General features: G+C 41.6%; 3 protein-coding genes and 2 long non-coding RNA genes across 10 annotated transcripts in view; 3 read left to right on the plus strand and 2 right to left on the minus strand.

Moving 5' to 3' along the window:
- Positions 1-23,813, plus strand: part of ERP44 (endoplasmic reticulum protein 44) — a 46,321-nt gene extending 22,508 nt beyond the window's left edge. Inside the window, exons 4-12 of the mRNA XM_052704153.1 lie at positions 2,901-3,016; positions 8,792-8,976; positions 9,459-9,574; positions 13,402-13,459; positions 14,674-14,790; positions 17,902-18,013; positions 18,452-18,593; positions 20,698-20,800; positions 23,223-23,813. Of these exons, the coding sequence (XP_052560113.1) occupies positions 2,901-3,016; positions 8,792-8,976; positions 9,459-9,574; positions 13,402-13,459; positions 14,674-14,790; positions 17,902-18,013; positions 18,452-18,593; positions 20,698-20,800; positions 23,223-23,324 (1,051 nt within the window). The 3' untranslated portion in view covers positions 23,325-23,813. The remainder of the gene's footprint in view (positions 1-2,900; positions 3,017-8,791; positions 8,977-9,458; positions 9,575-13,401; positions 13,460-14,673; positions 14,791-17,901; positions 18,014-18,451; positions 18,594-20,697; positions 20,801-23,222) is intronic.
- Positions 23,814-25,569: 1,756 nt separating this feature from the next.
- STX17 (syntaxin 17) lies at positions 25,570-57,940 on the minus strand. Of its 3 annotated transcripts, none has more exons than XM_052704154.1 (8): positions 57,832-57,940; positions 51,669-51,861; positions 45,083-45,148; positions 36,522-36,741; positions 31,257-31,375; positions 31,127-31,177; positions 28,966-29,052; positions 25,570-28,265 (listed from the first exon to the last, which is right to left on the minus strand). In XM_052704154.1, the coding sequence occupies exons 2-8, from the start codon at positions 51,789-51,791 to the stop codon at positions 28,026-28,028; spliced, it is 906 nt and encodes a 301-aa protein (XP_052560114.1). In that variant the 5' UTR covers positions 51,792-51,861; positions 57,832-57,940; the 3' UTR covers positions 25,570-28,025. The 3 variants fall into 3 exon arrangements, with proteins under 3 accessions (XP_052560114.1, XP_052560115.1, XP_052560117.1); XM_052704155.1 differs by lacking the exon at positions 57,832-57,940 and adding an exon at positions 57,643-57,762; XM_052704157.1 differs by lacking the exon at positions 57,832-57,940 and adding an exon at positions 38,859-38,928 and having other exon boundaries at positions 51,669-51,789.
- On the plus strand, positions 57,855-83,878 carry LOC128091172 (uncharacterized). 3 transcript variants are annotated; one of them, XR_008211281.1, is made up of 4 exons: positions 57,855-58,373; positions 61,487-61,637; positions 81,007-81,105; positions 83,842-83,878. It is a non-coding gene; the product is annotated as an uncharacterized LOC128091172 (long non-coding RNA). The 3 variants fall into 3 exon arrangements; XR_008211279.1 differs by having other exon boundaries at positions 57,857-58,319; XR_008211280.1 differs by lacking the exon at positions 61,487-61,637 and having other exon boundaries at positions 57,857-58,373.
- Positions 83,767-108,770, minus strand: NR4A3 (nuclear receptor subfamily 4 group A member 3). Of its 2 annotated transcripts, XM_052704144.1 has the most exons (7): positions 108,713-108,770; positions 105,877-106,763; positions 103,878-104,007; positions 102,768-102,940; positions 97,434-97,633; positions 96,063-96,241; positions 83,767-86,796 (listed from the first exon to the last, which is right to left on the minus strand). In XM_052704144.1, the coding sequence occupies exons 2-7, from the start codon at positions 106,759-106,761 to the stop codon at positions 86,534-86,536; spliced, it is 1,830 nt and encodes a 609-aa protein (XP_052560104.1). In that variant the 5' UTR covers positions 106,762-106,763; positions 108,713-108,770; the 3' UTR covers positions 83,767-86,533. The 2 variants fall into 2 exon arrangements, with proteins under 2 accessions (XP_052560104.1, XP_052560103.1); XM_052704143.1 differs by lacking the exon at positions 108,713-108,770 and having other exon boundaries at positions 105,877-108,613.
- On the plus strand, positions 99,913-102,850 carry LOC128091174 (uncharacterized). The gene is made up of 3 exons (XR_008211284.1): positions 99,913-100,962; positions 101,444-101,584; positions 102,698-102,850. It is a non-coding gene; the product is annotated as an uncharacterized LOC128091174 (long non-coding RNA).
- Positions 108,771-144,179: the final 35,409 nt, after the last annotated feature.

The following is a 144,179-nucleotide window of genomic DNA, read 5'->3' on the forward strand; positions in this document are numbered from 1 at the left end:
CTACGTGTGTACTGGTAAACAAAAAGCATGACATTACATTCGAAGAAGTCAAATTGATCTCTAATGGAAAGCCTTCCAGGTGGAAAACTAGGGAATTGAGGGTGGTCTGTTCTTGTTCAATATCTCCATCAGTGACTTGGATGAACAGATAGAGCCCACCCTCAGCAAGTTTGCTGATGATACAGAGCTGGGGGAGTGGCTCACACATGGGAAGGCTGTGCTGCCATTCATTGGCACCTGGACAGGCTGGATTATTGGGCAGAGATAAACCTGGTTAAGTTTAACAAGAGCAAGAGTGGAGTCCTGCACCTGGGGAGGAATAACTGCGTGCATCAGTACAGGTTAGGGGATTACCTGCTGGGGAGCAGCTCTGCAGAGAGGACCTGGGGGTCCTGGTGAACTGCAGGTTGGCCACACTAGCAGTGTGCACTTGTGGCCAAGAAGGCCAGTGGTATCCTGAGGTGCATTAAAAGCAATGTGGCCAGCAGGTTGAGGGAGGTGATCCTCCTCCTGTGCTCTGCCATGGTAAGGCTACATTTAGACTACTGTGTCCAGCTGTGGGCTCCTCAGTTCAAAAATGGTAGGGATTTCCTAGAAGGAATCCAGGAGAGAACCACAGAGATGATAAAGGGCCTGTAATCTCATTCCAGAGATATTCAAGACCTATCTGGACCCATACCTGTGTGGCCTTTTGTAGGGAACTTGCTACAGTGGGGGGCTGGAATTGATGATCTCTTAAGGTCTCTTCTGACCCCTGCGATTCTGTGAAACTTGAGCAAGTAGAAAAGGGAAGAATGTGAGGTCAGTCACTGTGAAAGACAAACTTAGTGGGAACTGTTTGATTTTTAACTTGCCTATAAGATCATTGTTAGAATGAATTTAAGTGCCCATACTTCATTTTTTGATAGTGTTAAAAGTAACGTTAAATGTTTTGTTCAAGCATTAGTATTTCTAAAAGAACCTTTTAACAATAAGCAAATGAGTAAAGTATTCGAGGGAAATAAAATTTAATATGCAAATTCATATTGAAAACGAGGTCAGAGAAATAAATCACTTTCTCTGTTCCTTGTTTAAATTGAATTTGAGTGTATATAGCTTTATAACTTAAACAAATATATAAACCAAGGTAATATTGTACTTTAAATATTCCACTTGCTGTTCTGCTTTGTGAGCACAAAATGTTGACTGTCAGAATCAAAGGTCATCGAGCGGATTAAAGTTCTGATTCTTTTCACCTCTTTCACATTCCATGTATGTGTAGGTCTGTATGGTCTAGAAATAGCAAGTTGCACAAATGTAAGATAAAGTTACAGTTTGCCTTTATTGATCATTCATTCTACTAACAGCTCATTTAAATTGATTTTGAAAGTGATTTTGAAAAAAATAATACTTGCTTTTTCTTATAAAATGGACATTTCGGTGAAGAAGTTTTCATTTAATCTTTGCTTAATGATAGATATTATACCAAATTTAATTTGTGTAGTAACCTTTGCATATGTCTCTGTAATTTTATAGACAATTTTTGTTTTCAGTTTGTTTGCACCCCTTCAAATTCTATTGACATGAGGAACAGTGAAATCAGTAGAATTTTTGAGAGTAGTTCTAATACACTGAAGTGTAGCATTTGTTGCCATTGAAAGGGTGTTTTTTCTATTTGCTGAAGGCAATCTACAGCAGGTTAAAAATGAGTGTTCTGATGCTTCCTGTGATGTAGGGAAGATAGTATTTTAAAACTTGGTAGAGAAATACAACGAAAGTCCTGGTTTAGGTCTCTGTTAACACAGCCCCTGCTGCAGTCCCTGCTGTTGTAGTTGTCTAAGCTTACAAGTTGATTCCCATTATACTGGGCTGTAAATTTAAAATATGAGAGCCTTAATTAGGATTGTTATATAGAGACATTCAGGATTAGACTCCTAATGTTGTGTACTGTCAGCCTACGATATAATGTGAATTGAACGAGGACAAGTGTGGATGTACTGTTGTAATGGTGGAGGAAAATGAGGGACAAAGAAGCCATATGTAACATATACATGCTAAATAAACATGGTGTACAGTTGCTGTGGCTAGAGTCAGGTCTGTCTTGGGAGATGAGCTTCAGCCCTGCTTGTATTTTGAGAGGAAAACCTTCCTCTGTAGTTGGAATGTTTGCTACCACGCGCCAGCCTTCAGAGCAAGCTGCTTTATTGCAGATCTGCTTTGAGGTGTTCCTTGAGGTCTTGTCCTGATGACTTCCTTAGTGCTGTTTTGACTTCAAGTTAAAGATCTGCTGTGTGTTTGGAAGAACAGATGAAGTTCTTTTACTGATATGTTAATGATGGACTGGTGCACTGGTTTGACCTTAACCTCCTCAAAACCATCAAAATGTCTGGGGCCTCATTTATGAACATCTACAGCCTTTTTCATGCACAGAAGTAGAAGATTTTCATCAAAATCTGGCATGGCTACAAGCATCCCATGAAAATCTTTTGTCATAGTAATCTAACAGCAGTCTGTTTAAATCAGATGTAACTTCCACCAAATTTGAGCAATAAAATAATGAGCATTACTTACATGGTTAACAGCAGAAGTTGTATAGTTCTTTCTCTGATATTTCTTGAAAGTGATCATAGGTGAATACTCAAATGTCAGCAGTGCCAATCTTTTATTAGATCTTGTCCAGGGATAATTTGGGTAGGAAAAGAATGATGAGCAAACTTTCTGAATATCAGAGTATATTTCTTAAAGACTTAGTTGATTACTGTTGTTTTTTAAACTGATAAAGCATGGGAACACGTCTTGAATTTTGTATTCTTCTAGAATATTTCTTCTTCCGCCTGAATTATTCAAATATTTCCTTAATCTACAATTAAATTTTTTAAAGTTAATATTTTGAAATTGTAACCTTGCGTTTTTTTCCACAGGTGCCGCTTCAGCCAAATGTTGCATCCTATTTTTGAGGAGGCTTCTAATGTAATTAAGGAAGAATACCCAGATAAGAATCAAGTAGTGTTTGCTAGAGTGGACTGTGATCAGCATTGTAAGTAAATCGCAACTTAGTTTTTCTCTGGTGTCCTGCCAATAGAAAGCAGTCTTAAGGTGTGGTTGGACCTGCTCCATCATTTAGTCCAGAGGCTGTTGCTGGTATGTGTCACAGAACCTCTTCAAAATTTGTCAGGGCAATTTCCAGTGTTGCATTTTCTTTTTCTCCATAGATGTGCACTTTTTATCAGTTCAGCCTTTCTTGTTTATTGGGAGAAAAAGGGAATGTAATTACAAAGCAAAGTGGCCAGGGATCAAGAAGCACTGGTGCAAAACAGCCAAGAAAAAGGAGTGATGCACATGTTTTGCTCAGCTGTTTTCTCTAAGAGTTGTAGTGAACTGCAAGCTGCTTTTTGCATACTTGGTAGTTTCAGAGCTGTTCTCCTTCTGTTTGTATACATGAAGAAATATTTGTTTATTTTGGTATGTTCCCCTAAATACATGAAAAACATACTTATTTTATTATCATTTTAATCCCAAATGTTTCTTGTTAATCTCATGATAAGTAAAATGTAAGGAACATCTGTTACCTACTGACAAACAGATGGGTAGCACTGAGATTATTGTGGTGATTTTCCTAGTGTAAGATATGCTTTGCTATTCTGTACTTCTGGAAGAGCAACGTTTGCCCAGTAGTTTATTTATGGAAGTTTAGGAATCCAAGAGTGTAGTGAAAGTTGCCAGTTGGCCTCGAATCCCAACAAAGATTTGGTTGTACTTGACCCTAACTATAATATTTAGTCTTTACAAAGTTGTTAGTCTGCAGGAACAATCATACTTGGAAAGCTGATGAATTTCTGTTGGTTTGTAACACGTCTTTGGGATTTACCGCTGGCCTGACTGTTGTGTTTCAGTGCTATGTTTCAAGTTCTAAAGAGAGAAAGAACATGGAAAAAAAAATTGCATCTTTGTGAGAAGTAAATGATTGCATTTACTTTTTTCTTCTCTCATTTTGGTGATCTAGTTGTTTTGGTACTAGAGGGGATTTTTCTCTTGAAGTATCTTTGCTATCTTGCAAATGTAAAAGCCAGTAACTTCAGTTGAGCATCTTCCATTAGCAGCAATTTGTGTTCCGTTTTGTGTATGTTGGTGTAGACACCCAACAAAACAGAACTCTAATTTGTGCAATTCAAGGAGATCTCAAGCTTAAAAATACATTTAAATAAGTAAACAGTATCAACTTGTAGTTGAAGCTGACTTTTCAAACTGTTGGGAACAGCCACTGAGATTTTGTCCCATCTCAAAGATCTGTAGGACCAGTTCATGACCATGGGAACCATAAATGCATCTGGGATTAAATCCTCCCCTACGATAAGTGTAGTGGGCTAGATAGTTAAAGATGGTTATAAGGCAACCAAGAGTTATGATCTCTCTTTTTAGTACTGGAAGATTGTGATTCTCTGTAGTCTTTTTGCTCCTAATTTAATGAATGGATGAACATGTCTTCTGCTGCACGAACTGTAAGTTGTGCAAATTAAAAACAAAATTCTATCATGAAGATGAGTCTTTTTCTCCAAGTAGCACTGCCTTTCTGAGTTAAAATAATAAGGCCCTATATGTTGTTCCTGGTTTTCAGTGTTTATTTGCCAGTTGTAAGCAATGGGACATCTCATGGCACACAGTTATTGGTTATATCCTAACAGTGAAGTATTTTAACTCTATGATTTTAATGTATGCAATAGTTTTTACTATACTTATCCACACTGAACCACCTATACTACTTTACTAAATTTTGGAGTTTAGATTATTATCTTGTTTTGTTTTGTTTCCTCCTGTTTTAGCTTTATTTCTGTATTTTAGCAACACTAAAAGGTACGTGCTAATATTTTCAGGGTGTTTATGCCTGCAGATTTCATTAGTAGCTGGCCGTTAAGATGATGATCTAGAGATGGTGGATTATTTGCATTACAAATAATCTGTTTCTTTTTGAAACCAATGCTCTGCAGGGAACCCAAATAGCTGATTTCAGGACGCTCAGAAATAGCTTTCAAATGGTCAGCTAGGCATAGATACTTTCCATTTAATGCACTATTATTGAAGCACTCCGCAGGTCCCAGCAGCTCACACCAGCTTCTGAGGGCAAAGCAAATTAAAGAGAATTATTGATACACTGCCAAACGTTTGATGCTTAATGACAAAGCCAGCATTCTGTCTGCTCTTATAAGCAATACAGAGATGTTTTTCTGAGAAGCGATAGTTGGCGACAATGTGATAAAAAAAATAAAATTCTAAATATTAACACATAGAGAGGTTTAATTTATCAGTATTCTGGGAGATGGTCATAATTCAAATGTGTACGTTAAGTCTTTGGGCTATTTTTGCTCATTAAACCAGTGTGGAACATACATTAAAGGTGAATCTGTTAAGGCAAGTTCTTTGTTTTCAAGACCTTATCTTTTTACAGCTCATAAGTATCTAAGTTCCACTTCATTTTTTGCTGTTAAAATCTTCAATGGTTTTGGTGTGTTGAAATTAGGAAGACTTATGCTAGAGAAATTATACCTTTATTCTAAGCATGTAATACCTAAGAAGTGACTTTCCTTAGAATATCATAAGAAATCTTTCTGTATGTGTGTTATTGGGAAGGTTTTACTTTGTTGGGGTTTTTTGTTGGCCTTTAGGTGGTTGTGCTTTTTTTGTTTTTTTCTTTGTGTTAAGCAGCAATGTTAGAAACCCACTTCATACCACAGAATTACTGTGTTTCTCTTCCCCTGTAAATAAGTGAATATTGCAGTACAGAGGGACTCATGTTTCTGGAGAACTGTGAATAGTTTCTGTGAATTGAAAATTAGGATTTCTGGTCCAGAATTCTTATGAATTAAAATATATACCATACTGTTATTTCCTTTTACGCAAAGTGGTTTCTGGCTTGAAAGATTAAAAACAAAGAAACAAAACAAAAAAAAAACACCAAAAGACTCCGAAGAACAAAACTAGTTTGAATCAATTCTTTGTACTTCAAAACAGAAAACTTCTTATGGGTGGGATGTTGAGAAGTGTTTTACTAGGCAGACTCCATAGGGAACTCCTCTTTTGAAACATGTTAGTGAACTGCTGGATCTATAAGGTGTGCTAATGTCAGTCTTAAAAAAATCAAGTAAGAATTACTTGTATTGCTACTGTGCTTTTGTTAAGCAAAGTAACTCAGTGTGATAAGTTTTAAAGTTCATAAATGAAGAAGGAATGAAGTTAAATGAAACTGTAAACAAATATACAGATTTTGTTGTGCTCCTGCTATTTCAGCTAGGAAAGAAGTAACCTGTCTGACAGCTGTTAGGGGGTAAAATAAACAAAAGTGGTAGTAGTTTGGGAGGCTCTTGATGGCTCTCCTCAGGAAAGCCATTTTGTTAGACCGTAAGAGAAGGTGATGGGATACTACTGATGAGGCTCTGCTAGGAGTAGGCAAGGCTGTTGTGAATGCTCCTTTGCAGCAGAAGGTGTGTGAATTTGCTGTTTCTCAGCTTCTTAGTAACTGAGTTTGATGTAGAACATCAACTGCTTTTCCTGTACCTGTTTAGGTTACCAGTATTGTAGTATCAGAGTAGGATGCCAAATTTAGGTGGCCCCTTGGGGTCTTTTCTGGCTCTGTTTCATATGAATATTGCCAGGTCTTATGATTGTGTGCAAGTCATGAGAGGAGTGGTTTAAGAGGGAACTGTTGTGAAGTATTTCATAATACATCATTAAGGTGAATGTAGTGCCACATTCGTGAAAGAGTGGCAAGCAAAGAAACTGTAAGTGAAGCTTAATAGAGAGGAGAAAAACCTTGGGATCATACTCAGATTGTTGTAAGTGATCCTTTTGTAAGAAGGAGCTTCTAATCTACGTCGTCAGTAGGAGTCTAATTTAATTGCATGTCGTCATGCTGGGTTTTAGTATGTTCATTCCACTTTTAATTTTAATTTAGGAATAGTGGACTTTGGATTCTTAGTGACGTGATCTCGTGTTCTAGCTCAACTCTTTGAATGGTGTATTGTGATCTTAACCTGGAGTAATGAACTCTGAAGCCATCTGAGAAGGAAGCCATAGGCTGCATTTGTGTGTGAAGCTGTAGCTTAGGTAATAGTGAAGTGCTTTGTGAAAAGTCTGACTTGCCCCCACCAACGCAGATTTCATCATTTCTTTGAGTGGAGGAATATGTGACACTGAGCTAGAAATGACTGGCAATGCAAAGCAAGTTTGGTTTGGTTTTCTTTAAGGAGATTAGCCCCATCTAGCTCTTTCAAGCACTTCTTTTTTTTTTTCTTCCATCAGAAAACAGTCAGTAAGAATGCCTGGAAATATTTTAAAATTTAATTTAGGGGTTTACTATAACTAATGTGATCTATGAATGAATTCAAACAATACTCCACGTATTTGCATTGTGTATTTCCAATTTTAAGGGAGTGTAATGTTGTAGTTGGTCGTCTTGTGCTAACTCTGCCTGTATCAAATGCCAGAGTTTAATGAAACATTTAAGATTTACTCTGTTTGACTTGTGAATGAATTCAAATAGTTTTTCATGTACTTGCATTTTATATTCTGTGAAAGGGTGGCTTTCAAATACTTCCTTGTGCAGAGCTATCATCTCTCTGTGTTAGTTCAAATACCAGTATTCACGGAATCTCACTGTAATTTATAAAGATCATGCATTACGAAGCAATGTTCAAATTCAGTGTTGGCAGTGGGCATTCCTGTACTGTCCATTTCTTTGTGCAACTTCTTTCCCTGATGAAGATTCACAGCCTTAGGGACTGAAAGGTCTGTTTTGGGTAACTTTCAAGACCTCCTAAGGTGAGGATTCTGCAAGGCATGCATCATCATCTGACAATGGAAGTATCTGAAAGAAAAAGTTCATGTTGTGGAGGGAAGAAATGGGTAGTCTGGTGTTCTCTGGATGTGGAGTTTTGTAGCATAAGAAGTCTTGAATCTCAGTAGCTTTATGAGAGGCTTGGATGTGTAACCTTGGTACGTAGAGCTCCTTGTCTTTTATCAAACCCTGGTCAATTTATGATAAACTGCCACACCGTCAGACCAAAGGTCCTTGTATGAACAAGAGAGAGGCAGCAGAGGCAATGCCTGACTTGCCTATGTTGTTTTTCTTCTGGTGAACAAATACAAAGTGACGCCTCCATGGCTGTGCTTATCAGGGTATCATAGAATGGCTTGATCATCAGGTTCCAATGCCCTTGCTGCAGATAGGGTAGCCACTGCTAGATCAGGTACTGGATCAGATTGCCCAGAGCCCCATCCAACCTGGCCTTAAACACCTCCAAGGATGAGGCATCCACAACCTCTCTGGGCTGCTTGTTCCAGCACCTCACTGCTCTCTCTTCTGCCTTCTTGGAGGCTACTCTTGCATACTGTAACTAAAAAGTACTAGGTTTGGAAAGGAGGAAAAGACATTGATCTGGCACTTCATAGTGAATACGTTGGTAGGTAATTAGTCTTTTCTCAAGAAATTAGTATGAATTTTGGAGATAAAAATCTCATTGCCTCAATTTTGACTACAGTTAGTGCCTTAATAGCTCTGATAGGATATCTAAGAAACTGCTGAAATCTTTTCTCAGTCAAAATCGATAGATTGAACTTTGGAGTATTTTGCAGTGAGGCAAAGCATTAAGAACTGGGCTTAGCTGCTAAGCATTCTCTCTTGTAGTGATTTGATTTTTGTTAGTTTGTTCTTTAATGACGTGTGACTGCTGGCTCCACTTCTGTGTGCATGTATGGATGTGTAACATACCGTGCTTGGTGTTCTTCTGCACTGGTACACTTTTCTGAATTGATTTTGTAGCGGATATAGCTCAGAGATACAGGATAAGCAAATACCCAACGCTGAAGCTCTTCCGGAATGGAATGATGATGAAGAGAGAATACAGGGGCCAGAGGTCTGTGACAGCAATAGCAGATTATATCAGACAGCAGAAGAGCAATCCTGTTCGGGAGGTCCAGGATTTGGAAGAAATTAATACTGTTGATGTAAGTTTTTCAGGTTCCTTCCTTCTAAGTATAAGCATGTGAAAGATAACATACTTGAAGAACACTTCTACTTCTTGGGGGTTTTTCCATTCAAAAATATTGAGTGATAATTTTGCGCTAGAACTAATAACATTAACTCCAGTTTTATAAATTATTCCAATATCATCCCTCCTTCAACTGCATTAATCTTATTATGGTAACACCACTACCAAATTACTTATTTTAATTTTAATCATCTGGAAATAATCTTGTATGTGAAAAAATGATAATATTTCATTATGAAAATACTCATAATGATGTTTCTGAAGATTAAAATCTTTTAGTCTTTGTATTAATGTGCATCATTTGGAAAGAAATGTTTTGCATACTTGTTGGTTAACTGTTGAATAAATAAACAGCATCTCCATATTTAATATCCTTGTGGAGTATTGACAGTTCTTAATAATTTGAGATAACTTACAGTGTAATCTTTGTCTTTACAGCGCAGCAGAAGAAATATCATTGGGTACTTTGAGCAAAAGGACTCTGACAATTACAGAACATTTGAAAGAGTAGCAAATATTTTACACGATGATTGTGTATTCCTCTCTGCCTTTGGGTAAGTTTTTTGTTTTTTTTTTTAATACTTCAATTGCATGACTTCATTACTGAAATTATGTGGATGAGTTGTATACAATTTAATTAATAGGACTTCTTAAATACTTTCAGTGTATCATAACTAAAGAGATTAGGTGTTCTTAGTTAAATTCACTGAGAAAAGTGAAGGAAGAGAAGGAAGAAAACTGTTCTTCCAGTCTCTTGTGAAATCTAACTGGTTTACCTCCTTTTTTTTTTTTTTTTTTTTTGTCATTATTTGTCAATCATTTCGACATTGGAGGGCTTGCTTGACAGCTGTGTCTGAAAACTCTGCTTCCTTGGAGGGGAACAAGTAGGGAAGAGTTGGGAAAGTTTGGGTTTGGGGTTTTTTGTTTGGTTTTTTTTTCCACATAAAAATATTAAAAGATGTTCACTGGGGAGATCAGAATAAATTGGAAATAAGTCATTTTGCTTTTAAGTAGCATAATAAAACACAATTTGTATAGACTCCCTTTTCAGTGTTTAAGGTACCAGGAACAATCAATTTAAAGTGATTGGGCATTAATGTGAAAGCAGTGGTTTACAGTCTACCTACAATTCAAGAGCAGGAATTTGTGGTATAACAGCTAGTATCATCCATACATACAGTTGCCCTAGAACTTTTTTGAACTGGATGTAATGAATGAAGAGCAGTGAAGACACTGGATTAAGGTAGAAGGGTTAGGGTTTGTTTCATCTGTCTAAACAAAACTTCTCAAGCACTTCCTGTGTTTTCTGAAGAAGAAAAGAAAAGGAAAGAAAAGGAAAGGAAAGGAAAGGAAAGGAAAGGAAAGAAAAGGAAAGAAAAGAAAAGAAAAGAAAAGAAAAGAAAAGAAAAGGAAAGAAAAGAAAAGAAAAGAAAAGAAAAGAAAAGAAAAGAAAAGAAAAGAAAAGAAAAGAAAAGAAAAGAAAAGAAAAGAAAAGAAAAGAAAAGAAAAATAGTTTGGGGGCAGAGTATGCAAGTATTTGTAACATAGAGGAGTAGGGGGGGAAGAGGGGTCTTGGTCTTTTCTTTCTTTCCAGTTCCTAATTATTTATCCTATGACTGTGCAAACAGCCTTGGCCATGGAAGAATCATCAAATCTTGTGCAACTGAGGTCGGTCTGTCCATTGTGTTTCGAAGAATTGTCTGTTATCTCAAATGTGGTTTCTGATGAGCGCAATTATTCTTGTTCTCAGACTGACTTACTAAAAGAATTTGGAATTATTTTTTCCTCCTCAGATGGCTTTTCATTCTTCTCAGAAATATATCTAAGAAATCATGAGGTAGCAATACCTGTAAGAATCTCTCCCTGCTGTTCAAGCCTGCTAGTCTTTAGTTTGCTGTGTTTCAATGGGGTCTAAGGAGAAGTAGTATCTCACAAGTAGTTGGATGCTATTCCTAACGTACATACTATGGAGTTAGTTTTTCTTCAGACACAAGCAGTGAACATACACAGTGCGACAGTTGGACTTTGGTTACTGTAACCCACTCATGTAACTTAGGATCCTGCACCAGGCTTATTATTTTTCTCTTCACCAGACTTCTGTTCCTTTGCTAGCCTGGAGCTGTTAGCATTTGCAAGTGAATGAAGCCTTCCAGGCACCAGTCCTGGAAACATTTCCATCTCTGAGAAGCTGCGGCTCTCAGGCTTCGTAAGAATTATGTGCCAAAGGACTTCCAAAGGAGAGATCCTGGCTCTCTAACAGTGTTTGCTGCTGGGCTTATAAATAGAAGTGTTTCCTTGGGAGCACTCCTGAATCAGCTGGGCTGTTTTTCCTCAGCATCCCAGTGGGCCATGGCAGGTGTTTTGGATTTGGTGTGGGCAGAGTTTGTCAGGTATTACGGTATGGAATATATAATGGTAATGTGAGTTGTCATGTCCAAATGCCTAGTAAGCCAAAATGAACTGGAAACACTGAGTTCAGCAGTAAACGTTAACCAACTTGTGTCAGGTCATATACTTGTTTCTTGCTACGTTAAAGTTGCTCTGGCTTCAGGTAGTTACAGTAGCTTGTTTTTAAATTGTATTAATGCTACTTCCACCTTGATACTTAAAGATACTTTAAATCAAATGATCCTAACAATTCTATTGCAATCTGCGGTGACACAGCGGGGTGAGTGAGAGAAGAGTTGGAGGCAGCAGGAGGTAGGGAGTATACTGACAAAGAGATACTGCAGTGAGTTTGTAGAAGGAGAATGACAGTGGGGCAAATCTGAGATTTTTGTAGAAGTGAGGAGAGTGGCTTTGTGCTGTTGTGTTGCAGCACAGAAAGTCAAATGCAGAAACACAAAACAAGCTTTCAAAAAATACATTTGTCTTGAGAACTGTTCTAACATTAGCAAGCAAGTATGTGAGGCCAATATTTTTTCCAGAAGATTAACTTTCTAGGTAATTGCTTCAAGGAGGCATGAAACACAAACTGTAATGTTTCCATTTGTATTGTTTTTAAAAGGAATATCTGCGGCATTTGGTCTTTTCATATCGTGTCTTCCCTTTCCCTTATCTGAAACAAATCAGTTACAAGTGCAGTTATTGAGATGGAAGAACAGAGAGTCTTTTGGGTCCACAACAAACTTACCCAACAGCTTCTGTTTCCTACTAGAGTATTGTGAGTTTATCAAGCAGTGATTGGGCAGGTGACTTGGGTGTCTTTGTTTTCTTATTACTGAGGGAAGGATTGATTGGGAGGTGAATGGTTTACCTCAGTAGTGATGGTGATTACAAAAAAGCCTAATTCTGTGTTGTTGTAGTAGTTATGTCTGGAATTCTGAAATGTGTTCTAAAATGCATGCCTCTAAGCTGGTGAAAATATGGATAGGTGTAATGTACTAAGCAAGGCATCTTTCACACGTGATGTGAGGAGGATAACTGGATGAAAGAAAATGAATGAAACTTAGGTACTTTAACATAAGCCTTGTATGTCTTTTTTCTTTGCTCTTTAGTTAATTCAGAACCCTGGGATATTTACTTCTTACAGTGAGATAAATTGAGATATTTTACCACCTTCTTCCCTTTCTGTCCCCTTCCCTCTTAATTAGTCTTCTACAATGCTTCTGTTGAGTCCATATAAGAGATACTGTAACTGGAGAAGCTGGAACACTTATTTAAAGTTCCCAGAGGCTGACATGCTTTCTTTTTAGCCTATGAAAGAAGGAAAAGAGAGAAATAGTTCATTTCACTTGGAGGCATATGCAGCCAGTTGGTTCTATTTTGCCAGTGTGATTTATGGTGGGACAGCAAGGCATGGTAGAGGAGAAGAGACTTATTGCAATGGATGAAGGTGCTGAAAAGAGCTTAGTTGGGGCTTGCTTTTCTTATTTTTTTTTCTCTCTTACGTTGGATGCATACCAGTCCCTATTTCTTTTAATAAGAAGTGATCATTTTGTGGGAATCTGTTGTGACTGGGATTGAGGAGTAACAAAATATGGCAGAAACAGGGTGTGGAATTCACTGAGATGAAATACTAAGCTAAATATCAAGGAGAAATTTCATATATTCTCCAGGTGTGCACGTTACCAAATCATCAGAGATCAGAAGCTGCACGCTGCCAGTATTCATCTTTTTGACTTTGATGCCTCTACTCCAAACTTCTTATCTCTTGGACATGCCTTGCAGCTTCCCTTACTGCCCTTCCATCCAGACAGACCAAGCTTCTTTATCACTTTATGGTTTCCTTAATCACTTTATGGTTTCTTTGAAGAGGACGCATTTTATTTTTATTTTTCCTTCCAAATTCGAGAAGATAGCAAATGGAAATATGAGTTTTGCTAACCTAGTTATTTTGTTTGTCTGTACCAAGACATGCTTACTGGTTGGTTTGTTGTAGGGCTATTTCAAAAGCAGAGCGATTTAGCGGAGACAATATAATCTACAAGCCACCAGGGGTAAGTGTAACTATGTATTTTATTCTGCTTGTTATCTTTATATGTCAGTAGGAGATAATAGAGACTGCACACACAGACCATTCAGTATTTTGCTGCATCTCAAATTTTAGTTTTATTTCATCACTGAAGAGAGTGAGCATTAGTGAGGGTTGTAGGAACTGGCGCTTCAGAGAAGATGCAAAAGATCTCAGTCTCATTTGTCGCTAACAGTTTGTTGCTAACTAAAAACAAAACCTATGTTTTTAATTTCAGTGTCCAGTGTTTTTTTCCTTAGAAAAGCAGGCAGCTTACCATGTCTGTAGATACTTTGTGTCCAGTAGAAATCTTAATTAAAAAAAATATCTAGGAAGCTCAACATCTGGTGCACCTTATTTCTCAACACAAATGACAATCACTGGCTATTTTCTGACTATCACTTGCCTGTCTTACATAGCTTAGCACGCTAGGGAGGTAAAAGCTGTTCACTTAATCTAAAGGAAAAGCAGTAAAGCATGTTAACAAACTGTCATAGTTGAGAATAAAATCATTGTGGAAGAAAAGCAAGGCTTGCTTTTTAGAAACATAATATCTGAGCATATGCTCCTTTCTCAAATTTGATGCTGGGAAGCACTTTAGGAGAGGAAGACACAACCTGAGGGGAAAGAGAGGTTGAAACAGTTTCCTGCAAAGATGTTTTACTGCTGTCTACTTTATATGGCATGTCTGAATCAATATATGCTTATTCATGCCCGCAGCTTGGAAAACTCGAGCTGTAGTCGCATTTTAAAATGGAAGCACTGAATTCTGGGTTACAACTCTAGTAAACAAAGAACAGCTATTATTTATTCCAATCTTTGCAAATGCAAACATAAAAGACCAGTTGCAAGACCTGCAGGTTTTTGGTTTTTCTTTATGGTGAGACTTTATAATGTCAGCATGGAGGAGCTTAATATCTGCAATATCTGCATATCCATCTTAATGGCTGAGATTCTTTTAGATACTGAGAGTATTTCTCCACCTGAAGTCAGTTCCTCTTATCTCAGAAAGTGGATTGCAAAAGGGATCATATTTATTTACTTATGGTTTTTGTTACATAGTTTATGGAGGTGTTGCATGCACAGCAGTTGAATATTTATGTAAGATTGGATTTCAGTATTTACATAGGCATTGTCACCTTTGTATCAGTAGCAATGTCACTTTTACTATTTTTCAACTAGTACTTTTCTTTTCAACAGGAGAATGCTCCAGATATGGTGTATTTGGGCTCCCTGACCAATTTTGATTTGATTTACGCATGGACACAAGATAAATGTGTACCCCTTGTTCGAGAAATTACATTTGAAAATGGGGAGGTAAGAATTTTTGCTACCTTTCTATTTTTGAGGTTTCTTTCTCAGAACCAAAATGGCTCCTGAGGTTTTTAATTCATGCACTGCAACATCTGCATGCTTTGTTTTTTACCAAAAATAGTTGTTATGTATCGTCTTTTCATTGTTCTGGAGCTTTTCAGTTAGACTTGAGGTTCATAGGAGGAAAATCTGTGATATTTTTTTTTACACCACCTAATTAAAAAGCTGTTTTTGCACATATAGATTGTATACAGAGTGCCTGGAGATTTGCAGAGGGTGGACGCAGACTGTAAGAGTGTGTATGTGTAAGAATGTGTCTTTATGGGTGAGTTTGTAACACCTTGAGTAGATTGTATTATTCATCCAAAATGCATACGTTACAGGAAGGTATTGACTTGTTTTACAATTCAGAGATGAGCAAGAAGCATTGATTTTGATCTGGAAAAATGTTTCTAGTCTAGGTAGAAAATATCCACATTGGTGTACTCACACAGAATCACAGCATGGCTGAGGTTGGAAGGGGCCACTTGGAATCATTTCATTCAAGCTTTCTGCACTCATGGCAGTTAGAAAGAGTAAAATAGCTGTGAACTTTTAGATACAGCCAGTCAGCATTTAAAACTTCATGTCAAAGTTGGTAGTCGGAAATTTTTTATGTATCAACCATGTCCCAAGTATTGTGTAATAAATATCTGAACAGCCAGTCAAGCATCTCTGGAGCTGGATACTTCAGTGAATTTTAACAGAAACTGTGTGATGGCTTTTGGCGGTGTGTTTAAGCACTGATACCTTCTTTACCTTTTTAGGTTCATGTGTCCTTTTCCTTGGTTTTCTGTTTCTAGCTGTAAGATGGGATTTGCATGGATGCTTTCAAACTTCTTCTCATTATCCTTTCAATGCTTTTCTTTTTTTTCTTTCTTGATTTACTCTTCTTTTTCACTTGTTCCTAATTTGCTATGATTATTCTTTTGTAAAATAAAGAGAGGGAAAACAAACAAGTAGCAAGCTTACAGCACCTCAGAGGGAGCATTTGTTCACAGCCACAGCATCTGCTGTAAACTCTGGTGAGGTCTGTAACAAATTGCAGTGTGTGGCCCTCATTGGATTAGAGCCCAAAGAATCAGTGTGTGATGGAAGAATACTTTGTTCTCAGTTCACATCCTTTCTTAATTGCTTTACAGTGAATGGTCAGTGCGTGTAGCACTGATGCCCTGGGCATGCAGAGCACTTGATTTGCATGATGGCTGAATAGGGGGGGATGCACAAAATATTTGAAGTCCAACTGTCTAGTCAATACTGCTAACTTCTGTTGGAAAGTTTTGCTAAAGAAATATTCATTCTTCCTTTGTAACTCAAGCAGCATGTGAAAGATGCCACATGCCAGCATGTTCAGAATTGCTTGATAAGATTTTTAGTGTACTTTTCCCATAGTAAGATTGGATTTTTGAGGCTTAGAAGCCAAAGTTCATTGCTGTCTGTATCGCATTGTGCTCTGGCTTTTCTGCTTGTTCCCCCAGCCTTCAATTCCTGTTTTCTTTAGGCAAATATTTTCAATTCCAATTTGACATTTTTGCCTAGCAACATTTGTTTAAAAAATTCAGGGCTGCCATTAACCAAACAAATATAAATGCTATACAAGTAGAAATTGCTTATCATTTATGTGGGCTCTTAATGTATATTGCACAATATACATTATAAAAATATAGTACAGTAAAAATATAGAATCGGAGAACCAGTAAAGTTGGAAAAGACCACTAAGATTATCTTGGCCAACTGTCAGCCTGTCACCACTATGCCCACTAACCGTGGCTCTCAGTGATGTGACTATTCAGCTGTGTTTTTGATTGTAGAACACTTTAAGATACATGCAAACATTCCTATCAGGGACTTCGTTTTAAAAATGAGAATGAGCAGATGTGATTAGCAGTTAGAGATTGGTTGGGAAGTTTTGGCTTTGCCAAGAGCACTGAACTAATGAGGATCTCTGGAATCTGCTCTTATAAGACCAAACCTTGGCTTGATGCGCAGGCTTGCTTGGAAAGACAGTGCTGTCTATTCTGTGTTCTCTAGATGCAACTGGCTGCATAGTGTTGGGGAAAGCATTTATTTCAAATTGCTGCAGATAGAAAGTAGCTGAAGAAACTATTAGCTTTGGTGGCTGAATGAATAAGTTAGCTTTGTCAAAAAGCATGGACTTCCTTTGGATACAGAGCAGAATAAAAAAAATAGCAGCACTTGGTTGTGTATCAGCTGCACTAATCAAAGATAGGTAAGGCCTTTGGCCTTTTCTTTGATAAACAATTATTTCTTCGGTTGGTTCTCTACTAAATTGAATGGGTGGTCCACTAAGAAAGTCACTTTTTAAGCAAGCAAATATATGTAGTTCATGCTTTGTGTTGGTTTGAAAATAAAAATCCTGAATAAAATATTTAAGTATTTCATACACTTGTCTGTCCTTGGAGAGAGAGCTTTAGAAGGTACTTAGGAGGCAAGAATGCATTCCTTCAGGGAACTAAAGCCAGCCTGATTAACAGAGACATTCATTTGTTTGTCACCTTTAGTAATGTGTTAGCTGTGAACTTACTCATGGTACTTGCAGTTACCAGTCAGGACACACCTACAGCCACCTCATCAGTTTCTGCTGGTTTTTTTTTCCCCCCTTGGGAATGCTTAAAGATGCTAATTCATGGTCTTAGGCAAAATCACCAACATGATGTGAACCAACAAAGGACGTGGTCCAATACAGATGCTCAGCTTTCATTTAGCACTCATTGCATATTTTACGTTCAGGCCTTATTGCTGTTTCTATGAAGATGTGTTTTGAGAATCAGACTGTTTCTTTTGAGCAATTATTCCATTGCACATGTATCCTTTCCTGAAACGTTGGTAATGAAATACCCTTGTCCTTAAACTGTTGCATGTGATAAGGGGAAGGAAACATGGTTAACTGTGTCAGTTGGGTGTCTTCGATGAAAGGTCAGCAGTTAATATCCTTGTTATGTTGTTTCTGCTGTTTCTGAGGCAGGAATCTCAGCGGCTTTGAAAATTGCTGGAATCACTCAAGTGTCTTTAGGAAATGAAGGAAATGTAATATATCTTTTGTTTTCTGTGCAGGAACTGACAGAAGAAGGCCTTCCTTTCCTCATACTTTTCCACATGAAGGATGATTTGGAGAGCCTAGAGAAATTCCAACAGGAGGTTGCACGACAGTTAATAAGTGAAAAAGGTTTGTACCAACTTGTTACTGCTGGAACAGTTGTTTTTTTTCTTCCAGGTGAGCTCAATATAGAGTGAAAGCAAATGTCTGAGTCCTAGATTTGTGTTTGTTTTTTTTTACTTCTTGACAGTGAAGCTTGACCCCTCTAGAAAGGATTAAAATAGAAACATAAAGTGTTAATAGATAACTATTTAAGAAAGCCTTCTTATCTAGATGATTTCCAACAGTTTGAGGGGACTTCAAACAAACTTCAGTTTGTATTGTGGCCAAAGCTACTTTCAGGTAATTTGTTATTTCAGCGTGCCTTATTATTTGAACCTGTTTTCAAGTTTTGCATGATGTATTTATCTAATGTCTCTGCCTTTGAACTATTTATGGAATTATAGAGAGTTTTAGGATAACAAAAAAAAATCTTAATGTGGATTTTTATCTGCTCACAATTTTAAGGTACAATAAACTTCCTCCATGCTGACTGTGACAAATTCAGGCACCCGCTCCTCCACATTCAGAAGACTCCCACAGACTGTCCAGTTATTGCCATTGACAGCTTCAGGCACATGTATGTCTTTCCAGACTTCAGCGACCTGTCGTAAGTATTTTTTTTTGTTTTGGGTTCGTGTTGAGAACAAAGGAAATCATGCTGTATTTTAAACAGGATCACAATAGGAAGATGAGTAAATATGGAATAGGTAACAGTGCCTGCGCATAATTCAGTGTGAGAGTCCTAAAGTGGTATGAATCCATAGTGCAAGAAGGACATGGAGCTCATGGAGTGGGTCCAGAGGAGGGCCACAAAGATGATCTGGCTGGAGAGCTCTCCTATGAGGGAACGTTGAGGGAACTGGGCTTGTTTAGCTTGGAAAAGAGAAGGCTCCAGGGAGACCTCATTGTGGCCTTTCAGTACTTGAAGGATATGACTGTTGACAAGGGTGGATACTGATAGGACAAGGGGGAATGGTTTTAAACTGAGACAGGGGAGGTTTAGGTTAGATATTAGGAGGAAGTTTTTCACACAGAGCTGGAACAGGTTGCCCAAGGAGGTTGTGGATGCCCCATCCCTGGAGGCATTCAAGGCCAGGCTGGATGTGGCTCTGGGCAGCCTGGTCTGGTGGTTGGTGACCCTGCACATAGCAGGGGGGTTGAAACTAGATGATCATTGTGGTGCTTTTCAACCCAGGCCATTCTATGATTCTATGAATGGTGAAGTATTAATGTAAATGGAGTTCATTGCATTGTTCTAGAAGAGGATCTCATGCTGGATGCTGCTATTCTTTCAAAGTTTTGCTATTTTCCTTAGTAGTTAAGTATTTAGAGCCTGACGTGGTATCTGCAGTGGTGCTCTTTATGTAGCTATTAACTTGAAAAGTTTTAACACACATAGCATCTAAACACCACTTTGATAATTCCTCTTTACATCAGCCCATCCCTTCGTAATGTACTGCCTTGAAAGCAGCCATAGGAAGCACATACTTAGTTTCCTGGGCTCAGCTGAGGAGTGAAGGTGGGTACATTCTACCTTCAGGGACCTATAGGAGATCTTTGGGTGTTCTGTCTTTGTCTTCAGGTTGTGTGATAAACTCCATTTTCTGTCTCAAACGAGATAGCAAGCAGTGTATGTGCAGGTAAGCCTTGGGTAGGAATCTAAGCTTTGAGACTTCAGCTCTTGCCCACTCTTGCTTTTAAAAGCTCAATGTATTTTTATTATAGGTCACTTTGGTTGAGGCCAAAGATTCAAAGCTGATACTTAGCACACAAGGTGAACGTTCCAGCAGGCATTTTTCTACCTGAAATGTTTATGCTTGGAAGGAAGATTTGGTTGCAGCTTCTCCCTGTAATTCTCCACAGGCTTCTTCTGGAAGTGTGGTTCATCAGTCTTATGGATGTGTAACAGTGCTTTTCAGACATCTAAAGCTATGCATGTTGAAATCCTGATTGTGACCATTTTTCCCCTTTGGTGATCACCCTTTAAGGGTCTGTTGGATCTGGAGTGTTGCTGGTAGCAACCTCTCACCACGCTTTGTTCTGCTTTCGTAAATATAATCGTTGGTGTATTGAAGGATTCCTTACAATTCTGGCTCTATTCATAAATTATCTTTTGATTGTTTATATGATGATGCTCACATTAGCTTTTTTTTTTAATCTCATCTTTAATGCTTATTAGATCAACTTGCTTTAAGCTTCTTAGTCTGACATCTCCCAAATAATTCTGGATGCTGCAGTTTAGCATACTTGCTGTGGGTGACAGTAGATGATCTCAGATTAGATTTAAATTGATATCCTCTTAGTGCTTATCTCTAGTGTACGTGCAGTTATTCAGGCAGCGGAGAGCCTTTCAAAGATGTTTTGTCAATATTGCTACCCAACTGTCATTTGTATCTGTAAACTGTGCATTTGGAGCCTGCTGTTCCCTCTTACATGATGGTTAGTGGAGAGCTGAAGTGAGTATACAATGAAGTTATTGGCTGGCACAGCTCTGTGGGAGTTATTGAAAAGATGAAATACTTGCTGTGTTCTCAAGAGACGGGAAAGAAAAAGAAGCTGGTAGGATGCCTTAACCAACCACTTGCTTTCTGTCCTGTGCTAATCACTTAAAAGTAGGCATAGTGTGCCAGATGGACAGAAGTTGGCTACTCTAAGCAGTGCACTTTGTCTTCTGTGTTTGAACTTCACTTCTTATGGTTCATTTGTTTCAGAGTTCCAGGTAAACTGAAGCAATTTGTACTAGACTTGCATTCTGGAAAACTGCATAGAGAGTTTCATCATGGCCCTGATCCAACTGATGTAGCACCTGGACAGGTAAGGTTACAGAAAACACTCTTAATTTGGCCATTTAATAAAGACTTTTTTCCCCTCCTTGTTATAGGTGTACTTCTTAATGCTTATATGCTTTTAACTCCGGTTGCCTAAAAGAGCAGAAGTGGTTTCTATTTTGCTGTTTAACCAAAACTGCTTTTGGTTAAAGGGAGGGAGAACGTTAGGGGGAAACAGGCTCCTATTTGCCTTGTGTAATGAAAGAATGTAAGAGTAGCTGTTACCTCCACTGAAAAGTTTTGGGTTAGATGGTTGCTCTGAGCTCATAAGCTGCTCTTATTTCAGTGGGGAAAACTGATTTTATATATAGCTGTAGAAGTAAAATAGATCACTGTTGCTCTTACAACACACTGAGGGAATGCTTCTAAAGGGAAACATCAGTTGACTGTTTTAATTATTTACTTGTGGTCACCAGTTCAAGCAGGAGGCAGATTATTAGAGCGTCAGTGAAAGACTGATAAGCAGCAATAGGGCTTATCACTTTTATTAATGCAGTTAAAAAGCAGCATTAATGGTGCTCACACTGCATTTGTCAGTTCAGATTCCTGTTGGTTCTGCTCAAAGACTATTATACTCTGTATTTATGTGCATGGCAGTCATTCTTGGGATCTTTTCAGGAAGAAAAAGGAAAAGGATCTAGCAGATCTTTCTCCAGATACCTCATTGTTTAGCCTAGCAGGAGGCAGCAAAGAAAGGATGTGGTTACCAGCCCTGATTCCCTCTGCTCAGCCCCATCCGTCTGTGTCTCAGCTTTGTATCTTCATGATACACCCTTCTGCTCACATGCTTGGGGAAGAGTGTAAGTACAGGTCTGTCAGGCAACCTTCTCAATACTTCAGGCCCTGTCTAAAGACACATTTGTTTTTGGATACTGCTTTTGACTTAAATGGTTTATTTTCTAGGGCTTAAGGTGCTGTATTGGTCTCAGAGGACCCTTGCCTCGTATTAGAGAGCCTTGGGCTATCCCAGCACCCATAGGTCAGAGATTAAGGCCCCTTATCCTGGATATCTGTAGGGTGGAGTAAGGATGGCTCCATGCTAAAGATGTTGAGCACAGCCTCCTGTTGCTCTGCTCAAAGTTAATAGAATGAAAAGCAGAAAAGCCCCGGAGGAGGGGCAGGGCAGTAACATATAATGCAGGAGCGGAGGCTGGACCAGCAGCTGCAAAAGCCTGCAGATGGTTGAGCTGGGAACTGCTCCCAGTACTCTCCAGCCAGGTTGTGAACGGCTGGGCTCGCAGCAGAACTGGATGTTAAGGTCAGGGTTGTCTCTGATGCTGGAATACGCTGAACTTCCTGTGCCAACACTCCACTCCATGCACAGGTTGCTCAAGTAAACTCAAACTGGCATCGGGTTTTCTTTAGAGAAACAGCACTGAGGCTTGTGAGCAGTGCTGGTATCAGTGCCAGGTAGGGCGGCGTAAGGCTCTGTGAGCAGAGGATACCCATAGCTGCAGCCATTGGGAAGGAGCAAGTTGGCTGTGCTGTGCAACAGGAGGCAGGAGGGGTTGCCTTGGGCAGGGTGGGGATGAGTGTCTGCTTCTGAATGTTATGATGACTGACTGTTTAAACACGAAGGCTGAATTTTTCCCCTGGTAGTTCCTTTAGCTAGTAACTCCCTGTATTTCTCAAGAATTCAATGAGCAACTTGAGTTCAGGTCAGTGGGAGGAAAGGCAGATGTGGTTGAGTGGAGCTGGAGACTGAGGCAATCAGCTTAGGGCTGGACATACTTGGAAGCAACTGCAGTGTGTTGGAAGCTTGGCCAGGATGAAAGGAAACCTGCTAATTTGCTGAGTTCTGCTGCATATCTGGGCCAGGCTCACTGTGTGGAGCTGCGGACTAGCTTGTCTCCTTTCTCCCTTGAAAAATGCACCCAAAATCCAGTGTCCTTCATCTGTTTCCTTTCTCATCTGTGTATAGTATCCTGCCAGCACATGGAAGACATGCAAGCCTGTGCAATGGAAATACTGGACACAAATTAAACTGGAAGCTGCTGTCCCGTGTCATTTGTGTCCCTTGAGTTGCATGTGTTTCTTTTAGTTTTTATAGGAAATTAATTTTAAAGTATTTTGGCAGCAATTGCACTTTTGCCCTGGTGTCTCAAAAACGAACACACAAAGCACAGCACCTTCAAATCTGGCAAGTGGTGGACACTCAAGTCTACAGTAGGGTGCATTCAACATACTATTAAATCACTCGCGTAGAAACTTGCAGGCTGACCTTTTCAGCTCTGCTTACAGAATGCCTTAACTGAAGGTACTTAATTTGTGTCCGGGTGTTTATTCACCTGCTTGGGCCTTTGCACTTCCAATGAAAGCTGCTGGTTGTGCACACCCATCACTGTGTGGTGGAGGGGACTGATCATCACAATGAATCTAACGTGCACTGCTACTGTTCTGTTTTTCAGCCAATTCAGGATGTAGCCAGCAGCCCGCCAGAGAGCTCCTTCCAGAAACTGGCACCCAGTGAACATAGGTACACCTTATTGAGGGAAAAAGATGAACTTTAAAAACTTGAAATAATCTTGCAAGCCTTTCAGACAGCAGCATTGACTTCCGTGTGGTGGAAATAGTAAACCTATATTTTCATAATTCTACGTGTATTTTTATTTTGAATAAACTGAAAAATAATTTTTTTCTTCCCCAGGCTTGTAAATAAATTGATTTGGTGGGTCCTTCTGTACAGCATCTTTCCAACAGTACGTTCTTAACGCTCTAGTAAAATGCCAGAGACCCATCCAGACACTTGATGTAACAATTCTGTAAAACTTTTATAATCCAAATGAAGGTATCCCTGCCAGAGACATGCTGTTAACTTGCACTATCCCATTCAATAGGATTTTGGGGTTGTTTTCTGTGTAATCTTGGTAGTATGTGCTTTCTGTTCTTCATGTGAACAGCTCTCCTGGTAATCTATTTCTTTGTCACATTTTTCTCCAACTTGAGAGGGTCTTCTATTCTGGATACTTGGGAGGGGAATAAATTAAAGTTTTACAGAATCTTGTGTGGTGCTTTACTGGGTCTAAATGTTTAAGCAGTTCTGATTATTAAAATACTAAGTGAGGAAAGGTGAAGTTGTAATGGTAATGGCTGTATTTTGCATGGTAGGGCTGTACAGGCCAGCTCGTTTGCTGGAATGATGATATGTTACACAGTTGTGTTAAAACAACACCAGTGTTAGGGACACTTCAGAGCAGAAGAGGAGTAGGGCAGACACAGCACCATGACTATGCAAGCGTTAGCATTCTAAATTGTGATACTCTTGTATGGCTTTTCCCTCATTGGTTACTCTGAATTTTGCTCTGAAGAAGGAACTGTTATCCTTGTGGGCTTTTCTGTTGTGTCTAATACATAATACTTATCTCAACAACTGTAAAAGCTGCTTGGTGAGGTGAACGTAAAGAAACAGTAAGATGTGAAAAACACCTGTTAGTTCAGGGGGCATGGCTGGAGAGTAATTAGTTCTCATTTGCACAGCACATGCTGTGAGCATCCGAGTCTGTGACTTGGGGCACCAAAGAGGCAAGCTGCTCCTCTGGGCGTGTGGTTCTCAGTGGGTTCCGATTTACTTCAGTGAGTGCCCCAACTTCTGCAGTTCACTACTCAGGATTCCTTTTCCTCTCAGGTCAGCTCCTCAGGTATGTGACAGAAGAGTGATGTGGGGCTGTGCAGCTGTGCACGCACTGCTCCCAGCAGTCTGCTCAGTCAAGCACCTGCATCCACAGCCACCTGCAGAGGACACAGTTTAGTGCTCTCAGCACTAAGCTGCAGCTAACTGAGCAGATGCGGAACTGGTAGCTCACTGCAAGACTGTTCTGAAGTTGGTGGGTTTCTTCTCTTGTGGCTTTTTTGGTTTTTTTTATGTGTTTTGTGATTCTGGAGTTTACATTAAGTTTCAGAAAGCCAGGTCTTCTGTTTAATAGCAAGTCAAGCATTTTTAGCAGCTATCGTGCCACCTTCAGCTTGAATCCAAAGCTGTCATCAGGGTAGTTTTTAAGGCTGGAATTCTTGCATGGTGCCTATAGGGGCTCATCTTATGACATTTGGTGGGTGACATTTGAGTTTCTCTTGCTGGAGAGAGATAGAGCCTCATTCTATGTCCAGTGATCCAATGGCTTTTCCTGTGAAAATCAGATACGCCAGCCCACATCCAGCCCCCTGTCTTACGCTGTGTTTGCTCTTCTGAGCAAGGACTTGTTCCAGGAGCTCTGGACAATTCCTGCACAGTGTGCTAGTTGACAGGTGCGTGCTGAAGTCACATCATCATGTGTTTGTTGGAGTAGGACCTGATTCTCCTGGGTTCTTGGTGATCATGGGCACAGATGTGTGAATTTTTAAGTGATTTTTTTTTCTATTTGCAAGCAGTGTTGCACAGCAGAAGTCTAGTTACGCCTAACACAACGGTCAGCAGCAGCTGAGCTCTTGAAGTATCATAAGATACAAAGAATTTACCTAAGTAGAGCAAGAAGGTGTTTAAACTCTGATAAACTCTGATCTACAACATTGGTTTCAGCCCCTTAGTGCTTGGCAAACCGCTCCCCAAGGCTCTCCTGGGAAGCTATCAAACAACAGCAGCATTATCCCCACACAGAACAAAAATGTTCCAAACTCACATTGATCTCAAAGCAGTTGGTTGGAAGTACCAGATCTGCACCAGTTCTTAAAATGCCTGGAATGCTTTGGGAACTTGTGTTGATTTCAGTCAATGTTCATATTTTACAGTGGAAGTATGTAGTTTAGTAACTCAATACAGGATTCTTTAGTGTTAATAATAATTTTAATAACAGATTTATTGAAGGACTGAACTTTTTGATGTCAAAAAGGGAATAAAATCTGACATTCTAAATGAGTTCTATGCAGATGAGCAAAAACTTTGGTTTGGTCTGGAAGCATTATGTATAGCTTACATATCTTCTAACCAATCTGCCTACCCATCTGAATGCAGTGTACTTACTCAGGTGCCTGTATTTTTTTGCTCATGTACGTAACTCATCTATTTAAAAAATAAAATAAAATCATAGCTGAAGTAATAGCCCCCCACATTTAGTGTGTGCACAGTGGTTTGAAATTGCTTCCTTAAAGCCTCAAGGAAGAACAGTCCTTGTGTGAGATGCTTTATGAAGAGAGTATGGGGGAAGCTGACCCTGGCTGAGCAGTGGCAGAAGTTCCGTTTGGTGGTGTGGATTGTCCCAGCCTTAGGGGGAGCGAGGAGGTCCTGCGGTGTCTGCTGCCATTTAATGCGTGGGGCTCAGAATCAGACAGTAGGAAAGCAGATCCGGCCAGTTTCCATTTAAGCACTTCTTCCTTGGTTGCTTTCTTTAAATGTAGAAATCACCAGTCACTGGAATTAACAGCCTTCACATGAAGCTGTTACAAACTCATTAGATATATTTACATCCAAAGTAGGTGCATTTAAAGAAGTTCTTTGCATGACAGGAGGAAACGCGCTGAATTACTCGGCTCGCATTTCCCACTCCTGCTGATTGTACAGACGTAGGCACTGTGGCTTCAGCACACGCAGTGTTGACAATGTTCATGATTACTTGTGAGAACTGTTCTCGTACACATTGCTTCCCTAAGCCTCAGCCCTACTTAAAACAGATGCGTTGCTCTGGCTGATAGCAATTCCGATCACACTGTAAAAGTAGTATGGAAGAACTGTTCAGAAAAAGATGCTTGTGCTGTAATTAACAGTTGCTTACTGTGTCTCTAGGCACAAAAACCTATCATCTGTCATTAGCAGATTGTTCTTTTCATGGTTAACAAAAGGGAGCTCTCTGTATGCAGGTTGCTTCTGTATCCAGCATTCCCTGCTAGGGAGCCTGAGAGCAAAGGTGTGTGACTATTAGAACCGGACTGGACTAATCCCACAGAGCTCAGGAGGAGAAGAACAGTGTAAAACTTAAAGCAGCAGCCCCCCAGCTCCAACTTCTGTTCCCCCAACCAGCAGCAGCAATAGTGTGGGAACCATTCTCGAAAGATGGAGGTAGGACTACATGCATAACAGTAAGACGATGCAAAAATAAAAGCATTAGCACTCTGGTGTGCAACAGCAGAGGTTACAGAAGCAAATGGCTTCTGAAGCACTGAAGTCAGGAAGGCAGAATATTTCTGTAAAAAGCTAGAGGAAGTCCTAACAACATGCCCCAAAATCTCCACTGAAAAGGCCCAGAAGCAGCCATACAGGAGGAACAGAGCACAAGTCTCAGTGCTGCCCCACTGAACACATTTCTCACCAGGACTTGCTGCTTCTCCATCCACCCTTGGTATAAAAGATACCCACCCTTGAATAAAGGCCATGGAGGAAGCACACCTCCAGCGAAGCTCTCCCTCTATGGCACTGCTGGTGCCAGGACAGGAGAAGCGAGGGCAGCAGCTGGCCATGAGCACTCCTAAAGGCAGCTGAGGCTCCTGGCTCAGAGTGCTGGAGTTTGGCACTTCATTCTGAGCAACGTTCTTGAGACAAGGAGCTGAAGAGCCATGGAAAATGACTCTTTCCCCCAGTGCTGCTTCTTAGGCTATTTAAGTCTTAACTATGGTTTGAATAACTGAGGAGTACACAAAATAAAATAAATAAAAGATGCTGATCAGAGCTGGCTGATGCAGACAGATGCTGGATATACGTATGTTTTTCCACATTACTCACCCAGCGTTTTAACCTTACTCTATGGAAAACAGTGCTTCCCTGTGTCCTGGTGGTATACACAGGAGGAGTCTGGGAATCCAGATAACAGAGAGGAGATTTTAAAGTGCCCTGAACATAAAGGATAGATGGGAGCTTATTTTCCTGCCTCAGGAGGACAGGAGTTTAGAATAATATATATACAACAATTACTATAATAATATAATACAAGCTCTGGCTTCTGGGGAGGGTGTTGATGAGAAAGCACTAGTTTTCTAAATCTCTTTATCTGAAAGGTATTTTGTGCAAATTTGGCTTGAAGCACCTGTCACCCATCAGCTGTTCACATACCTCCTTTACGAATTTTATCATTAAAAGTTACCCTATAGTTCTTAAGAGTTAAAAGATTGAAGTCACTTATCACGTCTGAAAACAGAAAGCTCCAAAATTCTGACATTACTGTTTCACCCTTCCCACGTAACTGTACTGCTGCAGAATTCACACCTCAGCCTCAAATCTAAAGCAGGAGGCTGCAAGTCTGTCATTAGCACAGCTACTGTACTTCTGTTCCTCCTAATGAGTCTATACTTCAGCTGGATTTTTTGGCACTTTGGCAAGAAAGCTCTGGACAGCTGCAAGAGACCAGCTCGATCTGTTTCTGTTTTCTTCTTTGTATCAGTTTTCCACCTGTGAAACCCAAAATCCCACCACCAAGTGCAGCTGCAATTCCTGCCACTTTGAAGCCTGCAAGGAGACCAATAGGACCCCCCACCACTCCTCCAATGACTGCACCTGCCACGGGCAGAGCTGCCAGCTTGTATTTTGCAGCCTAGAAAGAGAAAAAAAGAAAAAGGGTTAGAACCCTTTCCTGTGGTGAGGTGTGTTTCTCTTCTCATTGCTCTTGCCAATGATCTGGACGCTCAGCAATAAATACACTTGACAAATCAGTATTAGGAAAAAAGATGCTCTGCTATCCACGTGTCTGAATCCCAAACAATTGAAAACTGAGCTCTCTCACACATGCAGCTCGGAGACAGATCTTCTACCCGCTACTGGCTGACTGTACACACTATTTATGACCCTGTCTCCATCACTGAATCAAGTGAGAAACAGAAAATGCTCAGACTTCAATAGCGTGCCTGAATCCAGGCGTGTGGCTTATTAGCAGCTCTTGCTGACATCACGTCCATTGGAGCTGCATGCCCCCGTTGCTCTGTTGTTTCATGCTCATCTGATTCCTGTGAGCCAATGGCTGAATGCTCACATCTTTGCGGGTACACCGAAGTAGCATTAAAGTATCACATAATGTGATTTGAAGAAACAAAAAAAGTATTTTCTAGTAGCCTGGGTGCGATAGAAAATTACAAGAGAGATTGATTTTTTTTCCCCCTGCTACCTGTGGGTCATTTCTTCCTTATTTCCTTAATTGCTGGCTCCCTCAGCATTAAAGACGGCGGATCAATGGGGTTAATACAGAGGTTGCTGGGAAGCAGAGTACCATTGATCCAGCAGCAGGAGCACATCCCTACCTTCGCCAGGTTTTTGGTTCCCTCCTCGGTATTCGCAGCAGCACTGTTGACGTGGTCTTCAATCCTGTCAATCTTCTCCTGCTGAGACTAGATGCAAAGGAATTATGAGTGAGGGAACCTGCTGGGAAGCAGCGGTGAGCCAATACACACCATTTTAATGCCTGTAATCAGGGCCCCACAGCTGCTTTCATCTGCCACACACTGCAGCCATGCAGCCTTAATGGTGGTTCATTAATGGGATCTGATAAACTGCGCTGAAATTACAAACTTACTTAAAAAAAAGCTTAACTGTCAACTAATAATATGGTGGGAATATTACACAATGCGTTGCTACTGTTAGAGAAAACAACCCATAACATATGATTTCTAAATCTTCTCTGTGAATAGATGAGCTTGCACTTCAAAGGGGAAAACAATCCAAACTAGCATTTCTGTTTCCTGCTGAGCTTCATGTTCAAAAAAAGGTCTATAAAAAGCATTTATCAGTACCAACTGCAACATACAAAGTTGTGCCAAGAAATCTAAATAGAAGTACTTAATTAGGATATTATAAAACACTGACTAGCCTGGTCTGGTATTAAATGTGGAGGTTGGTGGCCCTGCCTGTGGCGAGGGGCTTGGAGATTCATGATCCTTGAGGTCTCTTCCAACCTGGGCCATTCTGTGATTCTGGCTGTGATTTTCACTTCACAAATACAACAGTGACAACTGAAATATACTTGCTACTGCTTTACCTTTCATTGTTCTCTGATTTAAAAGATTTAAAAGAAGCATTCCATCCTTCGTCAGAATGCAGTAAGATTCCCCTGCAGTCTCTCAGAGAACACTGGAGCAGCAGACAGAGAGGACAGAGAGAGGGTTTTGTTTTTATTGATCTCTATGGTTCTTAGGCTATTTCATGCCTCAGATGGCTGACAGTCTCCTTAAGTACAAGGCATCACAACTTTGCCCTCTTTCAAACTCAGAAAACGCTGAGTCCAGCTGTGGTACCTTCATCTGCAATCTACCGAAGGCCACTGAACACTTCTGACTCTTGTCTAATGTCTAATGATGGTCATGTGTAAAATCCAGTCCTGGGAACAGGAACCCCTCCTTTCTAAAGTCCCTTTCCAGTTCAACAAATCTCAGTGAAGCAGCACAGAGTCTAGAGAAAGAACAAAAGCTCTTTCATCTATCCCAAGCAGCTCAACAGCAAGGGGATCAGATTAAACAATCCTTGTGGCAGTTGAGGATGGTGGGTTGAAACTCCCAGTGGCAAAGGAAGAATTAAACATTGGGAACTAAGTGTGGCTGATAAAAGATGCCACATTTATAAGTAAAGAAAGAGCATGATGGAGATGAGGGAAGCTTCAGACTCTTCCTAGTACCCCTGGTTAAGAGATTAAAGTACCTAAAAGATGCCCAACCTGTGCAGTGAAGTCTATAGCCACTGTTACCCTTGGAAACTATAAGAATGAATGGGACCTGGCTACAAGTCTGATGTCAGCACTGCAGAGCTGCTTCTAAGGCTCCTCAGGTGGCAAAGGGCATTGGCTACAACATCAGGAATTGCTTAGGAGCAACTAGCAGCACTAGTTGTTGATATGAAAAAATACTGCCTCCTCAGAAATCTGTCTTGCCAGGACCTGAACCAATAGGAACAGAAGAGGAACAAACAAGTCCTCTTCTGTTACTACATGAAAACCAGAAGAAAGCTTTCTAATTTAGTGCTAGATAATTCAACATAAATGTAATAATGATATCCATCACCCATGACTTTGGAAAGTATTAAATGTACCAGTCATCTGAAACCAGAGGAGTATTTACTATAGGTGCCATGTAGCACAGTCAGGGCTTCTACCTGGGCATCTTGGCTAACTGTGGGGAAATACACTGCCTCCATTCAATGGGGAACATCTTCCTGAAGTTCCCAACATATCTATCATTTCATAACCTTAATTTATTTAACACCTGACTGAATACATTCTGTTAATGTGATTCTGCTATTCTTGTTGTTGTTATTATGTTGTTGCTGTGTTGCTGTTATTAAGTGGCAACTAGCTCAGTCTGCACTCAGATTACAGACAGGAGAACTGCTCTCCTTTTTTCCCCAACCGGGTGTTATCCCCACTCACCCTCATTTTTGAAAGCTTCTAATACGGAATGCAGAATTCATACTTACACTGACTAACACAGAAAAGTCAGTCACCAACTGGCTGAGCTGAATCAAGTCCTGCAAAAAAAAAAAAAGTTATTCTGTAACTTGTTAAAAGCAAGAATACCAACAGCATAGTAAGGGAGTCCCAGCATACCTCTTCTAACGTCTCCCAGGACTCAGCTGCATTTTCATTCTGAGGTATCTCAGGAAGGGGAGAACACATCTGGATTAAACTTTGAGACCCATCATTTGTTTCTGTGTTGTATGAAGTTTCTGAATGAAAAAAACATGATGTTTATAAATAACACAATAGATCAGATTGCAGGTGACATGCAAAATTTCTCACTCTTGATGTTTCTCATGGATAAATTGATATTTAAAATAATGCAAGGTGAGGAACAGCCCCAGTAACTACCACACAGGCAAAAGTCCTACTCACAGCACTACACAACTTCCTAAAAGGAAGTTATTGCCAAAGAAACAGGCTCATTTCTAACAGTGCACTTTCACTGTCAGTTCTGAGCACGATGAGAAACTTACACTCCTGAAGTTAGGGCCAGTCCATCAATTTCCTATTAGCTGAGCTTTAAAAATTTGCAGCAGAAAATCGAGCTGGGGACAAAACCTTCATTTACACGTGATATCTACACACTGCACTTCCAAAGCTGGTCATTTCTTTTATTATCGTTCTACCACATCTGGCTTTCAGCTGCTACAGCCTTGGAGTAGCTGGAGAAAAATTCTGAAGTAAAAGCAATGAAAACCAAGTACCATGCTGCCAAACACGTAGTGCTCTGTCCCACTGGTAATGGTACTCTGATGATGGCAAATATTTAAAGCTCAGCAGGGTAAAGGAGATGTTCTTGAGCATCTTCCTTTCTAAACCATCTGTGCTGAGTATAAAAGACAGTCGGACAAATTATTGAGGAAAAAATGCGGAAGCAGTGACAGCCAGGTGGCATGGTGGAAAGCAGATACATTTAACACATACACGCATACCTTCTCCAGCCAAAAACTTTGAGCCATTATGGCTGTAATGGACAAGTGCCTAACTATGGATGGCTAATTCAGTGCTAGTTAAGAACAGCAACAGCAAGTTGGAATCTGTTGTAAGGATTAAGTAACAGCTTGGGAGTATGAAAAGCAGGCTGGAGAACTTATGTATCTCAACACAGTGCAAAGACCATGCTAATTTAGTAAGATTTCTGAAAGATGGCCACTTTAGCAGCACACTGGTGTTTATTCCTTAGGAGGGTGGAAAGCTTAATATGGGGAAGACTGGAGAGCTATTTCTAACAAGGCTGTAGTGTAAATATTACATTAAAGTCTTCGATGGAAGCAATGAATGTGCCAAGGTACTGAAACAATATTATATAACTGTTACTGCAACTGATACAAACAATGAAAAATGAATAAAAATAACCTTTCTCAATAAAAATTGAGTAATAAAGCATGCTAATACATGGAATTAATTTAAGATAAAATAAAATACATTTTTATAACGTGTCCATTTTTCAACATTTTTATCCCAGCATCTCAGAAGACAGCAAGCACCAAATCTTACTACTCTCAGATCAATACAATTCTAACATCAGTGAAGCCGACAGTCAGCCATAATTCCTAAGCATGCAGAGAAGCAGAGCAACAATGGTGGACTAAGTTGTATTTCAGGCCTGTTTTTTAATTACTTCTATCCCTTTTCCTTTCAAACTCCAGATGAGGAAGGTACTTTATTATCATCACCTACTCTTCCAAAATATATTTTTGATCTGTAACATCAGATTTATTAGAACCACAGAACATCTCATGTCGGCTGGGACCCACAAGGATCAAGTCCAGATTCTGGCTCCGCACAGCACCACCCAAATCAAACCTTGTGTCTGAGATCAGTGTCCAGATGCTCCTTGAACTCCAGCCCTCAGGGCCGTGCCCACAGCCCTGTGCAGCCCGTTCCATGCCCACCGCCCTGTGGTGCAGCCCCTTTCCCTGACCCCCAGCTGCCCTCCCCTGATGCAGCTCCATGCCATCCCTGTCTCTGTCACACAGAGCAGAGCTCAGCGCTGCCCCTCCGCTCCCTGTGAGGAGCTGCAGCCGCCATCAGGCCTCTCCTCAGCTCCTCTGCTCTGCGCTGAGCCAACACAGGGACCTCAGCCACTCTTCATACATCTCCATAGTGCTCCTTTGGACATCCTAACAGTTCTGTTCCCTTTCATTTTGCAGCACTGGGAGCTGCACAGGCAGCTGGAAGTGAGGCAGCACAGCACAGAGCAGAGTAGGACACCCCTTCTCCTGGCCTGGTGGCAGTGCTGGGCCTGGGGCATCCTGGGGCTCTGCTGGCTCCTTTCATGGGGTGCTTTAAGTGCAGCATAGCTTGCTGCTCTTAACGTTAAACACTCCATTCTGAAACAGTCCTTTTCTTAGTACAGTTTATTCTGTATCAAAATGTATGCATTTTTTGGACAAACCAATTTTCCTGAATATTCTGACACCTGATATTGGTTTTGAGCATTTGATCCCATTCCAATCCCTCAAGACCCTATTTCAAAACCCAGTTTCTTCCGCCAACTAATCGTATTCTATTCAGCCACGTGCATGCTCATTTGCTTGAAATTACAATATTCTTAATTCAAAAATGGAAAAAAAAAAAACTCTTTAAGCACATTTGCCTCCTTACAAATTACGTTCCCTGCTCTAATCTGTCCTTCGTAACCCATGCTGACCTACTGCAGAAAAGCATGTCCCTCACAACACTGAAACAATGCTGAAGATATGAGTGGCACAAAATCAAGAGAACTTACATTTTCGGTCAGTTTACATTGCTATTATTTTCTAACAGCTAAAAATTAGTGACATTAAAAATTCTCAATAAAATTCTTCCCTTGATTCCAAAACATAAGGTAAAGAATAAGAACGATTAGGAAAAAAAAGGGCAAGTCACATTTGGGTTGAAAATACAAGTAGGAAACTTATACTTCCTAGTTTATGTTTTATCAAGGCTAACCTATTCTAATAGAACTGAGAATGGAAATGACTCCACTGCTTCCAGCATTTACACAGAAATGCAGTAATACAAAATACCTCTGCAGACCTCACATAGCAGCTTCGTACTTCATTACATTCAAGATAAAAATCTAATGCTCTGCAATGTTCAATATGCTGGTTAAAAGATCTTAGTAATTTTTGGAGTAGAGTCTCACCTTTTGTTAATATTTGTTTAAAATGCAATTAAATTTCAGTTCTATTGGATCTGAGCTCAGGTGAAGGAATCACATCATTTCACTGACACACCTTCCAAATGGGCAATTTGAATTTGTAAACTCCTTACTTCTCTACCAGATGGGAAGCAACATGCCACAGAGAATGGGCATACTGAAGCTCCTTTGATTAAGATCAGCAGCCAAGATTTCCTTTCAGGGCTGCAGCCTCTAAGCACAAAGGAACAGGCAATACACTGCATCCGTGCTAGCAATTCAACAGAGCTGCTTTCACAGCAGTCAGGCAAACCATTAAAAAAAAAAAAAACCCTATATAATTAAATTTAGTTGTCTGCCTTACTGTATGTTTCACTTTAAATGGGATGAGCTATTTCTGTATTCCTGAGCTGACATATAGGAGTATGTCATTCCAGTAATGATTTTCTATCTTCCATCTCAATCTCTGCGATCAATTTCTTGTCTTTTTAAGGTGTGGTTATGCTCCATCGTAATTCAAAGGTATTTCAGATTAAAAAGCAGTCCTGATCTCTGGAATTACACTGCAGCTCTCACTTGCTATCCGTGTAACTGTTAGAAAAGCAAAAGGCCCTTGCAAGAAAATAACCGAATGTACTGAGGACAACTGTAGAAAGTTACCAAGAAAAAAGGTGTTTTAAATGTTATTCTGACTGTAACACAGAAGAGGTCATAAGGAGCTTGAAAGTAATGGCTAATACAGATGAATGCCAGAGTTGCCTGTCCTAAAGCTCAGAATAAGACCAAAGACAGCGAGCACCCCAAAAAAGAAGTATCAACAAATCCAGCAAACTGGTTAATAGAACCTATAGGAAAGAAACTCCAAAAGGTTAAAGGAATGCAGAAGAGCTAAATAAATGGTCGCAAGAAAGTTCCCATGGATGCCATCAGAGAAAGACAAAGGAAGTAAAAGTACGTGCATCGCGGCGTGAAGAAAGAAAACAGGATGACACAGAGCTACATACGTCAGTCTTTCCACAAAAAAGCAGCTGTAATGTGACACTTGATGCAATTAATTTTAACAAGGTAAAAGATAAAGAAAACAGGTTCAAAATATTGAGATGTATTTGAAACCTGAAGTGTCTGATGAAAGTCACTCCAGATTATTTAAGAAGCAATCTTGGAAAACACAAACATATTTTTCTCTGTGTAGAGAACATGAACAGTATCCCAGAAGACTGCAGAGAACAAACTCAGTTATCTTTTTATTTGGAGAGGAAGGAGGATGCAGCAAATAGCCAGACTTTGACATCCACAATGATATTAGGATAAACTCCTGAACAATCAGCTCAGGAACATCTGAAAGCTAAAAGATGCTGAAAGTGTTGAATATAATCAAGAATCATATATGTCAGAAGCCAATCAAATCACTTTTTACTGGTCTGGCAAGAAGACATGAATTGCAGATTTGATACAACTTGTTTTTTGTAACACTTAGCAATACTACTACACATTATGTTCTTGAAAGCCCATTTTTCTAAATCAACTTTTCTTTCAGTTAGACTTAGTTCCTTGCTAATTGCACTTGAAACCGTTCCTGTAGTTCTTTATATAGCAGCAAGAAGGGTCATGAAATAAAATGTGAGGGCAGGTTCTTCTACAATGCCATGGACTGAAAGCACACCATTTTAAAGATGCATGAAATTGCCAAACAATTTTAAACAACGCTGCTACTGAAGTAATAAATCTAATTACTATTATGTAGAAGGATATAACTGATAAAATCAACTTTCTCACAGATTAATAGTAGAGAATGCTGGCTAATGCCACAGCAGAGTATTTCCCCTGGAGGCAGAATGGTACAAGAGAATGAGAATCTATTTTGTGCAGAAAGGAAGGAAAAACAGCCAACATCTGACTCGTTGCGTGCTACAGTGCATTTGCAAAATCTTTAACTTAAATGGATTTATAATATTTTCTGCTTTTTGTCTGTTACCAAGATCAAATGCTAAAGAAAGAGGTACTCTCTGTTTCATGGAAGGGCACACCTACTCTCTTTCTAAGATACTCAACTACTTATCAAAACTCAGTAGTGGGTAATAAAAGCGTGGCACAGGGAAAGAAAATCCACTTCTGAATTAACAATTGTTATTCAACTGAAATCTCTTTAGTTTCTTTCATTTATATCAAAAGTGCTGAATGGACACAACGATATAGATACAATAGATACAGACATGAAATTCTACTACCTCCTCCCACAGTTGCAGATCTGGTTAAGGAGGCATCTTCCTGTCCTTCTAGTTGCCTTTTAAGCTCTTCTGCAGATTCAGAATGGAGCTGCAGGAAGTGTTTTATGGCAGATGAAGCTTCATCTTTCACTGGATTTATCATCCGCTGCAGAGCTGGGATGTCTTCCTGTCGGACTCGCAAGCAAAGTTTTTCCATCTCTCTCATATTGGCTCGAAGTTGCTGTAACAATTTTAATATATTTAACACCTTCTGTGGTTAGGAAGTAACAGTCATTTGATCAATTACATTTTCTAAGCGATCACAAAAAGTGCCATTTCTAAGTTTTAATAGACTAAGAGAAATAAAACCTCTCAAAGTCCCTACTTCAAAAGAACTTTTTTTCGTGGCCAACTCTGTTTTAGATCCATTCTTCTCTCCAGCCTGCACTCTTTGAATGCTTTTGATCCACTTAACAAAGACTCCTCCTAATGGAAAAAGTCACCCTATAAAACTCAGCAAAGAAGTCCTTGCTTCACATGCCACAACTTAAAGCCTGCCCGTTTTGAACGAATGGCCAATCTCCTACTCTTTGTAAGTCACTACTGTAAGTATTCTACTTCACTGAAACTACTTCTGAGTGCATTTCACTTGGAAGCACTACTAGATCATAACCAGTTTGTTACGTCTGTTGTATTTTTCATATTTTCTTCTGCAACGTCACTCCATTTTCTAAAATAAAACAGAAATGGTGGCAGTAATTCCCTCTTCAATGGAATTTGGAGAAAAAACAACAGTTTGTGCACACAGTGCATGGAGTAGACGTACTGGTCAGAATCTTTCAGGAAGTGTCCTATCTTCTGTAACAGCAATTAAACCATTGGCTCCAGAAGAGTAAGAACCGAGTATCAAGGAAGAGGTGGCACCTATTACCTCTTTCTGTAGTATCAGCCAACCACAAAACAAGGGAGAAATATTTATTTACGTCATCCCCATCAATATTTTTGTTTCCTTGTTGTCAACTTCATCCACTTCTCCAAGTTAAGAGTCAGGCCGCTTTTGTTTAGAGTTTCAACTAAGATATTTAAATGATGATAGAATGGTTTGGGTTGGAAGGGACCTTTAAGATCACCTAGTTCCAACCCCCTGCTATAGGCAGGGACACCTGCCTCTAGACCAGGTTGCTCAGAGCCCCATCCAGCCTGGCCTTCAGTGCTTCCAGGGAGGGGGCATCCACAGCCTCACTGTGCAACCTGTTCCAGCCTCTCACCACCCTCACAGTAAAGAATTTCTTCCTGATGACTAGTCTAAATCTGCCCTCTTCCATTTTAAACCATTTCCCCTTGTCCTGTCACTACATGCCCTTATAAAAAGTCCCTCCCCAGCTTTCCTGTAGCCCCCTTCAGGCACTGGAAGGCTGCTTTAAGATACTTCTGGTGTCTTCCCTTCTCCAGACTGAAGAGCCCCAGCTCTCTCAGCCTGTCCTCGTATGGGAGGTGCTCCAGCCCTCATCATCTTCATGGCCCTCCTCTGGACCTGCTCCCACAACTCCACTTCCTTCTGGTGTTGGGGGTTCACAGTTCACCTAATTCACTTTGCAATTATTGACATTATTTTGGTATCTGTGACTGGTTTGGTCCTTTGCCAAAATATTTACATAGGTCGCATAAAGTCAAGATGCTACTAAATAAAGTGACTGCTTCTTAGAACCTGTGTTTTTATTGTTGCTGTTGTTTTTGTTTTTTAAATAATAAGCAACTGTGGTGATTAATGCACTTCAGGCTGCAATCATTTGTGATCCTCAATTTTTCCAAATTATCATTTTCATTTTGTAAAGATATCTTTATGCACAAATGAGAAGAATTAGTAAGATACAGAAATATATCTAATTGCAAGGGTTTAAAGTGGACAGGAACTACTCACAGCTAGCAAGAATAACCCGAACGCAGGCATCTCCTGTGACATAAATTTTTGTCTAGGGCAAAAATTACATTGCTTAGGCATTTAAAATCTGGAAATGCATGCAACTTCTCTTTCTCTAAAAAATGAACAAAAGAAATTGATATCCCAAATTATACTACTCATTGTTTTAGGGCACAGTTTTTATGTTTTTGTTTTTGTTTTTTTTTAAATAAGACTTCAATAAAAACTATATTTGTTGCATTACATTATAAGGAGATATAGTGATTTATATTATTCATTCCACTATTTACCAACTGTTTTAAATATTCTTCTCATAGCAGAACAAAAGAATGGATTAACACCAGGGAGTGGTTAGGGAAATAAAGGTGGTTTTTTTTTTTTTCAATAACAGAAACCAGGTTCAGGCAATAATGCCTTAGGAAAGCAATCTTGCATACCTGAAAAAGCAGGAAGTAATTGGAACTTATTTTAGTTATACACACCAGCAGAACTAACATTTTTAATGTGCTTGAAAAGAATAATAGAATTATAATTAGAGAAGGAAAATAATTCAACAATAAATTCAAGTAATGCTGTATGAGACATGTTAGGCAACCAAAGAACTATTGATTCATAAAAATCATTTGTCAAATTAATACAAGAATACTCTATTGTATGCTTAAATTAATACTATTACCAGTCAATTTAGGCTACATTATTTAAGATTAACCCTAGGTAAAAACAGTAATCAACAAAAAAAATAAATAGGGAGATGAATACAATAAATAATTTTGCAAGATATCAAGTAAAATTAGAAACATAGTGCAATAATTTTCTATATACATTCATCTTAATCTATCTCCCATAGTCTCCCCAAGAGACTGAAAAAGGGAGAATGCTATCATTGTCACAGTCCACCCCATGCCAAAATTCTCATTTTATAAAACCTTGGATGTAATGAATGTAACTTAAAAGACCAAATAGGACTATTTAGATGCAACATTTCATTACTTAGTTTGCAGGAACCATACACAGAGGACTGAGAGAAGGTGATCATGCTGTTCTGTTTCAGGAATAAAGATATTATCCTGATTTTGGCTTTAATGGAAACAGAAAATGGTAAGCCAAACAAAAACCTGTTGTTTAGCAGCCAAGCAGCCTGTAAGAAACAGTGTCAACAATGAGTTTGGTGCGAGTTAATAATGCTTGCAAGCAGCTTCTTAAAAAGGAAAGTTTCCCAGTTGAACGTATCTCTGTAATGGATTTACAGCACTGTAAGTACAGCTAGAGCAAATTACTAGTACAGCAGAAGCATGAGTATGATGAACAGAATGGCTTGGATTGGAAGGAACCTTACAGACTGTCTTGTTCCAACCCCCAGCCATGGGCAGGGAAACCTCCCGCTAGATCAGATTGCTCAAAGCCCCATCCAGTCTGGCCTCGAACACTTTCAGGGATGAGGTATCCACTGCTTCTCTGAGTAGCTTGTGCCAGTGCCTCGTCAATCATCATCATGAAGAATTTTGTCATGTAGCCAATTTAAATCTACGCTTGTTCAATTTAAAATTGTTGCCCCTCATCCTGGTAAAGAGTCTTTCTCCATCTTTCTTATAAGCTCCTTTGTATATTCAAAGACCTCAATGAGATCTCCCTGGAGCCTCTACAGGATCAACAAGCCCAGCACCTTCAGCCTGTCTTCCTAGGAGAGGTGCTCCAGCCTTCCTCTGGACCACTGTGTCAGGTCAATGTCTGTCTTGCAGTAGAGACCCAGTTACTGTACAACGACCAAAGGTGCTCGAGTTTTCAACATCTTGAACAGAAGCTTCAAGAGATAGAAACTCCAAGGCATGGCTAAGTCTAATCCTTAGTTTCACTGCACATTATTATATTGCTGATCAAAGATAAATATTTGCGAGAAAGAAGACAGAGGAATCAAATAATGGCATTTGCATATTTGGTGAAATGTAGTTGTAGTACCTCTTGGTCTGTGGATTTGGAAATGACTCTCATTCAATTTATTGTCAATTAAACAAGCTAAATGGAATCAGCCTAGCAAGGGCCCTAAGCCCTGCTGTGAGGAGATGCATCTCAGGAGCTCACCAGGGTGTAACCTGACAAATGCTACAGAAATGCAAATGGCTGCGACTTCTTTTCATAATAATTTTCACAGGACAGCAAGGAAGGCAACACACAACGCTGTTCCCATTCATGCAAACTCCTCAGTTCTGAATTCACCAAATTCAGCTTAAAAGTCTCAGAATTTTTCTTCATAACGTATGCAATTCTGGTCTGTTAGCGTTGAAAAAACAAAGCAGAACAAAACAACTCTTTGTTTCAAATGGCTTTCTCACAAAAAAATGTAGGATAAAGCTGGCAAACTCTTTGTGAAATCATCCCTTCAAAGAGTGATCTGTTGTCATTATTTCATTTTTGATACCTACTTATCTAATTTGGTTTCCAAAAGACTTCTTCATGAAGAGCTACAGCCTTCTTGATATAATACTGTAGGATTTCATTATCCTAATTGCCACAGTTTTTTCTCATATCTAACAGAAATGCACAGGAAAGCACAGCCTGTCTTCTGTGCAGCAATCTTTCAAGCCTGCAAGTGGATAACATGCCACTGTCAGACACTTCTGAAACAAAAAATAGTAATTTTTGTGCCTTTCCAAATAAGCTCCATTTCCTCAATTTCTTATCATTTTCATTGCTCTCCCTGAATACTCCCTAACATGTCCATAGCCTCTATAAAAGAGTGGTGTCCAAACTGCAGAAGTCCTGGGATCCTACTAATGCTGACCAGAGACTACACGATATTGCGCACTGACTGCTCTCTGGCTTATATATCTCATGTTGTTATTTGGTGCTTTTTTTATCACTGTCACAATCACACTGCAGGCTCACTTTTATTTCGTGTCCCACAAGCTCATATCTATAGAGCACCTATCTGAAGAGCTTCACATGCTGCATTTACACTGTCAATGACTCCTGCCTAAAGACTGTCACTATCCAAAATCAGACTGACCTCAACATCATTATACATTCTAATCCTGTCCTCTCCAACAGAATCCCTGAGCCCCTTGCAGCTTTATGCCATTTGTTATACAACAGAAATAATATTACATGGCTATTATGTAATGCTTTCATCCCTAGGTCTCAGGGGACTTTATTGGGATAAGGTTCACTGTTCATAAATGGGCACAGAACTGAGGTAGGGACACAAAGTGAGCCCGGTTTTTCCAAACTGTACACAGATTTGGAGGTAAGAGATCCACCAGGATGCTACGTTGTGTGAGCATTACCAGAAACACTGTACCAGCTACAGCAGTCTCTTGTGTGCAGGACTTCATGACATTTGAGAACAAATAACTGGTGGGGAAAAAAAAAAAAAAGAAATAGTGAAATTTTCAGGTAACTGCAGGCAAACACGCATGGTGACCTGCACTGCCATGTTATGGCACTGAGCCTAGGCCAAGGGCAAATAACAGCACAATGGAAAGACGTAGTTACAAAGAGCCTGAGGTACATCGCAGTGCTTCAGTGTTGACCCAAGAAGAGGTTCTGACACCAGGATAAACACTGTGTCTGCATGGCCCCACCTTACATAAATGTCAGTGGAGTGCAAGGAAGCCAAAGCCCTTGAAAAGGAGATAGAACTTCAGACTCTTCCAGAACTGGTGGAGATACCTCATGTTGTGTGGAAAAGACCAAAGTCACAAATACAAAATGATCCTGAAGCTCCAGTACTAAGGCAACAGCAGCTACTTTAACATTCTCCATGGAAGTACCTGCCTCAGGCTCTCATCCTCGGTGATATTATATCCCAGAGCACATAGAAACTCCAGCATTTCACTTATGCTTCCTCCATCAGCCTACGCAGCTCCCAGTGCCACCAGCTAACTGAATCGTTGTCATCAAGCCAGTATTACATTCAGTCTCTGCCATCATTATTCTCTTTTTCTTCTTTATTAAGTGTAATGTCATACACTACTTCCAACAATTTAGACTTTAAATGATTTATGCTGAAATAGTACATGGAAGCCATATGATCTGCCACCTCCAATGAATCACTCCTTTTTTATCTCCTATCTTCTTTGTGTCATTCAACACTCCTCCCATTCTGCACGCTGTTGTTTCAGTTTAAGAACCAAATAGCACCTCTAAATAAAGCTACCATCCAAACCTCTCTCAAACATAAATAAAATTTTTAAGAAAGTATTACAATAGCTTAGCTGTGTAAATGTACTCTTGTCGTCATTTACTTTCTCTGCACTTCATTCCAAGTATTGTTACAAAGAATATATGGTAAAAATTTCCCGGTGCAGGTCAAACAAACTCTAAATTATGGCTATATGTACCCTACAGACAGCAACAGGCTGCAACAATGAACTGATTTTACATGACCCTTCATTGATACCATAAACAATTGCATATACAAGAGTTGTTTTCTCAGGGCGTCTTCATGCCCCACACAGGTTTTCCATTTCCTCACTTTCCTTTTTAAAAGTTTTTCCTGTGGCATTCAGTCACCAGAAAGAAGAGGTATACACTTATGCTCATCTACACTTCTATTAGAATTTTGACCATCATCAAACTTAAAACAGAAGTAATTATTCTGGGTAAACTGAAAATTCAGAAAAATGGCTAATTATGTGCACATGGATTAAATGTAGAGTGGCTGTGCATATATTTGTCTAAAACCTGTGGCGGATGCCTTGGGTCAATATTGACTTAGGGATTCCTAATGTATTTTTACAACATCTAATTTTGAGAGCAAAGTGTGTGCTGCGGAGAACATTTGGTATCACAATAATTAATCTGATTTCTTCGCAAACAAACAGATCACAAGTCCATTGGTAAACATTTAAACAGCTTACAGCAAACACATTCTACATGTCATATAATTTATTATCAACTAATCCAGACTACTAACTATTTAATTAAAATAGAGAGCTACTCTACACTTCTTGCAGATCCAGATCCAGATCCTTATTTGGCCCTCTGGGTATCTGAATGTGACCAGCTTGATGCAGAACTTGCATCCTGACCTATAAGAAGTAAAGACTAAATAAAAAGGAAGAAAATTTATTCTGACTGAAAGTGAAAACCACAGGCTTTAGGCCCAGCCAAACATAAGTATTTCTAGAGATGAGTATGATATTTTATTACTAAGAGATGACACGTGGTTAAAAACAACATCCTCAACATGACTGCTGTTTCTGTAATTTTTGATACTTTTGTCATGGTAGACAAATGACACTGAACATAAGGTGCCCCAAGAGAAGCCTCTCTTACCCTTCACAGATGTGAATGTGAATTACAGCAGAGACACAAGCAAACACCTGAACAGGACTGATTTTGCAAATCCCTTTGGCATCCTTTTTTAATGCTACAAGGAATAAACTTATTTTATGCTCAAATGTCAAAAATGCTTAGAGAAAACCATGAGCACTCAAATCAAAAAGAAAAATCCAGTGGATTTCACATATAACTTCTAATCATTTACAGGAAAAAAGCTCATAAATACCTTCAATTTCTGAAAAAAAGGTAACTCTAGCTCTGCCTTCTGCCTAGTGCTGTTGTTTGATTACAGTAAAGTTCTTTCCAAGTTTTTTTTTCCTTTTCCATTTTCAGTCTGGCCCAATTATCCACAGGTGTCAGGAAAGTATTGCAACAAGCATAGTATTTTAAAATTTTAAAATATGATGTTTTAGGATTGTGCCATCCCCTCTGGCAAGGCCTGCTCGATGCAGGATAGGTTACAAAAGGTTTGGTCCAGCAACGAAGTCTTGCCCCTGCTCCGAAAAACAACTGTAAAATCAACACAGGATGCCTTTCCTGCTGGCTAAGATCGGTCTGTTACCAGTTTTGCCACTACTAGCTGCTGTACCTGCATCAGCAAAACTTGTGAAGATCTGGCCTTTGTGTTTTTCTGCAGTCCACTGTGGCTGTGTACTACCAATGCTTGGCATTACCTTTGGCACCCATTTTCATCAGGACATGTTTTCTATTTTTTTGAAAAGCAGATATGAGATTCCTTCTGTGCTGAGTTATGGTTGATTATGCATGAAGTCAATGAGATGACACCATGCAGACAAATGGGTCTGGTGCTTCATCCTTTGAAAATATGATGCATGTAATAAAAAATGTGCACATCAAACTAGTAGTGTAGATGTTCCATGTTTGGTCTGAAACTATGCTTCAGAATTAACACTGTCTCATTATCTCACTATTTTCTAACTCACTCATGTAATAGGATAGTTCACAAAATGCCAGTCTCCCACCCCCACTTTACATAAAGCTGTATGCAAATACTAGTTGGGATATCAGCAGTCACCTATGCACTTGAAATCATACACAGTATCAAAAAAAAGCTCACCATAAATGTACACAAAATAATTTAATGTAAGATCTTGAAAAAATGACTAGAAGTTATTTGTTCAAGAACTCTGGATATTCCCACTGACATGCCATCCCACCTGCTTCAAAACATTTCTGACTGTATTTGCCTCATAGGACAAAATTAGGAAATCCCTAACCTTTTAAAGAAAGCAAAGCAAAACAATATTTCAGGCAAATCCCTCTGTAAAATATACTTCTCTGTAATGATCTGCCTCTAAAGCATCAGGAATTATAATGTGATTCATTTCCATTAACATCACTATGATTTTATTGTCCTTACCTGAACTGTTCGTCCTGCATTAATGTGCTCTTCATGCAGTCTGTCCCAGAGTCTGCATCTTTGATACTAAAAGAAAGAAAAAATACTCCATATAATTGCTTTTTCCCTTCCCCACGTGGCTAAGCAGAAAAAGGAAACCTCTTTAATTCCCAAATTAACAGTAAAAAAAAAAAAAAAAAAGCTGAGTCATAGACATTTCTGCTGCAAAATCAGAGAATTAAATGGCAATGTATTTTGTGGATAATTTTGCACAACATCTTTTTCATTGAATTGCAGATAATCCAGGTTTTGGCATCGGTTCTTAATGGCAAAGAAATACAGCAGTGTCCCAGCGCTGCTGTGCATAAATCACTTGGTGGTCAGTAAAAGGAAGGGAAGAGCAAGGAAAAAGGAAGCGAGGGCTGGGGACTGGTCACATAGGACACCAAGGTATCCGATATTATTTACATCGAGAACAACGCTCATTACACAACACTACTGTTTACATTTACACTTTCCATTTTTTCTATGTAGTTACACAGTTGCAGTGATCACCAAGGCAAATCTGGCACCCATCTGAAGCTCCACTGGTGTTGTGATGGGAAACAATCCACATAGCACTTCACACTGGACAGACCAGAGGTCATTACTCCATTAGCTAAATGCAAGTTTTGAAAAAATCACTGCATATCAAGACATACAAACCTTTTCATTATTAAAATGTATCAATCCCTGCTACTGCCTGTTGACCCAAGTAACACACATGACCAAAGCAGAGAATGCCCCGAGTAAAACAACAGAAAAGCAGAAGTTACAAATCCTGGAACAAGTGATGAAATCATCAAAGGAGAGATTTAAAATTCTAGACAATATTAGGATGTTCTTTTAAATTGTTTAAATAACAAAATATTTATCACTATTTTTGATGTACTTTTATGCAAATTTTTAACTCCCCAGTTTCCTAATATGCTTTGGTGCTAATTAAAATACCATCTTATCTACTATGTGCATATTTTATTGATTATCTCTCTGGTTACAGAGGCCAGGGTAATGAGGATCGCACATTACTCTGTTTGCTAAAACATGCCAAGAAACAAGAAGTTACTCATATTCAGAGAAAACTGTTCCTTCATGTTACAATTTTGAAGTGCTTTCAAAGAGAAAACACTTAACACTCAGGTAAGTCATATTAAAATTATTTTTCTTGAAAATGAGCAACTTCTGCATAAATTATTACACTATTAAAATTATAGCCATTACTCTTTAAAATAAAATTCACTAGAAGCCTGGATCAGCATTGGGCCTTCCAGTTCAGTCATCCCTGAAGAAGTAACAAGTACTTCTGAGAATGAAACAAAAAAGGTTTGGGAAAAAAAAAATTATATTTTTTTTCAGTTTCAATTGACTGCATTATAATGTTCTCAATAATAACAATTGAAAAAAAGGTTTTCCAATTAAGAAGAAAAATAATTCCTTAGGAAACCCTTCTTGCTTTTCACCATTTCTAGAAATGCCCAGCAAATGTATGGCCTCAAACAACATCATGACTGAATACATGCAGAGCAATGACATTTGTGCTGCCAGAGAACTCTTCCTCATTGACCCACCTTTGTCGCCCATCAGAAAGTAGGCCACACTACTGCCAATGTTCACCTTGTTGGGCCCAGGGACAAGACACAGCAAACTTTGAACACAGGTATTACTTCTATTTAGCATTAAGAAATACACATAAAACTGAGGTCCACAAATTAAAAAAGCTGACAGAATACTCACATATTTAATTTGTGCCAAATAAAATTTTTGTGCCAGAAAAACAGCCAAATAGTTACACTCACATCAGAAATACAAAACAAAAGTTACTCTTAGACACTCAGTCTCTTTGCCTGCTTGCCTTTTTCTCCTTCAAAGACTGTCTTAAAAAGACTTTCAGGTTTATGTTTTGAATCCATTCCATTTCTTCCACAAAGTATTTACTAGACATGGAAAAAACTCAAAACTCTTCAGAATGCCTTCTGCATTCATTTTAGTAGCAGGCTAAATCTTAATTAATGTCAATTTGAATAATAGAAGTCTTAGGCAAATGTATACACTGGGATGAAGCCAGCAGTTAAGACTCAGATTTCTGTGCTCCTCATTTTGTGTCACTTCTCCTTCATCCATCATCTCACCATGTCAGCAGGCTCATGTCAAAGAGAACAAGTGTTTTGCAAACTACTTTAATTGAGCGCAGCTGAGAAAAGATTGCTATGGTTTACACTAATTCTTTTTTGTTGTTTTTTTTTTTTTTTCCTTAGGGACTGTTAATCCTCCCCAGCAAAGTTCAGGATAGCATGCCAAAACCCCCTTCTTTCTCTCGCCAGACAGGAATGAACAAATTTGAAGCTCCTTTGGATAAGCATGCATTTTATTCCCTATTTCAGAGTGAAAGAAAACAAGAAATCTTAAGGTAAAAAAGAAAAAAAGAAAAAAAAAGGAAAATAATTTTTAAAACCCATAAGCATAGATTACCAACTTAATTTTAAAGTCTTTAGGAACTTACATACGGAACACTGGACTCAAAACAGTGTTTCACGGTCATCTTTGAAAAGCAATACTATGATGGTGGATTTATGGTATGCATTTCCCTTGGAAAGGTGTACTCAAGGTCACATTTCATTATATATTGATTTTATAGTTTCTTCAAACAGTGATTTAGTAGATTAATTGTTTGGACTATCTCTGGAACCTCAGGTTTAAATCAATATTCATGAAATGAGGTTAGAGATATTGGCTTCATCATAAGTAAATAATTTTGCTGCTCTAAGCAATTTGACATAATTAGTGATTTTTGCTTAAAAGTAGCCTGTAAAATAAACAAGACTAGATTCTACAAAATTATCCTTTAACCCCCAGAGATATTTGGTTTGCATGACTGAAAGTTAAATTTACAAAAAAATATTTTTGAGAAAACCACTTAAGCTGCTGATGCCAACAGCATGCAGAAATACTGTAACACATTCATTATGGGCTAAAATGCATATAAAAGATATACAAGTGTAAATCACTATGGAAGTATTTCAACCAAACTACTGCTAGAGTTCTAATAATCTAAAACTTACTTAAGGAAAAGATTGCAAATGCAGCTTTGATGTATTTTTATTCTTGTGCTCTCGTAAAGCTGTCAAAAATGTGAAGTTTGGAATAGTAATAGTTCTTACAGCTTGGTTTAAAAAATAAAGAAACTTCCAAATTTTAAGAACATTACCCTAAGTGTGGACTTTTCAAAGAATAAGGCATTCAGAGACTAGTTTTATACTTGGATGTATTACTTCTCATAAAGCTGTAAGCTGTATTTCTTATCAATACAGAGTTCTGACATTGTCAACACTGCTCAATAGCTCCTGATACAGTTGCCAAGTGTTTACTTAGAAATATTATCAGTAGTTACTTGTTTCTAGTAATTCTACTTAGTAATAATTCAAATATCAAATCTGCAGTAATAATTCAAATATCAAATCTGCCAAGACTTGCATCGTCTAAAGATACAAAATTTTTTAATTAACGTTAGTCTGAAGAAAGACAAACCTGTACTAAATGTTGCTCTAGCTTTTGGCTTCCGTAAAAGAAATGTTCTGCAGGAAATGCACTTAATTTTAAGATCAGTTTGCAAATATTTAAGAATTGTTCTAATACACAAATTTCTTAAGTTGATTATATCAGTGTGAATGATCTGTTCAGTCAGTAACCTAAATAAGCTCAAGAAATGTCCCAAATACTTTTAGACTGCATCAGATTTGTACATTAAAATATAAACTACTCAATAAGCATGGTATTTTAATGAGGCCAAGCAATGCCATTACAAGAACACTGGTTTGTATTTCCTATAATTAAATTGTGGCTAAGAATGAGCTTCTCTGGCAGCACTTCAAACAAAGTGTTAAATCACAACTAATCTAAAACCTCATTTCATCCCCAGTGCTACTATTTTCTGAATTTTCTTCTAGACACAGAAAATCATCCTTATAAAGATTCCCCTTCTGTCTGCAGAACAGGAATGCTTAACTCATTTCAGTTGCTGGGCCAGTAAAAATGCCAGTTGATCAACACAAGGCTGAATTAAGTGGAATGTATTTCAGCCCTTTCCTGACACCATGGTAACTCTATCTGGCTAGATACAGCGTAATTATTCCTTGTTTAAATACCTAAGAGATTTCCAGTAGCATCAACAAGTAGCTGCCCACCCCTCCTCACCAGCTAGGTGCTGCTACTAAATGCGGCAGCTCCCAACACCACCCCTCACACTAATCACCTCTCTGTTTCTCATTACAGCATTCAAAGTCACAGGAAGCCCCTTGGCAGGGAGCTTATGGATGCTAAATAAGTGAGGGTGGGGGCTTTTTGTTGGTTTGTTGGGGTTTTTTGTTTGTTTGTTTTTTGTTTTTGTTTTTTTTAACCTACAAAACTCTGCCTCTGTGCAACCAGGAGATTCCTCTTTATGCTGCTTCCAGAGACAGCTGGGAAACTTCTGGTTAAGAGAAAGAAGGCAACAACTTAGCTACCAAGCCTCTCTCTATTTGAATGAAACAGCCTGCATGGAAAAAACACTACAAAGCTCTCCTCTAAGAACCCTCTGCATCCCATCCTATTCCATATCACTCTTTACCATTAACTAACTCTATGGCCACGTGCACCAGAATATGCACACACTGATCCTAGAAGCTTCTCCTGAGGTATTTAACACTTAAGGCTCCTTGCTTCCCCAGTATTCTCACCCAAAAGCAATTAATACTGACTCTGAATCAGTACTGCTCTGTAGTCTGGCTACAGCACAAAGGAACTCAAGCAATTGTTCTTGGTGGGAGAAGCTGGAGATCAGCTTCTGGCCACTAGAATAAAATGGGGCTGCTGCAAAGTGGCTAGTTCCAAGGCAAGAAAATGCTGAATCCACTGGCATCTAGGTAATAAAATTTATTAGACAAACAATGAACAACAAAGTGTAAACAACAGGCTGGAAAAATACAGTTCATCTCGCTAAGAAGCCACTGCTTCAGGCAAATATACTACTAAACTTTTTAATTTGTGAATACTGCAGTTCATATCCTAATTGCATCCTTACTATGCTCTTACAAGGAAACAGCCCCACTATTGTTTGCCATCACTAGTCCTCACAGTGCCAGATCTTCCCTCCTCTGTCTCAGTTTTTTCTATCTTCTCACAGTCAGTCACTTCTGCACTGTCAACTTCCATCCCAACATACTTCTTCACAATTCTTCATCTAGGAATGAGCTAAGAAGTTTCCTTTCGAGCATGCCCCAGCACTGGCTAAATCCTTCAGTAACCTTTGGTTGGTAGAGTTTAACCAGCATCTACTGAGCATCTGCAAACAACCTTTTTTTATTTTCCAGAATCATCCCTCTTGACCAAAACACGGCACACTTCCAGAGGCACAGCAAAATGTGCAGTCCTTCCAAAGACCACCCCACAAACAAACCACAAGTGACTGTTCCAACCACGTCACTATATTTCGAAGAAATGACTACTAATAACATACTGTTCACTTACAATCACTTAAACTAAGCATTTCTTATAAGCATAGATGGCTATCACTTAAACACATTATTTCCTGACTACGTTCCCAGAAACTATAATAAGATTTGTTTTCCCTCTTCCCCATCCTCAAGCAAGGCATAAATCTTGCACAAAAAATCTCATTCACATGATTGCCTATTTGGTAAAGTTACAGTAAAGTAACAAGCACGTCTTCCAAGTCACTCACTCTCTTCCTTATTTATTTAGTTATTGATTTGCTGTCACAGAATTGTAGGGGTTGGAAGGAACCTCAAGAGATTACCGAGTCCAACTCCCAGCTAAAGCAGGTACCCTACAACAGGTCACACAGCTAGGAGTCCAGGTAAGTCTTGAGTATCTTCACCAGAGACTCCACAACCTCTCTGGACAGCCTGTTCCAGTGCTCCATCACCCTTACTGTAAAGAAGTTCTTCTGCCTGTTGGTACAGAATTTCCTACATTTGAGTTTTAGGCCATTACTCCTTGTCCTATCATTATACACCACTGAGAAGAGCCTGGCCTCATTCATTTGCCCCCCTTCAGATGTTTATTAACATTAATACTTGTTTTAGTGAACCTCTTATCACCTTTCTTGACAAACCAATCTGTTTGTTTCCACAGGCTACGTATTTTTTTTTAACCACTAAGCAGAGAGAGGGGACGTTCGAATCTGATCACTTACACAGCTAATTGCTACAGCTGTCCCTGGCACAGTTCTGGCTGCATCAGATTGCTCTTATTTAAAGAACTTCTGATGATAGTTAGAGTTAACACAGCAGTGTGGATGCAGCCACTGTGTTTTACAGAATATGGGGGTTTAATAATATGGACATTAGGCATTTCGTGCCACAACTGCCCTGGGCATGTTCACTTTATTACTATTTGAAGCATACACAAGAATTTAACTCAACGGTGATTTTTTCTTGGAAGCATATTCAGTCTCATTATCACATACAAACCAATATCAACCAGAAGCATTTAAACATTATAAAATCCACGCAATCACCTTTCAGCGCGACTGCTGTAAAAAGACCTACATTAGCAAAAAGTGAACACTAACCTTCTCAATATTTATTTGGTGTTTTCTTAATCTTTCCAAATCTGTTGGAATTGCCACTTTAATGAACTTCTGAATGGCAGGTTCAATTCGACGGAGCCTAACTTTTTCATCGTCTTCAGACATCCTAAAAGCACCTTGCAAGGAAGGCAATACTTGCTACTCGTCCAGTATGCCTTTACCAAGGTAAAACTCCCTACAAGAAAGAGAGAGGAAAAAAAATTGCAGGCTCACAAAAATACAGTCATTTAGATTTTTAAAAGAAAGCAAAATAAGGTAATTCAGCTTTTCCAACAAAACTGTGCTTGAGTACAGTATTACCTACCTAAAAAATGATACCCTATTAGCATTTTTATTTGCATTTGAATGCATTACTCCCGTTTAGTTACAGGCATTGGGAATCTACTTTCATAAATAAAAATTTAACTGTAACAAGAAATAGCTAAATAATTAAGGTAGCTGCAAATAAAGATGCGTAAAGATAGGTGGAAGCCCTTGTTGAAATAACATCCATGATTAGATGCATTCCTTGAGCTCAAGCTCTGCCAATTTACATCTTGAAACACCTTTAAAGTTGTAACACATACCGTGAAAAGACAGTAATTCTGGAAGCTCACTTTCCAGAAAAAGTAAAAGCTTCTGACTGAAAATTTCTACTTCAAGTTGCATTTGTCCCTTCCTGAAGTCATCACAGCATCACCCAGCAGAGAGTATGAACAGGTTACTGAAATATTTGTAGAATCAGCACACAAGCAGCTTGAATTCTGTTCTCTGCATAAGCACAAAGCTTAATTTTCAAGTCTCCCTTCTCTAAAATACGATACGTAGGCAACAACATGCACATAACTGTAAATAATAGCGTTTAAATGTGTGCGCGTGAGTAGCGCAAAGGAATGCCATTATGCTGAATGCACATAAAGGGCAAGAAAAACTACTGCGAGATAATTTTGTAATTTCAGTACTGTATAAACAGAGGTTATTCAGATGAGATTTTCTTTCTTCACATTCTTTTTTTAACAAAAACGAGATTGAATTAATGGTAGAAAGTTTTGCCATGACTGTGTTGAAAAAGACGTGCTGACTTAGTTGCCTTAAATTGCTTGTACTGCAACAGCACCTTCAGCAGAAGGCTTTCTCTGATTTTACTCTTCCAGTAATCAAACTAACTTCAAATAATTGACTTAGCATAATCTTCCTGTTTACACAATATAACAGGTTAAAAAAATATATCATTTTTCAGGCAGCCAAGCAGATTAGTGTTATTAAAAATATACATTATTTTTCTCATGTCTAACCACAGACAGTGGGCAGTCCCTGCACTGGTACCTACACTGCAGGGATGACACCTACACCTTCCCTTAACCTTTGAAGGAGCCAAGTGTAAGTGTCTTCCACCAGGCCAGGGGAAAAGGTAAAAGAACTTCAGGCAAAGAAAAGCTGGGTTTCTACATAAAGTTCCAGATTCATCACATTTTCCAAAACAACTCCAAATAAAACAATTTTGAGATTTTCTGGAGGAAAAAAAAAAAAAAAAAAAAAAAGAATGCTAAAAGATGACTTTCCCCATTCATGTATTCCACTCAATAAGGAAGATGAGAAGTTGAACAAGTTAGAGGAAGTCAACCTGTAAGACTTCACTGTAGAATTACCACTGAAACATCTTGTCCTTCTTCAGAACCGCAGAAGAAAATTATTTCATCGGTTGATTTTGCAAGCATTACTAAATCATCCCCACTTCAAACTGCACGGAGATACGCCACCAAAGAGCCTTACAAATCCCTTTCTAACTCCACGCATTCAGCATTAATAGTTCTTTGTCCAAATCTTCGAATAAACATGCAGCGTGCGGCCTCACTTCTTTCAGGAAGAGAAAAGAACTTTAAATCCTTGCGTGTTGATTCACTGTTCCCATCATTCTAAAACCAGTAGGCCTGGTCCCCGACCCCTTTGAAAGAGCCACTCGTATCTCATGGCTGAACTCCAGCTTGAGCTTAGCCTGGATTCTTCTTGCCACGAACAAAAGATGAAAAGCATTATACACCAAACCGCACTACTTCCGCTTTGAATACACATTTAATTTCCTGGCAGCTTATAAGCTAATCCACTAGTTTATGAGCTAGAATTAATTAAAATTTGGTTCCTTAAAGAAATTCAGTATCCAAGTCATGCTTTTCTTCTAATAGAATCATGTTGAAGAAGCGATGACACAAGTTCTTTGAGCTCACTGCACGGCATGTGCTAGTGGAAAAACAGAACTCATTCTGGTCTCAGCTGTTCTGAGACAAGTTGAATTCATCCTAATTTGGTACCTACCCCTTACTGGTATTTAGAGATTGACGAGTGTCAAAACCAACAGTTCAGATAACTTACCAACTGGACTACTGTGAAGGAGAGTTAGTGTAGCTAACAGCCATAGGTCTTGAGCAGGTAAGGTGATAAAGCCCTTGGTTTTAAATCCAAGTATTTAGCTGCATGAGGGCTCTGGGTAATCACTTTCTCCACCTTCCTAATTCCCAGGCTGTAAACTCAGTAACAACAGGGTCTGTAAGATGCTTTAAGGCACTGCTGCCTACTATACACTGCAAACAAGGGATGAGAAACTAAGAAAGAAATAGACAAACTCCTTACATCCCCTTCAGGTCTTCTGCTTTTTTCCTCACATGATATTGCTGCATTTGTAACAAAAATTCTAAGCTATAAATTATTGATAAGAAAAAAAAAATGCAAGAAAGTAGTACCTCTTTGTTTGAAGTTAATATAATTCAAACGCAGTTAAAAATTACATGGTTTTCTGGTATGTCAGTTCCAGATGTAATGACAAAGAAATCTCAGCTTTCTTGCATACTTTATTGTGTTTGCGTTTTCCTAAGAATAACACTCATAGTTAATTTCCAAAGCAAGAACACTGTTTCTCCAGTAATCTCAGAGTAACAGCATAGCATAGGCTGGAATGGAATTTCAGAAGCCTCCTAGCAAAAGCTAGATGTGGCTGCAGAGGCCCTGCCCTGTCAGATGGACACTCTGTACCCTTGCCAGCCCTCTGCTCCTGTCTTTGATCATTTTCAGATTAACAACACATCAATAAGACAAAAACCCTTCATTGTGAGTAGACCAGCTTGTGTCCACCACCTTTCAGGGAATCATGGAGGTTGGAAGGGATCTTTGGAGATCATCTAGTCCAACCCCATGCAACAGCAGGCTTCCTGCAGCAGGTCGCACAGGAAAGTGTCCAGGTGAGTTCTGAATCTCTGCAGAGGACACTCCACAACTCTCTGGGCAGCCTGTGCGAGTGCTCTGTCTTCCTTACAGCAAAGAAGTTTTTTCTCATATTCATATGGAACTTCCTGTGTCTCTCATATTACTGCTGCATACCTCCAAGCAGAGTATGCCTCATGCCTTCCCACAGCCAGCAGTGACATCTCCCCTTCCTTTACCTTCTCTTCCTAAGGCTGATCAAACTCACCTCACCCAGTTTCTCCTTTAACACTGTGTGTTCCAGCCCCTATCCGTGTTGGCCAGTCTCACCAGTGCTGAACAGAGGGGAAGATCCACTGCTTCAACCTGCTGTCCTCCAACCACATTCTCAATGCATCCTTCAGTGTGCCTGCCCATCTTCTTCTGCAACAGTGTGCTGAGCCTCACATTCAATATCATGAAGTCTTTTCTACACAGCTGCTCCTCACCACATCACAGACTCCTGACAGCCTGGAACACACTCCTGTGAGTGTCTAAAATATAGCTCAGTTTGAGCAAAAAAAGCCCAAGACAAGACTGTGTCATTACATCAGTAATTTAAAATTAAAAAATTCAAAAATTAAAATTATATCCTTATTAATATTTACATTTTTTACATACTGGCCCCAAACTGGAACTAAAATTAAATTATACATACCATTAACTTAAGTGTTTGTACCTAATATGAAAACCACCTATGACTCTTACTGCTCAAAACAGTCCAGTATCTTCAAAATCATTTAAGTGTATCTTACATAAAGGATTAGTCTATGGCCTCTTGTTTGAATGTACTTCTCACAGAGTAATAGAGCCTGAGATGTCCCACTGGCCTGATCTTTATTAAATAAATGCCTATATAAAGCACACAAAATCTTTATATAGCAACTCACTTCCTCTTTCAAAAAAGGAAAAGTCCAAGCAGCATACACTGTCTTGTTTCATCATTTAAATTAGATAATATAAGGGGTAAAAAGATTTTCTCAGAATCATGGAATTGCCTGCATTGAAAAGGACCACAATGATCATCTAGTTTCAACCCCCCTGCTACATGCAGGGTCGCCAACCACCAGACCAAGCTTTGTGTGAAAAACTTCCTCCAAATATCTAACCTAAATCTCCCCTGTCTCAGTTTAAAACCATTCCCTCTTGTCCTATCACTATCCAAACAGTATTCCAGATGGGACCTCACAAGAGCTGAGTAGAGGGGGGAATATATATTTTCACATACATAATTCCCAACAGTGAAAGTATCAATTTAATTCTGACAGAACTTCCTCTGTGGCAGTGCACAGAAATCACATTCACACAGTTGCAGTCAATGAGAAGATTCTTACACTGTACAGTAACATATCACAAATTTCAGTAAATGCGGTTGCACGGATCAAATGTTAAGCTGCAAAGTGTCCTTTGGTAGGAAATACAGTAGGAAAAAATGCAGAATAAGCCTGAAGAGTTCTATTTACCCAAAGAAATGCAATATAATGGTCCTATTTGAAGCAAAGTCACTTCTAACACTTCAAACAATCAATGCCACCAAAAACAGTACCTCAAGCATAGATGTCTTGTTTTAAGGGTTGTAAGGTCAAAAAGCTTTCTCCTTTTATCAGAAGTTTATATTCAAACAGTTAGAATACAGATGCTAGAAAGCAGAGATACACAGTAGCTTCCTCAGTAACACGTGAAGGCCCCAGAACCGAGTGGCAGTGAGCTTTCACTGCTGTTCGCTAGGCTGAGCTCTGCAGTTAGCAAGGAACACACTCCTGTGGTGAGGTACAGCCACCATGCACTTTGGCTCTGAAGTTCCATCTTTCCCTGCTGGCTGTGACAAGGACCTGAGGCTAAAATACAGTATTGTGACCTGTCCCAAAGCACTGACAAAGTGACACAAAAACACATCTATGCTAATAGGGCTGAGAGCTATATGCAGGGGGTCTCCTGTGGAACCACCAGAATTGGTGACTGTACCCAACAGCCTGCAGATCCCAGCAGGTCACAACCCTGTGGATCACATAGCAAGGCAAACACCACCTAGACAGAGCAGTGGGCACACGACTGCATGTGAGGAGACCCCAGCAAACCCTGGGCTGCCCTTCCAGCTCTCTGCCAGCTGCAGAAGGCCAGACAGCACAGCCACCTATTCATCCAGATGGATACAAAAGGCACGAGACCAACACGTCAGCATTTCTGGAGCAAAGCTAAACAGGAAGAGCGAGTTCCTCGTGGACTAACAGCCACCATATGCGGCCAGAACATACTTCAACCCTCAATTAGAGCCCTACTTCTGACTTGTCCGTATTCCCGGACTACAGCTGCAACAGGTGACCAAGGGCAGAGCTTCCTGCACCCTGCTTACACAGGCAGCAAGGTGGGGGAGCGAAAAAGAGAACGATTACGTCCTACATCAAAGCTGCCGGTGGACGACTCCGCTTTCTTTCTGCCAAGCGAGACCGCCGTTTATAAAACCTGGGGGAACACAGCGCTCAACCACACACCGCACTGTTTTAGTCGCACGCTGCCTGTCCCGTCCCTCTCACCCCTCCGAGGGAGGGCCGGCCCCTGCCCGCTCCCGGGACGCCACACTCCCAGGAGGAGAGAGGGGAGGTCGGACACGCAGCCCGACCGGGACGAACCCCGGGGCCTCTCAGAGGGACGGTGGCCCACCCGAGGCCTACACCGCGGCTGCGGGAGCGGAGCGGCTCAGACCACCGCCCCGCGTGCTCCCAGCCCCGAGGCGGGCTCCTACCGTGCGGAGGATCCGCGCTCAGGCCCCGGCCCGGCCTTGCCCTCGCTTCTGAGGCGAGCGAAGCGAAACCGAAAGCAGCCGGACCGCCATCGCCGGAACCTGGCGGCCGCTCCGGCCCCTCCCCCCTCGTCCCCTTCTTCCCTCCTCCCCCGTCGGTGCTCCCGCCGTCCCACCGCTGCGGCCCCTCACCAAGTGGCGGCCGTGCCTGGGATGCGGCCACGCTGCGCTCCTCCTTGGCGGTGCGTTGCGGGCTCCGCGTGACGCACACATACGCATACACACATACGCATACACACATACACACATACAAACCTTGTGTCTGAGATCATGTCCAGACGCTCCATGAACTCCAGCCCTCGGGGCCGTGCCCACAGCCCTGTGCAGCCCGTTCCATGCCCACCGCCCTGTGCTGCAGCCCCTTTCCCTGACCCCCAGCTGCCCTCCCCTGACGCAGCTCCATGCCGTTCCCTGTCTCTGTCACACAGAGCAGAGCTCAGCGCTGCCCCTCCGCTCCCTGTGAGGAGCTGCAGCCGCCATCAGGCCTCCCCTCAGCTCCTCTGCTCTGCGCCGAGCCAATGAAGGGACCTCAACTGTTCTTCATACATCTTGCCCTCCAGACCCTTTCCCGTTTTTGAAGCTCTCCTTAGGATGGGACAAAAGCAGCCCAGGTCATACCGGTGAGATTCTACTCCCCTGTCGCCGAGTCCTTCTTTGCTTACATTATTCAGAAAGTAAGTAATGAAAATTCTAATTTGAAAATAAGTGAATTCTGTTTGTATCTTGCACAGATAATCAGTTGCTATCCCAGTATTCCAACCTCTGGCTAGCAGAGCTGCTCCTCTATGTAGGTGTACTGACAGCACAGGTTTCACTTACACAGCAAATATCCAAGGGCAGCCTGCTGTCACTTCTGGTCATTTTGCCACCTCTCAATAGAGATAACTATCTGTTAGTTGAACTATCTGGCTATCTGACAATATCTCTATAGCAACAATTAATGAGGATGCAGTGCCACTATTGGCATAGAACATTTTTTAACTGTCCTCAATTGTACTGAGAGAACTGACGAGTTTAAGTTGATTTTTATGTTCTAAACAAGCTTTATGTTATCTGTCCATCTGTCTGTCATTCCATATCCCTTGGACTAGTTGTGATGTAGTTTGGAGAAAGTTATTCTGCTTATTTAAGTTTTGTGGAAATTGGAATTTAAACCTAAATTTGTTTCCTCAGCCAGAGAAAAGCAGGCAAGAACATCAGTTCCTACATATTCTTCCTAGCAGCGATCATTCAGTACTTGTATATCAGCCATCCACTTTGCATACACATCATTCCAGAGTAATAGATGTGATTGTTGTAGGGCACATGAAGAGGAAATCATAGTTACTGCAATTAAAATTGTTTAGGGGCTAAAGAATCCAAATCCACAGAATCCATAGCCTTAATTAGTTCTGTTGTTCACAACATGGCTGGAGAGTGCTAAAGTACAAAAAAAAGTACTAAAAATGTTTACACTGCTTATATATTTAAAAAATGGTAAAGATAATTTGATCTGGCATAGCATAACCGGTTTGATATGGGTACTCTGGAAGAAACATGGAAGTGCTGATCTGGGGTGCAGTCATTAAATACACATAATTAAATGCTGCTGAATACACTTTTATGGAAAAGATTAGATTAAATACACTTGAGTATAATTTTAGTTCATAAAGGTAATAGTGTTGATTTAATAGGTTTCATCTAAGTTAGAACTGTATGCCGTTTTCACAAATACAGCATAGACTAAGTCTGTAGTTCATTGCAAGTGCATTAAAAACTGATTCAACTGGGAGCTCTCAAGAGAAGTGACTGTAAATGAAGTTTTATCATATGGATGTGTTTTGGGGAAGCTTCTTCTTGGCTTGGTGCTATTAGCAATGACTTAGACAAAAATACAGAATTACAAATTACAAAGTTACGACTGCTGTTGTAAATAGTAGTAACAGTGAGTAATGTTAATGTCATTTGTAAAAATATTCTTAAGACAGTCCACTTGAAGGCTGACATTCAAAATAAGGCCTCAGAGCCACCCTTGGAATCTGAAGGAGAGTGACTGGCATGAGGCACCACCGACAGGAGTCTGGGCATTATGGTACATAATGGGACATGAACTCCCAGAATAAAGCTTTTGCTAATACTCTAAAACAAACCTAGAGGAACATCAAATGCAATTGGATTGTTTTTTTGTGGTTTTTTTTTTTTTCCCCAAAGATATACTGTAGATTAAGGACACAAAGTGGAAGTTTTGATGCAAAATATATAGGCAGATATTCTGTGCAGTCTGATGTGGTGATGTTATGACTATGAAGTTATACTCTGCCTTTTCTGTCCTTAAATGCCTTGGCTCCAGAAGAAGACCAAGAAATCTACGTATGTGGCAGCAAAAGAAGGAATAGGATATCAAGGATGTTTCCAAAAAGAAAGATTTTTTTTTTTTATGAGTGCAGACAGGCATTGTCTGAAGAGCTCCTTGCACATCTCATTGTGCTCACAAAGTTCAAACCTGACTGTCCAGTTTTGCTACTGTTGTTAATGTGATCTCCCAGACAACCAAGCAGTGACTTCCTAGAATTCTGTACTTCTTCAAGGAAAAGAAATGACAATGCAAAATGCTATGACAATCATATAGAGATCTTCAAAGGAACAAGAGTTCCACCTTCAGGTCTGGGAAAATACTACCTCTGATGGCAAAAGATACCTCAGAAAAATTGTCAAGTGCAGATGGAGGTGGACTTGCTGAATTACAGGCAGACTCAAACTTGTATTGCATGTCTGTGGTCAGTTTTGTAGGGCCTCTTGTAGATCTGATGACTATGTATTCTCATTGAGTTATCAGAGAAGCTGTTCTGTATCGTCAATGAAGAAAAATGATCATGAAGACTCCTAGGAGAGTAGAGAACAGCTGCACATCCAACTGAGGAAGAGCTTCCACAAGTTTGTTCTTAGTCCTCTAATATATGAATTGAGAGGCAGGATCCAGATAAGCGATTCATTTAATATGGTTTCTTCACTTAGTCTTACTGCTCTGTGCTCAGCAATCTTTCCTTTATGTGCAGTCTCTGAGATAACTCATTCTAGGGATGGCATTTCAGCATTACTCAATAAACACAGAACTTCCCAGATACTTACATTATGTTCCCAAAGATAGATATTTTTCCAGTAGAGCATTTCAACATTCTGTTGCCTTTTTAATGCATTGTTATTACAGATACACTGTTTTCTCTATCAAAAGACTTGTGCTGGCAAGAGCTGGTAATAAAGCTTCCATTGTGTCATGGAAAACAGTCTTTACAACTGAGCCAACATTGCTCTCTCCCACAGTCTTTAAGGAGCGCAACATGGTTCAAATTGAGATCTTCTTCTAACATACTTCCCTGACAAAACCAAACTTTTTCAGTGATTCTTCGTTTCTTGATTTCTTGAGGAATATGTGGCAGCATTTTCTGAAACTGTCTTCATGATCTAAATAAAATCCTGTGTGTTGATTTGAGGGGAAGATGTTAGCTACTGTTAACAAAAGCTGTGGTATAGCTTTGGGATTGGTAGAAATCTGATACAATGCATTTTAGTGTAATTTGCTTCAAAACCAATTCACATTTGGTTGAGAATCACCTGTATGATATTGCAGAAAGGTCCCCCAAATGATAATGAAGCAGAAGAGGTTTACTGTACATTAATATATTCATCAAAACAATTACACTGAATTGAGTATGAAAGGAAGAGAGAAATCTATTAGCACTTTAAAGCAGCTTTTATTTGGAGATAAACATTTCCTCCGGCTCACATAGGTTATTTTTGTCTTTTCCAGCATATTGGCAAGTCTCACACTGTGATTTCCATGTACGGTTTACAGCAGCTGCCCCAGAAACAATCACTCAGGAAAGTTAGTGGCTACAGAAACTACCCACAACACCTGGACCACGGCAGAATTTCCCTGCTGACAAGAGCATCGGCTGCTGGTGAGATCTCACACCTAGGGCATTCCTGGAACACACGTACAGTGCTTTGCCTGGGGAGCCTGAAATGGCAGAGCTCCTCCCGTGCTTCCCAGCAGTCCACCAACAGGCATAACCAAAAGAGACACAATTTCAAAAAAAAAAGTACTGCCAGATTTGTAGCTGAAAACTGCCACATGACTGCAATTTAATGAAGACCCATCCTTTTTTCCCAACACTTTCTCATTGCCACTGGATCTGTAGGAGCATTCTCACCCTTAAAACTAACGATCAGCTTTCATTACAGCAGTGATATGTCTAATATTCTTGGTTTCACTTGGAAGGTCACATAAGCAGTTTTACTTTACTGCAGGAGAAGGTTGAACCAATTTGATTAAAAATTGTTTAGCAGGATTGTGTTTTGCGCCCATTTGTCTGTTGTTATAGGGTTGACCTAAGTCAGTATCAGCTCAAGACAAATCCCTACAAATCACCCTAATTGAAAAAGGAGTTTCCACGCAAGACACTTTTAGCAAGTGAAGTAAATGTTCATTCATGTAAGACCTTAGAAATTCTGTATCAAATCTTAGTGCCTTTCAAGTCAGTGGTAAAATTTATCATGGTAAAGATTTCATTCATCATCCAGATCATAACATTTCTGAATGCAAGAAGATACAAACCATAGTCAGGAAAAAAAAAAAAAAAAGAAGATGGTGAATCAGCTGAGCAAATATTTGTTTTTACAATTCATCCACCATACTTACTAGTAAACATTTATTCTGTAAAACTATTCAGGCTTGGGAGAGGTATTCAGAATGCCTTTTAACTTCAGACCAGAGGTGTCACATCATGGGCTTGCATTCATAAACAGATTTGATTAAAATGCTTTTGAAGCATTTTTAATTTTTCTTTCTTCATTAGAAAAGTAATTCTGATCCTGCTGCTTCTCTAACGCATGCAGATATGAACAATAGTCTGGTTAATAAAAATTCCAGGGAATTTTAGGAATAAATTAAAAAGTAGAAAATCCACATTTTTCACTGACTGATTTGAAGTCTTTTAAGACTTCTGGAGTAGTCTCTGCCTTCTTTGCTTCATCTCCTCCCTCTTACCAGATAATCAGAAGGACAGTACATTGTTTAGCTCTGCCAAGAAGGTTGTTCTTGATCAGAGAAGAGGTGAATAGGGGTTTAGCCTGGCTAGTTTGGATTATGGGACATTTCGTAGAATCGTAGAATCACAGAATGGCCTGGGTTGAAAAGCACCACAATGATCACCTGGTTCCAACCCCCCTGCTATGTGCAGGGTCACCAACCACCAGACCAGGCTGCCCAGAGCCACATCCAGCCTGGCCTGGAATGCCTCCAGGGATGGGGCATCCACAGCCTCCTTGGGCAACCTGTTCCAGTGTGTCACCACCCTCTGTGTGAAAAACTTCCTCCTCATATCTAACCTAAACCTCCCCTGTCTCAGTTTAAAACCATTCCCTGGAAAACATTTCCTGGAAATTCTTTTTTGTGGAGATAAAAAGTTTATTAGATTGTTTTTGATTTAAAATCTGTGTCAGTCTTCAAGTAGAATCTTAAGTTAATCAGGAATTTCCCAGTTAATTTCCCACCTTAATTAATCTTTGTACAAGGGCCTTGTATGCCATCTAGCTTTGTATTGTCTTCAGGAGTGCTCACAAGTTCATAATGAGGGGAAAGGAAGAATAAGGCAACATTCTCCAGCCTTTGACTTTTTTTTTACATTTCGGGTATCGTGAACCAGGTGTGCTTTGTTTCCCCGTTAACTCCTGTGCGTGCCTGTTTCATGTGTTCACCCAGTCTTCCCTGCAGATGAAATAGAGTTCTTTCAGCCACAGAGCTCTCTGACAAGGATTTTCACACATTTGCTACCCTGTGCATTACTAACCTAACTCTTTCTGGCAAATGATTCCAGTCTACCCTCTCCATGCTATTCAGTATCAGGTAGATCTCATTTCTGCCCTTAGTTGTCATTCTGGGAGCCTGAAATATCCTGGCTTTTCCAACCACTCCTTCTGGACACATTAGTATATATATTTTATCATCCTTTTTGGTTTATTTCTTTGGGCCTTTTCCAGTTTTGATATTACTGTTTTATTTTATTTTCTTATTTATTTTAGATGAGGGAAACAGAACTGCACGCTGTATTTATTTTGTTTGCGTAAGACAGATTTATTCAATCTTGCAGTTGTATTTTTGCCTCGTTGTCTGTTGTTTTCCTAATACTTCCTATCATTTGATACATTTCACCTTTTTTGTTTGTTTTTTAACTGTGTCTGAAAAGTTCTCCTGGAAGTCTCTGCTGTAACCCCAAGGTGTTACTTGGCTACTCAATGGCTGTCTACGTAGCTTAAGAACTGTCCAGAGGTGCACTGAAAATGATTGAAAGCTGCATAATAAATAGTGAAATTCTACAGATAAGTCTTTTCACTCACAGACAAGAAATTCACACTAGAAGGAGGCAGGGTGAGTCAGAAGTGAAGAGCAGGAATGTCAAGTGACTACAACATCTCTTACTAGAATGTAGCTGTCATTTCTAATATGTGGCAAGTGGTGTCCAATCTTAAATGTAACTGAAACATCATCTTAATAAGTCATAAAATATAATTTATCAAATCAGAGCCCTGTTTGGTCCTGCACTGCTTTATTTCTGTCTTACACATCTTCTACTAACCGTCAGTTTCTTTCTATCTAGGGAACCCCATATGACCTAGATCTTTACAGTGATGCTTGCTGGTATTATCTTGAAAAGTGTAAGCTGCTCATGGCAGAAGTCAGACCCTTTTCTCTGAAAGACACAGAAAAGGAAGACAGTCATTTACAATTAACTCCATCAATGTCTCCTTCTTGGTAGGTCTAAACCACAAGTTGAAATGCTGACATAATATAAATGGCTTAGGTTCAGATGTCAAACTTGTTTCTTTCTGCCTTGCTAGGTTGTTTTGCTGCAGAGGTGCTCATCAGCATTTCTCGAAATGAAGTATGGTTTAGTGTCAAAGGTGCAAAGGTGCAGAGGTGAAGGATATCAAGTCCATTGCAAAGTTATCTTTTCACTTCCTACCTCGCAGGGAGTGTCTTTTATACACTGAAGCTGTGAAGTTCTCAAGTACTGCAACCATGGAGTGAAGATGCTGCATAAACGAATATACATGATCCAAAGAGACTTAGATCTCCAGTGAGGGTATTCTGTCAGTGGTTTTTTTTTTAATTATTCTTCTTTAATGTTTGAATCTTACTCTATTTACTTTTAATAAAGCAGTAACATTGTGAAGCGCTGAACTTCAGTCTTACTGAGACTGAGCTTAGAGAAAGAAAGAAAGCCTCTAAAGCCTATTTTAGTTTAAAATGTAATTGAAAGTTTGTATTTCTTGATGGGTACTTTGGGAGACATGTTCAGCCAGCTATGTGGAGAATTAGCCATGCAAGTCCCATTACTGCTAATGCTACTACTAATTTCCTGCACATTACACTGAATATTTACATCTTTGTGTAGTATTTAGGTGAGCCATTAAAATGCTGATTTCTTACTGTTATAGTCATCCATCAAACAACAAAAAAACCATAATCTTGTGGGGAAAACAATTTTTAGTTAAAGATGTTTATTTTTAAAATACCATTATTATAATTTGAATTAAACCCTGAAGTATGACTAAAATTGCTTCATTTCTCACCTCAGAAATAGTAATTGGATTAATGTTCTGTGAGGTACTGTGAACAGAGATATTTGCTTTGTGTGCAAAAGCTTAAGAGGGCATTAACTTAATGCTTGGCTGGTGTAGTATGAGTTATTTTAGCAATTTTAAATCCAAGTGGCAAATCTGTCCACAGGATGGATTTCAATCATTTATGAGTGGATCTTCTACAACAGTCACAGATGGGTGAATCACTGGGCAAAAGCCCTTCAATTGGTGTGTGGCTGTATTTGGCAACTTTGCATAGCAATGGCATCATTTGACTAATCCTATCAGATCCCATTTTCAGTGTGTCTAACTGCTTTATCTTGAGGGTCACCTCTTGAGTTGGACAGCAATTCCAAAGTGAATAGGATGGAGGTGATGAATACAAAACAGTTCTTAAACGCCTCAGGCCTCAAAAGAAACTAAGACATCATTTCTGTGGTTCTAAGCACAAAGTCTGCTATGCAACTTTCTTTTACAAGTAGTTTCTTAGATCTCTTAGGTATTCTTCAAAGTAGGAATTTTTAATGTAGCTCTTTTTCTTAGATTTTTATTATTAATTTTATTTCTTCATGACTATACTGATTTCTGACTTGTCCAGTCTCTTGCTGTGTCTCTTCTTCAATAGCAATCCTTGTCATCATTTTCCCAAGTGATACAGTGAAGTACTAGAGGAGGGGGGATCCAGTACCTCAGCAGGTCACCTCCTTGTCCTTTCCCAACCTCTATTCCAGTATGTGAGACTCATCCTCAAAGCTCTACCTTTTCCACTGTCCAAATGCCCTGTCTATGTTGCTCTCTGACAGACCTAGGAGCCCTGCAGCAGTGCTAAAAGCACTCATAATAACATGTAGCAGTGATATCAGTACTGTAAGGAGAGGAAGAGGTGTTAAAGATGGACATTCACAGCTACCAAGACCTGAAGCAAAGGACACTCAGATGAAGCTGGTGACCACCGTGCCAATGTTGTATGTAAGTCACCAAAACTCTTCATTTGAAAATGCTGAGATAGCATAGAATCATTAAAGTTGGAAGAAACCACTAAGATCACCTAATCCAAACATGCTGGTGTGTGTTGCATGAAATGCAGAAATGTGTTATACATCTAAGGCTATTTTTCTGACGGAGCTTAATTCCAGTCAGTGCCATAGGTCTGTCCATGAATTGCAAGGGAATGATGCTTTCCACTGCCTCTGTTTGTATTATCAGTTCCAGGTGGGAAGTAATGTTCTAACTCTCTTTGCAGCACTGCCCTAGACTTTCTGGACCCATTCAACAAACACATCTATCCAATATACCTTTGATTGTACTCTCAGCATCATGACTGTTACCTCATCAGACTTTTTAGGAGATAAGACTGGCAGTAAATTTTGAAACTTGCTGTTTGGTCTATTTTTCCTTCACAGGTGGCAGTTATCATAGAATCTTGCTCTATCTACCCAGTTGCTCTTGAAGTAACTTGCAAAGAGCACATAGTAGCTCTATGTGACAAAACTAGCAGCACTTCTCAAGAAGACTTGTATGAAAAGTAAAAATTTTAGTGCAAAGTGATAGATTTTCCTTAGATGTACATGATTATATCAAGTTATTTTTTAATTCTTTTATGGATTTGGAAGTTATAAAGAGACGTTGGAAGCAATAGCATGCCAACCTACATTAAGTAGTATTTTTATCAATTTAGTGTTTAATTTTTAAAGGCCAGAGGAGTGCAGCTGTTAGGTTTTAAAACAAATAATTTGTAATATGAATTTCTCAGATAATAGTCACATTTTATCAAAGTAAGTTATTGATTTCAGTGTCACCAGGATTTGACTTTAAAAAGATTTTTAAAATGTCATATTTCAGTGTTGACTTACTGAAAGTCAAACAAAATATCTTATCTTAGTTACAAGGCAGAGTTGTACTTCAAAGTTTAAATTCTTTTTTTTTTTTTTTTGCTATACTTCGGAGATTGGTACTGTAGTTTTAGTAGTGTTTCTTCTCTAATGTGATGTCCAGTCTTGCTTCAGCCCTTCGTTAGTAATTTTCTGCTAAAGCACAGTGTTATGTGTCACAGAGTGCATGTGGATGTGAACTGAACCAGCAAATCAGAACTCTGAAACAGTAGAGAGAGAGAAGAAATAAAAAGAGGTGGTCATTCTGCGAGGCAATTAAGACTGGGAATTTTACAAAATGAGGGCATGTTTGTTCTTAGGAGGTGAGTTGGATGCACAAGCAGATTTGTTGAGATGTATTACAGGTAGTGCTGAATGAACATGTTTTAAAGACATTGTAGTTTTTCACTGCCTGCATTTAGTGATTTTCATAGAATGATAGAATGCCTTAGGTTGGAGGGGACCTTAAAGATGATCTAGTCCACTTCCCTGCTGTGGGCTGACCCCCACCAGCTCAGCTACCCAGGGCCCCATCCAGCCTGGCCCCAAGTACCTCCAGGGATGGGGCACCACAGCTCCGCCCTCTGAGCAAAAATTTCTTCTTAATATTTAATCTAAATTTCCCCATTGGAGTTTAAAGCCATTACCTGTTGCCCTATCACTATCAGACTCTAAAAAGTCAGTCCCCCTCCTGCTTGTAAGCTCCCTTCAAGAACCAGAAGGCTGTAATGACGTCTCTCCACAGCCTTCTCTTCTTCAAGCTAAACAAGCCCATTTTTAGTGATGAAGAGTGGCAGTAAAAGCTCATTCAGCAAAACTGATGTGAAAATGTGCGCACATGTGACACATATGGCAATTATGAATACACCAGAGGTTACCAACCATGTGCTTTTACACCTCTATCTTTTGAGAGAAAATGGAAGCAGTGTTTGAATAAAAAGAACACTAGGATTTAATCCATTTCCTTCCACTGCACAAACATCTGTATTGGCAGTATTTAGCAAAATTACAATATGTTGTCCAAGATCCATGTTTAGCAGCAATGTCTGGGGAACTCTGTGATAGTGTGCTGATTTATATATATTACATTTTTATATTTATTATATATTATATTATTTTATTATTATTACATATTATATTTTTTGACACAAGCATAGTAGCTGTGATTTGTGACCCAGCTGTATTATCTTAGAGACTGGATGATTTTGGAAACATTGACTGAAGGGTGACTTGTGTGCATAGGAAGAAGGGGAATTTTTTATCACCTAATACTGAAATTGCCCTGACGTGCCTTGAATGGAGAATTTTTACCACAGGTTTCCGGGCTGCAAATGTAAATGGCACAGCCCAAACGTTTACCTTAGAAGGGGAGTTTTAATGACAAATGGAGTGTGCAAGGCAGGGGAAAACTATAGTCAGGCAGACCAAAGCAAGATGATGAGGGCAATGAAAGCAGCAAGAAAAAGAAGAAAAAAGAGGCTAATTTCTCCTATGTTCCTAAGTTGTTCTGAAAGTAATGCCTGCTGTTTATTTCCATGCTACCAAACTACCACAGATACAAAGAGTACAATAACAGCATTTAATAGTGCAAATTCTCAGCTACAAAACACTCATTTTCTACACAGTCACCACCATTAGCTATGCATTTTCACCTGTGGTGAACAATAGCCTGTATGCTGCGGTAGTAAACATTTGCACCAACAGAGATGACCCAGTGCTTCACTTTTCTTGACCACATCCACTGTTTGGTCTCCATAGATGTTCAGCAAGTGTCAATGAATGTCAATGGAGGAATTCAGCTCCACACTTTCGCTTCATCTGCACTTCCATGTCAGATGCTGTTGAGGCAGACTGCCCCTCTGCTGCCATCTGTCTCACAGCAATAACGTGTAACGGGGCATTGGCAGGAAGGTTCAACTTCTACTGCCATGCCACCAACATCCACCTCTGATGTCGTGGGCCATTGTAAGAAAACAGGATGCATTGTTTTCAGACCAGCCCTCATACAAGTTGATGCCAGCAGTAAGAAGTATAATCCCCACCATCACCCTCCTGGGTACTGCGCCCAGGGCACTGCTGGTGTCTAAACAATTTTTAAACAGAAGTGCTCAGAAGGGAGAAGCCGTATGAGGGCTTTGGTGGGCAGCTGTGCATGCTGCAACGTGAGGGAAGGCCGGCTTCCAAAGTATGGCTGCCTCATGGCTGGGCTGCCTGGAGGCTTTGTGCCAAGGTTCGTGCTTCAGGCTTTACTTCAGTAGGGGATTGCTAATTTCCCCAGCTATTATGGGACACCAGTGAGATTTCCTTCCTAAACCTCAGCTTTCCTGTCAGATTTGGTTGAAATCAGCCCATGGGTTCAAAAATGCTCAGTAGTGGACTGAGGCACAGAAAGATAGCACAACACTGGAAGCTTTGTTTGCTGAGAAAACTGGGCCAAAGGCGATATTAAATCATAGAAACATAGAATGGCTTGCATTGGAAGGGACCTCCAAGATCATCTAGTTCCAACTCCCAGCAATGCTATGGGGGCTGATGGCACTGGTGGCTCAAGTAGAAAATTTGAAGAGGAAAAGGTGTTCTTTGGATTAAACAAGGCAAATTGCTGAGGTGAAGCAGCGCGTATTCATATAATTAACAATGTATCATAATACTACCACATAAAAGCAGAAAATAAGTTTTCTCAAGCATGGAACATTTTTTGGCTCTTTTATTTCCTAACTTCTGAATGTGTGATTACAGGTAAATAACTTTTCCAACATTGTATATGCGTGTGTGTGAAATGCATGCATCAAGTATAGCAATTGCTGAAGTGTGAATTTATTTTTAAATAGAATTGACTCCTTGTATTAGTACAGGCACCTTGAGAGTAGAAGCATTTCTGTATTATCACCATCTATCTCTTGAGAAAGAGACAGATATTTTTACCTTGACAATTGTGGCAGCAAGGTGGAGGCAATTCTACAATAATCTGAATATATTTCAGGTGCAGTTCATTTTTGTACCGAATGAATAACTGCATGCCCAAGTGGGTGGCTGGAAAATAAGAACTTCTCGGATTAGATGGAGAAGGTGAAACGTGTTACATTTCTGCACATAATGTATCTGCTAATATTCCAGTCCATATGATAAAGTCACTGTTAAATGCCATTTTCAATGCACGTGACGGCAATCTGTTTTCTTCAAACACTGATTCCAGGAAAAAAAAAAATCCCTACATTTTAGAAATCACTACAACTGTTTCATTGAATTAAGCCAGAAATCAAATTATTTTCCAGTCACATTTCTTCTGTGTTCCTTGTGGGTCTGTAGGCAGAGATGTACAATCATTTCGGGGTGAAACAGAAATTGGTGCAGGATGAAGGGACTCACAATGCAGCCACTTACTGACAGGGGAGCATAGAATTTCTTCTGCTCCAAGTGGCTTCTAACACCTTTGGTCTGCAGCTGCCCCACAAGGGCACTAAAGACAAGCTACCAAATGCTTTGCTCACACGCAAAACTAGCAACAAATAATCAATAATAAAACATCAACTAGGAGCATTGAGGCAAATGAAGGAGCATGATACCAAGAGAGTGCAGTGGAAATGGATTAGCAGCTGACAACAGAGTCTGGGACACGAGCCATAAGGAGAAACTTCAGTCTCTCATTCATTGCAGAGAGATCTGCAGAGACTTCTTTCTTTAGCCGTTTCTCCCTATGGACAAGAAAATTGAATCCTTTATTTGTAAGCAACATTTTGCATTGCTAAAAGTTGTGCAGGAGGAAAAGAAACATCTCTTGGAAATCGTGTACAATTCACAAATCTATTTGGCATTGACTTAGTTGTTTTATATTTTTCTCTCTCTCCTTCCCCTAGATAATTTTGATGTAAAATATAGGATACCTGTAAATCATTTCTGAGGTGGACTATGGTCCCAGAGCTCATAGGAGCTCCTGACAACACACTGTTTCAGAACAATTTCATTCAGTGTATGTCTGCACTTCCACTGCATGTCCCTGAAATGGTAAGATCATAGATGAATTAGAATTCAGCAATAATTAATTGTTTCATATTAATTAAAAAAAAAACCAACAACAAAATCCAGGGAATTGCAACATTCTTATCATTTGTACACAAAGGCAACATTTTTAGTGAGGAAAAAGAGAGTATGACAATTAATTTGAGAGGCTGTTCATTTAAATAGCCTCTAAATTAAACATTTGAATTGTGTGAATAAATCTACATTCTGACATTTGATATCTGAAGCATATCTTGACACATCTTGGGCATGCTTGGGAGATAGATCCAGTTATAAGTTTACATTTCTGCAGTGAGTGAATCCTGGGAAAGAGACAGAGCAGAGGGAAACCAGAGATAGTATTCCTTGGCTTTCAGCTCCCATGTGAGAAATTAATGACATCGTAGCCTTAATGAATAATGCTGGTATTAGTGTGTGGTCCCTCTTACCAAGATAAACTTTCTCTAAAATAAATATAAATATACTTCTGAAAATCAGAATAAGTTTAAACATACTGCAATATAAATCTTAAATGTGTTTCTGTAGGATAGTAGAACACAGGGTGAGGGAAAGGGGAGAGAAGAATTACAATATAAAGCAAGGTTAGTGCCTGGGAAAAATGTGTATGACAGGGACTGACAGCCCTACTGAAGGCCTTCATGTTTTCATGTTGGCTTAGAGCATGCTCTCTCTTGTGTCATAGTTGCCTTGGTCACTGCAGAAATGTGCAAAATAGCTAAATTCTAATCCCAGGGGAGAATGGTGATTTTTAAGCAGAGCAAGATTTAACATTTTCAAGACTACAGCTCATTCTTCTTTCATCTCAGACATAGCCATGATCATACCATTGTGCAGAAGTGTTACCTAAGAGAGGGACTGGTAAACTGATACTTGTAGATGAATCTGATTTATTTTGAATTTTTAGAGATGTGTGTGGGAAGGAGAAGGAAGATCTCTACATCATCCTTGCTTCCTATGATTGATACCCAGCTGCTACCATCTTTGAATCCTGATTTATGTTTTCAAGGTTGCCCATGAAAAAAAAAAGAGACAGAAACTTGATTTTAAAATGACATGCCAGTCAGCGTGAGGTTGCACTTGAAATAAATTGCAAGTTCCGTGTATATTGGCATAAACCTCAGAATTTTCCCAGATATTCTGGAAAGGCAGGAACAAGAAATGGGTGGCTGGGGCCCGGCTTAGGCATCTGTTTGCCATATGTTTTTACTAAGAAAATAAAATAAATTGTTAGAAAATCTGCAAAAGGTGGCACCAAACTAAAAACAGTGCTGCTAACATGGAGACTGGGCAGCTGGGGCTTCCTGGGCTCACAGTGGAGTATAGCTAATGCAGCTTGTACTACGTGCCTCTGAGGCAGTGGTTCTGTCCTCACAAAAGCCATATCTGATCCATGGATCTCCATTAATCCAAGAATATGGAGGAAAGGCTACGTGCAGGCACAGGATAAAACAGAGATATCAACAAATTAATGGTTATAGATGTATGAATGGAAGGTGTGAGGCAGGAAGAGTAACACATGTTGAATGACACTTGGTGCAGAGTAGCTTGAGGGGACGCCTAGGAAACAAAACCGTCAGTGCTGACTTATACAGACACTGGCAGTGAGATAAAGATAAAATCTGCATGCTCATCTGGTTGGGGAACCACCATGTGAAAGAGCACAAGGAAAAGGTGAGAGGCCTCTGTGGAAATAAAATATAGACCAACAGACAGGAAACACTGCAGGAATTAGAATGTAAATGTATGCATATCTGCATATAAAACTTATACGCAAAGCTTACTAAACCTATTAAAAGCTAATAGATCTATGTCCTTCAGAACTCTAACAATCCTTATTAATATTACTGTGGCTAGTGGCATTTTTGTTCACCTCTTAATTTTGAGCTGATAAAGCCAGAGTAACTCTGTCAAAGGTAATGGAGACAACAGTTGGTACCAGACAGAGGATCAGATTTTCCTGTTTGCAAACAACCTTTATCAAGATGGTTTATCAGATAACTGTTGGTGCATGGAAGTACAGTAACTAACTGGGGCTGTGATGCAATATCAAAATGTGTGTTACATAAAGTATAAAATAATTTTAACTTTTTGTCTGTTTGCTTGCTTGTTGACATCATTTTTAGCCGGTCTTGATTTCTCATGATAGCATGGTTTTCAGAGTCCACACCTGAAGATTGAGAAGAAACATGATACCTATGCTTATGAGTTGTTTGACTGCTTGCTGCTTGTGATGTATGATTGACCACTTCAGTTTTCTGCTCCACAGTTTTTTACTGGAGTTTGGAAACAGAATTAGAACATTGTTACTAATGATTGACTAACAGAACATACTCTCAATTATGCATCAATAGACATGTTTGTATCTGAGAATTCAAATGAAAACAGACATTCTCAACACATTTCTGCCAAAAAGAAATCAGAGATTTTTAAATGAGACAGAGTTGGGGCTGGAGAAGAGAAGGTTCCAAGGTGAGCTGATAATGGCCTTTCAGTATCTAAAGGGGAGCTACGGGAAAGAAGGGGGCAAACTCTTTAGGAGGGTCTGTGGTGATAGAGCAATGGGGAATGGTCTCAAACTCAAAGAGAGTAGATTTAGGTTGGAAATAAGGAAAAAATCTTTTACAGTGAGGGTGGTGAGGCACTGGGAACAGGTTGCCCAGTGGTGTAATCAATGCTCCATCCCTGGAGTCTTTCAAGGCGAAGCTGGATAAGGCTCTGGGCAACCTGATGTAGCTGTACATGTCCCTGTTCATTGCGGGGAAGCTGGTTTGATGATCTTCAGATGTCCCTTCCAACTCAATGGATTCTATGATTCTATCATTCTGCAAAGATGGCAATTCTCAAGGTGTGTAGAGAATTCAAATACAATTTCATAAACTTGTTTTTGCACTACGTATCATGTTCTGAATTCTGGCTTATAGCTGTCAAATTTAGAAACTGAGAAGTGTCCTTCCCAAATCTGGCTTATACTTGTAGGTTGATCTAAAAATCTTTAGGAAAATACAGTTCTCTCTCTTTCATAGCCAGAAAAAAAAAAATTCTCAGGCAACTTAGGCTAATCTTATGCATAAAGATCATGAAAACTGATCCCTAAGCTAAGCCCCACAGCTTCATACTCACTGGAGCTGGCCTGGAGTCCTGGCATATCAGGACCAGGTTAGGTTCTTCTATCCCGCCAATGTTTGTATCCCTTGCAGTGGCTGAGACAAAATTGGCTACACTAGAGTTTGTGATGATCTACTGAGTTCTTGCTCTGAAGACAGTTTTTAGTATTGTAGGACAGATGTGAACAAAAGGAAAAGAAGAAGATTAAAAAAAAGGTTTTATTTTCAAAATCCACGATTCCTGAAATTTTATTGATCATTATTAATCACATCTGAAGCATACAATTCTATGCTCATTGCCTCCTAAGTGAAAATTCCCATTACGTGTCCGGATTCAGCTTGTGACTAAGAGGTCTGTATTTTCCAGGATCATCTTTTTATTCTTTTTTAATACTTGGAGTAAGTTGGCAATTCAAAGGTCCTTTCCATGATGCTTGTTTCCCACTAAGCTGCTTGATTTGTAAATGTGTAATTGCGACTGACGCTTCATCACACTCTTTGTTCTTGATGCCAGGCTTTCTGTTCCATCTACCACATTTTGTTGGGCAAGCTTATCCTCCTGCTGCATTCTGAAATCAGAAGAGAAGCAGTGACGAACCCATCTGTCTTTTCTGAGCCTTTGTTCAAAATTGTGACGATACCTGTTTGTAGTAATGGAATATTTGGTATCGAATTATTTTTACAGTAATTTGTTTCTTTTTCCTTCTAACTGTAATGCCCAGTGAGCTTTTCATATTGCTGTGTTCAGCAAAATGTTTTTTACATTTGCAGTTTACTGCTATTATCCTTTTTTGCATTCTTTGTATTTTGATTGATGGCATCTGACTAACATTTCTGCATCTTCTATGTTTCACACGTTCCTTCTTCCCCAGCATGAATTCTTTCCTACTAGTAGATTTGTGGCACTTTTTTTTTTTTTTTTTTTTTTTTTTTAATACCCAGTAGAATGTTCTTGAACAATTTCCAGTTCCTATTAATATTTCCCACATTAAATTGATGTTCCTGGCTTGTTACGGCAACAGGGTTTTTTTATGCTTGGACAAATTGTCCCTTTCTGTTTCTAACTGGTATCACATTCAGCGTGCATGAGGTAAATGCAAGTGTGTCGTGATTGCTGGTAGCCAAATAAGGCAGGTCTGCACTGCTTGAGTGAGGTCCGGTGACAAACATGTCTGCAATAAAAAGTATTATTTATTGTTTCTAGAAATGCTATAAAAATGGGATGATCCTCTCTAGCAGGGGTCTCCAAAGCAGGGTGCTCTCACCCCAGGGAATGCAGAAGACGATCCATGGGGGTGCAGGAAGAAAATGTTAGAACTTCAGTAGTGCATGGGTATGGTTTATAAATAAGTGAAAATGCATATACTGGGGGTGCATGTTCAAAGGTTTTTTATGGATGTGTTGCATGATCCAAAGGGTTTAGAGATGCCTGGTAAGTGTATTTTTAGGCTCTACACACTTAATTCCCAGTTTCTCTTGGCCACTGGCAGGCAGGACGCTGGGGCAGATTGACCCTCATTAGGAGCTACCACAGGAGTCCTTACGTGGTTGTGACAAAATTTAACCTGCTTCAGTGACTGCTTGCAGAGAACTGTCTGCAGCTTTCCAACCATGCGTAGATGTTGATTAAAGAATGTGTTCCTCCTCCCCATTCTATCCTTATGGCATTGCAGTTTTCTAAATGCTCAGGTCATATGAATCATTCTTCAAATAGTAAGTATAGAAGTATAGATAACAAAACTCTTCTATGATCTTTTCTTTTTTTAAGCACCTGTTCAGACTGCAAACACAATACAGTTACTGTGGCATCCTTTGCTTTATACATTATGCCATACTGGACAGAAAGCTGCAGACTTGGATAGATTAGATTGACAGCTCTTCACAGCAGATGGGGCTGCAATCTGAGATCCGAAGCAGTAGCCCACCTCCAAAGAGTTCTTGTGGTTTAGACATTTCTAAGTCAAAAAACATTGTCTAGGTTAATGTAATACTAATTTCTAGGCTGTTATTAAAGGGCAGCCTGATGGAAATGTTGCCCACTGCAGCTTCTTGTGTCTGTCTTCATGCACAGAATTGCAGTAGCTTTTGGAAGAATTACTTTCTAGACCATCTTAGATCTACAAACATGATAGGTTTTGCAGCCCTGGTTGAGTCTGATCAGAGCTGACATCCTTGTGCTTCTGTGAGAGCTGCGGGAAGGATGTGCTAAATATGTCAGGTTAGAGTCTCCCCAAGCAATTTGACAACAGTTAGGCTGAGTGCACCATTTTGGAAAAGTGTGCTGACTCATGACATAAGAGAGGAAGGATATTTATTTTTAAGGAGTAGGCTAGAATGGTGGGATCCAGACTCACTTCACGACTCTTCCAAAGTTCCCATGTGACAGAAAATCACTGAATACCTCTGTGCATAGATATTCTCTTCATACAGCAATTATGACACTGTTTTCCTTTGTGTTGCTTTATCAGTTCTAAATGCCTTTGGAACTGGGAGTGTCTCTAGTTATGTGTGTAAAGAGGACTTGGCGCAACAGACCCCTTGTTTTCACAGGGAAATCTTCAGGCTACTTCCATGCAAATGTTGCATAGCAGTAATGGTCATAGGGATACCTGCTGATCTTTTCCTCCCATTTGACATTTAGGCATACATAGCAATTCTAAAAATTATCCTGACAACAAATGGGAAAGCTGATGTGCATGGAAACTGCTGCTGACCAGTAAAAAGAGGGCGGGAAGAACATGTGAGTTTTAAACCAAACCAGGTTCTTGCTTTGTTTCACCTCCCATCCCCAAAGTCACCACTGGCCTGAGGCAGGGACACATTGCAGTGAGAAGCAGTAGATACCCAGTGTGACTCCTGGCAGAAGATTTGCCCTATGCTGGCTAGTAACGCTTGTGAAGCTGCAGTCTGAATGGCATGGAATCACAGAATCATAGAATCAAGCCATGGAGTCATAAATCCACAGAATAGTTTGGGTTGGAAGGGCCCTCAAAGCCCACCCACCCCACCCCATGCTGTAGGCAGGGCTGCCCCCCACCAGCTCAGCTGCCCAGGGCCCCATCCAACCTGGCCTCGAGCGCCTCCAGGATGGGGCACCACAGTTCTCTGGGCACCTCTGCCAATGCCTCACTGCCCTCTGAGTAATTAATTTCTTCCTGACATCTAACCTTAATTTCCCCTATTTTAGTTTAATACCATTTCACCTTGTCCTATCACTATCTGTCCATGTAAAAAGTCAGTCTCCTTCTTGTTTAAAATTCCCTTCAAGTACTGGAAGGCTGCAGTGAGGTCTCTCTGGAGCCTTCTTTTCTCCAAGCCAAATTCCCTCAGCCTTTCTTCATAGGAAGAGAATACGCTGCAGGCATCATGTTTTGCTTGAGCTGTAATCATGCACTACAGAAAGCTGGACAATGTTTTCACCAAATAGCATTTCCCACTATTTTTATTGGATTTCCACAATTGTTTTTGTCCATTAGATGCCAGCAGTGTGATTCTTGTTGTGTTACGTTCTCATGGGAATAAGTGCTGCTTTGGAGGCATGGCGTAGAAGGAGCTTTCTTTTCAAAATCTCAGGTTTTGCAAGAATTTTAAGGTTTCATCTTAGTTCTTGACACCTGCTTTTTTAATATCTCGGTCTCAGCCATTCTCAATAACTTGCTTTAAAAAGCCTTTCGCTTAAACCTGTCTGGGAAGCTTTCACTTCCATCTACAGGGGATGTGATTCTGTGTGTAGTGAATCCTGGCTCTCTTTCCAAAAGGTTATACTGCACCAGCTTGCCTTGCTGCTGGAAATGCTTTCCCTTGTGCTCCTCTCAGCAGATCAGTTTAAAACACAACATCCATAGCTCTGAAAAACCTTCAACCCTGATTTGTTCCCCAGCTCCTTAATTTCAAAGGCACAGCTATCCACAGAACTTTTAGAAAAGAGATGAAAAGCAGATGTATGTGCTGAGCACTGCAGAGCACTGTATGATGGGTGGGAAACTTCATGCAATAATATTATTCAAGGTGGAAATTCTTGACTGTGGCCCAGTTCACAAAAGTTATGAAAACCCTGTTATGAGTTTGATGATGCTTTTTGAAATTAGAGGGGATAGGGAACAAAATGAAACCATGAAAACAATCGCAAAAGCTGAAGGGCTCTGGGTTCAAATTTTTCCCAAATGTTTGTTATGTTTTTAAAACAGAGCCTTTCAGTCAATGGCAGCAGCATGTGTTTTCAAAAATTGTGCAAGCTGGCACAGTTCAGTGCCTCAAAGAGAAAGAGGCAAAATGTAGCCTTGAGAGTCAAAAGCCTTTTTCAGTAAAGGCCTTCTTTATGTGTTCCTGTAAGTTCATCCTGCCACTTATTGGAATATGAGATTTCTTGCAGCAGTTTCCTTTTCACTTGAATGTAAAATGTCCCCCCCCCTTTTTCTTTTCAATCGTTTTAAAAAATTATACTCTTTACTACAATAAGTTATCTTTATCAAATATTGTATTTTTGCCCTGCTTTCAATTAAAGATTCCTAAAAACATTCGGTTTACTGCCAAGACAGATTTTTGATAGTTAAGAAGCTTTTTACTTCATATCATATAGGGCAAGAAGGTGGTGGTCACACTGAGAATTTAGTATTTTAATACTAGTTTTCTACTAATAATATATTAAATTATTTCTAAGTAAGAAACAAATTTGACTTCACTTGTAACCTAATGACAAGGCTCCACATGGTCCCACCATTTTACTCCTCAATTTTTAGTCATTTTCAGTGGCCTGGAGTGTAAATTCACTCTAACTGGTCTTATTTATTGTCTTTCTATTCAAATTAGGGCAATAGTGGCATACTTTCTCTACTTGGCTTTAATTTATTTTTGCTGAGAGAATGGTTTGAAAACTGTCTGGGACTTATTCTCAAGTCAGCCTCTGAATGGGCATCTTGACTTTGCTCAGTGATGTTCCATTGACTGAGCATAGGACCGGGTATAGGTAACCCAGAAAGCCTGTGGACCATCCGTTGGATGGTCACAGCCAGAGGGTTGTTGTCAGTGTCTCTATGTAGAAGAGGAAAGTGATGATAAGTGATGTCCCCTGGGAGTTAGTCTTGGGACTGGTGCTCTCCAACATCTTTATCAATAACATAGTGGGATTGAGAATAACTTCAGCAGCTTTGCAGGTGACACCAAGCTAAGTGGTGTAGTTGGCAGGAAGGTATGGCATCCGGAGGGACCCGGACAAGTTTGAAAAGTGAGCCCACATGAACCAAATGAGGTTCATTAAGGCCAAGTGCAAGGTGTTGCGCTTGGGTCAAGACAATCCCAGATATGTATACAGACTGGGAGAGGAACAACACTGAGAGCAGCCCTGTGGAGAAGCACTTGGGATTGCTGGACATGATCCAGGTGGACATGACCCAGCTGTGTGCTCCTGCAGCCCAGAAGGCCAAATGTATCCTGGGCTGCATAAAAAAAAATGGCCAGCATGGTGAGGGAGGTGATGTCTCCCTCTGTTCTGCATGTAGTACTGTTCTACTGTAAGTCCCCAGCTGGAATACTGCATTCAGGTCTGGAGCCCTCAGCACATGAAGGATAAGCAGCTGCTGGAGCAAGTCCAGAGGAGGGCCACTAAGATGATGAAAATTCACCTATGAAGAAGGGCTTAGGGAGCTGGGACTGTTCAGCTTGGGGAAGGCTCCAGGAAGTCTTCACTACAGCCTTCCAGTACTTGGAAGGGAGCTTATAAGCAGGAAGTGGACTTACTTTTTACATGAACAGATAGTGATAGGACTAGATGAAATAGTTTTAAACTAAAATAGGAGAAATTAAGGTTAGATGTCAGGAAGAAATTAATTACTCAGAGGGCGGTGAGGTGCTGGCACAGGTGCCCAGAGAAGCTGTGGTGCCCCATCCCTTGAGGCGCTCAAGGCCAGGTTGGATGGGGCCCTGGGCAGCTGAGCTGGTGGGGGGCAGCCCTGCCTACAGCACGGGGTGGGGTGGGTGGGCTTTGGGGTCCCTTCCAACCCAAGCTGTTCTGTGATTCTGTGATTCGTTGCTAACGCAAGGTTTGTTCTAGGCTTGTGAGCAAGTCAAGACCTTAACTCAAGTGGATGACCACAGTATACAACTAGTATTCTCCACATAGTAAATTGAACGTCTGTGAATGTTCATGATCCACTTGAACTGAATGATCTTGAATGATCACAGAACTTAAGTGTAAGTGGACAGTAAGCTTGTTCTCCACCTGAAGTAAGGTTTGGCACCTACCTTTAGAGGTATCTGGCAGCATGCTTATATGTGAATGTGCTGCTGTGCATTGGTACATCTATTTGCTGCTTTTGCACACACTGGTACAGAAGCTAACTGGTTGTAGTGAAACCTGGATGCATTTGCACTATAAGAGCTAGAGCTTAGCACAAATGCACTGCAGTTGTCTCTTATCTGCATGAGTGCAAATGAGCAGATGTAAAGAGTAGAGACTGGTAAATCAGGTAAGGCATTAAGTCAGTCTTGAGGACATGAGGAAGCACTGTAAATGTATTGAGGAAGTCAATCAAAAGGTAAGGTATAATGAAAAATGGATAAAAGAGGGAAAATTATATGGGACTGTACTGAGAACAGTTGAAGTTGCCAGCCCCAATTAGTGTTTGTGAAATCCCTGGCTGTTGCCATGGGAATAAATGTGCTACTACAAATGCAGCATTCTGGCTTCTTCACAGGATCAAGCGAAGTTGGAAAGAAGCAAATCCCTGTGTAAACATCAATATCGTCAATTAATTAGGAAACACAGCAAGATAAATAATGAAGCCCCAAGAAAGGTAAATTAATTTCTGTTTTCTTTCTGATAGGTTCAAAAGTTTCCCCAGTTTCAAACTATTTCTGCAATTCACTTTATTCTAGTGTAATGCATAATGCAAGTTGTTGTGGAGGGAGATTTTGTAAAAATGCATTCTTTAAAAATGTATTTCAACTACTTACGCACATATCTTGCTTGAAATTTCATTTAGCTTATTTATTTTTATTTTTATTTTTATTTTGAGATAAAATTCCACATAAATAATCCCAGAGTTCTGTGTTTTTTTAAGAAAAATTGATAAACAATCAAAAATATTAAACAAGGCAAAAAAAAAAAACAAAAAAAAAACAAAAAAACATTTCCAACAGTCTTGTCTCTTCATAACTTCAGAATCTTATACTTGACATTAGAGTAGATCCATTGTACACATGTGGGCTTGTTGAGATACATATAGTATCAAATTACAGCTGGATTCCCACATTTCTTAAGGAAACCCTTGCTTTTCTGAGTTCAAGTCAAGAATCTCATCCAGTTTTCACAGCCACATCACAACGTCCCATGTTCAAATTTCTTCTGTAACCCAATGCAGCCAAAACATCCCATGTTGTGAATATAATGAAAGGGTGTCTCAAAAAAGAAAACAAAAGAAATAATGCTAAAAGTGTTTCCATAGAGTAAATGGGTTTCCTTAGCTCACATTTGACAAATTGCTGTATTTGGAATTCTCACAAATGTAGGTCAGGGGTACAGTTCTCAAATATATCATCAACTGTTAAGAGTTTGATTAATTGAGTCTACATTGATTCAATTACTGCATCAGTAGTTTGGCATTTTCAAAAGTTAATCTTTTTTATTCATTAGTAATTATTGTTTAATCCATATCTTGTAATATTCCTGATGATCAGCTCCATTCATTTAATAAAGAACAGCTAAGTAGCTCTTTTCCAAATACTACCAAGCCTGCATCACATCTTCCAAACTTGGGATAGAGCAGGATTTTGAAGTCTGATGGATGACAGAGCACCACTCACGCACACTGCGCAGACAAGATCAACTTGGAATACATGGACTGTTTTGAATTTTGTCGTGCTTTTGTTGTGTTTATATAAAATTGCTTCAGGAAAGAAAAAGCAATCAGAATCAGAGCATTCACTGGCCACTGGCTCAGCCAGCTGAGGTTTTTACTCGCAGCTCCGAGTGAAATGCTGCCTGCCCTTGGGCTTGGCGGTCTGTATAACACTCCTTTTCTCTTGAGTTTTCTTCTTTCTACTTTTTCTGTTTGGATGGAACTTCCCTGGGTGGTGCAAATTGGGGTAGCTACCAAGCAGGGTCCTGATCTCTGCTGTGGCCTCTAGGTGTTGCTATAATACAAATAATTAATCAAACAATGTTTCATGTATCCATAGAGGGAGTTGCCAATTTTTGTCAGACATGCTTAATTATGTACAATCAAATCTCTTTCCTTCCTCTGTATCGTAACTGAAATTTGAGCTCTAAATATTGGACAAATGAACCTGAATGTGAGAAGAAACGGTAGGAAAACTGCAGAAAGAGATTTGGCTTGCCTCTAATTACAGTCACTCATTTTGGGGTGCGTTGGGGCCTCCTGTCTGAGGATGGTCTCTGCTAGGTGAGGCTCCTGACTCAGCCCAGGCTCCCAAGGCATTGTGTCTCTTTGTGGGGACGCAGCCACTGACATGGTGATTTAGGAATACAAGCACATGAGGCACACATAAGGATATGAGTGCAGGTGATCTAGATTGGGGCTGGTATCTAGGGACACAATTTTCAGTAACTATAAATTGAAATACAGGCAAGCTACTGAGGGTATACTGAGGATAATACGGAGGGTTTGTCAGTAGATCCGCGTGTTTTACCTAGCAGGACTATTATGCAAAACTCCTCGACATACCAAGTAGATATTGTAAGAACAATGGTCTAATTTTTAAAATAAGCCATTAAAAAAAAAGAAAAAAAGAAAAACATTTGGAAGAGTTTCCACATCCCTTTGCTTTGCCGCATTTCCAAAGAACAATGTGCCAATCCTGCAGCCTACCATAGCTCATCACTTGGTGACACCTCCAGCTGAGCAAGTCCTGCAGGAGACTGGCCGAGGGGCAGGTGCCTCTCAGAACTGCTTAGAAAATGGATTTATAGTTAAACAGTTTTTTCTACTGGGGGATAAGTCATCCCTCCTGCAAAGCAAGGGCAGGCGAAGGAGGAGAGCTGTCTGCCCACAGAAATTGCTGTGCATCCCCATTGGGGCCTGGTTCTACCAGGGCAGGAGATGGGATCAGAGCTCAGTCCACTTTCTAGCCAGACACACATGCTGTGGCCTCCCTCCCTTGGGGCTGTTAATTGGGGCAAGTTAATTACAACTTTTTGCTGACATGGAGAAGTGCAGTGAGGAGAGGGAGGTCTCTACAGCAGGCCTCCATGACAGTCATGGACAGGAGCTTACCGAGGCTGGGTAACCAGGCACTGCAGGTCTCACTGTATTTATATGAAAGCTCTTTTAACCTAAGGACTAGCCATTAAACTGCCAGTGTTCTTAAGCATCCTTCACCAATCTTTCCACTCTTAAGACTCAAGTACACAATTTTTTAATGTTTTATAAATGATAAAAAATTCACATCAGATTTTAACAGAATTAAGCATACTTATTCAACACACATGGGGCCTCTGAAAAAAACGTTATTCAATTTAATAATTTTAATTTACATTGTATATGTACAAGAGCGTTTCTTTCAACCCACAGGTTAACACCACAAAAAGGAGAAAAAAAAAAGGAAAAAGAAGAAAGTACTGCAGTTAGCGGAGTGAAGAAACTCTTGAAACACTGTTGTCTGAAACAAAAGCAAGGCACTCTCCCTTAACACCTGATATATTCCTGAATTCTGCCTAGAAAAAGGCATGTTCACACTGAGAGAGCTGTGAGGAAGGTAGGAGATTTATTCTGCATTAATTCTTCTTTCACCATCGTGACCTGTCACTGGCTGCACTCTACGATGGGTCTGTGCACTGGAGTTGAAATGAAGGACGGTTCGGTAGGTGACGGGAATGGGAGAGTATCACAGTTAAGACTATCCATGGAAGACTAAAGCACACCAGCTACATGAAATCTCACGTGGGGCTCTGGACCTGCTCCCTCCATTCACATCCCACTGAATAAATAAACCTCGCCCGACAAAAAGCAATGTCACTGTACTGTGCTGAAAACTCAGTGGAGGGGCCTGCTCACAAGGAGCGCCCGGGACCCCTTCACTGATGCTCAGCGCCTGGCAGGCTCTGTCCCTAGGCAGAAGTGATTTCCCAAGGGACCTTGTGTCTGACACAAGGAGACAAAGGTAAACATACTTTCTGATTCGGCTTCTGTATGTTTTTGTATGCGCACATGTGTGTGATTGTGTGTATATATATATATGTATATATATATATCTAGTATATACAAAAGCAAGTTCAGTCAAAATATATTTGTCTTGCTGGTCAGGCTTGTTACAGCAACCTACAAGAAACATTAGCTTCTCTGATATTTAATTATGCTATTATGTTTGCACATAAGCTTAAAAGTCAATACAAAAAGCAATACTTTTCCAAATATTATCTGCAGGTAAACCGGAAATATTAACTATAGTGATTAGAAGTCTGTTTCCCTATTGACACTACTATAAATCTTGATATAAGAATAATTTTTTCATAAAAGCACATCCAAACATAGTAAGTGATAAAATACCAGATTACTATTTGAAAACCATACAGTGACTCGATATCTGGGTTATCCTTTGCAGCAATTAGGCAATTCATTTGGCATCTGTTTGATTGTATAATTTAATTTCCATATAAACAGCATAGTTTAAAAAAAGACAAAAGCTAGAATGTTTAAAGCTAACAAAAGATACAGTGACATCAGGTTGACATTCAAAAATTTCCTTAGCAAAATGACCAACAAAATTTTGACTTAATACAGTGCATATAAAGTTTTTTTTTAGAACTAAAATCTTTAAATATTATTTGAATTTAGCAAAACATGAGCAAGATTTTAATATCAAAGTGCTAAACAGTACTGCCTTAGAAGTCACTGCAAATGAACTGTAAAATAGCTCTGCTTGTGATCTGACAGATATTTTATATACAAATGGTTAATAAAAAGACACGCGCACGCTCACGCACACACACACAAATATAGGTATATACATATATATATATACACATTATATATATGTATATAGTTTTCCAACTGGTGTATCTGAGTCAGTGTGAACACCCCATTTCCTTATCGTGTGTAACAGGGCTCCTACGAGCTGGCAGTCATTGCAATAAATACAGGCAAAGCCAATACAATATACCATGCATACAAACGTTTATACAAATAAAGACACTATGCAACAAATTATTTCATATTAATATGGCATCAACAGTATAAACATACAAAAAGGAGTACGAACACGGAATGTTTAAACGCAGCTCACTATATCCTTCCTAGCACTTACATTCATACTATTTTACAAGACTTGCTTGTTCTTGAAACCCATCGTGCGTCTGTTTACTAACCAGGTACTTCTGTTAAAGTCTAAAGGCAAACTATCCCTGATGCTGACCCTGTGCGCTCCAGCCACTACTTACTTGCATTTCCTTGTCTAGGGAACAACTGAGCCGTGGTCGTTCCCGTGTCTCCCACAGACATTTGTCAGTACGTCACGCTACACGGAGTCAAGTTTGGAAAACTCTGTCATGTAAGTTAGTGCACGTCAGTTTCTCACTTGGTTTCTTCCTTTTATTTTCATATTAAAATAAATTAGTTAATAAACAAGACTTAGTAAGACAGCACTTTAAAAAATTGCACTTGAACATGGGAGCTAACAGCCATCGTCATTTTGCTATATTGGATTTATATGAAATGTTCAATTGAATGTACTTTGTTAAAAAAGTGAGATTTTTGTTTCGATTGTGCTGATGTATGTGCCCTTGATGCAGGAAGTATGCTAACGGTATCCTCACGAAACACATACTACCCTGGCAAACAACTACTTGCTGTTCTTGATTTCAAACACACATCTTCTACCACTGTATTCCTCATGTCCCATGAGGTGTTAAACAACAGGTTTGAAACAGTCGTGTTAACCTTTTACTGCTGCTGGGATAGCATTGTCCAAAAGTGCCATATTAGCCGTTTAAAAAACCCAAGTCACGCACACACACACACACAAAAAAATACTCAAAAAAAAAAAGAAAAAAAAAAAGAAAAAAAAAAAAGAAAAACAAAGAACACAACCCCAAAACAGTAAGCCAGTAAGTTTTAGGCCTCATGTTGTAAGGACAAAGCGCCAGAAAAGACCTCATTTTAGAGCTGGAGCTGCTTTTCTGTTAAGTGAGGGCAGAAATGTTAGCGGTAAGTCACGATCCGTTTGCCTGCTCTGGTGGGCATTTGCCTTTCAGGAGGGTGGCTGGACTCAGAAGGGCAAGGTGTCCAGAAACAGCCTGTCGATAATGGAAGGAGCTGGCACCAAGTCTTCCAGTTTCAGGTAAAAGATGCGCTGCAGTCCCAGTGTGCAGAGAGAACGCAAGTCAGCAAGAACACCCAGTACCTTAGGCTCTGCGGACTCGAGCGGCTGTCCTTTGTTTTGGCAACTGAAAGTTAAGTGATCTTTCAAACTGCTTGTGATCTTGTTGCATAGCTCTTCCACTTTCTTTGGTTCTTTTAAGCCATGTCGTTCTGCAAAGTGAGGGCACAAGAAAAGAAACATAAACATGTCAGCATCCCTACTTCAAGTGGAGAGGACTCATTTGCTTCAGCATAACTATGTGCTCTGGCAATCGAAGCAAAAGATGCTTCAAAAAGTGTATGATTTCTTTCAACAGTTCAGGTTATATGATGTCAGTTAACCTTTTTGTCACACAAAATAAGAGATGATAAGCCCCTGTTTCTTTTTAGCTACTAAAATGGGTAACAGAGATGTTCAATCATGACTGAAATTCTAGTATAATGCGTCCGAGTATCCTGTGTATCTCACATAATTTCTGCGATAGGAGACAGAATTAACTGGGTGATTTTCCAGCAAAACTATCACAGGAGGTGTTTTGGAGATTTCTGTGCTTCCCCACCAGTTGTGAATGCTCAATAACTATGGCAACCATTATTTATTCAGTGAATTCAAGTGGCGATCGATATCCTTAGCCAGCTTCATCAGCGCCAGGCCCAGAATTCCACCAGGAATTTGCAAACACTCTTATAAGAAACTAAAAGCAACTCGCCATCCTTTGTTATTTTGATCAGCTACTGCTTTTTAACTTATTCTTTTTTAAAAGGCTCAAAATAAAAACAGCCTGGAAGTTAACTATTTTGCTTTGAGTAAGCAGTGCCTAAAGTGAAAAGGCTGCTATGTTATCCATCACAGAAAAAATCTCAACATTCCTAAAAGCAAGGGAAGCCACGGCTTGTCCCCATTTGAATAGCTTTTTAAAATGCTGCAATGCTGCTAAATACATCCCCAGTTCTTTAAGCTTAGGTGTAATGAATCAGATTTGTCATTCATTCAAAGCTGGCTCTTTATTAGTACGAGAGAGATAATTTCATGTTGTTTGCTATCAAATTTTAGTGGATGAATTAATTTAACATTTCAGAAGAAGGATCTCAAATAATTTTGTGGCCTTTTGATTTTTCCTTTGACTTGGAAATTCACAGATAAGTAAAAAGCGGCTTCACAACAAAGCGCTCTCCACTTACATGCAAAACAGCATTAGACTGAATAGAGTAGTCTAAGATAACACAGATTAAATTAATTTTAGTCAACGGATGGAAAAAGCAGTGATGGTATAGGATGAGCAGTGAGAGATCGTGGCATTTCTTCTGATGCATCTGAAGCTGTCTGCCTGCTCCATTTCTCTCCCCCACCCCGGCAGCCACAGGCTATGTTGTGCCAATTGCCCCAAGTCCTGCTCCTTTCTCTTTACTCCAGGAGGAGGTGGCAGTAGATACTTTCTCTGTCCACCCCCCGATGAACGCTGGAAAGAGCACAGTCTTCTTTACTTCCAGAAGCAGGCACAGCAGTGCCTTGCCCTGACATGTGTGTATAAACTACTTACGCCTCCCCTCGCTGACGTTTTTGGCCCAATGCTCTTGACAAACCAATAAAACAGATGGAATTCAATGAAGGCAGTCAGAAATGGAAAGGTCTGATTTTCCAGTGATTTTCACCCCTTCTACACTGTTTCAACATTACTGAGTTACGCAGAGCTATCTCCTGAAAAATACTAGTTTGGGATCAGAACCAGGAGGCACGTGCATACATCTCTGGCCAGAAGGTGAAGCAATGAAGTACCATCAACGTGCTCTGCTGCTTCAGAGCAATGCTCATCCAAGCAGCAGCATCTGCTTCAGACATCTTTTTCACCTTGAAGGAATTAAAAAACTTGGGTATCCTAAGTGCTTTGTTTACATTAAAACATGAGGAGTCAATGAATATTTAAAGCCTTTCCAGTAAATGTTGAGTAGTGTAATTATGTAAACCTTAACTACACAGGTCACTAGGAGTAAATACTTAGCCAGATTCTGCCATTAAAAATCTTGGGGGATAAATATTTTATACAAATTTAAAAAGCTGTAGGTTGTTGTTGGTTTGATGTTTTTTTTATACCTCTAGCCCACTGAGAATCTGCAGGACATGAAGTCAATCCTGTGGTCTTTGAAAAGTTTCCATCTTTTAATCGGTTCTGATGTTGTTTCCTGGCTATGTAAGTGAAGATATCTTTATAGATCTGCAGAGCTGAAATACTACAACTCTGACTTCAGAATAGCAAAGCACATTTTCAAACCAGTGCCTCAGTAGATGTGTATGTTGCCATAGAGTATGGAAAATGATCTCTGGCTTTTGAGCATACAGCAATGTTGTTAACATTTCAAGTAAGAACTAGACAGTCTTTGTCTTACACGGGCAAGTTCAAAAGGTTTCACGAACAAATCATGTCTTTGACGTCTAGCCATGAAGCGTGCCAATGCAAAATACAGTATGTGCATAGACTGTAATATTAGCAGACTTACTTTAAATAACAAAATCAAGGAAATGCAGGAGTAAGGCATGCTACAACCTCGATCTGCTCTTTGGTCCTACAACATGAAAGCAGTCTCCAACAAACAAGATTGTCTTCCCCTGCACAAATTGCCCACGTGAGTGTTTGATGTTTGCTCTGTCTATACAGATGTCGTTTCTGACAACTGGAACTGCTTCAGTGATAGAAGGGGTTTGCAGACTCCAATCCTTAAGGCATCCCTTCAGGGCCCATAAAGTCAAAGCCATCTGCTTGGAAGCATCTCTGCTAAAAATGGGCACTTTGCCCTAGCGTTGCCATTGCAAGCTGGTCATTACCTCTCTCAGGTAGACCTGAGGAGCCTTGGGTCTAAGTCACATCAAAGATTTAAGTTTAGTAGTTAGGGTTCAAATAACAGGAAACAAGTTTTCTTGCCTTTTCCACACAGCCAGTGACTTCAGGGGAAAGAAAGACCTGCAGTCTTTCTTAATTAACCTGCATGTATCAAAATGAGGCACCTGTGGTAAGTAGGTACCCTGTCTCTGCAATCAGTGGTCTCCTAATCATTTGTGGTATTCCACAGAATGTTCTTATCCACACATGACTGAGAAGGTCAAGATTTATCCCAAGAAAGACAGCTAGTCAAAACCAATAGATTTTCTCTAACCAATCGAGAAGGTGTGTAAATATTATTGTATTCAGACTTTCTTATAGGGACAATTAAAAAGGCATGGATAAAGTGAATATAGGATTTCTCAGCCTCGTGGTTTAGGATACCATTGATTTTTGCAAGAAAAACGGTGATTTATGGCAAGGATGCTCTCCATAAGCCTGTCAAAATGATTCATTGGAAGTCTTGCCTTTAAAGCTCTGCAAACTTAGCAGCTCATTCTGGCAAAGTGAACACGGGAAGTTTCTTACACCTTTCTCCTTTTCCCACACACAATTTCCGGGAATCTTGATGTGATTCTGTCCTATAATTATGCTGATCAGCAAAAACTTCTTAAGAAGAGAGTCAAAGAGTAGGAAAAGCTGTCACCAGCTGTGCCAGTCCTTTCCCTGGTCTGTGTCTTAGGGCAGATGACATCAGGGCTAGGCAGATTTGGTTCCACCTTTATGAAAAACACCCTCAAAAAGTACAAGTGTTTTGAAGATCTTGAGTAGCTGAGAGACCCTTAGGCTCTGCGCTCTGTGTCAGGGCAGGTCAGTTTTAGCTTTAATTAATTCTGAAGTGTCAGAAACAGTCCTGTCAGAAATGCAGCAGATTAATGGTACAGACTTAAAATAGGCCTCTTGATTGTCTCGGTTTCAATACAATTATCTGATTTTCTCTTCCCCCTTCACAATCCTCTTCCCCTTCTCTAACTCAAAGAAACACCAGGCTCTGTTGCCTACAGCTTTCTGATTGCCTTACACATGCTTGGCTGCACGGCAAAGCAGCAACTTGATGGACCCAGGAGCATCCTTTCCCGTTGCAGCCTGGCCACATGCACCCTGCCTAACTTTCAGGCACTTCACAAAGGTCCCAGGCTATGGACACAGACTTCCAAGCTCCTTCTACCATCAGTGCAAAGACAAATGTATTGGAAGACGGTTTGGAATTGAGGTGGGTGAACCACCTTTAAGAGGTGATCTGTATTCTTCTGGGCAAAGAACTTAAAGTTAGGTGAGCTGAATGATCAGAGAGGACACCACAGTATGCTCCCTTCTTTAGGAAAACCACAACTTAACACAGGCCACCAGGAGCTTCCAGGAGGAAAGAGTTCTTGCCTCATCAAAGGAGTGGGAAAGGAGAAGGAGGAGTGAGTGCTTCACATCAGATGCTGACAGTATTTCCCTCGTCAAAGTGGAGAGGGGAAGGCAGACAATGCAATCTGGAGGGTTTTTTTTTATCAGCGGCTCTCCTACACTCCTCCAGTCTGCCACCTGCTCCTATATAGACTCAGCACACGAAGCAGCCACTCCGGAGAATCCTGGCAATGGGACTGAGGGTATCTGCTGCTGAAGAGGAGGTGAGCCTCTCCCCCTGTGGAAAGTCAGACAGATCCATATACAGAAGGGAACTGCAGCAGCCAGACCCTTTTTGGCCAGCCCAGAGTCAATACTATTTCTTGGTAAAAACTCTGTTTGTAAACTGCAAGGGAGAGCTCAGCAGCAGGAAGACAAATATAAACTCACCATTAACCTCACAATATTCTTCAGTGTTGTAGTGCCAGTCTAACAAAGCAGGAAGAGCGTGAATAAGCCTAGTATATACAGTGGCTCTGAACTGGTCTGTAAAATACTTAAATTAAAACATATGCCAAAAGAGCTTGGCTAAATTAGGGTGAGAATGCTCTGTGCTCAGAGCATCCCACTGAGAGTGTCAAGTGGGCAAAACAATAATATTTGGATGTGGATAGAGAAAGGAAGAGACAGAAAGGAAAAGAGAAACAACAAGAGAGAGAAAGAAAACACAAGCAGTTTTAGAGAGAGCACAAATATGAGACTAAGAGTGAGCCCTTCAGATGATCTTCACTGTAATCTCAATCCTTCTATTTTGACATTGGCAGAAGAGCATTATTAGTGACCATTCAGGAAGCTAAGGGGGTATTTTAAACAATAGTCCAAGCTCATATCTGGTCTGTTCAGCTGATCTTCACCATCAACACAGTGTAAGACTTAGAGAAAGTCCAGCACGAAGTGGTTGTACGGAAACACTTGTGATCTGTACAACCTACTAAACTAACAGATGTCATCATCATGAAACTAAGGACAGAGCCTTTCCTTCCACGTTGGGACTCTTCTGTAGCTCATTCTATCCTACATCCCAACAGAACAAGTGACCCAAAAGAACAGGACGGAACGCATTTTTTGCTTTCAGGGGGATGTGGGGTGAGTGTCTTCTAATTACTTTTTTTTCTGGCTGATGCTCAGAGCACTGCTGATGTGCTCTGGAGGAAGTTGTGTCCAACCCTTCTTAACCAACTGAAGGAAGTAAAAAAGGAGAAGAGAGACAGAGAGAGGAAGGTCCTAAAGGAGTACCTTAAAGAAAAAAAAATATGCTGTGACATTAGGGAATTTTAACTGTTTACAAGCCACTCACAATAAACCAAATGTCACTGGTTGCATTCCAGGGCTCTTTCGAACTAATCTCCTACCTGAAAATTCAGCAGGACTCTGACATGGTTCTTTTATTTCTATGGGACTCACTGGAAATTCCCAGGAAACATCAAATAAACAGGAAAAGCACAAATATATGGATCTGCGAATGGATGCAAATTTACAAAATCTTTTCCTGTTTATCTTATGCTATGCATACCACCAGCTTTACTTAAACTAAGCAGAGAATTAGTGAATACTGTGATATTCAATAGGTCCTCTGCTGCTCTAATCAAGATTACTGAACAGCATAAATGTTCGTATATGCCGCTAACCATGCATCATATACTGTGACCTGCAGCTGCAGTTGAGATAGTTATAGGGCTTTGGAACTACTATGATTTTACTGAGGAGCTGATTTGATATCCCCAAATGAGAGATCAGCCCTCAGCACCTTGGGACATTGGGAACAACGGGATGTTTTTTACTCCCCAACACAATGTGTTACATTTATTCCCTTTTCCTTCACTGGAAGAGAGATGTTTGTTGTTCCCGCCACCCTCACAGAACAGCAAAAGTATGAAAGCAAGCAGTGGCTTCTCTTACTTTCCTCCTTCACTGATACTTTCAGTGACTACAAGAGGTTTTGTTTCCTAAGAGCATGTCCTTGTTTGGTCTATGGAGAGCACTCATGAAATCAAGCTGTACAGGTCATCATTCTCAGGAGCATATGCTGTACTAGGAGCGACAATTCTTAGATTTGCTGCTACCTAAGGTGCTGTACAGCATTTAAACCAGATGTAACTGTTACACATCATTTTCTCTTTTTTTTTTGGCTGAGCATTTAAGCCATGAAAAATTGACGAACGTAAAACAAGAACTGGAACAACTTTTGTGATAATGAAGAAAATGTTGTTCAAGCCAATGTTTTGTTGTGTAGCATTTCTATTAAAAGCAAACAACTAAATTCACAAAACTGCAAATGGCCTCAACACAAAAGACAGTGACACTCAGTAGTTGGATATCCTATCTTCCTGTAAAAAGGTCATTCATTCTCTCTTGCTCTAACTCACAGGTGGGATTTGAACCACGGTTTACTACCTTCTGCCTCCAGAAGTTCAGTACAGGAAAGAAGTGTCTTCTCTGTAGGATAAACAATGGCACTAAAACATCCACCTGAATCTAAGCCAAGACTCAAAAAAGTCACTTAAAATGTTCAACAGATACCTGATTTTCAAAATTTATCTTCCTTGCTCTTCCTTTTTGGTAGGACTATCTGAAAAGCAGCATCTGACTTGTCAAAGTCAAAATGTCAAGAGAAGACAAGGATGCCATTTCTCAAGGGCAAATCTCAAGGCTTTCCTGATTAAGAACATTACAAATATATAACTGCTGCGAAATTCTCAAAAGAACCACCAGCTCAGCATTTAGTGATTAGCCATAGCTACCTGATTTCCACTTTCATTTTCCATTTCTTAATATTCATCTTTATACAGTACCATCCATTTTCAGGTGGCCAGATTTCTGACTGAGTCCCTAAATGCCCTTAGAGATCTTAAACCTGTGAATATAAATCACTAGACACAGGAGCTTCGATCTAATTTAGATTGCATGGAGTGCTACTCTCTTCTGAGAGCAAATCAGCAGAGATATTCTGGCATTGTGACATAAAAGAATAAACAGAAAACTACATGAATTTTAAGCACTACCTCATTCAGAGTAGAAAATCACAGTATCACAGAATCATAGGGATCCAACTCCCACTAAAGCAGGATCCTACAGTAGGGTGCACAGGAAATCAAGTAAAAAAGTTTCAAATACAGAAAACCTTAAAGCTGTTAGGGACAGAAATGCTTTCCTTCTAAAGGCATTCTATTTGTTTAGAAACTTTGAGAACAGTATAAGACAGCAAACTCCTGAAAGGGCTGTTAGCAATTAAGGGAAGGATTGTGGAGTTTTATCAATGAAAAAATATTTCTATTAAATACTGTATGGTGATCTGAGCCAGCCACTCTTTAAAGACAACCAAATAGTGTCCGACTCAATAAAAAGCAGGTCATGGCTTTGTAAGGAGAAAAAACTTCTCATCCTATAGAACAGCCTTATCTATAGTCAGACTGATTGTTTGCAGGAACTCCTCTTTATCTACTTATATCCTCTCAGTCTCCAGAAAGCTAATCAAGAACATGCTCCATAATCTTTGTCTACCTAAAAAGACATATCAAATATATCAGATATTATCTAAATCAGTGACAAGCACTGTACATATGTGAGCATATGTGTCTGTGTGTACATATATGTGGAGAGGGATAGTAACTGTCTTTGATTTACAGGTACGTAAATACGCACACATATACTATTTATATATGATATGTACATACACACACATGTATTTATAATACTTATATGTAAGTACTTATGCTTTTGTATGATCTCTGATTAAGGAAGTCAAAAATAAGTTGGGAACATTCTTTATGAGTTTAACATATCATTCATTTTGATTTTTTTTTTCATGTGGAACAAAGCAATCCCAAATTATTCTGGACTTAAGAATTTTATCAAAGAAAGCAGAATCTGGACCTTAACATATCCTTTCCAAACAGCAGAAAAAAATCTAATGTAAGTTAATTAAAACCTTAGAATATTTCTAGCAATAAGCAAAGCGTTTGGGCTACAACAAATATAACCAAACCCCTCTCTCTAACAAGAGGGAAGTGTACCACCTAAATTCTGAAGCCAAAAATTTAGCCCTACAAATGTCAGTGGGAATTGGCCAATGTACAGAGTTTTGCATTTGCCACTGAGCATTTTATGTCAGTGTTTCCCATGCATCCACTCATCCAAAGAAAGACTGCAGCTGATTTAGTTGAGGCTACCACCTGCAAACTGGTAGTTGCCTAAAATGCAAGAGGAAATCAATATCCACCCCATCAGAGCTCCTAGCATCCCCAGGCAGACTCAGTTTGAGGCACGCTGAGGTGCTGGCCCATGCTGTCATCACACCTCCAGCACCTTTCCGCTAGCACCTTTTCTGCAACGAGAGCCAGGCTTCCAGCTGCTCTGATGAGCTCCTGTGGCTCATCAGACACTCTCACCCCTAGCACTCCTTACCCCTCCTGCCTCTCCAGCTGTACCCCCTAAATTATCAAAAGCCCACAGTATGCAGTGCGTGCTTCAAGTGGCTTTGTTGGTCAGGGATGAGAAAGTGATACTTCGTAACATCATGCTCCTCTGTTTTGTACTTCCTACCCAGATTTGGCAGGTTCTTTAGTTTCCGGCTATTCACCCCACCAGGCAGAAGGGGAGGTAAGGTCACGTACCTTGGCACACCCAAAAGCTTTTGTAAAGCTGCAGAAGGGATCTCTTCTCTAACTTTTCTTCAATTTTTCTCTCTCAACAAATCATAGAATATAGAATACCTACCATACCATGCACAGAACACAGAATGCCTACATAGAATACCACCCAAAAGCAGCACTTTCAGGCACCGTGCAATACTAGCCATCTAGCTTCTAGCCCTCAAGCCACCCTCATGTTAGTATTTCCATGCAGAAGACTTTCCTCTGGTGATTTGTTGCTTTCTAGGAATCCAGCAAGGATTTCAAAAGATTTTTGTAGGAGCTACTCAGTTTGCCTGGAAGCAATTTGATTTTTAGAGACAATTCCAAGAAAACAATGAAAACAAGAAGAAATAGACAGATTACAGTTTAATAGATGTATCTGATGGTCTAATGTTACAGTCTACAATTTCATGGAGGTCATTACGACACTTAAAAATTGCAATTACTTTATCCAGAATATTAACTGAAATTGCTTGAATCTACACTAAGTAAAGCACGAGTCTGAAGCAGTATATAACAAAGGAGCACTTACCTGTTATCATAGTTAGAGCTGATAAACTTGCTAAGGCTGGGATATCAAGGTTAAGGCTCTTTAAGTTTAAGGAAAAGTCTTTAATAGAGTCGAGCCACTCCCCAAATCCACGAAGGCACTGAAGTCTATGAAGCACAAGTCCATTGCAGAATACAAACTTATCCTCAGCAGTATCAGACCTCAAATAAAAATAATTGAAAAAATTAGAGACGCATCTTCAACTTTACAGCAAAATGCATAACCAGGATTGAAGTGTCTGTCATTTAAAATCCAAAGCACATTATCCTGAGACATATGTGGGCATTCACGTTTGACAATATGCCTCTCCCTTGGGGCAAAAGTACAACAAACAAGCTTCTGTGATTGCTTACTTTGTAGAGATATAAGCCTGAGGTTAGCTGTAGCATGTGGCGTAGACTGTCTAATTAGTTAAGATTTTGGTCCTGCCCAAAGGCATAAACAGAGAAGACATTTTACATTAAATACTGTATGTTTGAATCGCAGTAATACTACGTGTGTGCATTTTGAAATGCAAAACTAATAAAAGCTGAGGAGAGATGGGGTTCTGCAACTCTCAGCACTTACTTGGTTTGATCTGCGTTTTTCATATTGTAAAAATTAATACAGAAAAAAACAATGGAAAACACATGCAGTAATGCACAACATAACAGACTCTTTATGTGAGAACCTATCGCAAGAGTGATGTTATTGCCAGGATCTCTCTCCTCCCACCCCCCATTGCCAGTATCCCTGTTAAGAGCTACATGCTAAGGTCATTTTCGACCTACAGAAGCAAGGCATAATTCAAATCACCGGTGTGGAATTTCTCCAGTCCCTGAAAGTATCTTTGGTGCCAGGCTGACAGACAGCACCTCGTTCTGCTGAGTGACTTGGTATTAAGGAAAAAAATAATTTGAGCAAGATTTTAAAGCTCCTTTATCCCTTTCAACAACAGACTACAGAGCTACGCACGTGTGAAAAAAAAAAGGAAAAAAAAAAGGAGAAGCTTCTATACTAAAAATGCTTTTATAGAGTTTATGCTGATGAGTATGAAGCAAAGTTGTTCAAACTGTATCCAAGGATCAATTTTGATTTCTACAGAAGAAGAGGATGTGGTGTATCAATAAAAAGAAGCACATTAGTGAGAAATATGCTCCCTTTTAAAATCACTGCCTTATCTTTTGTGCAGCATAAAACAAATTATACATCATCTCTTGTGGATGTAGACATTGTTGATGTTTTCTGTCATCATTTTGTTTGTTTGTTTTTTGCAATTGACAGCATTCCAGTGTATCGCTATATTTGATCCTAAGAATGTGCACATGGGTGATTTTTCACATCAGCTGAAGAGGAAATGAAAGAAGTAGTTACCTGATGGAGAGTCTTAGTACAAACAGCTCCAAAAAAGCTGATTCTATGAGTAATGTCTGATCTTCTTTTGGGAGGTCAGTAAATCCTGGAATTTTTTCTGCCCAGCCTCTGGATATGTCAATGGAGGCAGTCAGAAGATTATAGAACTGTTGTACATGTTCTGCATCTGTGCCTGCAGCAGCCTGGTCGGTGGAACAGTACTGAAAGAAAAACCACAGAAAGCAGCATTACAACACGACATGCATTTCAGGGCATCCTGAGGAGCATATGGTGTTACCTGCCTAACAGTGCTTCCTTCAGCAGCAACGCTGACACAAGCATCCAAGGCACACTGAGCAGATCTCCATCTATCTACCTGCTCAGCTACCTGGAGGCATTTTGCTATTCAGATGTATATTGCAAAGACATTTCCACAATTAGAGAAATTGTTTTAAATTTGTAAGTAATATGCAATATTTATCACATTTTGCAAGTAGCTCCATGCTATTAGCAAACAGGAACAGCAATCTGGTGGGGAGGATAATTTCAACCACAATAAAGGAGGAACGCCATTTAGCTTACTGCAATTAAACATTTTTCCCATTGATGAATTTGTCTCAGTACGTCCAAAATGCAGATTTCTTCCCCAGCTTCTCAAATTGCATTTTATCAGACAGTGATAGAGACACGCAAGATAAATCATCTTTTATCTGACACGTGCAGCATGGCTTCATTTGAATACAGAACTGGTTGAAAGTAAACCAGCTGCCCCGTATCACCTCTTATCCTACACAGAGAAGCATTTCAGGCTCAGGAGAACCTATTATCCCACTGATTCGGCCATAACTTTTCCAAACAACCGCCTGACAGCCCCAGCTTGCAGCACTTCCCTGCGACCCTCCGGCAGCTCCCTCCCTGCTCTCTCTCACTTCCTCAGCACTGGATCCCTGTCGCTCCCGGGGCACTGTTCTTTTCAAGAGAAAAAGTAATAGGAGCTTTGGTGGCTTAGTCTGATTCTGTGCTTGGAAAGTAACAGCAACCTGCCCATCAGGCATCGTGTGGGGTATTTTTGGGAGGGACTCCTTATGAGCCCTACCTCTGAGACTCAGCCAGGGAAAGGATGGAGTGATCTTCATTAGTGCACACCCGTTGGAAGCTACTTTCCACACACAGTTATACCTGAGCCCATCAGCCTGAAGGTACTCCTAGCAGCCCAAGTCAGAGGGGAAGAAGAAGGACCCACATCTCCTCTCCACTGAGCATGATGGAAGCCTGGAAGGATCTTACTACAGGCATACCCCTTTGGCTGCATGTATCACCCAATTAACTCTCTGTGCAGGGCAGAAAGGGGGGAACAGCAAGCAGATCCTCTTGGGTAGGCGTCCTGTCCCCTGCCTGCCCTAGTTGGAGCTGTTTGCTGTTGGTAGGACAGAGTTTCACAGTCAAATTGATTGTTGAACCACAGCAAAGACATGAGAAGTTCCTAGAAATCTCTGGCCACATCTGGGCTGTCAGTGCTCACATGGAGACAAATTCTGCCACAGCCACTCTGAAGGAGGACAGAGTTGCAAGAGGGAGGATGAAATATCCAGAAGATGGGAAACAGCAGTAGAAAATTTGTACACTGCAAAAGGCTCATCTCTTCTTTCTATGAAAGAACCTGATGAGGAAGCTCAAGCAGTGCAAAACACTACTCCTGGCACTGAACTGCAGCACAGTGCACTGGGGAACAGTTTGTGGCTGGAAAAAGATGGTATGTAGAGATCTTGCAGCCTCTAGTAATGAAGCTAAGATAGTGAATGTGAGGTGGTGGTCTTGTCCACTGTGTGGTCTTCAGCTCCTCAAACTCTAGAAGATCTGCCCTGCTGCGCAGGAGCTGAGGTGACTCCTTTTATATGAGAAAACAGCAAATGTGGGCCGATGGAAATTCCTGCCTTGCCTACAGGTAGTGTTAAGGTAAGACACATTCTTGATCCTCTGATCAATGAAAAGGGTGGAAAAGAAAAAAGATACTACCCTTAATTCACCCAAAATATAACACACTGCAAGTTGGTGTAATGATGTCAGGTATTAACTTCTCAATAATTATAAAGCATTCCTTCAGCAAAAGTAAGACAAAGTGTTAATATTGTCCAACAAAGCTGAATGCTGCATTATGTCACATAACTGAATGCTGCAGTACTGTATACCCCATGTGGGCCACTTAATTAAATTGAATGCACCAAATAAATAAACAAATAAATAAATAAAAATTAACCTGCATACGTTATTATAGTTCAGCCCTTGAGAGCATTTTTAGAAGAAAGGTAAAAACTATAAGGAATTATGTAGTTTTGAACTGCTATAATATCTCACTGCTTGCTACACCGAGTTAGCACTTACAGAGAATAGCTGAAATAAAATATTATTTACTTCCAGCAGTCTTCATGAGTGTATAAGAAGGCATAAAAAAATGTATGCTTCAGTTTTATGCACAAAAAACTTTTTTCTTCTTTTCCCTCATGATTATTTCACTGAGGAGAATCATAGAATGGGTTGGGTTGGAAGGGACCTTAAAGATTATCCACTTCCAACCCCCCTGCCACAGGGATATCCCAAAAAGGGATAGCTCTGCCCTACACAGTGCTTGCTGCCCTGCTAGGAATTAAACGACACCGACTGGCTCAAGGGAGAGATGCGTGCACAGCAAGCAACATTGATTTATAAGGTATATCTAAAAGGCTGATAGCTTGATAGCATGATCCAGCCCGACCCCTTGCCTACTTTTGTCAGACCTCCATGGACTGCTGGAGCTACAAAAGTCTAACAATGATGGTGTTGCATATTTACCATATGATAGCTAGAAGCTAGGCTTGTTTCTCCATGCATCCACGTACCCTTCCTGTGTCAGAAGCACCAACATTTGCTACATATTTTAGTTAGGGATTGGGGTGGGATCATTGGCTGAATGCCCCACCAAAAAATAAACATCTCCATTTAAGTCGGTGGCTGCTTTGCCTGAAGAAGGACGGCAAGGTACAGGGTTTGCTTCTCATCTCACTTACTGAGAAGTCTAAACCCATGGAATTGTACCAGTGAAACAGGTGTGAGACCTGACCACGGCCCTTGGCCTTTAAAAAGTTCATAAACCAAATTCTGTTCCTAGCAATTGCTTTTTGAAACCAAGTACCTAAATATACCATTGCTGTGGGCTGGTAAATTAAAACCAGTGCTGAAATGAGAAGTAGCCATGTTCTCAACAGAACTGGTTCCACTGTGTTTTGCTTTAAAACATATGGATTATGCAATTTAATTTTGGTTTTTTTTGGTGTAGATGGTTGCATTTGTTTGGAGGGAAGAAGCGCACGTTCCTCTCCGAAACTCTTATCTGTATTTTTGCAACAGTCAAGACGTTGCAAACATCTTGCAAACATGAAGACCATGCTAAACATTAAGGTCGTGACTATGGAAGTGTTAGGACTGACTCCAAGCCAGGCTTTCAGATCCACCCATTTGTGGCGCACGGCAGGGTCACGGCCGAGCAGAGCGTGCCGCAAGCCCGTCCTTACAGGTACAGCGTCCTTCACATTAGTTTTGAGTGTTACAGTGGGATTCCAGCATGTTTCTGTTAGTTAATGTCAGTGTCTACTCAGCAGTCTTTCCTGATTTCCCTTAACTTTTTAAAGAAATATGAGGTTCACGGAAAGCATGTGAATCTATTGCTTTCATTTAGCTTATTTTTTGTATTTTCAGTACTGCCGAGGATAACAGATTAGTATATATTTTAATGTTAAGAAAAACGTAGGTATTAGCTACGTTTCTACGTTAGCTATGTGTCCTAACAACCATACATAATCTTTTAGCTACCGAAACTAAACTAATCTGCTGTCAATCCTATGCGTTCTGTAAACGACCACCAGGATTGTTCAGCAGTGAGACCTTTCCACTTGAACAGCATAGCTGTCACAGGATAAAGAAGAAAGTCACATTAAAAAAGTCAGTTTTCATTTAATTATTATTATTTATAATGCAAAATAATGTTGCTTCTATAGGTAAATACGTGAGATTGGATAATGCTCTCGCGGACTGAGCTGTCATGCTCATTTAATGCTATGGAACCCAGCAGAGTCCTGTCTGAAAGCACAGCTGGACGTGGACCTCGGTGTTTGCAGAACGACCCCGAGACTCCCTGGGTAAGTTAAAATACATGTAAACATGGGCAATGCATTCTTCCCCAAAGGCTGTCAGGCACTAAACAACTCGTTCATAAAAACAATTTGTAAAACTGCTGGACTGTATACATACTGACTAGCTTGAAGAAAAGAAGTTACAGCATACCTATAATTGCTAAATTATATATGTAATATATTTTAAAAGTATATGTTAAAATATATTAAAAAGTAATTACATATATAAGCATATTCTAAGCTAGAAGAATACATTTTTATATAATTACAACAGAACACATTTTAGCATTAAATATTACTTAGCAACAAGTGATAAATGGACAATGTGAATATTGTCTGAGTACAGCTGTATTTTTCAGTCTGAGATTTAATCATATTTCATTAAGTGGAAGGAATTTGAATCTTGTTTTTCTGTAGCCATATTTTTTTTCTTTTCATATATTCAGCCTTCCTAAGAATGAATTTTACAAGCTGCTTCTACACTATATTTTAATAACTACAGAGCAGTTTTATAAGCTTTCAAAATATACCTTATCAATATTTGAATGGTGCCCACTACACATTAAAGAACTAGGGTAAGAAAATAAATAATATCTGGTGAAGCTTTGCTGATACAATCTTTTAGAATTTTGATTTAGAGGTTTGTTTCCTGAATGTGAATTTTACTTAAGAAATATTCCTGCTGGGACATCTAAAGCTGGGCTCTGTAATCTTTGAAATAATGGCAAATTTCCTACGATTTCAACGTAAACGGAGCTATCCATTGCGTGTTATTTCACACAACACTCATAGCTGCACGCTATCAAAGTTCCGTTAGATTTTAGCATGAATAACTTGAAAATTAAGATACCAGACACACGGATAGTCCTGACTTTGGGAGATCAATCAGTTGCATTGTAATCACAGCCTTTTGCAAGACAACCAGTCTACTTATCCACATAATTTGCTTTCACTCTCTCAAATATACACGGTAGATAACCTTGAATATAAGACCCTCACAGTGAACAGCTGCCAACCGAGTGCCGGCACACCTCCTTCCCCACCATTACCCACCCAAAAGGCACGGCCGGCTGGCCAACTTCTACTCTCACCCCAATTTCACATTTCTTTTCATTTCAGCCAACCAGCGAGGAATGCAGCTCATGAGTCATTTCCATGCAGAAAACAAACAAAGAAAAGCCAGACATACTCGTGAATAGTCGAGCTCCCTGGGCGTGGAGTCGGTTAAAGCTCGTACGAGGGCGTTCATCATGCTGATGGGAGGAGAAGGCGGGGAGGGCTGCGAAGGTTCCTGCTGCAGGGGGCTCTTTGGTTTGGAAGGCAGCCGACCTCTTCTCCCTTTCAGGCTGTCCGTGCGGACGACTGCATAGAAAAGAAGCGTGTCGGTGGTAAGGACACGGTAAAACGACAGAGCAGCATGAGCACCTGCTTCCCCTGCGATGGCCAGCCCAGCAAAAATAAGAGCATTCTCCAATTTCAGCACACTGTTGATGCCTTTGATGGCAAAGAAACACAAACGGTACCAAAACTGCTTACAACTATGACCGTAAGCAGCAGAATAACTGCTTCCTTGGAGCCCAGCTGTGTTTCTAGTGCTCATGCTTTGTTTGCAGCACACCTATGTACCCCTATATGCACACATACAGCCCTACTGCTGAATGAAAACAGAGTCTGAAACACAAACGTCACCTGCTATATGGCAGGGCTGTTCTTTCACAGTAACTTTAGCTTTCTCAAAGCAGTCAAAAAATATGGTCACACTTATATAGACTGTATTTCCCATGTCAGTATTTGCAATAGGACTGCTCACACAGTATTACTCACATACTTAAATATTTGCAGAACAGGGACTAATGAGTTGATCCAGTTTCCATTTAAATTAATTGCAAATTTACAATCAGCTCATGGCCACGAGACAAGATCCTATGCAAAAAGGCACCCAAGACAACGAAACACTGATGCTACAAGATAACGTGCAGAAGCCAACTGCATTAATGAATGGCATTCAGAGTTCATAAAGGACACATTTTGGCCAGAGTCAAATTATCCCCTTGTGACCTTGCAATCCTTGAACTCTGGGCTCCCAGAAAGTCTAAACATGTTAAACCCACTCAACTGGGCAACAGGAAAAAAAATAATCAATGATGTGTTGTTGTACAGATGCACGAATTGGAGGGGCAGCTAGGAAGCTAATTGCCAGGTCCGTAGTAAAGACGTCTATGTCCACACACACGCACACACACGTGCTCGTTCAACGTAACGCTCCAGCATTTGGGATAAGAATAGCAGTAGCCCTCACCTTCTTTCACCATGCCGACGCTGAGACACTTCTGAAAGCGGCAGTACTGACATCTGTTACGGCGTCTCTTGTCCACCGGACAGTTCTTGTTTGCCAGACAAACATATTTTGCATTTTTCTGAACCGTCCTCTGAGAAAAGGCAACAGAAAAACAGCGAACCGAGAGTTTCGTGAACAACTTGGAACCTGACAACATGTATTTTAATTACAACGTGAAAAGCGACAGTGCAATTCATATAATTAGATAAAATTAATTTCCTAACACACTAGCCTGCAGGAAAAACAATTTTATTAGTGTTAGCTACTGACAATGAAAATCATCGAGGATTGTTCTGAAGCAAGTCTCCGGAGACAGGCAACTTTGAATGATAAAATCATATCTGAAATTACCAGGTCATCGCATCTACCTTTGGGGATTAGATTATCTCCGCTTTTAATATCCCTTTGGGAACAATTTTCTACTTGGTTCATTCCCTTGATTATTGCTGACCTTATTAAAATAAAACCAAAACGATCTGCGATGTATTTCTCCTGCTATCGCTATTGTGAGGCGAATGCCACAACAACTGGTTTGGTTGCCATTAAGATCAGCGGGGAGAAAAGTAAAAATAGCAGAACTCCTCCAAATATGTTCAGTTAAATATTCTGGGAAAGCCGACCTGACTTTTGGGAAGAAATGGACAGAGTTATACTGTAGCCATATATGTAATTAACGCTTAAAGTGGCTTACATATAACTATATATAAACTATACCGTGCATTAACAATTTGTAAAAACCTGGTGAGCCTTGAAAAAATGTAATAGAAGTCGTCACAAAAAATATATATATATATTATTATAATATGCTAGGATATTTATATGTTGTTTTCGTACTTAAAGTCAAAGACAGCTTAGCACCGAAAGATATTAATAGGAAAGGCATCAGAAGAGGATCAAATTCATCAGTTCAGCTTGGTATTAAATCTTTCACTGCAATTAAATTATCGGGGAAATGCTATTTTAACATTGTTCTTTCTCGAGGAGCAGCTGCAATGGACTAAATACAAGGGACACAGCAAATGCTGCTCATTACACTTGAGAACTGAGAAAAGAAGAGTGCAGGACAAACTGTGGATCCTGCCCCCAACGAGGGACATGCTATAGATTTCCACGGGGGCAGGGTCAGGCCCTCAGGAGCTGCCATTTCCAGGTTCTCTGTGCTCCATTTTATAATTATTTTTAAATAACAAACGAGTTGCAGGGGAGATGTGTATTTTAACTTGTTGCCAAAGGATTATTAACAAGTAATAGTAGCAGTTATATGCACCATAACAACAGCATAACGAGGTGAGCCCTCCCCTCCAACTACTTTGGGACTATTTTTGTTCCCATCGTAGTTAGGATATCTTTGGCAGAACAGGGGCACAACTCCTATCTGTGCTGAAAGAAATAGACTGAATCGGCCCCAAATTTCATAGACTCATAGAATTACAGAATGGTTTGGGTTGGAAGGGACCTCAAAGGCCCCCCAGCCCCACCCCTGCTATGGGCAGGGCATCTCCACACCAGCTCAGGCTGCCCAGAGCCCCATCCAACCTGGCCTTGGATTCATCAGCTTTTTAAAGTCTACTGCTCAAAACCACTCCCCAAAAAGTCTACCCCGAGTGCTTCGCTGGTGCCATTTCTAAAAACAAAACAAAACAAAACCTGAACTAAATTTGCTGAAATTATGAAGTGCCACAATCTAAAAGCAGAAGGAATTTCAGTCTTAAAAATGTCAGCACATGATTTCGTCTGCCTCAAAGTGGATTACTGCTGTCAGCAGTGCTTCAGAGCTACAGTGCTGGGACACCTGAACCAAGAGCAGCACTGAGGCAGTGACCAAACACAACATTGCCTGAGGTTTCCTCCTCGTGCCGGTGCTGCTCTGGCCTTCTGAGCCACTTCTACAACTACCAGTGGTGGGTGCGGAGCTTGGAGCCCAGGGGCGGCAGGCAGGGAGGGGAGCAGGGTGTCTCACCTTGAAGAAGCCCTTGCAGCCCTCGCAGGTCCGCACGCCGTAGTGCTGGCAGGCAGCGTTGTCCCCGCAGACGGCGCACGTGCCCTCCCCAGACGAGGAACTCCTGCTGGGCGGAGAGGGCAGCCCGCCACCACCACCACCGCTGGCCTCGCCCATGAGGCCAGAGGCGGCCGCGTTGAGGCCGAGCGGTGAGAAGGCTAAGGTGGCCGGCCGCTTGGCCAAGGGCAGCCCGTAGGAGTGGCTCTCCATGGGCGCCTGGCCGGCTGGCGATCTGTCGGAGCCCAGCGGCAAGCTCAGGGAGGCCGGGTCGTAGCACATGTGGGGGCCCGCCGGCGGCGTGTGGGGAGGAGAGTGCTTGAAGTGGAAGAGGGGGAAGCGCGGAGGCGCAGTCTTCATGGGGGCGGCCTCCATCAGGTGGCCGGGGGGCAGGCAGGTCTGTGTGGGAGGCAGCGGGGGCTCGTCCCACAGGCTCTGGTGCGGGGGGAAGCCGGGCGTGGTGGGCGTGGAGGGTGGCGACTGCTTGAAGTACATAGAGGTGCTGGGCATGCTCTCGTCCACCGAGGGTGGCAGCGAGGGCTGGTAGGTGGAGAGCCGGGCATCTTCCATCTTGATGAGGGGCCTCTGGCCGGAGGAGGCGGATTGCATTTGGTAGAGGCAGGAAGGCTTGAGCTCGTAGCTGCCGGAGTAACCCTCCATGAAGGTGCTGAAGCTGGGGAGGGAGGTGGTGGCAGTGGCGGTGATCTCGGTGCCGCTCAGCTCCATGCTCAGCTTGCCATAGTCCGGGTTCATGATCTCCGAGCTGTACTCCGAGCCATACGCGTAGGTCTGAGCTGCATAACTCGAACCAGGCGGCGAAGGGCTATACTGCGCTTGCACACAGGGCATATCTGCAGGGGCAAAGGAGGACGTTACAGCCAGCCCCGCGGCCCACAGCCCCATTCACTACCTCCTTCCCGACAACGAGCTGCCCGCATTTCCCAGAGCTCTGTCGGAGCCTCCCGCTCTCACCTGGAGGTGAGAAGTATAAATCAGCCCCGAGCCGCTGCCCTTCAGCAAGAAACGTGCATTGGGGGTCGGGTATTGGGGAGCAACTCCAATCTATAGCGGTGTCAGTGGGAGAAGGATCCATCTCGGGCTGCCCCAGATCCGCTGCTCCATATCCATAGGTGTCAATGAGAATTAGATAAGCAGAACGGGAACGGTTTATGGTGCTAAATCTATCCCCGTATGCGTCAGAACGTGCCACAAAATCTTCATGAAGGGTAAACTAGATTACCAAATGCATAATATTAAAACCGATATTTGTTACGAAAGGAACACCATTGGCAGCGGGTGTCAGAGCTCAAACGTATCCCTGAATTTGCAAAAATGGAAGAGAAAAAAGGATGGGGTATTTCTGTTTTCAGAAGATAACAGAACCGGTTTTATCCATCAGCCGTAAAAGTTAACATGGCTCACTGGGAGCTGGGATGCTTTCAGCAAGGCAGTGCACAGCTGCAAAGACTTCATCCTTTTCCATTTCCCACTGATGCACTGTCTCCTTTGTTGCTGGCAGGAAATCGTGGCCACAGCCCACATGAGGTTCACCTGACCGCAGGCTGCTGCCCCACGTCTGCAAACCAAACCCAAAGCACACGGCATGCCCAGGGTGTGCAGCCGGGGGGTACAGTGCACCCATCTGTGCCGTTTCCCCAGTGAAGGGGAAGAGGAACGTGGGAAAATGTCCATCAAAATTAAGTTCATTTCCTCTTAATTGTGGCAATTTGTGTTTTGTAAGCAGCTGATAAATAACTCCTGTTAAAACACAAAGCCGCACTGAAAATAATGGGGTTTGCATTAGGATTTTAAGAACGCCCTTTGCTAATGATGTTTAGACACCCACTTGAGCGTGCCACGCGAGAACCCAACCAAAAGGTGCCAAACCAACTCGTAGCTCTGCTGTGCAGGTAAATGGAAACTGAACACCAGATCTCACTGTACCATCACACAGCGCTCCCATCTTTCTTCTTTTTGAGTAAACATTAAGAAGTGACAGAAAAAAAAACCAAAAACAAAACACCAAAAGCATAAAACAGTGCCGTTTTCTAAAATTACTGCTTAGAAAACAGGCAGCAGGACAGCGCTCTCCCAAGCCTCGCCTCCCAGCCCTGCCTATCTCCCACCATTCCTTTTCTTCCTATGGATATCTGCACCCGTGCCAAGTCCCGCTTCTATCACCGGTTCGGCTCGAAGAGTAAACACAAAGGGCGAGCAATGCCTTGCCCGCACCTCCGCACCGCACTGGGGCCGCGCCGAACCCGGCGTGAACCCGGTGGGGGTAAAAGGGCTTTTAGCAGCTCCCGGCAGGCACAGAGGCTGATGGAAGGCACTGGTGTGGGTGTGGGGTGTTTCTGGGCACGCCAGAGTTACGGCCTGCGTTCTGCTCAGAGCAGACTAAGAAAGCCCAAGTCTAAAATAAGTCTGACCTGGGGACAGCAAAACAGACCCTACACAAAGGTCTGCTGCGGCCACGCGGCTCCTCCTACCCCGCTGCCGCCAGCGCCTCCGCCTCGCTGACCCCAACCCAACCCTTCCTCTCGGGGCACCAACACAAACGACCTCGCGGCTGTCCCTCCTTCCCCGACGCTATCACTAAAAGCCCCCACGCCGCAACACGCGGTACGTGCCGTGCCACCGAGCAGCCGAGCGGGAGATCGGGGCTGGAGCTCTCGCCGCCACGACCGCCGCTTTCCCATCCCGCCACCCCGCGAAGCTCCGCAGGTCCCACCCGTTCCCCGCCCGCCCCCCGTAGCTCGGGGCGGCCTCGCACCTCCGTCCCCTCTCCCCTCCGGCTCACCTGGCGGGTACCTTGCGCGCTGAATGGTGGGGCTGGCGGGGCGGGCGGCGGCGGGCGGCGGCGGGGTCGGCGCCGGCTGGGAGCTCTCCGCGGAGGCGGCAGCGGGGGATGGCCGCGGCGGGGGGCGCGCTTCCGACCCGGGGGGCGCTGCGGCGGGGGAAGAAGGCTCAGTCAGCGGCCAACGGGGCTCTCCCGGGTGAGGGGCGGCAGGGAGGGCCGGGCCCCTCCGCGCTCACCTGCCGGGAGGAGCCCGCGGCAGCCCCTCCATCCTTCCCTCCCTCCCTCCCTCCTTTCCGGGCATCCCCGGAATTTCTCCGTCGGGAGGGGTCGGGGGGAGCTGCAAGATTCCCCGGCCGGCAGCGTACCTCCCCCCCTCCCCGATCCCGGTCCCAGAGGACCCCTCCGTTCCCCGGTTACCCGGAGACGCGGCCGCGCTGCCCGGCACGCGGCTCCCCCCGGGCTGCGGCCGCCGGAGCCGGGAGCGCAGCGGCACGGGGCTGTAAATCAGGAGGCAATGAGCGGCCGTGTCAAAGCCCTTTTCTTCCTCCGTGCACTTTACATCGGGCCCCCGAGTGACGGCCCTCCCCGCCCTGTAACACGAGGAGCAAAGCGTGAAACACTCCATTGTGACTGCGACTTCTTCAGCCGAGTTTCGAAACCTTCGTTTACCCGGGAGGGACCGCGCAGGGGAAGCTCCGTTCAATTAAAAGTTCCGAGCTCCGTTTCCAGCTCCCCGTATCCCCGGGGGTTCGGGGCCACCCTCGGCGGAGGCTCCGCTGTGCCGCAGCCCACGGCCGGAGCGCGCCCGGCCCCGGCGCACGGCGGTCTCCACGGAGCAGGAAGAAAGCGGGCGAAGAATGTCACCGAGCGGAGCGGCTTGGAAAAAAGTTGGCGGCTCGCTCCCAAAGTTTTTGCTTGCTTGCTTGCTTGCTTTTTTTTTTTTTTTTTTCCTCGAGAAAGGAATGAGTAAATCCAGCACAGAGCCCCTATGCAGAACGCTGCGTTTCTCCGCTCTTTCCCTGGGAAATTTCCTCGCAGCGCAACGCAGCGCCTCGAAGCCCACCGGTGCGGGGCTGCGCCTCACCGACACCGCCGTCCCGAACGCTGCACGCGACCGCGAGCCCTCGCGGCTCTCCCCGCTCCCGCGGCCCCGGCCCGGGGGGCACCGCACGGCCGCGGCGATGCTCCGTACGCGGTCCCCGTAGGGCGCAGCTCCGCGCCAGGAGGCGAAGTAACACCGCTGCCATCCATCCATCCATCCATCCATCCATCCATCCATCCATCCATCCATCCATCCATCCATCCATCCATCCATCCCCTATCCGGCAGCGGCATCATTTCCATGACAACACCCGGCGGAGAGAGCCCGGCTCCGGCGGCCGCCCCCCGCCCGGGGCACGGCTCGGTCGGACAGAAGCGGCATCCCGGGCGCACACACCGGGAGGCGAAAGTTGTCCTCCGCTCGCCGAGCTCCGAGCGCGGCGCCGCAACTTTCCCCGCCCGCCCCGTACGTACTCGGCTGCTGTGGGGGTTCCGTCTTTACATCCAGGCGCCCGCTCCCTCTCAGGCGCTGTCCAGCGGCCGTGGGGCACGGCGGGGTTGCCGGGCGGCTGCGGCTCCGCACCGCGCGCTCCCCGCGGGCATGGGAAGGGCCCTCCGGAGCCCCGCGAGCCGCTGCCGGGCGGGCGCCACGCTTCGTCCCCGCGGCGGCTGCGAGCGCCCCGCGGTGCGCGTGCGGCGGTGCCGGGAGAGAGGACGGCGGCGGCTGCTCCGCGCTGCTCTCCGCTGCCTCGCTCGGAACGTCATTTATGTGAGAGCGGCCCTAGCGGCCTCTCCATAGAGCGGCTGGAATGCGAAACGTCAATAGTGACGCCATGGGAGCCTGACGCTACTGACCCCCCCCCCTTCGCCGCACGGTGCGCGCCGCGCTCCCGTCGCTGAGTGCCGAGCGGTGCCGAGCCGCTCTGAGTGCTGAGTGCCGAACCGTCTCGAACCGTGCCGAACCGAACCGAGCCCCGCGGCGCGCTGCAGGCGGCCGCACCGCAGTGGGAAGGGCTCGGAGCCGGCTGCATCGGGAGCCGCTCTGAGGCTGATTAAATATCTCTATGATGATGATGAATGTGATTATTATTGTTATTATTATTGTTGTTGTGATGCTTAGTATTCAACGACAGCGGCGGCCGCGCCGCGGTGGTGTTCGCAAAGGCTGAGCGCTGGGCGCTGAAGGGGCCGGGAAGCTGCGCTGCCCCACGGCCGGCGCTGCCGGCAGTGACCCGGGAATCTTTTCTCCGCTTGTTCTTTTTTTTTCCTTTTTTTTTTTTTTTTTTTTTTTTTTCTTTCCCCTCCTTTTCCCTCCGTTCGTTTTTTCCCTTTTTTCTTTTTTTCACTTTTCTCTTTTATTTTTCTTCCCCCCCCCCTTATTTTTAATTTTCTATTATCTCCAGGTTTTTTTTTTTTTTCTCCTGTTTCTCTTTTTCGTATTTTTCCTTTCTTTCTTTTTCCTTTCTTTTCGACTTTTTTTTTTCCCCCCTTTTTTTTCTTTTGTAATATACACTCCTTATTATTTCCCTCCGTTTCTTCACCCCGGGGCCGCCCTCCCGCAGCAGCCAGCCGCCCGTAAGTTGCAGCAGGGGCCGCTCCGGCTGTATGTTTGTCTGTGTGTGTCCGCCTCTCTGTGTCCTCCCGTGTCTGTCAGTGTGCCTCTCTCTGTGTCCGCCTGCGTGCCCGTCCGTCCGCGCGTGCCCGTCTGTCTGTGTACCACGGTGCACCACGGCGCACCACGGTTACAGGCGGCCTTTACACGGCCCGGCCCGGGAACTGCGGGGCGCTCCGCGGAGGAGGGCCTTTCGCCTCTGCCCGCCCCGTGCCCTCTGTACCGTTCCGCGGCCCCGAGCCCGCGGGGCCTCCCCCCTCTCACCCCCCCCCCCCGGGGATGCCGCCGGGCTCCCCGCGCAGCGGCGCTTCCCCTGCGGCCGTCGCCGGCCCCCGGCGGGGCCAATCAGCGGCCGTACGTCACGGCGGAACGCCGTCCTCGCGCCGCCGCGGCCAATCCACGCACAGGACGCGGCGGGCCCCGCTCCAAGGGGCGGGGCGCGGCGCGCTGACGCACGGCGGCCGCGTCATTGACGCAAGCGGCGTTGCTAAATTTAGCCGCTGGCCCCGCGCGCGGGAGGGGGCGGGGCCGGAGCCCATTGAGCGGCGGCCGCGGTAGCGCGGGGCGGGCGGGAGCGCGGCGCTATTTTTGGCCCCCCGGTTGCGGTCCGGCCAAACCAAATATAGGCGCGGGAGGGTAAAAATAGCGCGCCCGCCGGGGCCATTGTCACGGGGCCGCGCTCCCGCCCGCGCCCGGCTTGCTCCGCGCTCACGGGGGGGGGGGGCCGCGGGGCCGCCCTCCGGGTCGGCGACACCCGGCAGTGCGTGGGTGGGTGCGCGGGAGGGGGTTTCCCCGCCCGGCTACGAGGAGCGGAGGGACTGCGGGACGAACCGTTCCCTCTCCTCCACCCCCCTTCGTCCGGGACGCGCGTGGAAGCGGCGTGTTTCCGCCGCGGGGATGCCCCGCTGGGCGGCGGCGGGGATACCCCTGCGTGACGCAGCGGAGCGCGGCGGGGCGGCGGCGGTGACCTCATGGCGGCGGCTCGGGGCCTCCCCCCGGCGGCTGAGTAAGCGCCGGGAGGAGCGAGGAGGCCGGGCGGGGGGATCCCCTTTGATGGCGCTCCGACTCGGGCCGGCGGCACTTTCCGCGCTCCGTCGCTGTCGTCTCCGTTCTGGCTGCCGGGAATGGGCTGCGCCCCACCGACGCCGAATCGGGGGGTCCCGGCAGCGCCCCGCTCCCACCCGCGTGCGCGTCCACCGCGCGGCTCGGCCGCCTCCTCGAGCCGTCTCCCACGGCGTGCAAATAGCGTCATCCGGGGAGGCTAAAAAAACACGCGATCCACCCCAAAGCGACGACGAGAGAGCTTTAAAATGATCCGCCGGGAGCTATTTCGGGCGGCGCTGCGCGGGGAGCTGGATGTAGGGGAACGGAGGCGAGCGGCCGCCGAACTGCGTGTCCGCGCGTGGGGCTGAGCGCTTCCTGCGGGAGCGGGGCCCGCCGCCCGACGGGGATTGATTACGGCAGAGGTCAGGCACCGTGCGCTGCGTGCTTTGGAGGAAGTCGGAAGGAAATCCTTCGTGCGAGGAGCTCCCGGCCGCGGGATAAGGCGTGGGCAGAGGGAGAGAAGGGCTGGGAACGAGCAGCCGGGACAGGCCGAGGGCTTTCCTCGCGGTCCTCTCTCATATGTTTGGTCATAAGCACAAACAACTTGGTGAGAAACTCCTTGCTGGAGCTTGCAGTTGTCTTCTGCGAGACCAGCTCTCTAATTTCCGGGTTCGAGGTGGTGAAAATGCCACTGCTATTTGCTGCAGAATTTAGGTACTTTAGTCAAAAATAAATCCCATCCAGCTGCCATCTGTCCATGGCATCAGCAGTGGCATAGTGGTGCTGTTCACAAGGCCATCCAGTCCAACCTCCTAAATCAAAGTGCATCCCTCTGCATCACATACAAACCTCCCTCCCTCCAGGAAACTAGACATTCTTCAGCCAGGATGCTGCTTTCTAGGAAAACCCCATCAGAGGATATCACACAACAGCTTGCACAACATGACCGTGGTCAAAGACTTTCCTCTGTCTGGGGTGGAGAGGTGAGGGTGGAGATGATAGAATGGCTTGGGTTGGAAGGGATCTCAAAGATCATTAGTTCCAACTTCCCAGCTGTGGGCAGAGTTACCAACTACTAAATCAGGCACTAGATAGGTTGCCCAGGGCCCATCCAGCTTGGTCTTGAATACCTCCTGGGGAATGTGAGCCAAACCACATTCCCCAGCTCCTAGAACCTGCTGTGATCCTTGTGTTGTGCTGGGTGGCATCTCAGTCGTCCCTTTGAAGTGGTGAAAGCACTTTCAGGCTGGTGCTTCAGGCTGTCTGCTGGAGTGGAGGAGTTCTGTGCATCCATTCCTGCTGCAAGGATGTCTTATGTATTTTAACATTAAATGCCCACAGTGTGAAAATACTGCCATGGCCTTGCATGAACTTGCATTCTTGCCTCATGTGTCCTTTCTGTTGAGCATGATTTCTGTAATAGCAGCTCCTCTTCTAGTCCATACTTTCCTAGAGAACCAGTAACATGGTGCTTATGTCATTCTAAGTCAGAGCAACTTTTTACATGGACAGATAGTGATAGGATGGGGGGAATAGCTTTAAGCTAAAAGAGATTTAGATTAGATCTAAAGAAGAAAGTAGTACTCAGATGATGGTGAGGCACTGGCACAGGCTGCTCAGAGCAGCTGCAGATCCCCATCCCTGGAGGGTTCAAGGCTGGGATGGGGTTTTGGTCTGGTGGAAGGTGTCTCTGTCTGAGGCAGGGGGGTGGAAGTAGATGGCCTTGAAGGTGCCCCATCCCTGGACACATCCCCCGTCAGGCTGGACGGGGCTCTGAGCAACCTGATGTAGCTGTAGATGTCCCTGCTTATTGCAGGGGAGCTGGACTAGGTGACCTTTAAGGGTCTCTTCCAACTTAAATGATTCTGTAATTCTACAATTCTTTCAGGGGATACAGCATTAAAGACAACTGTACCAATGTTAACTTGGTCACCTAAGGCCTGTGTTGGGTTAGGTCTGAGCCAGAATCCTACCCCACAGAAGTATCCTGCCATACAGAGAATAAACATAAAAGGCTCTGGTATCGATCAAGGTGAATAAAGCCATTTGTGTCTCCCAGTGGAAAGGTGAGGTGCCTGTCACACACAGAGGTCATGGTGGGGAAGAGAACAAGGCCTAGGGCGTAGCTCAGCCTCTGCTATTGTGTCTGGCAGAGTGTCCCTTCCTAAATTAAGTCCTGATCTCGACTGAATTAAGTCCCGGTCTAATCTAGCTTTCCATCACACATTCACGGTCAAAAGGTTTTCGTTGTTTTTTTTTTTCCCCAGCTAGAGAAATGGCCAGATGGCAAACGCTCAGGTTTTCCAACTGCCGTTGGATCAAGGCCCCACATTGGAAATTTCTGCCCCAAAGGAAGAAATTTTGAGAAAGATTCAAATGATTCCAACCAAATCTTTTATGAATGTTAGAAGTATGCGCAGTATGCTTTGTTCACAATGGCTCTGTTTTCCCAGACAGAAGCTCCACCAACTGGTGGAATTGCCCTGGAATTCTGCAATACCACAGATGGGAGGCCTGAATATTCCCGCGCTGACTCAGTCTGCTCACTTTGCCTGGCTTGCAAAGACAATAGGCAATTCTTTCTCGCTTGCAGGGATCCAAAATGAAAAGTAAAGAAGGTCACACGTTGAGGGAAGGCACGACTGCCTTTCAGACGAACCCACAGACCAAACTGTGATCACATTAAATGGAGGGCTTGTTGGGAATGTAATTCCTCCTGCCCACGTAAGAGCTGATTAGGGATGGGAGAAGCTGGGTCCAGACGAGGTTCAGACATGCAAGCATGGCAGATTATTAAATAAGGAGATGGAGGAACATTCAGAAGGATCTTAATTTGAGTACGTTAATTATGTAATAATGAAGGAGCTTTTAACTGGATTTATTGTGGATGCACAAGAATTCCACTTAGCTTTGGCCTTCATTTCTTCAGGGCAATCTTATTTGATTGTGTTCACTCAAATAAAAAAAAAGGGGGGGGAGATGGTAAAAAGGAGGGAAAAAAAGTCAGTTCTACTTAAAAATTAGTAAAGTAATAGGAATTATCACTATTATTTTGTGAGTTTTTTCTCCACAGTTTCCTTCTGAGCCTTTCACTTCCATAATTAATTCTTGACAGAACTGCCCATTTGTAGTTCCCAAGGAGTCACCTCTTTACTTAGTGCATGAAGTACTTCGTAAACACAACATCATGACTGCAAAGACAATCATCATTTATATCAAATAACTACTTAGTCTTCTTCGGAGGCACTGCAGTTATGGCAATGATCTCTAGATTTCCTTTTACCTACTCATAGTGTTGCACTGGTTGCTCCTCTCCCCTCTTCTCAGTCCAACTTCTCCTCCTGCCATAGTGTTTCCCTGCCCATTTATGACAGTTATCTCATGGCAGCATTATCTGAACTGCCCAGCATGAAGAAGACTCTCCACAGTTTTTTGGCTTGGATAGGACTAAGGATTTCAGATGGGAACGAGGCTGACTTGGCTGCCAAGGCAATGGACGTCAAGGTGTAGGTCTCACCTCATCTCTGACCCGGCTCACGCCTCTGCACAATGCCATTCATCTCTGCAGCTGGGGATTTAGGAGGTAAAAGCCACACAGATGGATGAACACTCAGTGCCATTATTGTTTATACCTCACTAATACACAAGGCCTCGGATGCCTCAATTGCAGTGATTCTTCTTTTCTCATATGAAGAAATGAGTAACTGACCCAAGAACACTTAGGCTACTTCTTTCGAGCATCTTAAGGACCAGAAGTGGGTTAAACATAGGTTAAACACCAGCTTTCTCCAGTTGCAAGCAGAACTTCTGGTATCCGCATCAGCTTGGATGCCCAGTTGGATGCACTGATAAATCAGCTCCACCTTTTTTTTTTTGCCACTGCCCTGCCTATGAGAGAGCAGAGCGCGGCATACGTCGCCCCAGGCTTGAGCGGCTGATCCCAGCTCCAAAGGTGAGCAGTGAAGGCAGGCTCTGGCGTTGCGAGCATCACTGCGAAGCGCAGAGCGGAGCCAAGCTCCTGGCTGCCGCAGCCCCGGGCAGGGCAGGCTGTTAACGCCGTACCCGGAGCCGCCTTACGCACGCTTCCTTGCGCAGCCTGGGAAAGCCCGTCCGGAGACCTGAACTAAAAGAGAAGCTGAACGGCGCTGCTCCGTCCCGTCCCGCTTCAGCGCCGCACGATGGTCGCCACCTTTCCCGGAAGCCGCCGGCGCGCGCCGAACGTTTATTTTCCGTAGTTTTTCCCGCGTGGAGGAGGGGGATTCCCCCCCACAGACACCCACGCCCCACCGTGACCTCTGCCCCGCCCCGCGCCCGTCACGCGCCGCCGCCATCGCTCGGCTTCCCCCGCGGGGGCGTGGCTACGGGAGGGCGGGCACCCGTCCGAGCCCACGCCGCCCCGGCCCCGCCCCCGAGCGCGTGCGGGCGGCACACAAACGGCCGAAGCGCCCCCTCCCCTCCCGCCTCCCGCCGGCTATAAATAGCTCACGCCGTGCGTGTGTCACGTTCCCATTACGTACGCCTTACGCTGACGCACGGGGGCGGTGCTCTCCGTGACGTCAGCGCGTGTCCGGCCAAGCTATAAATAAACTTCCGGCGGCGGGCGCCAGGGGCGGCTCTCCCCGGGGAGCGGCCCGCGGAGTCGTCATGGCGATCGCGGCCTGCCTTCCTGCCGCCGGCAGGCACGGCCCGCCTCCCAGCCCGCCCCGGGCCCGCTCGCGGCGTGCGCTCCGTAGCGATGTGTTGTTAACGGGCCGCCGATGGCTTGGGCGCCCATGCGACCTCCCTGGCCCGCTTACATGGCGGGCCCTGAGCTGCGGCGGCTCGCAGCCACGTGTTTGAAATCGTTTGCCTTCAGGTGCTGGCTGTGTGTTGGGAGCTCAGCAGGCACTTTGCAGTGGGATCGAGGCTGCGTGCAGGCGGAGCCTGCGGTGAAAGTGGCGGCTTCAGCTTAACCTGTTTGAGATCTCGTGCCCCGGCAGCTGGGATGCTGCACGAGTTTGTTGATAGCTGACGGTCTCTGGAAATCAGCGAGCATCTTTTTGTAAGGAGTGCATCTTGCCTGGATGTTGCATTCCAGACGCAGCTTCAGGGAGCGTGTATCTACTTCTGTTGTGCTGTGGAAATGCAGATAAAGTATTCTGTGTTGCACAATGGGTGTCTCGGCAGGGTTAGCTGCAGCCTTGCAGGGAGCGGGCAATGCTTTTTTGGGCCTCTTTAGGCTGGCTCCCCAGCTCCGTCACTACCTGGGTAGGTAGCTTAACAACCACTTTGCCATGTAACAGTGCCTGCTGTGGCTGATCTCACCATCTGCAGTTCACGTTAGGCCCTAAGGGCTAAAGGTGTAGCAAGATAATTCATTTTGCCTGCAGCTGTGCTGGCTGAAGGTACAACTCTTCCCCCAGTGACTTGCAACCTTTCCTCTGCTGGAGTTACCGCCTACACAGCTCTGAAGTTAATCTTGGATAAGTGAGCAGCTGGGTGAACTGTACTAATATTGCCTTGAGCACACTCAAGAGGATTTGTGCAACCACTTGCTGGCAGCAGTTTGGACTTGGTTATGTATGGCATGTAGGTGATGATGTTATACAACGTTAATACATTCACTTAATGGAGTGGTATTTGAAAGAAAACTTGCTCACTAATTGAGGCATATGTGCAACTTTCTTGCAAGTTGATGATCTCTCTGGGCTTGAGTGAGTAGGTAAGCACTTGGGCAGTGTCCAAGCAGTAGTGTCTGTGGCTGTGCCCACAACAGTGCTTGATGCCTGAGTAACCTCTTCAGATTACTCTTTAGGAGAGCACCTTTGACTTGCATGTTTGGGCATCCCAGATGTTTTCTAAACACAGAAGACTGTTAGTTGTCAAAGAAATGTCTGCTTGACTTAACAACCTGCAGGAAAACAATTCTGGGAAAAGGAATCCAGTTCTAGTTTTCAAAGCGCTGCAGGACAGTGTAGTAATAAAACTGTTAACTAGTTCTGATTGTAAACTTTCTGGGCAGGGGATCATCTCAGCTGTGGAAGACTCATGCCTTTTATTCCTTTAGTCTTGGTGTGTCTTCCAAAGAATCTTTATGATGATTCAAAATAAATTGAAATAGCAGACACTACTCAATGCAACATTTATAGTACTTGGTGTTCTAGGAAATCCAGCTGTCTTCCTCACTTACTGGTATGGATTATTTTTGTGCTTAATTCTGTTGGTCAACAAACAAGGCTCCGCTGGTTTGCTTAAATTACAGTGTGTGAAGTACTTATGTTACTCGTTCTTTAATATAAGTGGAATTTTGAAATAACTTTGTTAAGAGAACTGGTGATTTCATTGCTTGTGGAGTTCCATTAATTTGTGTGCATGTGGGACATTTTGTGTGTTTAAAAACCATTTGGATGTGGTGCTTAGGGACATGATTTAGCGGAGGGTTGTTAGAGTTAGGATGCTATGGTCAGGTTGTGGTTGGAATTGATGATCCTTAAGGTCTTTTCCAACCTGAGCAATTCTATGATTCTGCTGATCAAGGGGAAGTCATACAAGTAGTGGTGGTTTCAGTAGTCATGATTGTCCTTTCATACCTCTAGTCAGTGTGCCTCCCTGTACCAGTTTTATTGGCGTATTGGAAGTAGTAATGTTCTTTGAGAAGTTGAAGCATTTTTTAATCTTGCAGTTTGCTTTGGAGGTAGTACCATTTTATGATGTGTGTGGTTTGTTGGAATGTCATATAGAGGCTGTGTTAGCCTTCTAGGAGGTCAAATTTGATGGTAATCAATAGCTTCAGTCCTTAAGGAAAATTATTTGCTTCAGTGATTGTATTATTGGGAAAACTCAGTGGTTCTACAGTTGCTTTATCTGTAAGGTTTGTAGTTTGCTGGTGTTTTTTTCCTAGGCAATGCGTGTGGCTACATTGGTGAGCTGAAACTAGGAGCAACTAGCAGCTAGCTTATCTGTGACTGATTTCTTGGGACACTTTTTGCTATTGCAGTAAGGTAGATGATTTACAACACTGGCAGAGGGACAGCCAATATCTTTGCCTCTATCTCATGTCCCCAAGTACAAGTTCCACACCATCGGTAGCTGTCTAGAGGATGATGAAAGGATTTAGTTATGAACAAGCCCCATTACTAATCTCACTCTGAAGGCAGTGGAGGCAAGTTACAGTGCTGTCTTCCCAGGAGAGGTTTACTTAGTATTTCTGCCCTATGATATTTCAAATGGAACTTCAGATAGAGCTGTCATCCAGTGCTGTGGGTGGGCAAAATGGGATCTTTAGATGTAGTTGAACAAAAACACCGTTATCAAGCTTTCATTAAACTTATCTTGCGTGTTCTGCTAATGAGCTTTATGTCAATTGATGCCTAAAGGTCTCCTATAGATTACAAGTTGGCCATTTAAAGGTCGTTGATAGCAAAGGCATGTATACATACGATGAACTCTTATCCCAAGGAAGAAACTGAGTCAGGACTCTTGGCTGCAGACTGTGGAAAGCTGGCTTCAGCTCTCTCACCCCTCATTGCTGGTTCCCAAAGCCTTGTATGAAGAGGATGGAAAATGATGGAGAGTTGCAAACTGTCTTGGTAGTGCTCAACATAGTCATTTTTGGGGGGAGGGATTTCAGTTTAAATGGGTGGATGGTAATTTTACCAGTGTAGTGATTGTAGCTTGAACAGAAGATAAGCTAAAACAAGGAAAGAACTTTGGGAAAGCAGAGAAAGATGAATGTGACTTGGAGTTATAATGACATTTTAGGGTGTGCTAGAAATACAAAATACAGTTTACTTTCATATTGTCTCCCCAGCACGGTTTCTGTAATTTCAAATGGCAAACAGTAACTATTTTTTTTTTTTTTTTTTTTTTGCAACAATACTTGATGATAAGAATCTGATATTCATGTGACAGTGTTGTACATTCTTCGATTATTTGGTTTGCTCTGTAACTTCAGATAAGCTGGAACACTTTAATGAATGAAGTCATTCCAGTGTTTTACAGAATTCAACGTGTCAGGTAATTTTGATAAGGAAAAGAAAAGTTTGTCATGTTCCGTTACTTCTGTGGTGTAGGTCTGTAAAAATAATTTACTTTCTTGTATATACTTTCTTAAGCAAATTATCGTTGCTTCTTTTCCAGAAATGTTTCATTTTTCACTAAAGAAAGGTTAAGTTAGAAAGTCATGTTTGAATCGAACATAACAGTGAGTGTAATTGTACTAAAATCCAGTTTGCTATTCTTCAGTGTGATTGTAGCAAGGGTTCCTTGTTCTAAAAAAGTTTTAATTGGCATTGTTTTCCTCGTTTCCTTGTTTTTCTTTTCATGAGAAGCAAAAATGTGCCAACTTCATCATTCAAGTCTGACATTGTATGCACGAGGGCATAAGATAATGTGGTTTGTTAATGTCAGCCTTTGGTTGCAGCTTATGCTTGTGGTAACGCTGAAAAAATGCCCTTCTTGTTTTCTCTGCCTTCTGTTCTTCTCACTCTAATCTCTCTTCTGCCTTATGGCTTTAGAGTTTCCAGTCTGTTTTAGGTTTCCATCCTTCCACAAGAAGCCTGTTCTGGACTTTCCCAGATCACATTTCCCTAGCTGACTAGTTCATTTCTCTCTTTAAAGGGAAGTCAGGAGTGTCTTCATGTGAGTTTTGTAGGCTTTTAACAAAAAAATATATTTTGACAAGGATGTTGTCTTTCAGAAGAAATGCTAATGAAACCGGCTGATGTTTAAATAACACAGCTTTTTCTTTAACTGTAGTTATGTATTGAGCCTTTTTCTAAACACTTTTTTTATATCTGGTTTTCATTATGCACTCTTGCTATTGACTGTCATTCAAAACTGACTTTGATCATGGAGAGAAAGTAGAATGTGGCTTTGCTGTGTATGTTCAGGTATGCAGTAGAGACAGAGCTGCTTATGTGCAGTGAGATTTGTCCATTCCTTTCCATGTGATGCTCCCTTCCTTCCCTGTGCTTTAGCTGGTTTGTAGCTTGGCTAAATCTTCATCCGTGAAGCCAGTGATTCTTGGTTCACTGGTTCTCTATCTTGTGTTAGAGAGGAGATAAAAAGTTGTGGCATGATTCTTCGTTCTCCTTTCTTAGGAGAAGAATGAGTCTGCTTGTAGCATACTTCAGGCCTCTACACAGAGGCAGGTAGCCACAGAGGATTGAGGACTGTCTTCCCTTTCTTCTTCCTTCAAGGCCAAAGAAAGGATTTGTCTTTCTACAGGTATTCTAGAAACAAAATTGCAAGCGTGTGAGAAAAGGTGATGTGATCCTTCATCATTGGGTGGGGAATGGGGTATTGGAATGCTAGCCCTTACAATCTTCTGTCAGAGAGTTCTGGTATTGTATGCATTCAGTAACTTTTTTATTTATAACAATGTACTTGGATATGCTTTTTACTCTTTAAACTCACTTGATGTTTAAAATGTGCATGATGCACTTAGACCAATGCTTGCACTTTAGTCTTGGAAGAAGTGTTATGGCATTAATAAAAGGTAGAAATAACCGGTGCAGCCATCTGAACTATGTTCTCATTTCAACTGAGTCTCCTCGGCCACTAATGGGGAGAATCTAGAAAATGTGTCTGGGAAGTCAAGAGGTTGTTCTTGGCTGTGGTTGTTTGGACACTGGACAATTACTGATGCAGATGGAGGGGTGTCTGAACAAGATGAATGGTAGAAATGCTGGTGATGGAACTTGATAGGACTGATAAAACAGGAGGAGCAGAAAGTGTGAAAAATCTTGGTAATATTGGATAAGATCCCTTACAGGTCATAAATGCGGGAGAAAGTGCATTGGGAGACATATATGGATACATGTATTTGAAGAACCAAAAGAAAATGCTGGAAATGTCATACTAAAGTTTGGAAACTCAAGAATAAAAGCTTTGTTTGATTTTGAGTTTTATGAAGACAAGCTATAATGTAGGCAAGAACTGGTTCTGTTAACCTGTACTTCTTTGAAGGATGCAGGAATTCCCTTTATAGGAATTAGTTTGCACATCTTTGTATGATAACTGTGTAGATGTGAAGATGTGAGCTTGCATGTATGCTTCCACATAAACCATAAATGTTTTCTATTTGAAAACTGTCCTAATTGCTTCTCAAAACTGGAGAAAGAAGTTTTTATGTTAAGTATTAAGCTAAAATAAATTCTTGGCTGAACAGTGTGTGGGATTCAGTAGAGTCATGGATATATAATTGTACAGATTTATTTGTATTTAAATAGTTTCCTGAATTCATATTGCGCCTCTTGCTTGTATAAATACTGAACCTGCTCCCCAGTTTCACAATAGCTGTAGAAGCTGTGAATGCTTGTGCTCCAGTTGGCTACTGACTTTTAGTAGCCACTCATATGGTATGGATTTACAGAGCTGACGCAAAATGGAGCAATTCATCTCCTCCGTAATACAGGCTGCTGAAAGCATAGCACCCTGAAGCTCTGCTCATTGCACTGTAACCCTGCTGAGTACCGAGACAAGTTCAAGGTTTTGGTTTTGGTCTTAGACTTCACAATGCTTGATGGAAGTGGCCCAAGCTGCCCTAGGGAACACCTTCTGCAGTCACGACCGCTCATGACAGCTGCATTCCACGGAAACAATGGCATTGTTGGCAAAATGGGAAATGAATGGGAGAGACAAACTGCTTCTGCAGTTAGCCCACAACTGAGGGAGTCGTTCCTGGAACACATCAGAGTGACTGTAAGCCTCACTGTCCTCGGAATGAAGCGTGAAATTCACTTGCTTCAATCTAGACGTTCCACACTGAACAGAAAAAAATCCCTGGGGCGTGGATGGGGATGATCTCAGTTTCTTTTTAAAAAGAAGTCCAAGTATAACAACGTATGTAGAAGTATAGAAAAAAAACCTAGAGTAATTGTGTTCACTGTTCCTGTACAGCTTGTAAGAGTCTTTTGTGTGGTTCCCATACTGAGAGCTTTCTGACCAGTAATAAAATTGCTATTTGCTTTGAACGAGGAAGAATACTAGTTGAAGAGAAGACAATAGAAAGCTAAGCACAAGAGCAACACAGAAGAGCGTTCTTAAAATTTAACTTCACTTTTATTTTTCTGCTTCTCCTTAATGTACTACTTTTTACAAATGTGTTGTTGATTGTTGAAATCACAGAATGGCCAGGGTTGGAAGGGACCTCAGAGATCATGAATCTCCCTGGCACATGCAGGGCCACCAACCTCCCCATTTAATACCAGACCAGGCTGCCCAGGGCCTCATCCAACCTGGCCTTGAACACCTCCAGGGATGGGGCATCCACAACCTCTCTGGGCAGCCTGTTCCAGCACCTCACCACTCTCTCTGTAAAGAATTTCCCCCTGACATCCAACCTAAATCTCCCCTCCCTCAACTTAAAATCATTTCTCCTCGTCCTGCAGTTACCAACCCTTTTGAAGAGTTGTTTCACCCCCCCCTCTGTAGGCTCCCTTTAGGTACTGAAAGGCTGCACTGAGGTCACCCCGCGGCTTTCTTTTCTCCAGGCTGTATAAGCCCAGCTCACTCAGCCTGTCTTCACAGGGGGGTTGTTCCAGTCCCCTGATCATCTTTGTTGCAGAAGCATTATGAATGTTCCTGATGAGAACCTCACTGATCTGTCATAGATCTCATTTGAATGAGAGTGGGTAGGTTAAATAGGAGAGAGAAAATATGACATCTCTTTTTACCCAGAAAAGCACTGGGTGATGTTGATGGCCCATCTAGTTGTTGTAGCCCTTTTGATTTCTTGTTAAATTTTGGGCCTGAGCCTAAAGATTCGGCTTGTTCTGATATGGCTAACATGGCTCAGTCTTCAAAAATGCTGATATGACATAAATCCACCAAGACATGGGTGTCATTACAGAGTGACTGGGGACTGAGTGTTTGTTGTTGCAGAGGAAGCTTGTGGGTGTTGGGTTCAGAACAAGAGGACGTGGTTTCTTTGCACAGTGTGTAGCTAAGCTATGAATTCCTGTGAATGCCCAAGGACATTATGAATGCTAGAAGTTTGCCTGAATCCAAGGAGAGAGAAAACAACTGCATAGAAAAGAGAACCATCAATAGTATAAAGAAAAAACATAAAGAAAACACAGCTATCAAGAGTAGAAAGACACACTGTACAAACTCAGGAGGGGCCGAGACTGGAAAGTCTTCCAGAGCTGTGTTCTGGTGCTGTTGCTTAAGCATCTTTCTTTTTAGTCAATATTGCACAGAATGCTTGGTTAGGAGGAGCACTGATCTGACACAGTACAGCTGTCTCTGTACTCTGTGTTTAAAAGCAATCTGGGGAGAATGGAGGGAATGATAAAGCTCACAGACATCAAAGCTAAAGCTGGCTGAAAAGCAGTGCAGAAGATCTTGCAATTCTGCGTGACTGAGTGAGAAAATGGCAGATGAAATTTGGAATCTATAAATGCAAAGTAATGCACATGGAGAAAAACAACTAATTATACATACACAGTGATGCGCTCTAAATTACCTATTATCACTCAGGAAGGATCCTGGACTCATTGTGAATGATTCTGTGAAAATGTCAGCCTGATACTCAATGGAGGTCAAAAAGGCAAGTACAACAGTATTACAAAGGGGTAGAAAGAGCTAAGAGGGAAAGGAAAAAAAAAAAAAAGAGAAAAACCCATCCAGCTGTTTCATGAAAACATGGAGATCTTAAAAACTGCATGCATTTGGGGCCACCTTGTCAGAATGAAGGTGTGGCAGAGTTGTGATAAGAAGATGAAAACTGGAACAAGGATCACTGGAATATTTTTCATATGAGGATAGAAAAGCTCTCCATCTTAAACAATAGATTTCAGAAGAGGGAGATTGAGTATGATAGCTCTCTGCAGAGGCACAAGTGGTGAGGAGAACACAGAGCAAATTAAGGTTTTGTTTTTTTTTTTTTTTTTTCAGTAATATACCAAATGAAGTCTTCAGGATGTAAAAACAGGAAAGAGGAGACATTGTTAGAGGGGAAAAGCAAAATAATTACACCATGGCACATTGCTGCAGGCAGTTTGAAAAAATAGGTCAAAGCAGTGATCTGAGAGATTTGTGGGACAAAGGTTCACCAGGGATTGCTAACTTAAAAAGTGGCGATGCTTCTGCTGGTTCAGGAAGACCTTTTATTGCCTACAGCCAGACCGTGTACTCTTCCAGTGCAGTTGTGTTAGCCGCTGCCAGGGACAGTGTCAGTGAGTTTATGGTGTGGCATGTGGAGCAGCCACCCATCCCAGGCACTGCTGTGGGCAGCAGTTGCTGTGATGGATGGTGCTGTAGATTGTAGCAGGTGAATCGTCTTGTTCGCAGCACTTGCTGAACAGTTGAGAGAAGATTCGCTTTGCTCTTCAGTGTGAGGAGATGAAAGCAACTGAAATTCAGCATAAAACGCATGCAGAAAGCCACAGCATGTTCTGGTCCCTTCCGTGTGCTGATTTGATGAGTGATTTGTAATATCAAAATGTTTATGACCTTTCAGTAGGTTGGTGAGAGACAATATGTGGGGCTTTCTGAGGGTGTGTAATCTCAAGTGCGTCTTAGTAATGTCAAACAACGTTTTTTGATTTCTCCCTGCACAACCTCATTCTTTCTTCCCCTGAGTTTGTCTTAATGGTGTCTTTCTCAGCCAGGTATCTATTTTGTAGGGACAGAGGGGACGGTGCTGTTTAAGTTCAAGTCAGAGGAGATGAAGGATAAGGATTAAGTACTGCCGATGTGTCAGTGATGCTGCAGCCCAAGCTCCATCACTGGGTGATTCCACAACAGCACAGGAAAAAGGGTTGGCAGCAACTGTGCCTATGTGGCTTCTAAGACAGACCACTGTCTGTGTACAAGTAGCTGGCTGTAGCAACCCGGAGTCGGTCCTAGGCTGGAGGTGTCATCTGAGAAGGTACTTATGTTGTCTCTGAAGCCTTTCTAAAGCAATGCAGGAAAGAGAAATGTTAGGTGTTTTTACTGAAATTTGTGTTTTTGTGAACCTGTTTTTGTGACTCAGGGAGAAGCATAACAAATAAAACAATCTTGTTAATGCATGTACATACAAAAGGACAAATCCTTTTGCTGGACTACGGTCTAATAATAATAAGAGAAAATGAAACTTATGATGATATTTTTTATTGTCTTCAAATACAAACTGCATCTCCCATTGCCCCCTTTTTTTTTTTTTAAACCCACAATATATAAAGCAAGCAAGATAATGCTGAAATATACATCATATATATCTTCTAGTGTTGATTTGCTTAGTATCTGTTAAAAAAGAACAAGAAGGTGGCCTCAGGGAAAGTGTCTTCTGAATCACTTTGAAAGTGTTAATAGAGATTCTGTGGTTAAAACTTCTGCATGATAAAACGTTCTGGAGGATCTCTGGAGGTCCCTTCCAACCCCTACAATTCTGTGATTCTGGGTATTGGTGTTTGATGCCCTATCTTCAATACAAGACAGTATTTGGGTAACTAGGGGAATAAGCTATATAAGGAAAATAGATGTTCCATGCCATCTTCTACAATTAATGAACAATGCTAAGTCATTTTTAACTTCTAAAAACACACATATATATATATAAATACAAACAGGTATGTAAGTGTGTGCTATTTCTTTTCATTACTAGACTGAAATTATTTTAGTCATAAACACGGTGTTACTCACAACGCCTTTACCCAGATCTTTGCTGATGGTTTTAAGCATTCATTTCATAGTTAGAGACGGGACTTCCAGCCTTTCAGCTTGCAGACTTAGGAAAAATGTCCAGTGATGGAAGGAATGCCTGTAGAGCACACTTAAGCCTGTGAGAGTTATCTCTGTAGTTGCATGGTCTCTGAATTCACCAGTGCTTTGGGGAGATCCAGAACTCAAACAGCTCTCTTAGATTTTTAAAAATGATGTTAAAGAAATATATATGTATATAAGCAATCCTCAGCATGTTCTTTGCATGGGAGCTAACAAGTTGTCCCAGGTATGTTACTGGCTTTGCAGTAACATACTCTGCACATTTCTGCAGGCGTTGGCTGGAGTTTCCTTTCTAGAAGCTAGCAAGCGACTACTTCATGAAATTAAATTATGCTGGACCAATAGGATCCATTTTAAGTCTTCCTGCCATGCAAAGGAAGTTATGAGCTGGTTGAGAAAGTGGTGTTCTGTTCAAATATTACTCCATGAGTCATCAGTTCTTCATCATTATGAAAACTGATGAAATATCCTTGTTTGTTTGTTCTTTTAGGAATTTAGTCAGTTCTCTGTTAGTAATAGCTTTTACTGGCTAGGTCAGTATGGAGGTCAGACCTACTAGTTTTGACCCCTTAGTTCCCTCCTTATGCTCTTACGCTTAGTATCTCACATTTCCAGAGAACAAAATGGATTAAAACAATAATTTAAATGACATATATGATTAGTTTTGCAATTTGTGGAAAAGTTTCTGTACATTTTTGGTTTTGTCTTGACCTGTTATAACACAGAATTCAGCTGACTTAGGGATTACGCCATACTCATCTTAAATTTTATCCTTGATGACAGTGCCTTCTGACAATGGATGTATTATGGTATCAGTAAAATAAAGTACAACCCTGAAATAACAAAAAAATGCAAAAAATAGTGAGCTCGTGAGAAGAATCTCAGTCCCTTCTTTTTGAGGTCATCCTGGCAATCAGCCTGTTGAGAGGGAAAGTTTATTAATCTTGCAGTGTTCTGAACTTAACTGTAAATCAATTTCTTTAGTAAAAAATGGTGCCTTTGCAGATCCTTACACGTGTAACTCAATCACTCGTAAAATTTGAAGCAGAGAGGACTGTGAAGTTGCTGGGTCCTTTCTAGAGGGATGAAAGATTGAAGGTGCAACACGTATATGTGGCATGTGTATTTCTAACACTTCTCTCTTTGCTGTGCTTGTTCCCTTGTATCTTATTCTGAGTGGAAGTCAGAAGGTCAGGATGGAGCAGGAGGACTGTACTCACCAGAGCAGTTTTTTTTTCTCCTGATTCTCTCCTGATCAGGACTTCTGAGTCACCTTGGAGGATGGAACTCATGGTTCAGACTCCCAGTGCAGTACAGTCAGTGGTGTGATGTCTGGTCCATGTATCTGGTGGATGCCTATTTGGCATTGTGGTTTCTACAGTGAGCTTTTGTGTGGAAGCAGCTTGCTCGGTTAAATAATTTTTCTCACTGTGAGTAAAATAAACTGGGCCAAAAAGAGAAATTTTGCCAGCTAGGTGGAGCTCCCCCACTAAGTTTATTCTCTACTAGATTTTGTACAGCTTTTGCCACTGTTACAAAACCTGTAAATTCATTTAATAGATGGCTAATTTACAAAGAAAGCTAAAACCAAAACGTAGGAGAAACTTCTCCATGTTTGTTGTCATAGGAGGGAAGTGAAAAGTAAGCTGGACTGTTTGGACCTGTGCACCTGCTGAGGCTGCTCTGTGCTGTTTTATTCCTTCAGCACAAACCTAGGGGTGTTGGCTCTCTAATTTCATCCTAGATAATGTAATTTAAAAAAATACCTTGTTCTGATTCCAATATGGCCATAGGTTGCTATAAGATAAACTTATAGTTTAACTGTGACAAACACCTGTTCGTAGCAAAACTTGCTCGTCCTCCTGGACGTCATTCTTCTCTAAGCCTGGCGTCCTTTGTTTCCATACTTAGCTGAGTCTCTAGAGAGTGCTGCATCAAGCGACTTCAGCCTGTGTGTTCAGGAAGGAGAAGCCTTCTCCCTGCAACCTGATGTGTGATGGCCAGGTGTGCTTCATCTATTTTTATCTTGTCACCACAGTGAAGAGTCTGCAGGACATTTTAGGCCTTGATGACAGGGAAGACTGTGGGCCTTTCAGAGGGATCTAGGTGAGCTGGATCGCTGTGCTGAGGTGAATGGGATGAGGTTCAACAAGGCCAAGTGCCAGGTCTGCACTTTGGCCACAACAACCCCATGCAACGCTATAGGCTTGGGGCTGAGTGGCTGGATGACTGCGAAGAGGAAAGGGACCTGGGGGTGTTGGTTGATGCTCTGCTGAACATTAGCCAGCAGTGTGCCCAGGTGGCCAAGGGGGCCAACGGCATCCTGGCCTGCATTAGAAATAGTGCAGCCAGCAGGAGCAGGGAGGTGATCATCCCCCTGTACTCAGCTCTGGTGAGGCCGCACCTCGAGTATTGTGCTCAGTTTTGGGCCCCTCACCACAAGAAAGACATTGAGACCCTGGAACGTGTCCAGAGAAGGGCAACAAAACTGGTGAGGGGTCTGGAACACAAATGTTATGAGGAGTGGCTGAGGGAGCTGGGATTATTTAGTCTGGAGAAGAGGAGGCTCAAGGGAGACCTCAATGCTCTCCCCTGAAGGGAGGTTGGGAGGTTGCCCTTGCTGTCCCTGGCAGTGTTCAAGAGGCATCTGGATGAGGAGCTACAAGATATTTCAGTGGCTTGAAGTAGCAATGGGAGGATGGTTGGACTATATGTTCTTGTGGGTCCTTTCCAACCTTGTGATTCTATGATTCTATGACTCTTTAGCAGGGTATGTTGTGATAGGACAAGTGGAAACGGTTTTAAACAAAAAGGAGGGGAGATTTAGTCTGGATATAAGAAAAAAGTTTTTTACAATAAGGGTAGTGAAGCACTGGAACAGGCTGGCTAGAGAGCTGGTGGATGCCCCATCCCTGGAGATGCTCAAGGTTAGGCTGGACAGGGCTCTGAGTAACCTGACATAGCTGTAGGTATCCCTATTCATTGCAGGGAAGTTGGACAAAATGACCTTTAAAGGGCCCTTCTAAATCAAACAATTGTATGATTCCATGATTAGATATCTATAATAGGCCTTTGGTGATGATGAAGACACTTGGCCTTCAGTAGTTTCCAGTGAGTATGTGGTGTGAAGCTCAGTACATGGTTTTGTTGGTAGTTCAGGAAGAAATATAGAACCTAGATTGCTGTTTTGCAGGGAATTCATGTTTTAGAAAACCATGGCTTTGTTGTGGTTGTGAGGAGAGCCTAATGCATATCCTCACTGGTGTTTAAAGTAATGCATCTCATTTTGTGAAAAGCACACGTACGATCAGTTACTGTTGCTCAGCTACTGAACAGCAATTCATTATGCTATAGTAATTTGTTTAGTTTTTGCTGTGATATGTTGCCCATATGCTGGAGCAACAAGTTATGATTCGGAATTTGAAATGTAATAAAATAGAGCTATTAAGAAGCTAATTTCTTTTTCCATGGACCTAGTTTTCAAAGTAAAAGTGAACTTTTTAAGGACTATGCTGTCTTTGTAAGTACTCGTATAATTAAATAAAGCTTGGTTTAAACAAAAATAGATAGTGAACACATAACTTTCTTTTCCAAAAGTCAAAGACATTTGTTTTAAGCTAGATCTCTCTGGAGGATATTTCATGTATATTTGTTTCTGTTGTGATATGTCACTAGACTTCTGCAGTCATGCATGGAATATATTCAACTTTTAGCAATCAGTGTTTCAAATCACCAAATAACTAATTAAAAGCAGAAAATCAGAACCATGTTGTAGCATTAATAATGGCAATAGAGGACTTTTAGATTGAGGCAAGTCCTTCTTTTATTTTCTCTGCGGATATGCATATATTAGTATAATGGAAAAATGTCTTTCAGTTCTTCAATTCCACCCTGGCAAAATTTCAAAGAGTTTAAAGAATTCTTTTAGTTTGGATATTGAATGAAGACAAGGTCTGACATTCCTCTTCTTTGACTGATTTCTGAAAAGCAAAGCATTGGGGAGAATCAGCCTCCCGTCAGTTAATATCTTGTGTTTTCATAACTAATGGTGCCTTGTGCACCTTTTTTATCACAGCTTAGGAAGAACATGGAAGAAGAAACATCAGCAAGAGAAGGGCAGAATTTATAGGAAGCCTGAGAGAATCATTTTTACATGCCTGACTGGAGTGCTAACTGCATTTATGATGTTGTGGGAAGAAGAAGATTTCAACTGAACGCTAATTTAGTTTTATAAATATAGAATTGTCTTGTCATGAAACCAAATGTATGTATACATACTATTTATTAAAGTAGTCAGAAGACTGTTGAGCTTAAAATCTATATATGATGTTAAACCTTGGTAGCTTATGTATTTATTTTCATTTTAAATTCCATTCATTTATTAACTGAAGTTTTTTTAGCTTGGTGTACAGAATAATTATATTAAGCATTCTGTTCATCTCCATGGCACTGTAGACATAAGCTGTGTCATGATAATTTTTTGTAGTTTCTTTTGACCACATCTAAATTTTGGTAGAAGATGTGAATTTTTGGCCTCTATCTCAGGGAACAGATTCCATTACCTCTGCACCTTTCTAGCTGATGATTTTGAGTTGAGGAGTGACCTGAGATGCACTGGGTAATATTGGCTATTGGTCTGTGTCAAATATCTGAATAAGTGACATGCATTAATGACTCAGTACCCATACCAGTACCGTAGGAAAGACTCTGGGTACAATGCTGTACTTATCATCAGAGTTGTTACTTAAAACAAAACAAAAAAAACACAAAAACCAAACAAACAAACTAAAAAGAATTCCTCCTTAGCAGAACTATCTAATAAAACTTTCATGATCTGGACATAGTCACCAGGAGATATTAATGCAACTGCTCTACTGCCAACTCGAAGTATTGGGCCTTGTAATGTAGTGCATCAATATACTCCAGAGTACTTTAAAGAGCTGTACCAAAGGTTTGCCATCAGTAGTAACGAGTGCTGTGGTAATGTGTGAATAGAGGGAAGTTCATTAAGTTGAAGACACAGTGGCCTTCTTTTTCTGTGAGGGTGGTGAGATACTGGAACAGGTTGCCCAGTGAGGCTGTGGATGCCCCCTCCCTGGAAGCTTTAAAGGCCAGACTGGATGGGGCTCTGAGCAACCTGGTCTAGAGGGAGGTGTCCCTGCCTATAGCAAGGGGTTTAGGTGACCTTAAAGGTCCCTTCCAACCCAAACCATTCTATGATTCTGTGATTCTTCAGACCATTTCCACAGGAAGTGAGCGTGCATTTCAGTGCTTGTAATAAAGCAGAATTACATCTTAGCTCTAACAACTGGAGTCACTAGTCAGATTTCAGTCAGTGATGCAAACAGTGATTTATATGTAACTTTATGGTAATGGCAGGGGAGTCTCCCTCCTTGAGGCAGTGTAGAGGTATGAAGTTATGAATCTTCAGATCTTGAAAGTTCACTCTGAAGTAAATTGCAGGCTGAGCAGGGCCAAATGCAGGATCCTGACAGGCACTGCTTTGTTCTGAGTCAGTCACTTAAGGCTGTGGTGACAGCCGCTGACTTTGCAAATAGCAGAGATGGCAGAGGATGTCAAAATATCATGTCTTCATTGCTGGCCTTGCTGCTGAAAAGTGTCACCCTGATAAATCTTGTAATGGTGGTAAGTGTGCTTACCTTATCCACAAAAGGCACAGCTAGGCTAGATTAAAACAGCTGATGACCTTGCCAACCAGACTCATGTGAGTGCTCGAGCAAGCTCTTCTGTTAGCTGGGCTGTGCAAGCAGTGACTTGCAGCGGGTGGGCTATGAGCACCGACCAGAAGTGGTGGCAAGTTCATCCTACACAACTGGATCTGAAAGAGGATACAAACACGCAAAACTGTTTGTTCTTACTCATCCTGCTGCCATTATATCAGTATAGTTGTAAGAATACAACTTCCCCTTCCCTGAACACAATTATTAGTAGTACAACTTTGTGTACCAGAATAAAGAATTTTATCCTCATTGCTAGGTCTGTATTTGTCTCATAGTGTTGCTGAAAACATTGCACTCTTTATTGGAATTGTTTTGTGGCTAGAAAAAAAAGCCTCTGAGTATTCCTGTGATTGCCCAGTGGCATTGCTAAGTAGGTAAAATGTTAAATCAGAGTATCTTTTTTGGGTAGTGTAGACTATTCATAATAAATTGGACAAGCTTTCCCCCCCACCTTGGCTGTAGAGTACAAATATTTAAAGGCTTCTCAGTCCTTTGCTGACTGTGCTTTGCTTTTATTTCTGGCTTCCAATCTGTGAAGAGGGACTCAGAAAAGGAAGTGAAAAATATTTTTCTTGTTTTAATTTCTAGCAGAGTTGTTACAACATCTGTCCATGAGCCTGCAGGGAACATAAGTATTGTGAAAAGGAAAGTTTCATGCGTGCTTAGATGCTGTTGTAGGTTTACTAGTTTAATGTCAGCAAATGGAGTGACCTTGCATCCCAAGGCTTATGACTAGGAACATGCTGCCGTCCAGAATGAGTGTAATTTACAGATATTTTTTCTTATTTCTGTATACTATTTGATTCATTAATATGTATATACATATTTGATTCCTAGGGTACTTGGTAAAACTGACTGATCTAGATGTATTGCATAACTGTTTCTGAAAATAATACACCTCTTAGAGAGTAGCAGGGGTTTTCAAAACCATTTCAGTATAAGGAGACTAGTTCAGAACTGCGTCTTATTTTAAAAGAAAATTCCTCATGAAATGTATTAGCACAATGGAGACTATTACTGTCTTTGTATCATAAATGTAAATGAACTCCTCAGCAATTAATAGAAGGTTATAAAGGTAACAACCGGTATTTTACATATATGCTAGAGGAGGAAGAAGTACAAATACTATCATGATGAGATTAATATGGCCAGGTGTGGGTGCAGTTTATACTGTCAGGGAATGAGCAGCTATAGATTTTTTTTTGTTTGTTTGTGATGATGAGTCTAGTAAGTGAAGATTGCACATATGGCAGATATGTGTAGAAGCCGTGTGTTTCTTATACCTGCAGACTGTCATGCACTTTTGGTTACAGTAATAGTATACACTGAATGAAAATATGAATGTTTCTCTACAGTCCTTAGAGCACTAATTGTGACTGTTCCTGCTTATCTGCTGCCTGTTGCACTCACTGATGAGCATTCCTAATGTGACTATATTCCCTAAAGCAATATTTATGGGACTCTTGCGCTATTCTGAGACTGTTTGGGATCCCTGATGGAGCAGTTTTTAACAAAAACATGTTTTTAAAAAGCACTGACAGTTGACAGAATGTAGGCCTAGTACTTCACTTTGTCTCTGCTTCTTGCTGACAGCTTTCTCACATATGCACACAAAGGAATGCTATTCATCTTGGGGGGTACAGGAAGAAAGGTGAAAATAGTAGAGCCAGGGACAGGAAAAAAAAGATAGGAAACTGAAACTCCGCTAAGAAAAACTAAGGCTCGTCACTTCAAAAAGCAGTTGAGTATTTAACTTCAAAATACATTACTTTCTCAGGTCAAATTGCCAAGTTCTAGTGTGCTCCTCATTATAGTAGTATATGATGAATACAATGGCAAGGTTTCTAAGGAGTGAGGAAGTGTAATAGAGAGTAAGTCTTTAATGTGTGCTCCTCAGAGAAGGAGCAAAACGAATTCTTAATAGTAACTCCAGTAGCAGCTCTACTTTATGTCTGAAAACAGGAGATATCTGGAGACTAGTTTAATGTCAGATTTAAGTGCTGTACTGACTGAGAAGATTTTAAAAGAGTTGTCTTCTCCCACTGTGCGTCCAGGAGAGAGTTTTACAAAGTCAGTGTTTTCACAAGAGGTTAATGACGTGTTGTGGAATTGGTAAAACTATGAGACAGGCATCAGGCATGCATCCAAAACTGACCATAGCTATTGCACAAAAAAAATGCAAGCTATTGCATCTCCACCTGAAAAAAATAATAATAGGAAAAAGACAAAATAAACAGAAAGGGAGTTGTATAAATTACACTTCCTGTTGGTTTCCTCACACAGCATTTGTGTTTCTGTAGTCACATTTTTTCATTTAGTGAATGAACTCCATGCATAAAGATTCCCTGTACTGGTTGCAGAACAAGAAGGGGATAAAATATATGGTAGGATGTCATAGGAAGATGTATGACCTGTGTAAGTTTTGGGGGCATTCCTCAGTGAAGGGGAGGTTGAGAGCAGAATAACACCACCCGTGAGATACAGAACGCAGTTTGTGTTGTGGCTGCTCAATGGCACTAAGTCTGTGTGGCTTATCTATGGTGCAGCTACTGGCTGATCCACATTTGTAGAAATATTTCTTTAACATAAACCAACAATGGGAGGATCTTAGAAAGGCATCTTTTCCCTTTCATTTCTTGAAAGGATTAGCCACCGTGAGGAGCAGTTTCTTAGGTCTGTAATGTTCCAAGCATTGTGAAACACACTGTGGATTCAAGCATACAACGTTCAGGTCACTCATTTCACAAGGGATCAGACTGGTGTGGGAGAGCAGGAGAGAAGCCCGTAGCAAAACAGCCTGTGTGAATTCCTCTTGGCTGTAGGGCAGTCTTCTTGTCCGGCATGCTGCCAGTCAGCAGCTGGGAACACTACTGCTGAAGTGAGAGGTCCACTTTCCTTTCAAGTGGCCCGGTGTAAGTGACAGGAAGCTTGTAGGTGTCAAAATCCAGCGTTTTCAGGTCTTCCTACTCAAACATAAAACTCTTACGCAAGATGAAATCAGGCCATCTAGAGGCAATAAAACTAAATAGGGAAAATGTTGGGCAATACCTGCTGACATCACTGTTACTGGAGGTAGACCATATGGGACTGCCTTTGGCTGAAGTATGTAAACTTTACTGGACTGTGGCATGTGTTGAAGGTTAAGGTTCAGTCATGCTGGAACCTGAGCAAAAAGCCTCTCAAGGGGAGTTTACCTCTGTGGTGTTCAGTGCCCAAAAAACTGAAAAGGCAGAAGTTCTCTCACGGTGGGAATGACCAGGTTGGTGAGATAGTCACCAAGCTGATCCTGGAGCTGGCCTTGGGACCTTCAGAAGAACCAGAGCCTCACTGGAAAAAAGAAGCAGTGATGGACCTGCTGCAGCTTCAAGTCTGTAACAGGACATCTGGTGGAAGGGGCTGAAAAACTCTGATAGGAGTAGGAGGATGAGGGAAAAGTGTTTTAAGGTAGAAGTTCTCAAAGTTTCTGATTAGTGGAGGACTGTTAGGCTTATTCTTTGTCTGGCAGTGCCAGACAAAGCTGTTTCATCAAACCTTTAAGAGAGACACTGTTGAAAACCATGTTTTTAACAGAGTTTTGCAGGCCAGCCTTAGAGCATTTCGGCTGGCCTCGTGGACCATACTTTGGGAGTGCCTTCTTAAGGGGAGTTCTGGTCTACTTATTCTAATAAAGTTCTCAATTCATCGTCAGAAGTCTGAAACTCTTCTGGGGATTCTGCACTATTGTCATTTGACATGGTGGCTGTCGGGGTTTGTGGATGGTTTAGAGGCATAGGAGGTTATTGGCCTATCATAGATTCCCTGGGAGCTGCTGTGTGCCATGGGGGGCCTTAAAGCCTATTCTCTCTTGCAGAAGGGACATGCTCTGCCACCCCTAAGGAACAATAATGTTCAGACAAAGAACATTTTTTCCAGATCTCTTTTGCAAACATGGAACTGAGCATGGAACCCTTTCTGAGCCAGGAGGAAGCTGTAGAATTTCACGTATTTGCTCTGTCGTCAAGCCAGGATGAATATCGGGCAGAGGCTTCTTTGTAGGTAGGGGTTTTGGGACTATCTGAATGCAGATAGTTCTTGTTACTCCAGAAAAAGAGCTGCTGAACCTTAGGCAGAAGGTTTTTCATCCCTGTCATTAAAAACAGCTTCACTAAATAATGGGGAAATGAGATGTAAAGGCCAAAATACTAAGAAAAGCAGAACGGAGTGCTCTGAAGCCATAGGAGGATGCTTCGTTCCTGAATAACTGTGCTAATTTTGATGCAATTCCGGGATTGCTACCATATATCTGAGATCAATTTGATGTAGGATATGTGAGGGAAAGCCACTTCTCGTTCCGTGTCTTTTTAGGGGTTGGTCAAATGAAACGTAGTGGGCAAACAGAACAGTTCACTACTACCAAAAAGATTATGTCCTCTTCCCTTCTCCCTTTCTTTTTCCGTCATAACTTTGTATTTTCTCTAATACTTGTACCTCTCCAGCAATGGCAGACCATTTATGCCATTTATGCTATGGATTGTTTTCTGCCATTTCTCTGAATTGAATTAAGCCATAGAAGTAGCTGATGCTATAGCCATAAAATATGATGTGGCTGTGAGCAGGGGAAGAGAGCTGGGGCATAGAAGGAGAGAAGCAGAAGAAAAAAGAAGCAGATGGATCTCATACTTTCAACTGCAGAGACCCATTAGTTTGTCTTATCTACTCATCAAACTGAAAGCTGTGGCTTTATGCCACTTAAAACACTTTTTTTCCTATTCAAATTTAATTCATTTTTGATAGATAAACTACATTTTTAGTTCTTCCCATGCATGAATTTTCAAGAACTTCACTGAATTTTCTGACTTAGATGTTGGTCTTCTCCTATTTAATTCATTAATTATTCCCCCCGCAATTCATTATTTTCACATGATTTCATCTCTAACAAAAGATAGATAAGTAAAAGTCAGACAGCAACAAAATACTGAATATGAGCCATGTGGGATTCTGATTTTTTAGCTGGCAGCAAACTTCTCTGCTTTACTGCAAGCAGTTATTTCTCTGGACATTCAGACTAATAGTGCAAGAGGACACCGGCCATAAATACAAAGGTCTTTATAAGTGATGACTAAATATGGAAAGGCAGGTCAGGTATCAAGCAACAGTTTTAGTCTCAATCCCATGACAATTATACTCTGGTAGTTAAACATAGGTGCATTCTCTATTAGTTCAGGCCAGAGTCATATTTTTGAGCCAAGAGAAGCCAAGTCATTTTATTTTGTAAGTCTGATTTCTTTTGGATAAATTGCCTTGGGTGACTGATATCTTCAGCATTCAATTGGCCAGACCAAAACCTGCTTCTTTCATCCAAGACCGTAAGCTATTCTTAACTGCGAAGACCCTCCTCTCCATGACAGAACCATGGGAAGAGCTAGGTTTGAAATTTCGGAGCGTTACAATCCCTGTCCTCTGTTCTTTTAAAAATTGTCTCCCTCAGCTGATGACAGAATCCACCAACATGCCAACTCACACCTATTCTAGCTCTTTGGATGGGGTTAGGGTCTGTGATTTTATCTTTGTATTGTTCTTTCTTACAAGTAGAGGTGAATGAGAAATTTCAGCAAGACGTGCAGCAGCTGGCATAGAATAGACCTGGGGCATGGAAGGAGCTGGAGCACCATGGGGTGGTGGCAGTGAATGTGCAGGCTGCAGTCTTAGACCTCAGACCCAGGGAGGAAGGGCTGAGGGGAAAATGGGCAATGCTGTTATTAGGTGCATATAGGTATGAGGGGCATAAAACCAAGGGGTGATGAGGAACGTGGTGAGTTACAAGATGCTTCAGTCTGCTGGTACACTGTGCTGGGATGGAAGAGTTCCACATTTCTGCCACTTCGTATACGCTGTTGTCATATTGGCTGGTTTGCAGGCATATATCAGAACACTCATTTAAATTTTTTTAGTTATATCTGAAATCTGCTCTAGAGGAATTTGTAAGTCCTTCAGCATAGGCTTTTTCTTCCTTTGTCTTTGTAAAAGCAAAGCTCAGCCCCCAACCTTTCACATTTCCTGACTGATTTTGTATTGAGATGTTTATTACATCTTTCTTGAGGAGAATCCCATTTGTTTGAGCGTACAGTATTTTCTTCTGTTTCCTGTGAAAAGCTGTTCTTCTCAGTAGGCTGTGCTTCAAAGATGTTTTCTCTAAAATGCAGGCTCAACAAAAGCTCTGCAGTTCACTCTCTCCTATTTGCTTGAAGCAATCACATAGTAAGAGCTCTCTTAAAACAAATAAACACTGCATTCTAAATGCTGGCTATCTTTATCAAGGTGGTAATGGGAAAGTGTGTTTTAAAAGAAATCAAGTTAGTGATATTCTAAACCTAATTTTTAAACATTTTAAATTTACAGCTCAATTTAGTGCTAGGGCTAGAAAGGGTGGGTGAGGAAAAGTATCTCTCTTTTCAGCTTGTTTACTCTGTCCATGTGCCAGCACAGTGTGGTATTCAGTTTCTCTCTTCTCCTAAGGGTTTATACAGACGTGCACCAATTTTATGTCTGTGATTACTGCATATGGGAGGACGGGAGATAAAACCTGTCAGATGAGTGGAGGATCCATAGTGATCCGCAGGAAATGTCCAATGGGGTGTCCAATGGAATTTGCTCCATTTAAATCTAAAGATTGGGTAAAATTCAGTGTTATATAGAGATAGCTTTGCAGAGAGAGCTGCAACAGCCTGTACATATACAAGCTGCTCCAAGGTTGGATTCAGAGCATGACAAACAACTTCTGGCTCACAAAAGGAGTAGGTTTACAACTTCTGACTCCAGTAGCACACACCCCCTTCTCTTCGTGTATCCTGGGTAACACACGGCCAGGGGAACAGAGTAATGATTCTCTAAATATCTGATCAATCACAGGAAATAGCTGGCACACATTCGCTGCTAATCTTCAATCTGAGATCGGTTGCATGGGAGAATTTTCTTACTACTTCTCTCCATGGTTATAATCTGGCTGTGAGTTTTTTGGTTTTTTTTTACTTGAGATAACATCTGATAAGAGATTAAGGACATGATAAGAAGCTGTTTTATATGAAATTTAGGAGGCCATTAACATTCCATTGAATTGTAAAATTGTCGAGCTAAAAACAGCTCTCCTGGTGTTCTGCACAGATGCAATAGCAGATCACTGAGTCACAGGAAATGATTCAGTCAACATTTCTAAACTTTCAATGTGTGTTTTATGGAAGAAACTTGATGTAAATGTTTAGACAGTTATGGTTTTGGAGATAAATATTGCAATTTTATGGAGTTTGGGGTCTGACGTACCAGAATTGTGATGCATAGTTGTCAATTTACTGAACATCTAAAGCTGTTCAATTGTTGTATCCAGTTCCAGTGTGGGATGTACTTTCTTTGGCTAATGAAATACAGTGTTGTATTTGTGTATAACAGATTACACATCAGAAAGTCCAAGCAAAAATAATGACCTGGGATTCCCTCTGCACTGCTGCAGGAAAACTTGTACAGACCTCCACACAGTTCCCCTGAGCTTCTTGTCACCCTGTAAATACAGTGCTTCGGTGATACGACCTCTCACAGCAGGTATTTTCAGCCCTAAATGATCTCACTGGCTAAACTGCTTCTGAAGGGTAAGTTAAAATGTTTCCTCTCTCATTTTAATTGCATTTATTGCAACAGTTGGAGTGCTGAAAACTCAGAATTCATTTCTTTTGATGTCAGTTTCTTGCAACTAAAATGTTTCCAGTATTTTTCAGTTATTTTATTTCAGTAAGATTTTCTTAAATGCTTTACTTAGAAGAAGTTGAATATACCTTCAGTGTGCTATGACTTAAAGGACATGTAATCAGTGTTATAATTACTGTACAAAGCGAATGTTCCTAGGTATATTTTTGTGAATCTGAAGCAGCTCATGTAGGTTCTCTGGATTTACAGTGATTTAGCTGAAAACATTCCAGACCTAAATATTAAAATCCATGATTACACTAGCAGTGAGACAGGAACTTGAAGTTCTTATTACCTGTTTTGATAAAGTATCCCATAGCAGAACACTTAAAAAAGACCTGCCAGCACCAATACACCAAACCAATTCCAGCTTCAGCCATGTAATTTTCATGCACCCAGTTTGTCCTTAGCTAAAAATAAATCCCCAGAGACAGTTTCTGCAGGTGAATAATTGTCTTGTTCGTATGCTAGGTCTAGAGAAAACTGAATCTAGGGTATGGGCATAGATGAAAAATTTCATGTTTCCTCCTTTTCAGTGCAGAACTGTGGTAAGACCTTCCACCCCAATCTGCTGTGTTTTTGCTTTTGCAGCAGTGCTGGACAATCGGCATGTATCAGTCATTGTGAAGAGCACAGGGTGTGTGTTGGCCAAGGAGTTTGGTTCAGTCCAACCGGTGCTGTTTTGGGTGTGGGTGCTGCCAGGCCCCTCTGTGAGGAGAAGCCAGGCCTGCTCCATTGTGGACACAGCTAGTGCTAGCCAACTCCAACGGCCCCACAGCCAGCATGGCCAGGCCTTGCTGCCGACATGACAGCAGCCTAGGGAAAACGTGTATAAAAGAGGGCAAAAATGCTGTAGGAAGGTGAGGAGTGAGGCAAACACGTGAGAAGCAGCTCTACAGCCACCAAGGTCAGTGCAGGAGGAGAGCAGGAGATGCTCCAGGTGTAAAGCAGATGCTTCCTGCAGCCCAGGAGAGGTCCATGGAGGAGCAGGCTGTCCCTGTGCAGCCCACGGGCACCGCATGGAGCAGATTTCTTTGTGCAGCCATGGAGACACCCATATTGGAGAAGGGGAAAAGTGTGAGGAGGAAGGAGTGGCAGAGAGGAGCTGTTATGAATTGATGGCGGCACCCATTCCCCATCCTGCTGTGCCGCTTGGAGAGGTAACGTTGAGAGTGAAGGAGTGAAGCTGAGTATGGGAAGAAGGAGATGGTGGTGGAAAGATGTTTTTAGTTTCTTTGTTTCTTGCCATCCTACTCTATTTTTAATTGGCAATAAGTTGAATTATTTTTCCCCAGGCTGAGTTTGTTTTGCCCATGATGGTAATGAGTGTGTGCTCTCCCTCCTTTGTCTTGACCCATCTTTTCCTGCTGTCCTGTTGAGGAAGGCAAGTGAGAGTGGCTGGGTGGGCACCTGGCAGCTGCCCAAGGTCTGCCCATCGCCACTATGTTTTATTATCTGTGCTAACGTATTTTAATTCGTCCAAATACCTGCTGTGTAATTTTGATGATGAGATCTTTGAAGTCAGACTATTTTCAAGGGAAATGTAAAAAGAATCAGAGAAGGGAAGCAGACTTGTTGAATAGATACTCAAATGGCAAACTGAACACAAGTAGCTTTCACTAAAAATTGTCTTGAAAGGATTGTAATGACAATGTTTCTTGATTTTTTTTTTTTATCTCGAGGGTGAATTTTAAGTAAAAGGCAATAAACAGTTTAAAAATCACAATGTCAGTGACGTAACAGTAAAATCAAAGCTTCAAGAATGAAAATAAGTTTCCTTTGTTTAGCAGCCTGTAATAGTTAGCTTTGAAATTTTAGTCCTGAGCCTTTTGCATTTCCGTTTTAAAAGTTTAAAGTAAATGCTACTTCAGCCATTTGGATTTGGTCTCCTTGAAGGGACAGAGAAATATATCCTTTTGAGGCTTATACCATATATCCTTTTGTTGTAACTTATAACATCTTTTTTGAAAACTATTACATTGTGAAGTTTCCCAAGCAGCAGGTGGTCAGAAATTTATTATTATTTTTTTAACAACAAAACCAAAATCTCCTTTGTAGTCACTGAAATATGTAATGAATGGAAACTTAATGAACTTACCATCAGTATTTTTGTCAGTTTCCTCTTTTATCTTCCTTTTAAGTACACCTGTTTCTAAATAATGTTCACTTTTCCCGAAGAGTTGGCTTAAAGTGAATAATTTAATCTAAGTTTTAATAGTGAAATTATTGAAAATATGTACATACAGAAAGTACTGTGACCTGTAGGTTATCTGACTAGTTAAAGAGACCAAAAGTTGATTTATTTTGGTGTATGTTTTACTTTGTAAATTCTTACAGGTCCATTGAAGCCAAAATAGTTACAGCAGTAAATCTAAAATACGTATAAGGCAAATGGAAGACAATGAAAAAATAATTCATGATAACAAATAGGATGGGCTACTTTATCTCTCTTTTTTGTCTAATCAGATTTTAAATGTATCTGAAACTGTGTAACCTACCTTTTCAAGCTAATTTGTAGTAAGATGACTCTGCAATAGTAGAGCTAAAGAGAAAGGAGAAAAATGTCGAACTACAGTTTCAAAACCGTCTAAGGAGTAATTTGTAGTGATGAAATGACTGGAAATTCAGTAAGGGTGAATGCCAAGTCCTGCACATGGGAAATAAAGGATATTCAGGTTGGAAATTGGGAACAATTTATTCTCAGAAACAGCGGTGAGGCAGAGGTACAGGCTGCCCAGGGAGGGCCTGGAGTCACCATGTCTGGAGGTGTTCAAGAACCATGTGGATGTGGTGCTAGTGATATGGTCTAAAGTGGTCACAGATATGAATTGATGCTTGGTTGACAGTCTTATTGGTCTTTCCAACCTTTGTAACTATATGATTCTATGAAAGACCTTGTGCAGGAGTGCAAACTGGGGGCAGAGTGGTGGAAGCAGCTCTGTGGAGAAGACATGGTGGGCAGCAGGTTGGACAGGATCCAGCAATGTAGATCAGTGTGGATCCTGCACAAGCACTTATTAGATCATGTTTGCATACTGTATTCAGTTTTTCTTTCAGCAAGAAAGAAGGTGGTAAGCTAGAGTGAGTTTGGTGGAGAGCCAAAGCTAGGGGGCTGGAGGGAGGCTCAGAGAGCAGGGCTTGCTTAACCTTGGGAAGAGACAGCCTTGGGGGGCCTTAACACAGCATTCCCATGGCTGTGACATCAGAAAGATGGAGCCTGGCACTTCTCAGTGAAGTGCAGCATGGGAGAAACAGAGGGAATGAGCAGATGTTGATACTGGATTGGTTTGCAGTGGGGACAAAGAGAAATCTTTTCACCATGAGGATGCTCGTACTGGAACAGGTTGTTCAGAGGAGGCCATGTGCTCTCCATCCTTGGATTATTGAGACCAGATGGGTTAAAGCCTTAAATAACCCTATGGCTTGTTCTACTTCGAGCAGGACATTGGACTCTATGACCTCTTTAAATCCTGTCTCACCTGAATTTCCCCGTAATTCTATGTGATTTTATTATTGCTACTTTGTCTTTTCTGTGAGAAGATGAATGACTGTTTAAAAAGTGTCATTTGCAGAGTTCACATTCAGTCTCATTTCTGTCTTAAAGATTTTCACTTGTGCTCCATTT

This window comes from Tympanuchus pallidicinctus, unplaced genomic scaffold (genome assembly GCF_026119805.1).
Source record: "Tympanuchus pallidicinctus isolate F22 unplaced genomic scaffold, pur_lepc_1.0 scaffold5, whole genome shotgun sequence".
Lineage (NCBI taxonomy): Eukaryota > Metazoa > Chordata > Aves > Galliformes > Phasianidae > Tympanuchus > Tympanuchus pallidicinctus.

What these genes read in the sequence shown, in the direction of transcription:
- STX17 (XM_052704154.1), bottom strand. Translation starts at nt 51,791, where the DNA reads ATGTCTGAAGACGATGAAAAAGTTAGGCTCCGTCGAATTGAACCTGCC. An exon ending in ATCTGCAACTGTGGGAGGAG is followed by an intron (nt 31,376 to 36,521) that starts GTAGTAGAATTT and finishes TTTTTCATTCAG; the next exon opens with AAACTTCATACAACACAGAA. An exon ending in ACTTTTCTGTGTTAGTCAGT is followed by an intron (nt 29,053 to 31,126) that starts GTAAGTATGAAT and finishes CTTTGCATCTAG; the next exon opens with TCTCAGCAGGAGAAGATTGA.
- NR4A3 (XM_052704143.1), bottom strand. Translation starts at nt 106,815, where the DNA reads ATGGGGCTGTGGGCCGCGGGGCTGGCTGTAACGTCCTCCTTTGCCCCT. An exon ending in CGTCGGCATGGTGAAAGAAG is followed by an intron (nt 102,941 to 103,877) that starts GTGAGGGCTACT and finishes TTTTCTATGCAG; the next exon opens with TCGTCCGCACGGACAGCCTG. An exon ending in AGCTCTAACTATGATAACAG is followed by an intron (nt 86,797 to 96,062) that starts GTAAGTGCTCCT and finishes CTCACTTTGCAG; the next exon opens with AACGACATGGCTTAAAAGAA.